General features: G+C 38.5%; 2 protein-coding genes and 1 long non-coding RNA gene across 3 annotated transcripts; 2 read left to right on the top strand and 1 right to left on the bottom strand.

The window, feature by feature from the left end:
- Positions 1-62,621: 62,621 nt before the first annotated feature.
- On the top strand, positions 62,622-113,448 carry LOC104247744 (phospholipid-transporting ATPase 2). The gene is made up of 25 exons (XM_009803839.2): positions 62,622-62,799; positions 67,084-67,312; positions 67,651-67,864; positions 68,259-68,375; positions 69,447-69,539; positions 69,640-69,814; positions 71,545-71,711; positions 74,074-74,178; positions 76,349-76,446; positions 76,536-76,678; positions 82,351-82,447; positions 82,614-82,723; positions 82,817-82,981; positions 90,418-90,572; positions 90,733-90,813; positions 90,983-91,103; positions 93,146-93,252; positions 95,709-95,840; positions 102,956-103,109; positions 103,509-103,626; positions 103,709-103,882; positions 104,076-104,127; positions 106,628-106,755; positions 111,544-111,694; positions 112,604-113,448. The coding sequence occupies exons 2-25, from the start codon at positions 67,188-67,190 to the stop codon at positions 112,937-112,939; spliced, it is 3,318 nt and encodes a 1,105-aa protein (XP_009802141.1). The 5' UTR covers positions 62,622-62,799; positions 67,084-67,187; the 3' UTR covers positions 112,940-113,448.
- A 1,002-nt stretch (positions 113,449-114,450) lies between these two features.
- On the top strand, positions 114,451-124,748 carry LOC104247745 (uncharacterized). Its single transcript, XR_716304.2, has 4 exons — positions 114,451-114,628; positions 115,661-116,910; positions 123,881-124,117; positions 124,581-124,748. It is a non-coding gene; the product is annotated as an uncharacterized lncRNA (long non-coding RNA).
- On the bottom strand, positions 122,868-127,898 carry LOC104247746 (tetratricopeptide repeat domain-containing protein PYG7, chloroplastic). The gene is made up of 5 exons (XM_009803840.2): positions 127,577-127,898; positions 126,567-126,627; positions 124,743-125,035; positions 123,830-123,976; positions 122,868-123,415 (listed from the first exon to the last, which is right to left on the bottom strand). Exons 1-5 carry the CDS (start codon positions 127,739-127,741, stop codon positions 123,134-123,136), a joined length of 948 nt encoding a protein of 315 aa, XP_009802142.1. The 5' UTR covers positions 127,742-127,898; the 3' UTR covers positions 122,868-123,133.
- Positions 127,899-144,179: the final 16,281 nt, after the last annotated feature.

Genomic DNA, 144,179 nt, shown 5'->3' with positions numbered 1-144,179 from the left:
CAAAATCCAAAAAAAAAAATATTTTTCTACCTTTTTAAGAAGTTTTTTCCCATAAATTCAAAAAAACAAATCAGAAAAAAAGAATAAAAAACTTCTTTTCCTTGTTTAAAAGTCTTTCTTTCGTAAATGTCAAAAAGAATTGTTGAAAAATTGAAGTCCAAAAATATTTTTTCTTTTCTTTAGAAGTACTTTTGTCACTAAATAAAAACTCAGAAATCCAAAACATTTTCTTAAAAGTTCCTCTTTCAAAATTAATAGGCAACTTCCAAAATCCAAAAATATTTTCTTTCTTCTTTAAAAAAGAGAAAACAATTGAAAATTCAAAAAAAGATATTTTCTTTTTACTTTTAAAATTCCCAAATTTCAAATCAAAAGCAAATGAATTTTTAGAAGTCGTTCTTTCAAAAAAAAAAAAAAAAAAATCAAAAAAAATCCCTTTCTTCTTTTAAAGCATTTTTTAAAGAAAATTCCAAAAGAAAAAAAAATCAATAATCAAATATGTTTTTCTTTTGCTTAAAGCTTTCATGGTCTGAGTTATATAAAAGTAAAAAAAAAGAGTTAGCTTGTTTACTCCATTATCAATCTTTCCGAACTACGCAAGATCTGATTCATGCGGCGTCATGATACGTAGGCAATCCCCATCGAATTCGATCATAGCTATAAAATAAAACTGAGTGAAAAATAATTTGAAAAAAAGGGAATAAATATTTGATTGAGTGAAAAAGAAAGAAAAAAACGAAAAAAAGAGAGTGACAAAAAATAAAAGAGTAAAAAAAGTAAAGAAAAAACGAAAGAAAGAAAAGAGAGTGCCAAAAAATAAAAGAGCGACAGAAATAAAATAAAAAATAAAAAATAAAAAATCAAGAGTGATTAAATATAGGCTGAAATAAAAGAAAAGAGGTACATACTGAGAGACTAGTTAAGGCCAGGATGAAACATGCAACCGTTCAAATATATGGTAGAAGCATTTAACTGTTACGTACATTGCATCCCAACGTGCAATTTCCTATATGTTAAATGTCTCAAAACTAACAAGGTTGTGTGAGCAAATTAGCTAGGTTCTGTTCAGGTGGTTGGTTTTGTTGGTATGCGGTGATGAACATGCAACCTTGCACGCGGCCATAACATTGTACACAAAACTGAGCTCCACCTCCCAGAAATGCTCATTCTTACCAAGCTCCATATAATCCCCGATCAAATGTTCCCCAGTACAATCCTCGCCCAAGAGAGCCTTTTAAAAAGAATCAATTCACCCCTATTGGTGAATCATACTCGGGCTTGTTCCAAAAGTTAGTCAGGCGAGGTCTGCTGCAGCCATTGGCCCCTAATCGGCCAAACCCCGAGTCCCCCTCGCACCGAGCTGACTCTAGATGTGAATACCACTTTGGAGCAGTGGGACACAGTACATAAGATTGTTGAACCCTCAAGAGGGTAGTTGAAGACTTGATTGAAGCTGAAAGAATCATCCTTCGGGACGAAAAAGCTCCTGATGTGATGAACAATCTGTTGCATGTTCACAACACTAGGCCAATGGTCGGAATGATTTGTGAAGATGAGGAATTTGATCCTGCACTGAAGGCCATTGCAGCCATTGCCGAGACAGAAGAAAAGTCAAAAAATAGTCGCCAAGCTTGAAAGTTCCCCAATAGATGGGAGTCTCGGTAGCCAGTCTTGCTATCCTTTCTGCGTCCGGATTATCTTAGGGTGTGATCCGGATGTTTTACTTTATTGTCTTACTTTCCGATGCAAACCCTTCTATCTTCAAAAAATTGGAAAAAAAATCAAATGAAATTAATATTTCATTATCCAGGAATATCGCTTTTCTTAATATTGTCACCTTTCTTATTCTCTTTTTAGTTCTGTTAAAATGCAGATTTCAATAACATGATATGCTTGCGGACTTCATGCCCAGATCCTGAAAAGCTGTTAGACCTCGAAATAATGAATCAAGAATTAGATCTTAATGAAGAGAAGTTGAAGGAAATAAAATAAAGAGTTGGAATAGCTGAAGAAAAATTGGTTCTAGATTAAAAAGGTCTATACATTGCAACAAGAGTACTTCCAAAAGAGTGCGTTGTACTTGGGATACATCGAAGAAAATATCCCTCAAACAATTGTCAATGCAAATGCATCCTAAAGGGTACTATGTTGGATCCTTTATATAACATAAATGTTCTCCGGTTGGGATGAAGAGGGCTTTCTTTCTCACTGTCCAAATACTCCCATTCTTTGATTACCCTCTTTGGAACCTGGAAGTTAATATTGAAAATATGATGAATGAAAATGAAAAATGAAAAGAGAAGAAAAAGAAGAATACAAAAAAGGAAGAAAGGGTAAAAACAAAAAGAAATGAAAAAAGAGAAGAAAAGAAAGATACAAAAAAATAAAAAGAAAATGAAAAAAAAAACGAAAAAAGAGAAAAAAGGAAAGGAAAAAGAAAGAGAAAATAAAACAAAACAGAAAAACAAAAGAAAATCAAAAACAAAGTTCCCTGAACTACGTTCGACTTGATTCCGAAAGGATACGTAGGCAGCCTCTCTCTAGGGTTCAGTCACACTAAAACAAAAATCCCCATTCCCCCAAAAGTAAAACTGGGGCAGATGTTATAATGGTTCGGCGACGGTTCGCCAGAAAGGTTCCAAAGTTGTAATTCGATCCGAACTCTTTTTACCATAAATCCTGTTCAAGTCCTTCTGATCAAGCGATGAGATGTTCAAGAATTGGAGAATGCGGCTGCTCGAATCCGATGCAATCAAAATGAGAGAGTCTTATTGGTGAAAACCCACACGGACACCATAAGGTGATGGTAAGTAGAGAAATTGAAAATGAGAGAGTCTTGTTAGTGAAAACTCGTAAAGAGCACTATCAGGCGACGGTGAGAAGAGAAATGAGAGAGGTCAATTGGCAAAAATCCGCTAAGGGCGCCGTTGATCGAGAAGAAGGAATCCCTTACCATTGGCACTGAAAGAGCCCTCGCAAGGTTTCTCGGTTTTAAAACATGGGTCATAATGGGTTTATGAGAAGTCAGATAGTTGCGCAGATCGGGTATCCAGTCCAAGAAGCATGTCATGTCTATTGAAGTCTGCATGAACTCCAGATAAGTCATTCTTCCCTCCCCCGAAAGGGACACTTCTCTTTTAATTCATTATCATGTATTTTCTTTACTTTTCTTTGAATCCCTTTCGGTTTTAATCCTCTTCCGAAACTAATCGAAAGAAAAGATGGCAAGATTGCTTTACAGGGTTCTGCTTAACAAAGTACGAGTTCAAAGAAAAAAGCACCCAGCCTCAGCAGGTGCATCAAGTCGATCTTGACTGGCCATGATGGCCGATGCTCCAGGGTCAAATTTATTAAAAAGGAAAGAAATCCAAAGTCAAATGCCCATAAAGGCAAAATAAGATGAAAAGTCCAAAGCCCCGCACGGTTGAACTATCATGTGAAATTATGGAAAGTCAAGATCCCTAGTTTTAGAAGAGAAATCGGTCTCTAGAAACAACCAGTTGCAGATGAAATAATCAAATGGTTGAAATAATCAAGGTCACAAAGCCAACCACCGTTTCAAACTGACAAATTGTTCTTTGATTTGAAAACAGGAAAATAGGTGCAGTCCAAAACAACTTTGCAAGAAGCAGGTGCAACAAAAGCAAGACACGCAAAAACCAAAACGGTCTTATAGCAAAAGTTCACCCAAAAAGGGAAGTCATTTTAAAACATTCATTCATTAACCTAAAGAAAATGAAGAAAAAAAGAAAGAAAAAAAGAAGAAAAATTAAAAATCATGGTAGACAAGGGTCCCCAATCTCTACCTGCATTTTTCCAACATAGGGTCCCATTCCCTAGTCACTCCCAGTATAATCTCGTAGTCTTTTCCAGTATAGGGTTCCACTCTATAGTTGATCCCCGGCATAACCCGTGGACCTTCCTGGCATAACACAAAGACCTTTTTCTTTCCCGGCATAACCTGATGACTTTCCCGACATAACCCGTGGACCTCCCCGGCATAACCCGCTGACCTTTTTCTTTTCCAGCATAACCCGATGACCTTTTTCTTTTCCAGCATAACCCGATGACCTTTTCCGGCATAATTCGAGGACCTTTATCTCTTCCGGCATAACCCGTGGACCTCCCCGACATAACCCGAGAACCTTTTTCGTTTCCAACATAACCCGATGACCTTTTCTGGTATAACCCATGGACCTCCCCAGCATAACCCGAGGACCTTTTTCTTTTTCAGCATAACCTGATGACCTTTACCGGCAAAACCCATGGACCTCCCCGGCATAACCCGAGGACCTTTTTCTTTTCCGGTATAACCCGATGACTTTCCTAGCATAACCCGAGGACCTCCCGGCATAACTCGAGGACCTTTTTCTTTTTCGGCATAACCCGATGACCTTTTCCGGCATAACCTGTGGACCTCCCCGACATAACCCGAGGACCTTTTTCTTTTCCGGCATAACCCGATAACCTTTTCCGACATAACCCGTGGACCTCCCCAGCATAACCCGATGACCTTTTCCGGCATAACCCGTGGACCTCCCCGCCATAACCCGAGGACCTTTTTCTTTCTGGCATAACCGGATGACCTTTCCCGGCATAACCCGTGGACCTCCCCGGCATAACCCGAGGACCTTTTTATTTTTCGGCATAACCCGATGACCTTTCCCGACATAACCTGTGGACCTCCCCGGCATAACTCGAGGACCTTTTTCTTTTTGGCATAACCGGATGACCTTTCCCGGCATAACCCGTGGACCTCTCCGGCATAACCCGAAGAACTTTTTCTTTTCTGCCATAACCCGATGACCTTTCCCAGCATAACCCATGGACCTCCCCGTATAGCCTGAGGACCTTATTTTCTCGGCATAACCCATGGACCTCGCCGGCAAACCCGAGGACCTTTTCTTTTCCGGCATAACCCGGTAACATTCTCGGCATAGCCCATGGACTTCCCCGGCATAACCCGAGGACCGTTTCTTTCCCGGCATAACCTATGGACCTCCCCGGCATAACCCGATGACCTTTTCTTTTCTGGCATAACCCGATGACCTTTTTCGGCATAACCCATGGACCTCCCCAGCATAACCCGTGGACCTCCCCGGCATAACCCGAGGACCTTTTTCTTTTTTGGCATAAGTCGATGACCTTTAGTGGCATAACCCGTGGACCTCCCCAGCATAACTTGAGGACCTTTTTATTTTCCAGCATAACCTGATGACCTTTCTCGGCAAAATCCGTGGACCTTTTTCTTTTCCGGCAAAACCCGATGACCTTTTCCGGCATAACTCGTGGACCGCCCCGGCATAACCCGAGGACTATTTCTTTTCCGGCATAACCTGATGACCTTTCCCGGCATAATCCGTGGACCTCCCTGGCAAAACTCGGGGACCTTTTTCTTTTACGGCATAACACGATGACCTTTCAGGGCATAACCCATGGACCTCCCCGGCATAACCCGAGGACCTTTTTTCTTTTCCAGCATAACCCGATAACCTTTCTCGGCATAACCCATGGACCTCCCCGGCATAACCCGAAGACCTTTCCCGGCATAACCCGTGGACCTCCACGGCATAACCCGAAGACCTTTTTCTTTTCCAACATAACCTGATGACCTTTCCCGGCATAACCCGTGGACATCCCGGCATAACCCGAAGACCTTTTTTCTTTCCGGCATAACCCGTTGACCATTCTCAACATAACACGTGGACCTCCCTGGCATAACATAAGGACCTTTTCTTTTTCGGCATAACCCGATGACTTTCCCGGCATAACTCGTGGACCTCCCCGGCATAACCCAAGGACCTTTTTATTTTCTGGCATAACCCGATGACCTTTCCCGGCATAACCCGTGGACCTCCCTGGCATAACCCGAGGACCTTTTTCTTTTCCGGCATAACTCAATGACCTTTCCTGGCATAACCCGTGGACCTCCCCAGCATAACCCGAGGACCTTTTTCTTTTCTGGCATAACCCGATGACCTCCCCGGCATAACCCGTGGACCTCCCCGGCATAACCCAAGGACCTTCTTCTTTTCCGGCATAATGCGATGACTTTCCCGGTATAACGTGGACCTCCCCGGCCTAACCCGAGGACCTTTTTCTTTTTCGGCATAACCGGATGACCTTTCCTGGTATAACTTGTGGACCTCCCCGACATAACCTGAGGACTTTTTTTTCCAACATAACCCGATGACCTTTACAGAATAACCCGTGGACATCCCCGACATAACCCGATGACCTTTTTTCTTTCCGGCATAACCCGCTGACCTTTCTCAGCATAACCCGTGGACCTCCCCGGCATAACACAAGGACCTTTTCTTTTTCGGCATAACCCGATGACTTTTCTGGCATAACCCGTGGACCTCCCCAGCATAATGTGGACCTTCTCGACATAACCCGAGGACCATTTCTTTCCCGTCATAACCCGTGGACCTCTCCGGCATAACCGAAGACCATTTTCTTTCCTGGTATAACCCGATGACCTTTTCCGGCATAACCGGTGGACCTCCCCGGCATAACCCGAGGACCTTTTTCTTTTTTGGCATAACCTGATGACCTTTCCCAGCATAACCCGAGGCCGTTTTTCTTTTCTGGCATAACCCGATGACTTTTCCGACATAACCAATGGACCTCCCCGGCATAACCCAAGGACCTTTTTCTTTTCCGGCATAACCTGATGACCTTTCCCGGCATAACCCGTGGACCTCCCCGACATAACCCAAGGATCTTTTTCTTTTCCGGCATAACCCGTGGACCTCCCTGATATAACCCGAGGACCTTTTTATTTTCCGGCATAACCCGATGACCTTTTCCGGCATAACCCGTGGACCTCGTCGGCATAACCCGAGGACCTTTTTATTTTCCGGCATAACCCAATGACTTTTCCGGCATAACCCGTGGACCTCCTCAGTATAATCTGAGGACCTCTTTCTTTTCCGGCATAACCCGATGACCCTTTCCGGCATAACCCGTGGACCTCCGCATAATCCGAGGATTTTTTTCTTTTCCAGCATAACCCGTGGACCTCTCTAGCAAAATTTGAGGACCTTTTTTTTTCCGGCATAACCCGATGACCTTTCTCGGCATAATTCGTGGACCTCCCCGGCATAACCCGAGGACCTTTTTTTTTGGCATAACCCGTTGACTTTCCCGGCATAACCCGTGGACCTCCCCAGCATAACCCGAGGACCTTTTCTTTTCCAGCATAGCCCGATGACCTTTCCCGGCATAACTCGTGGACCTCCCCGACATAACCCGAGGACCTTTTTATCTTCCAGCATAACCCGATGACTTTCCTGGTATAACCCGTGCACCTCCCCGGCATAACCCGAGGACCTTTTCGTTTCCGGCATAACCCGGTCATCTTTACAGCATAACCTGGCAATCTTTCCAATTTAGGGCCCCAATCCCTAGTTGAGGTCGTTATCGATATAGGGCTCCACTCCCTAATCTCTTTTCCCAAGGATATACAATCCTGATTTAACTGCTTTCAATAAAGAAATAGTTTAGATTTTGTTACAATAACTCATGAAATTTTCCTAGTGAAAACTGGTGCAGAAAAATTTCGTTCGTTTGTTTGTTTTGGTGCATGAGCAGGTTTTACGTTGAGGCACAAGTTTCGAGGCGACCAAAAGAAGAAATCACGATTCAAATAAAAGGAAAGAAAAAACGAGAAAAAAGTGAGCTCTGAAGTGTAGAAGCGGAGAAAAGATGCGGATTGCTCAAGATATGATTGAAGTCACAAGCTTTGCATGTCCCGCCTTGATCCAAAGAGCTGAAGGAAAGTGAACCAGCGTTCGCAACTAACAAATATCAAGATTCAGATCAGAGTCTGCAGGAAGAACCAGTCAAGACTCAAGATCAAGCTTCAATAGATTTATAGATAGGAATCTTTTAACTTTTAGTTGATATTCTTAGCTAGTTTAGGTTTTGATCTTTTATTTCGATGTAATAAGGAGCTCAGCAAGCAGAAACAACAGCAACGGCAGTGAAATCACAGTTTTTCGATAGTCCCAGCTACCAAAACGTCCAGAACTACGCTGACCTGATTCCTTTATAGCCAAGGATATGTAGGCAACCTCCGAAGTAAGGTTCGGTCAGACTTTTTCAAAAGATGCTTCTCATGGAGTTTCAAATAGGCAAAAATTCATCGTAATTGCTCATTTTGTCTTAGCCCGAAAACCCTTCGTGTTTCCGAGCAAAGAGGAGCAGCTGTGAGCATGTGATATTTGCCCTATATGAAATACTCCTACAAAATTTCAAAAAATAGGGTTTCTGTTAATTATTTGCCATTTTTAGGAATTTTTCTTAATTATTTGCATATCTTTGCATGTTTAATTTTTATTTAAATCATGAAAAATATCAAAAAATATCATGCATTGCATTTAGGATTTGTTTTTACATTTTTGGAATTAACTAGGAATTATTTATTTTATAGAAATTTGAAAATCACAAAAATAGCTCATTTTTATATTTTTGTCTTTTAATTTTTTTTTACTTTATTGATTTTTCTATTTTAATTTAGAATTAAGTGGTTTTTGTAATTTTATAATTAGTTAAATAGTTTAATTTCACATTTTAGATAATTTAGGATTTTTAATTAAAAAAAAGAAAGAAAAAGAGAAAAGAAAAGGAATAAAAAAGGTTCTCCAAAAGAATGGATTTTCGGAATTTGGTTTAAATAACCAAAGAGCCCAAAAATTCGACCCAAACCAGTCCAAATCCTACCCAAACGCAAGCCCAAAAAACCAATTATACCCGGTTCAACCCCGTCTAACCCCTAAACGACCCTGTTTATCACACTTTAATCTATCTGTTGGATTTCCTTGATCCAACGGCTCGCAACTCCCTACCCAAAATCAATATAATTGTCCTAACCCGGCCTACCCCCCAAACCAAACCCCGGTCATTCTTCATCTCCCTTCTCTCAAACAACAAACCCTAGCCGCCCTTTAATCCCACACCGCCTCCACCGCAAACCACCACCGAAAATCGCCTTACGGCGGTTTTGGCAGTCCAATCATCCCCAAAATAACACCACAAACTCTCCTTCACCTCCCCATTCCAAATCTCCACTCCCTTTCCTTCGAATCATACCCAAACTTTTCGAATTTTGAATCGAAAATCCGGGCAAAAACCTAACACGGTCCAAAGCCTCCAAAAGTTACACCTTACGATGCTTACCCCCATCTGAACCCCAAACCGCCATTAGCCCCTTTCGAATCAGCCTTGAGTGCTTTGAATTTTAGATCTCGTAATTCTAAAGAACCCTAATTTTCCTTTTTCTTCTTTTCTTGATCTGTGTTTGGTCGAATGGACTTGAAACCTCCATTAGTCGACTGTTCTTGTTAAGAACAGTCGATTAATGGTAGTCAAAGTCCATTTCGGAGGGTTTTGGACGAGTTCCCTATTTGACCTAATTCTGGAACAATTTTAGGTAAATCTTCTTTTCTTCTGTTCATTTAAATATTATCCTTATTTGTCTTTTGCATGTTTAGTGATTTTATTAGATGCATGTCTAGGTTTCTTGTTATGCATTTTTATCATTTAGGAACTAATCATATTAGTTTAAATTTTATTTTTAGTTCTAGTTTGTTTGTTACTCAGTTTCCTCTGTAATTTCATTTTTTCCTCTTCTAATTTCTTTTTCTCTATTCTAATTACTTCTCTGACTAGTTGCATGTTTAGGCTAATTTCAGATTTTTGTTCACATGTTTAGTTTAAGTTAAAATTTATTTTCAATTAATTCTACTGTTAATTTGCTTGTGCATAGGTTTAATAATTTGCATTTGAATTTCATGCTAATATTAGGTTTAAGGCTTTCATCCGTGTTTGTGTCATTTCTATTAAAATTAGGGTTAAATTATTTCTCTTATATTTTATTTCATGTTTCAGATTCTGTCCATGCAAATTGAATTTGTTTTTAGTTTAAAGTTTATTTGCTTAATAGTCTTTTCTTTTATCCTTTTGTGTGTACTAATTTTGGCCCTAGGATGTTAGTCTTGATTTGTCCACAATTAGGAACCCTAGGGACCTAAGTGAACAAAGGAATTTTAGATAAAAGCTGAAATAAGCAGTAATTTGAAGGTTAAAAATGGGTTTCCACATAAACTAAAAATCAAAAATTTCCTAAGAAAGGTACAGATGTCCTAGCTGTTATAAAAGATGCAGAAATATAGGACAGTTGTACCAAGGGCTATTAAAAAGACTTTACTATTATTCCCTAGGATAAGGAATATGTTTAAAAGATACCTTCCCCATGGGCAACCTATATATAGGCTCACTCATTCTGAAAAATACAGATTTGGATATATATTTTTAGCAACAATTTACTGCACAAAAATCACTCCCTCCTCTTCTGAAAAGTTTAAGTTTCAGAAATTTTAGGAAAATTTTCTTCTTTGGTTTTCTTAAAAGCTAAAAAATGACTTGAAGTAGGGCATTCTCTCTCCTGGTTCCTCTGGCTGAAATCTTTGAGTTTTCAAAGGCTGAATTTGGTTTTGCGTTGCTGGGCTGTTTACTGTTGCTGTTGCTCCCCCTTTTTTTTTGGAAATTCAGTAGTGTTCTAGTGACCTCCATTTGGTCTCTTTTCTTGAATCATCTTTAGGTATGTAATCATACTCTAACTATGAAATGAATTTACTTGTGCAAACCTGAAGTTTCTTCATGAATATATGTGTGTGGCTGAAGTCAATGTGTGTTCATTTTTGTCAAGTTTGTTTGGTATCTTTGTATGCATCTCAACATCATGAAAAATGTTCTTAAAAGTGGTATCATTATCTTTGGTTCATAATAAAAGCACCCAGTTGAGATGTTGTTTCTGGTTTCATGTGAGTAATATCTTCTCTTCTTCCATCTGACTTTAAACATTTTTCTTTTCTTTTCTTCTTATTTTGGCCATGAGCTATAACCTGCTGTTTTAGCCACTAGTTGGTTGAATCCGTTGGTTCAGAAGCTTTAAGGTAGGATTCACATGTTCTTTTTAACAAAGGAAGATGAAGCCCCTATGGACAAAGCCATGTTCAAAAGAGGCTAGGAATCCTCTACTAACATACAAGATTGTAATAGTTTAGCTCGAGATTTAGTTAGTAAATTAGTTTTAGATTAGAATATTTGTTTCAAGAAAGCAGTAGCTTGAATTAACAGCAGTACAAATCTTGTTTACTAATGTGAAGATTTATGTAATAAATAGATTGTCCAAGATCTTGGTCAATCAAGTCCCATTTTTGTAAGTTCAAGCTTACATTTCACAGGCTGGGCTATAATTAATGCATCTAAGTGTGTGTTTATGGTGGAATTTAAGGTTTAATCTTTGTAAACAGCATTTGTTTAAATTAGGATGTCTCCTGTTTGACTTTTTTTTTTATTCTATCATAAGGAGAGAGTTGAGTGTTTGGTTTGGGCTTGGCTATGGTCCGGTCGAGGCAGCCTGGTGAAAGTCAGTTTGGGCTGCCTTTATCCGAGTTCAGTCTTTGCCTTTGGGGTTCGACTTCAGGCCCAAATGGCCTTGAGCTCATGTTCCATTTCTTCAGCATGATGAATGTTTCTCTTGTCTGGAATTGGGCTGGAATTGGCCCAACTAAAACCACGCCATTGTTTTCTGATTATGTGCTCCTATGAATAAGTAGTTGTACATTTTAATTTTAACCATGTATAGTTTATGTTTGTAAATCGTATGTATTATGATTAGTATTCAATTTTGCGATTGTGAATTTGAATATCTTTAATTCGAAAAGATAGTTCATTTGTAGTTCATGATTTATGTGTATACCATGGCTAAAAAAAATGCAAAAGGTGGATAGGCCCAGCCGATGCCAATATACAACTGGGCCCGCCTAAAATTTAAGCCCAACGTGGGCTGTTTGTTTCCGAATCAGCAATTGTATTTTGAGGCCTCTAATTTCTGGGCCAAGTAGTGAGCCCAAGCAAGGTTTTCAAGCTGATTTTTCAATGGGCCACAGCTGGCCTTGTTCAAAAATGATCAGAGGCCCAATGCATGTTTCTTAAAATCCGTCCATAACTATTAGCTTCCGATAAGTTTAAGTTGGTTTTCAAATAAGAACATCTTTAGGTGGCCTTAAATTAAATACCTTCTTTTAAAATTATTTGAGGTGTGCCATGCTAAATAAAACCCCTAAGCCCATGGCCCTCAAAAAACTAGTTAGCTTATATAGAAAATTTGAGGTGTGCCATTTTTCATTAAATAACCCATGGCCCTCATGTAATTAATTCAAACCTTTTAAAAATCGAGGTGTGCCATCAATTGAACTTTCCATGGCCCTCATAAACGTTGTTATTAATTTGAACCCTCGTAGTTGCTTTAGGTGCGTTCTTTAAATTGATTTTTAATTACTAATTTCGGGTGCACATTTCACGTGACCCAACTTCAACTCTCAGCAATGTTAAATAGAACGTGTCGCGAATTGCGGGTGCATTTCATGTAGCGTGGTTCAAGGCATGTTTTAAATAACGTTGAATCTTCCTAAAAGCATTTTAAAATAAATAAAAGCGGCTATAAAAGCTAAAAATGCACCGTAGGCTAAAACATGTAGTAAATCAGATAATAGGTCAATATTAATAGTTTAAGCGACCGTTCTAGAACTACGGAACCCGGAAATGCCTAACACCTTCTCCCGGGTTAACAGAATTCCTTATCTAGAATTTCTCTTTGAAATGCAAACAAATAAAGGCATCCACAATGGCAATATTGTCACTACCCTATCAAGACACTTGGATTGAATCAAATCACTCAATTACTCCATTATTCTCAAAAGAGGCTAGAGAACCATAACCAAAATATCTAGAGTTGTATCTATACCTAGTAAAATGTCCAAAACAAAATTGGAAATAGCTAATGTAAGCGTTCAGCATATTGCCAAATATCATCAGCAATCATGTCATGAGTAGCCATCCAAATGTTGTCACTTTGATTTTTCACATTTTCTATGTTTACGTTATTCCCTTGTAAAGAATGATCGATCAACTATACTTTTCCTTCATTTGTAACCAAACAATGCATTATCTTCCTGGTGAATACAAAAACTCATAAAGTGTTCATAATATTAAATTATTTATTGTTAGAGCAATTACTACTTATGAACTATACGATGCTATCAAGTGGACTGTTTTCTCCAATATGTTTAATTTTATCATAATGAATTCTCTACTATGCAACAGAAAAACAAAATTGCATCAAATAATGACAACAATATACTCAAAACTATAGTGATTTTATGGCTGATATATAATAGAAATAAAAATATACCATAAACATTGCAATTATTCATCGATGCAACGTTAAATTGCTTCAACCATTTATATTGAACTTTCTTCAAATAACAAAAGAAAAAAGAACAAATATAATTTTTTTGTTAGTGAATCACTAATATCTCATCATGATCTTAAAACAAAATAAAACCAAATTAAAAGAGAGGAACTTATCTTAAACTGATCAACAATGTTGTCTACCAAGCAACTCAACCTCCAAGTTTCTTTACTGCACAAAGACTTTTATCTCCAAACGAGGAAGAGATTGTGAGCTCTAGTGAGAGATGAGGGATGGAGAGATTGCAGCGTAGGAAGGAACGTTACGTGTTCTCTGTAGAAAGACTGCAGAAAGAAAACATTAAGACTGACTGGGAAAAGAAAAGAGTCGTAGTTAGGGTTTTACCGAGAGAAGGGTATTTTGGGGTTTATAAAATAATTTAAGGGATAGTAAAGTAATTTTCTTGGTCAAACGAAAAAAGCTGTTGAGCTAAAAAGCAATAAGTTGGGGGTGGCCAACTTATGGCTTTTAACTTGTTTTGGCTTAAAAGCACCCTAACTTAAAAGCACTTAGATGTCAAGCAAACACCAAATTAAGCCAAAAAATGCTTAAAAGCTAGTTTGACCAGCTTTTAAGCCCACCCAAACACCCTCTATATTGAGTTTTAATAAGTAGGGTACGAAATTGGTACAACTCTAATAAAATATTTGGTCAAACTTCTAAAACCAGCTTATTTTGAAAAATACTTTTCGAAAAATCTTTTTGGTGAGAAGCAATTTGTATTTGACTAATTAATTTAAAAAATACTTTTGAACATCAATTAATATTTGACTAATGTCACGACCTAAAATTCTACCATAAGTCGTGATGACGCCTAACGTAGCTGCTAGGCAAGCCAACAACTAATCACCGCAATGAATAGTCCAAAACACATCTTAAACAGTTTGAGAATCAAAATAATAGAAAATTATTCTCAACCATGCGTGAGATATTAAGTATTATTAAAAGAAGTTCGTACAATGATTCAAATACAAGTCAAATGCTAAATCAAATAATACAAAATACGACCAATCGGTCCTCAATCCCAAAATCCAGTGCCATAAGTGCATGGCATCTACTTGAATATACAACATATTACAATAACTGTCTGGAATAGAACATAGACATAATACAGTAAATAAGTAGGAAGTGGAGTCTGTGTACCACGGATCATAGCATGAAAAGCAGCTCACCACAAATTCTCCTGGGTAAGTGCGCCTATGTGCCTGTATGACCACCAGATGGACCTATCTCATCACCTACACCATTAAGGCAGAAGTATAGTATGAGTACGTAATCAACGCGTACTCAGTAAGTATCTAGTCTAACCTCGTAAAAGTAGTAGCGAGGGGTCGACATTAACACTTACTAGTGATCCAATAATTAGATGTACATGAGAAATAGATAGGTATGAGGCATGGCAAGTAGCAACGAAGCGTATGAATATGTACAACATGCTTTCCAACAAAAAAAAAACAAATATGACACCATCAAGTACTAATTATTATCTCAAATGGAGTATATGTGATAATATCGGATGCAAATGCCAAATCTGTGTCAAGATGCTCAAGTACGCACTGACTCCCTATTGAAATATTCAACACAATCCTGCCAAGGCGAACGACCTCCCATAAGAGCGGTGCAGAAGTGATCAGATATTTCACATAATCCTGTCGAGTTCGAACGATCTGATCCCATGGTGCTGAGGCAATCAGCCCGATCCTATAAGAATATTATAGAGTTGTTCTCATAAAAGTACTCGTAGGCTAATAGCCCGATCCCATACAAATATTGAAACTTCCAAACAAGTAAGTACATCACGGGAGTAATTTCGTAAGAGAAGATATAATTCTACAACTAATCGGGTAGCACACCAGATCTTTAGAATAGCAAAGCTCGGTAAAATTACGCAGGTCTAATCTCAGACTAAATCGTGAGTTAATGCAATTAAAAGGGAAAGATTAACTTAAGTAGTACAACTAAAGCGTGTAAAAAGTCTAGCATACGCATGTACGCTTGTCACCTCTTAAGTACGTAGCTTCCATACCATATAGCGCATAGCAGATAGAACGCCTACGGGGATAAGTTCCCTCTTACAAGGTTAGGCAAGAGAGTTACCTTACTCTGAATCCGATGCCGGTTCTTGTGCCGCTCTAACACCTTAAACCAATACCGTCCTAAACTAGCAAAGTACATGCAAACCAATTAAAAGATACTCAAGAACCCGTAATTTATCAATTAGAAACAATTCTCAACCCTACACAAAAGTCAACCCCGAGCCTGCATACCCATATTCTAAAAAATCTCGAAAACAAAAGTTACTCATATTACCACGAACTCAAACATATAATTTGTTCTCTAACCCATGTCTAATTTCGTGGTCAAATTCTCTTTTAATCGAATTTTAGGTTTCTACCAAAATCTCATAATTTCTAATAATTTCTACCAATTTTCATGTTAAATTTCATATAGAATCTATATATTTAGCTCACAACAAGTTGGAATAACTTACCTTATGATAGATGAAGAAAATGGTCTTCATGAATCACCTCAAATCGCCTTTGAAATAAGAGAAATAAAATGAGCTAAGTCCCGAAGTTCCAACTTATAAGTCTACACAGGAACTATCCTTCACTAACACGGACAGGCCTTGTATTCGCTAAGCACAAAATGCTTCTACCAAAATGTTCCTCTTCGCACTCGCGAACACGATGTCTTGCCAAAGTAGCCTTCCGCGAATGTGGCACTGCCTTCACGAACGAGAAGGTCAAACCTCCAGCTCCCAGCTTCTTTTTCGCGAACACGACTACCTCAGCGCAAACATGAAACACCGCTACCACAAACCTTCACGAACGAGTCTCACCCGGCGCGAACGCGAAGCACAAATGACCTCCATACCAACCCCTTCATCGCGGCACCAGGCATGAGGACATCAGCCAATTGGACTTTAGGACAGATAGAATAAAGTTATGTGTTGATGCACCAAATTGGACTTTAGGAGCAAGATAAACAACAGGAAGTAAAACCACATGGTGCTTGCCTGCTTGGTAAAGGAATATGTAAGGTAGGGACATAATTTGACAAATTAGTAAAGGCGAAGTAAAATTTCATAAAACGGATAAATTCTTTCCTATTTGTACAGTCTAGACTATAAGAGCCATATGAAGCAAGCTTCGCAAAAAAAGTATCCTTTTGTAGGCTTCGATCTATACCAAAAGGAGAATATCTCGTAACCTTTATATATATGCAATATGTTTTGTACAAGAGAAGTTTTCAAACTTTATATTGACCTTTAGAAAATTTATGCAATTTCAGAGATTCCTCTAAAATATTTAAAGATTACCTAAAAGCTCAATGAATACCGAGCTCGAGTGTGCTGAGTTTAATCATCTTGCACTTTTATGGAAGAGTCCAAAATTCTTCATCCAATTATCTTTCAACTTTCAAGCTAAATAAGCTAAATGATCTAATCTGACGAAAAGTTGCAATCAACTATTATAGCCGGGGTTGTTATAAAAAGTAATCTTGCTTCATTTTAGACATCATACTATATTAAAAATGTATCTCAACAAATACAAATATAGTAGGAGTAATAATTACCAAGTTAATCGAACAATTATTCTAAACATTTAGCATCATTTCCCTTTGTTGTTTTTGTGACACTACCTTCAAATTATAGGAAAGGGCCACCACGATTATTAAATATCTTACGGGTCGTTTGGTAGGATATATTAGGGAAAATTATACATATATTAGCTTTGGTATTATTAATCCTTTACTTGGTAGTATTTTTCGACCTATATATAATTAATACTTATATTAGTTATATACTTTATTCAGTACTATTTTTTTATATAACAAACAATGTCATTAGTAATACCATAATTTTTAATACATGAATAAGCATGTATAAAGTCATAACTGCCCTTTCAAACAATACATGGCTAAGCATATGAAGGGTATTTTTGTAAATAAATAACTTTTAAAAAAATTATGAAATGCATGTTGTTTTTAAACACCAAACTAAACAGTCGATAAGAAATAATTCTAACATAACAAATCTAGTATTACTATATACCCTATTCAATACTTATCTTATACACCCTATCAAACAACCCCTTATAGTCAGAGCTTAGTCTAATTTGAACTTAAAATTAGGGGTGTTCGTCAATCGGTACAGTACTATAACGATTTGACCGGCTGTTTTGAGCTCTAACATGTCATTCAGTGGTTTGAGGCTTTGAGTAGCTTCACTTCAAGTATTATAACTTGTACGTGTGGTCGGAATTGAATTTCGGGAAGTTTGGAGTTGATTTGGAAAGAAGATTCTTATTTCGAAAGCTTTAACTTGGAAGAATTGGCTATGGTTTGACTTTTGAATAAACGACCTCGGAATCAAGATTTAAAGGTTTCAATAGGTTTGTGGTGATTTTGGACTTGGACGTATGTCCGGATCAGATTTTGGATGACGCCGGAGCATGACGACGCTTATTGTGGAAAGTTGGTATTTTGAAGAATTTCATGAATTTGGATTAAAGTGTATTTCAATGTTATCAATGTTCGTTTAGGATTTTGAGCCTGGGAATAGCTCCGTATGGTGATTCTGGTCTTAGGAGCATGACCGAATATGGATTTGGAGGTATGTAGGTCATTTCGGGGTCGTTTGGCGAAAGTTGAAAATTTGAAGTTTTTTGGGAAGTTTGATCAGTTATGAACTTTTTGATATCGGGGTCGAATTTCAATTTTGGAAGTGGGAGTAGGTCCGTAATGTAAATTATGACTTGTGTGCAAAATTTGAGGTTAATCGGACTTTATTTGATAGGTTTCAGCATCGAATGTAGAAGTTTGAAGTTTTAAAGTTCATTAAGCTTGAATTGGGGTGGATTCGTGGTTTTAATGTTGTTTGATGTGATTTGAAGGCTCGACCAAGTTTGTATTGCATTTTGGGACATATTGGTATAATTTGTTGAGGTCCCGAGGGCCTCGAGTGGATTTTGGGTGGTCAACGGATCGAATTTGGATTTGGAAGAAGAGCTGAAGAAGCTGCGAATCTGGTGCGATCGTGATAAGTAGGGATTTTAACTTCTTATTTGCATCCTTTTACTTTCGTTTTAGCTCAAAAATGCTTAAAGGTGTCACGACCCAATTTCATCTCAGGTCGTGATGGCGCCCAACACCGTTGTCAGGCAAGCCAACGCAGAAATATTAGTGAATTTTATTTTACTTACCAAAAGCAGTTACAACATTTTTCTTAATTTTCCATTAAAATAGGTGATAATAAGCAATATTCAATAATAGTTTATACAACTGTCTGAAACAGAATAGACAATCAAAAGCAAGAGAGACTCCATCAAGCTATTGATCGGCACAGGAAGGGGAACAGCTCACCGTGGAATTCTCGGACTATGATAAGGGACGCGCACCGGTCTGATAGCCAGATACACCTGCCTCAGAGCCTGTACAATTAAGTACAAAAGCATAATATAAGTACGTAAACAATAAGTACCCAGTAAGTATCCAGTCTAATCTCGAAGAAGTAGAGACGAGAGGTCGACTTGATACCTACTTGGGTCAAAATAATATAATATGGTGTTATGCTAGGCATGATGACCACAGTTATATAATAGTTGTAATCAGAATTCCTAAGTCATATCCATATAATATCACAGTTAGCCATTTACATTTCAAACCATTTAACAAGCAAGTCATCAACACTAATTCACATAGATATCATGCGCACATCATATCGAGGTCGACGGCCCGGTCCAACAGAAAAGAAATTGTGCACTACTAGAGGGTCGAATGACGCGAACCATAGATGCATCTATTTCTACCGAGACGATCGGCCCGATCCACAAATATCAATTATCAATAGAAAAATACAAGAAGGTACATTTATATTTAAATAAAGCTCATACAAATGCTCAACAAAACATATGTTCACTTATGCTCATTTCCAATTCTCTAGCATATCCTAAATGATCACATTAGCAAAAAGACATATAATATTTGCAAACATAGCATGATATGGGTCCTAAACTACAGGGACAATTAACATAATAGTAGCTACACACGGACTCTTGTCACCTAGTGCGTACGTAACCCCCGCATTTAGTGGCAAATTATACAATTATTTCTCCTATGGGGACAATTCCCTCTTACAAGGATAGAAAGGAGACTCACCTCGCTCCAAAGTGCACTTCCAATACAAGAACGAGCCCGAACTCTCAATTTGGAGCCGAACGATCCAAAACTAGTTAAATGGGGTAAGAACTAGTCAATACAAGCTCACAAGATCACATTCTAGCTATTAAAGCAATTTCCCAACCTTAAACACAAGTTTCCTAAAATCCGACCCCGGGCCCACGTGCTTGAATTCCAAAATATTTCGAAGAAAGTTGTTCTTTGTAACCTAAAGATCAATAATATATGATTTCTACTTCGCTTCATAACCAATTTCGTGGAAAAATCTAAGTTTTATCAAAACCCTAGGTTTTGCTCTAGCCCCATGATTTTACCTTAATCTTAGTGTTTAATCTACCTAAGACACAAGTATTAAACTAGGAATAGGTGGGATAAACTTACCTCAAGATGCTAGGTGGAAGTCTTCTCTCAAAAGCTCCAAAACGCCCAATGAAGGAGTGAAAATGGAAAAAAATAACTTAGAACTCGTATTAAATGAAGCTCACTGCTTCAGCGATTTCCGCATCTGCGGTCTCGCACCTGCGGCTGGCCAACCGCAGGTGTGGTTATGACAGCAACTAAAGCTTCAGCCCTTCTCCAATTTTTCTAACTTCACTCGAGCCTCGTCCGATTGACACTCGGGGCTCCCTAGCCCTGCCCGAACATACCGACAAGTCTGAAATCATGAAACAAACCTGCTCGAACCTTCGGAACGCCCGAAATAATGCTAAATCTAAGAATCACCCCCTAAACCCAATTGAATCAAACTTATGAACTTCAAGTTCTTAATTCACCTCTAAAGAGCCGAAACACACTTAAACTACTCGGATTGACACCAAATTTTGCGAGGAAGACTTAAATGTTATATTGGACCTGTACCGGGCTCCGGAACCAACATACGAGCCTGATACCAATGTGATCAATCATTATTTAGTTTCTTTAAATCCTTAGAATTTCAGTTTAATAATTTCCAATAAAAATTCATTACTCGGGCTATGGACCTCGGAATTCGATTTCGGGCATACGCTCAGGTCCATATTTTTCTATGGACCCTCCGGGACCGTCAAAACACAAATCTGGGTCCGTTCACTAAAAATGTTGATCAAAGTCAAACTTAGACTTTTAAGAAAATCTTAAAGAATCAAGTGAGCCTATTTCAACCCAAACTCTTCCAAAATCCGAACCAACCATCCCCGCAGGTCGTAAATCAGTTAAGGCAAGCACTGGAAGTTTTATTTAGAGGAACGGGGTTCTAAAAAGCAAAACGACCGGTCGGGTCGTTACATTCTCCACCTCTTAAACAAACGTTCATCCTCAAACGGACATAGAAAAGTACCTGAGGTCCCGAATAAGTTTGGATATCTGCTACGTATGTCCTCCTCGGACTCCCGGGTCACCTCCTCGACTGGTTGGCCCCTCCACTGGACCTTCACCACTGAAATCTTCTTGGATCTTAACTGGCGATCCTATTTATCAACAATGGCAATTGGCTCCTCCTCATAACCCAAACTCTCATCTAGTTGAATAGTACTGAAGTCTAATACGTGGGATAAGTCGGCATGATACCTTTGGAGCATGGACACGTGGAAAACTGGATGAACTCCCGATAAGCTAGGGGTAGGGAAAGCTCGTAGAAAACCTCCCCAACTCGCCTCAACACCTCAAATGGGCCAATGAATCTTGGGCTCAACTTGCTCTTCTTCCCGAACCTCATAATACCCTTCATTGGCGATACTTTCAAAAGGACCTTCTCGCCAACCATGAATGATACATCACGTGCCTTCTACTGCATAACTCTTCTATCTGGACTGAGCTGTGCGAAGCCTTTCCTGAATCAACTTCACCTTATCCAAGGCATCTTTCACCAAGTTTGTGTCGTATAACTTAGCCTCACTAGGCTCAAACCACCCGATAGGGGAATGGCATCACCGCCCGTATAAAGCCTCAAATGGAGCCATCTCGATGCTAGACTGGTAGATGTTGTTGTAAGTAAACTCTGCCAAAGGCAAGAACTGATCCTACTGTCCTCCAAAGTCTATCACATATGCTCTAAGCATGTCCTCCAAGATCTGAACTGTCTGCTCTGACTGCCCATCGGTCTGTGGATGAAATGCTGTGCTAAGCTCCATGAGGGTCCCCAACTCACCCTGAACAACTCTCCAGAAATGAGAAGTGAACTGAGAGCCTCTATCTGATATGATGGAAACAGGCACACCGTGAAACCGGACTATCTCCCGAATGTAAATCTAATCCAACCTCTCCGAAGTGTAAGTAGTCACAACTGGTGTAAAGTGTGCCAACTTGGTCAACCTATCCACGATGACCCACACTGCATCAAACTTCTGCAAGGTCTGGGGCAACCCAACTACGAAATCTATAGTAATGTGCTCCCACTTCCACTCTGGTATAAGCATCTGATGAAGTAGGCCACCTGGCCTCTGGTGTTCGTATTTGAACTGTTGGCAATTCAAACACTCAGCCACATACTCCACTATGTCTTTCTTCATCCCCCGCCACCAATAATGCTACCTCAAGTCACGATATATTTTTTTAGCACCCGGATGAATGGAATACTGCGAACTATGAGACTCCTCCAGGATCCTCTCCCTAAGACCATCGACATTAGGAACATATAGGTGACCCTGGAGTTGTAGAACACCATCATCACCAATAGAGACCTCCTTGGCACTACCCTGCAGCACTGTCTCTCTAAGAACTGCCAAGTGGGGATCATCGAACTGTCGGGCCTTGATCTGTCCCAATAACAAAGACTGAGAAACAACACATGCAAGGACTTGGATGGGCTCCGAAATATCCAGCCTCACAAGTCTGTTAGCCAATGACTGAATGTCCAAAGCTAGTGGCCTCTCCCTGCTGGAAAGAATGCCAAGCTACCCATACTCTCTACCTTCTTGCTTAAGGCATCCACGACCACATTTGCCTTGCCTGGATGATAAAGAACGGTGATGTCATAATCCTTCAGTAACTCAAGCCACCTACGCTGCCTCAAATTGAGATCCATTTGCTTGAACAAATGCTAAGCGCTGCGATGATCAGTATAAACCTCACATGACACCCCATACAGATAATGCCTCTATATCTTAAGAGCATGAACAATTGTAGCCAACTCTAAATCGTGCATAGGATAATTCTTCTCATGAATCTTCAGCTAGCGCAAAGCATAGGCAATAACTCGCCCCTCCTACATCAATACATGCCCCAGTCCAATGCGTGAAGCATCACAATATACCGTATACATCTCTGAACCGGAAGGCAACACAAGAACTGGTGATGAAGTCAAAGCTGTCTTGAGCTTCTGGAAGCTCGCCTCACAATCATCAGACCAATGGAAAGGAGCACCCTTCCGAGTCAATCTAGTCAGAGGTAATGGAATAAATGAAAAGCCCTGCACGAATCGCATGTAATAGCCTGCTAACCCTAGGAAACTCCTAATCTCGGTCACTAAAGTAGGACGTGGCCAACTCTGAATTGCCTCAATCTTCTTGGGATCCACCTTAATACCCTCTCCTGACACAATATGCCCCAAGAATGCCACTAACTCTAGCCAGAACTCACACTTGGAGAACTTAGCATATAGCTTCTACTCTCACAAGGTCTGAAGCACTACCCTCAAATGCTGCTCGTGCTCCCCCAGGCTACGGGAGTATATCAAAATGTCATCAATGAAGACAATGACAAAGGAATCAATATAAGTCCTGAACACTCTGTTCATCAAGTCCATAAATGTTCTTGGGGCATTAGTCAGACCAAAGGACATCACTGGAAACTTATAATGGCCATATCTCGTCCGAAATGCGGTCTTCGGGACATCCAAGTTCCGAATCTTCAAGTGATGGTACCCCGACCTCAAGTCGATCTTAAAGAACACCCTAGCACCCTGCAATTGGTCGAACAAATCATCAATACGCGGCAATGGGTACTTATTCTTGATGGTAGCCTTGTTCAACTGGCGGTAGTCAATGCACATCCGTATAGTCCCATCCTTCTTCTTTACAAATAACATTGGTGCACCCCAAGGTGAAACACTGGGCCTAACAAACCCCTTTGCTAACAACTCCTCAAGCTGCTTCTTCAACTTCTTCAACTCCTTCGGAGCCATACGGTACAATGGGTTAGATATAGGCTGGGTGCCTAGAGCCAAATCAATACAAAAATCAATATCACGATCCGGTGACATGCCAGGAAGATCAGAAGGGAACACATCGGTGAACTCTCGAACTACTGGAAATGAATCAATCGTTAGAGACTCTACGGTGGTGTCCCGAACATAAGCCAAATAAGCCAAACACCCCTTCTCGACCATTTATCGAGCCTTCAGGAAAGAGATAACCCGGCTAGATGTATCAACTGTGGAACCCTTCCACTCCAACCCTGGAAACCCTAGGATCGCTAAAGTAACAGTCTTGGCATGGAAATCTAGGACGGCGTGATATGGAGATAACCAATCCATGCCCAGGATGATCTCAAAGTCAATCATGTCAAGCAACAAGAGATATGATCTAGTCTCAAAACCACAAAATGTGACCACACAGGACCGGTAGATCTGATCCACAACTACAGAATCGCCCACAGGAGTGGACACATGAACATGAGTGACCATGGGCTCAGGAGAAATAACCAGAAAACGAGCAAACAGAGATGACACATACAAATAGGTAGACCCTGGATGAAATAATACTGAAGCATCTCTACCGCAGAAGAAAATAATACCTGTGATGACGGCATCTGAGGCCAAGGCATCTGGCCTAGCCGAAAGGGCATAGAATCTGGCTGGAGTGGTGGTTGGCTGGCCTCCACCTGACTGAGTAGTAGCTGGCTGACCTCTCCCTGCCTGGACTCCACCTCTAGGACGGCCCCTACCAGTCTACCCTCCACCTTTAGATGGCGGGTCAGTGAGTGCTGAAATCATAGGCTGCTGACCCTGCTGTACTGCCTTGCCCTGAAGCCTGGGGCAGTATCTCCTCATATGACCAAGGTCTCTGCACTCAAAACAACCCCGCGGTGCAGTGACCTACTGCCTTGATAGCCTGTAGACCCACTGGAAGAAGCCTGAATAGCCGGTGGATGGTATGAACTCTCCGACATAGCACTGAAATAAGAATCAGAAGCACCCTGAGGACCTGAATACCCACTAGAGGAACCCTGAATAGCTGGTGGGCGGTAAGAACTCTCTGGTATAGCGCTGAAATAGGGGCGCGCCGGAGCACCTGAGAAGGTGGTGATGCTGAATATGGGGGCCTACTGGGATGTGCTCTCCCAAACTGACCTCTGCCCCTTACCAGGGAACCTCTGAACTCTCTAGAGAATCTAGCCCTCTTATCCTGCTGCATCTGCTCCCTACCCCTCAAACGGTAGCTATCAATCCTCCGAGCAATCTCCACTACTAACTAATAAGGAGTCCACATCTCCACCTCTCGGGCTATGTTGGCCCTGATGCCAGAATGCAACACTGCAACAAATCTCTGCACCCTCTCTACATCAGTAGGAAGTATCATCACTGCATGGTGGGATAACTCAAAAAACCTCGCCTCATAATCAGTCACGGACATCTGACCCTACTCAAGCTGCTCAAACTGATATCGCAGTTCTTCCCTCTCAGAGGGTGGAATATACCTGTCCAGAAATAACTGCGTAAACTGACTCCAAGTGATAGGAGGAGAACCTGTGGGTCTGCCAAGAACATAAGACTGCCACCACATGTGGGCCCTGCCCTCTAGCTAAAAATTAGTGAAGTCAACTCCATACGACTCCAATATCCTCATGTTGTGCAGTCTATCCCTGCACCTATCAATGATGTCATGAGCATCCTTATGACACTTACCCCCGAAGACAGGAGGGTGAAGTCTAGTCATCTATCCAACAACTTTTATGGGTCTCCATCCGCAACTGGTCTGGGCTCGGGTATCACTGCAGCAACGAGCTAAGCCTCATTCACAGGTAGTGCATCCTAAGTATGATACACTGCAGCTGCATGACCATGAGCCTGAGCAGTAGGGGTAAGTTCTCCCCCTCCTTCCTGTGATATAGCTGGATCTACTGGAAATAAACCAGCCTGAGTCATGGTGTCCATGAATAGTAGCATACGACCCATGACGTCCTGGAATCCCAATGCTGTCAGAAAGTCTGCCGGGGTAGGCTTAGCTATGGGAACCTTGCCCTGCTCCTTAATAATAGGATCTCCCGCAGGATGTGATGCGGCCTCTAACAATAGGGGGAGCAGCCCCTCCTGGGCCGGGAACATCTGCCGTGCATGTCCTCACTATCTGTAAGAGAATAAAAGAGAGAAATTTAGTGTACCATCCACTGCACGATAGGAAATGAATAAAGTGTAGTTTCCTAACACTCTATAACCTCTCAAAGATAAATACAGACGTCTCCGAACCGATCCGCAAGACTTTATTAGGTTTGCCCATGACTTGTGAGACCTACGTGAACCTAGCGCTCTAATACCATGTTATCACGACCCAATTTCACCTCAGGTCATGATGGCGCCCAACACCATTGTCAGGCAAGCCAATGCGGAAATATTAGTATATTCTGATTTTACTTACCAAAAGCAGTTACAACACTTTTCTTAATTTGCAATTAAAACAGGTGATAATAAGCAATATTCAATAATAGTTTATACAACCCAAAAGAACTATCTACTAATGTGTATAACAAGACCTGGTGTCACAAGCTGTGGGCAACCAGTAGAATATACAAAATAATAGATCTATCCTACTGTCTGAAACAGAATAGACAGTCAAAAGCAAGAGAGACTCCATCAAGCTATTGATCGGCACAGGAAGGGGAACAGCTCACCGTGGAAGTCTCGGACTATGATAAGGGACACGCACCGGTCTGATAGCCAGATACACCTGCCTCAGAGCCTGTACAATTAAGTACAAAAGCATAATATGAGTACATAAACAATAAGTACCCAGTAAGTATCCAGTCTAATCTCGAAGAAGTAGAGACGAGAGGTCGACTTGATACCTACTTGGGTCAAAATAATATAATATGGTGTTATGCTAGGCATGATGACCACAATTATATAATAGTTGTAATCAGAATTCCTAAGTCATATCCATATAATATCACAGTTAGTCATTTACATTTCAAACCATTTAACAAGCAAGTCATCAACACTGATTCACATAGATATCATGCGCACATCATGCCGAGGTCGACGGCCTGATCCAACAGAAAAGAAACTGTGCACTGCTAGAGGGTCGAATGGCGTGAACCATAGATGCATCTATTTCTATTGAGGCGATCGGCCTGATCCACAAATATCAATTATCAATAGGAAAATACAAGAAGGCGCATTTATATTCAAATAAGCTCATACAAGTGCTCAACAAAATATATGTTCACTTATGCTCATTTCCAATTCTCTAGCATATCCTAAATGATCACATTAGCAAGAAGACATATAACATTTGCAGATATAACATGATACGGGTCCTAAACTACCCGGACAATTAACATGATAGTAGTTACGCAAAGACCCTCGTCACCTAGTGCGTATGTAGCCCCAACATTTAGTGGCAAATTATACAATTATTACTTCTATGGGGACAATTCCCTCTTACAAGGTTAAAAAGGAGACTCAGCTCGCTCCAAAGTGCACTTCCAATACCAAGAACGAGCCCGAACTCTCAATTTGGAGCCAAACGATCCAAAACTAGTTAAATGGGGTAAGAACTAGTCAATACAAGCTCACAAGATCACATTCTAGATATTAAAGCAATTTCCCAACCTTAAACACAAGTTTCCTAAAATCCGACCCCGGGCCCACGTGCCCGGATTCCAAAAATTTTCGAAGAAAGTTGTTATTTATAACCTAAGTATCAATAATATATGATTTCTACTTCGCTTCATAACCAATTTCGTGGAAAAATCTAAGTTTTATCAAAACCCTAGGTTTTTCTCTAACCCCATGATTTTACCTTAATCTTAGTGTTTAATCTAGGTAAGACACAAATATTAAACTAAGAATATGTGGGATAAACTTATCTCAAGATTCTAGGTGGAAGTCTTCTCTCAAAAGATCCAAAATTGCCCAATGAAGGAGTGAAAATGACAAAAATAACTTAGAACACGTATTAAATGAAGCTCACTGCTTCAGCAATTTTCGCATTTGCGGTCCTGGGCCGCACCTGCGGCCACCGCATATGCGGAAGGGAGCCCGCTTCTGCGGAATTTCACCTGGGCCGCTAAGCCGCATCTGCGATTTGCCAGCCGCTTTTGCGGCTTCACTTCTGCGGAGGAATTGCTACTTCTGCGGCTTTGGGCTTGGCCTGGCTTGGCCGCATCTGCGTGAGATTGACCGCTTCTATGGTCTCGTACCTGCAGTTGGCCAACCGCAGGTTCGGTTATGACAGCAACTAAAGCTTCAACCCTTCTCCAATTTTCCCAACTTCACTCGAGCCTCATTCGATTGACGCTTGGGGCTCCCGGACCCCGCCCGAACATACCAACAAGTCTGAAATCATGAAACGGACCTGCTCGAACCTTCGGAATGCCCGAAACAATGCTAAATCTAAGAATCACCCCCTAAAATCAATTGAATCATACTTATGAACTTCAAGTTCTTAGTTCACCTCTAACGAGCCGAAACACACTTAAACTACTCGGATTGACAGCAAATTTTGCGAGCAAGTCTTAAATGTTCTATTGGACCTGTACCGGGCTTCGGAACCAACATACGAGCCCGATAGCAATGTGATCAATCATTATTTAGTTTCTTTAAATCCTTAGAATTTCAGTTTAACAATTTTCAATAAAAATTCATTACTCGGGCTAGGGACCTCGGTATTCGATTCCGGGCATACGCTCAGGTCCCATATTTTCCTATGGACCCTCAGGGATCGTCAAAACACAAATTCGGGTCCGTTCGCTAAATATGTTGACCAAAGTCAAACTTAGACTTTTAAGAAAATCTTAAGGAATCAAGTGAGCCTATTTCAACCCAATCTCTTCCAAAACCCAAACCAACCATCCCCGCATGTCATAGATCAATTAAGGCAAGCGCGAGAAGTTTTATTTAGGGGAACGGGGTTCTAAAAAGAAAAATGACCGGTCGGGTCGTTACAAAAGGTATTCTCGAGAACTGATAAAATGTGCTTACTTGCAGGATTATTGGAAAATGAGACAAAGAGATGAAAATCAACTCAAGAAAGAGTAATTTTAGACAAGGAGTGAAACAAAACAAAAAAGAGCAAAGTGCGGACCGCACAACTTTGTGTGCGGCCACAGAGCATGAAGAGACCTCTATTAAATTTTATTTGCAAAGTACGGACCGCACAATTATTATGCAGCCGCAGAAGATGAGGTTCAGAGAGATGTGATTTTGGTCCATGAAGAAGTGCGGACTGCACCATTATTGTGCGGCTATAGAATCAAAAGTGCGACCGCACTCAGAAATATGCGGTCTGCAGAAGTCTCTTATGTTAGAGCTCAAGTTCAAGAATGCGGTCACACTCATAAATGTGCGGTCTGCAGAATCTGAAGAAGTGCGGCCGCAACCCAGAATTGTGCGGCCGCAGAAGTTCATCCTGTAAAGACAATATCTAAGTGCGGACCGCGCACGGAATTGTGCGGCCGCAAAACCTTCGTAGGGGCAATTTTGTCCGATAATTTTAGCTGTGTATAAATAGTATTTTTGTCAAGATTAGGTTAAGTTTGAACATCAGAAAATAGATAGCCGTTTTTCCTTTACTGCTTTGGGTAACTTTGTAATAGTTTATCATTTTAACATTGGATTTTCTTCCCTTTATCATCTATTATGAGTTTAATCTTATTTTTTTCTTTAGTTTCTTCAATTTTTTCTATGAGTAGCTAATTTCTTAGCTAGGGTTGTGACCCAACCCTAGTGTGGATAACTAATGGGTGTTTAATTTAGGGTTTATTTGTGATTAGGTGAGTGATATTCATCCTAGTTCTTGCTTGAATTTAAGAATTAATGGTTGCAAACATTGATTCAGACTCTACTTGAGAAAGAGAGACTAAGTCTAGGAAACCTTGGCTAACAAGGAACTGGGGTGAACTCAGGAAATTAATAGCCCCAATTAAAGGGTTGAATCTAGAGATAGTAAGCCCGACTTGAACATCTATCACTTGTTTTGTGCATTACCCATTTAAACCCGAGAAAGCCAAATTGGGCAAAACCATTCTAACTACCGAGAGGTATTGAGTGGGTAATTGTATGTGATTGCTATATTACGACCCCGACCAATCAAACTTAACCTAAAGCCCACAATCCACTAGGTAACCACCTAGGTGGAAGTCACGACCCTAGATCTTTTATAAACTCGAAAAACAACAACACCAAAAATATCATTTTCTAGCTTTTCATTTGCAAACATTAGCATAATCATTAAAAGTAGAAAGAAAAATCCAAACATGTGGAAGTGCATTTTGGGAACATCATACACTTAGTCTAGATATATACCTAATCCAATATAAGCTCTCTGTGGAATCGACCCTGACTCACGTTGGGTAATTATAATTGCATCGATCTCTCACAATCCCAATCAGTGGTGTGAATTTGGGCGACATCAAATTTTGGCGCCGTTGTCGGGGAGCTAAAAATGGATTTAGCTATATATTTGGTTTTGTATGTGATTTGCCTTCCTTTCTTTCCGAGTTACTAATCTTCTCATGAAACAATTATAGATGATACAATGGCTCTCAACAACAATGATCCTCTTGGAAACGTGCAATTGAGGGATGATGAGGAGGATGACCAAGTTGAAGAGGTTCCTCTTGAACCTCATGCAAATAGACGAGGTCGGCTGCCTCAAGACAATGTTCCTGTTCCATCCCCACCTCCTCCAAGAGCGGTGGCACACCGCATGTTGCCAAATGAAGGATACGCAAGTGCCATAGTCCCGCCCCACATTAGGGCAAAAAAATTTCAAATCACAAATGTTATGCTTACGCTATTGGAATAACGGGAATTCTTCATCGGGGCTTCGAATCAAAATGTGTACAAGCACTTGAAAGGGTTTTTTGACACTTGCTAGGGAAGTAAATAGACAAACATCTCCGAGGATGCTTTAAGATTGAGGTTATTCCCTTTCGTTCTACAGGGGAAGACTCTGGATTGGTTAGAGAGGTTGCCAAATCATTCTATCCATACATGGGATGAATTGGCCGAGAAATTCATTTCCAAGTTCTTTTCTCCCGGGCATATGGAAACTCTTAGGGATGAGATCCTAGCTTTCAAACAAGAACCTAATAAGACTTTGCATGAGATATGGGAAAAGTAATGTACTATGGTGAAAGAGTGTCCGAACAATGACATGAAGGAGGCTATGATTCAACAAACTTTTTATAGGAGGATCAATACTACCAATCAATGCGTGGTCAACCAACTTGCCAGTGGAAATTTCCTGACAACGCCGTATGCAGAAGCTTGTGAGATTCTTGATGAAATGACAGATACTTCATCGGCATGGCAAAGTAGAGAAAACATTCCTCAAGGCGATCCAAATGTGATTCACTTGCATAAGGAATTACATGATCATGGGCAAGCAATTGCAAAGAAATAACAATCAAGGCCCAAGTCAACAACAATGGCGACCACAAGGAAATCAAGGAAATTGGAATTTAAGTAATCAAGGTGGTTGGAACAATCAAAACAACCAAGTGAATTGGAACAATCAAAACAATCACGAAAAATTGGAATGGTCCAAATAACCAAGGCAATTGGAATGGCAATAATCAAGGCTATTGGGGAGGTAACAACCAATGAGGGTGAAACAACAACAACAACCGAGGGTCAGGTTTTCAAAGGCCTTCGATGTTTCAACAACCAAGAAATCCACCTCCCTATCCTTCACAAAGTCCGAGTTCTTCCAACAATGAGATGGTCCAAATAGAGAACATGTTCAAACAAATGATGGAGAAGAATGTTGACTCCGAGGCTCAATTAGCCTCTCACAACACTTAAATTCGCAATTTGGAAGTTCATTGGGCCAAATCTCACAAGCTTTGAATACTCGTCCTCTGGGGGCACTACCAAGTGATACAGTGGTAAACCCGAAGGGTGGGAACAACACAGCATATGCCATGGTCGTGACTACAAGGAGTGGAAAAGGTGGGAAAGCAACCACCTCAAGCCAAAAGAAGATTGTGGATGATGGACATTTGGTACAAGAAGATGAGATGCCAAGCAATGAAGTGCAAGCTCAGAAACGATATTGAAGTCAATGTGTAGGAGACTCAAGAAGAAGTGAACCTCTCTCGGGAGTACATAGTTGACATACTGGAACCGGTAGTGCCAAAGGCTAAGGCACCAATGCCAAGGCCTCCTCCTCCATATCCTCAACGCCTTGCCAAGCAAAATGGCGAGAACCAATTCAAAAAGTTTATTGATATAATGAAGAGTTTGTCTATTAATGTTCCATTGGTTGAGGACTTGGAGCAAATGTCGGGTTATACAAAGTTCATGAAGGACTTAGTGACAAAGAAAAGATCGATGAATTGTGAGACTATAAAGATTAAACATTATGTGAGTGCAATTGTGCACTCAATGGCTCCTAAATTGGAAGATTTGGGTGCTTTCACAATTCCATGTACAATTGGAAGTGCCGACTTTACCAAAGCTTTATGTGATCTTGGGTAGAGTATCAACTTGATGCCCTATTTGGTGTTCAAAACTTTAGGTATTGGGAAACCAAGACCCACATCCATAAGGTTGCAAATGGCGGATCGTACAATGAAGAGACCTTTGGTATTATTGATGATGCGTTGGTTCGTGTTGACAAGTTCGTCCTCCTAGAGGACTTTGTGATTCTTGATTTTGAAGTATACTATGAGGTGCTTATTATTTTGGGTAGACCTTTCCTTATTATTGGGAAGGCGCTTATTGATGTGGAAGCCGGTGATCTCACTTTTTGGGTGGGTGATGAAAAGATGGTCTTCCATGTGTGCAAATCTATGAGGCAACCGAATAACAATGAAGTTTGTTCGTTCGTAGATTTGGTGACCGATGTGATTATTGATGATGCTAGTGCCACGATGAATGTTGAGGATAATTTGGAAGCTATTTTGCTCAACCTTGATAATGATGAGGAGAAATAAGGCTATGTGGAATGTGTGAATGCATTGAAAGGAATGGGGTCGTACACTTATGAAACCCACAAGTTATCCATGGATCTTGAAAACTGGAAGACTCCTCCAATAAAGCCCTCAATCGGGGAGCCTCCCACTTTGGAGTTAAAGAGATTGCCTCTGCATCTTAGGTATGAATTCCTTGGCCCTTCTTCTACTTTACCGGTTATTCTTTCCTCTTGTTTGACTAACATGCATGTAGAGTCCACATTGGAGGTTCTACAAATAAGGAAGAGAGCAATTGGATGGACATTGGCGGATATCCGAGGCATAAGCCCCGTCTTTTGCATGCACAAGATTATTTTGGTGTGAATTGTGGAAAAGTTTATGGTTGTAAGTAGTCCAGATGTTCCAGAGAATGAAAAGGAAAAGTTGAGTTGTGGGAACTTCAATTCTGTGGTAGATGAATAGAAGGTGAGTGCGTGTATAATGCTCTTTAAGCCATTCAGAGAAAGATGTTGCATGCAAGTTAATAGGGAAGAAGCTCCATACAGTCTGAAAATTGATGCATTCAAAGAATAAGTGTTGGAGCAATCGACATTCTGTTAAGAAATGGAGGGACCAAACTAGGGGTGTTCAAAACCGATCCGAAATCGAAAATCGAACCAAACCTGAAACTTATTGACTTATTGATATCGGGTTAACGGTTTAATGGATGGGGAACAGACTGAATTTTTTTATTAACGTGTTATTGGTTTGGGGGCAGATTATTCAATTTTCTTCACGGATAATCTGCTAACCCGTGATATTTAATATATATATATATATATATATATATATATATATATATATATATATATTAAATATCAAAAACCCTTCCACTTCCAGAGTTCCGGTACTCTGTCTCTAACGCGTAATGCCTAATTCCTAAATAATCAAAAGACAGAAACCCTGACGCCTAAACTAGCAACCACCAGTAGTCCAGCAGTACTCTATCTCGTCAACTTCCAGGCTTCCAGCACTCTATCTCGTCGACTTCCAGCACTCTATCTTGTCGACTCACCGTCCCTCTCGCCGTCTCGCCTTTCCCTCTCGCCATAGCCAGAGCAGCAGTCAGCAGATGGTAAGTTTCTTTTCTTGTTGATGTCTTTAAAATCAAAGAGCATCTTAATTCTCATTAGATGGCTCATACATGACTGAAAATGGACCATAACTTAAAGATCTTCAATTTCAATCTACTTTGTCTTAGACTGTATGTTGCCGATGAAAGGGCTTGAAAATGAGTATGATTTTACTTCCAATTATCCATCTTTTTTACAAACTATGATATCAGTGATGAGTATGATATGAAATTTAGCAGAGAAAACTCTTTTATTTTGTTTGTTCTTCTTCCATTGATAGCCATTGTATATTATCTGTTGGATGCTTTCTTGGCTGAGTATGTTTCAATGTAGAGTTCCTTTTGGTTGGGTGTGAAAGTTACAAATGCAGAATTTCTTGATTCAAATTGGTGGCAGGCTTATCATTTGTGCTTCTGATTTGGTGTTTTTGCTCTTTAAGTTATGGTCCATTACAACTTGATGTCCTTATTCTCACTCCTTTTCTTTTCTTGTTGTAGTGACTCATACATGGCTGAAAATATACAAAGTGATAACGTGATGATGGGTGAAAGGTGGGCTTCTACTTCAAATGTAATAAGCCAAACTCAAACAACAGAGTCAAATATAACCAAAAAAAAAAGAAAAACGTCTGTTGTGTGGGATCATTTTACAGAAATTACTACTTCTAAAGGGAGTACAAAAGCAAAATGTGACTATTGCTTTATTGAGTATGTATTTAAGACCAAAGATGGTACGTCGACACTTCTTTCTCATATGCTTAAGTGCCCTAAACGCCCTGCTATTGTTGATAAAAAATAATCAAATTTAGGCTTTCAATTTGTTCCGAGGGTAGTCATGGTGACGTTGCTATTGCTACTTGAAAATTTGATCACGAATGTAGGAAGGCGTTATGTCGTATGGTAATAGTTGATGAGCTTCCTTTTAGCTTTGTTGAGAAAGAAGGTTTTAGAGACTTTATGAAAGTGGCGCAACCTTATTTTCGGATCCCTTCTCGTAGTACTGTAACTAAGGATTGTTTTGATCTTTTTAATGAAGAAAAGCAAAAGTTGAAGAGGTTTTCTATAGAAACAAAACAAAGAGTATGTATTACCACTGATACCTGGACTTCTATACAAAGAATCAATTACATTTGTATCACTGCCCATTGGATTGATAGTGAATGAAATATGCATAAGAGAATAATTAATTTTTGTCCTATTGTTAGTCATAAAGGCGAAGATATGGCAAATGGTATTGGTAGGTGCTTACGTGAGTGGAGGATAAATAAGATCTTCAATGTCACAGTTGATAATGCAAGCTCAAATGATGTGACAGTAAAAGAACTGTCTAAGCAGTTAACAAAAATGTGAACTAATTTGATGAATGGTACACACCTTCACGTGATATGCATGGCTCACATCATGAATCTTGTGGTCTAGGATGGTTTAAAAGAATTTTCAGTGTCTATCGAACGTGTTAGGCATGCAGTGAGATATGTTAGGCAGTCTCCTGCGAGGTTGAAGAGGTTTCAAGAATATTTTAATGATGAACAACTCAATTGTAAAAAAACTTTATGCTTAGATGTTCTAACTAGGTGGAATTCTACCTACTTGATGTTGCGTAGGGCTGTTGAATTTGAAAGTGCATTTTCACATTATGCTTCTAGTGAAACTGGCTTGAGACATTATCTTGAGCATTCTTATATTGATGTTGGAATTCCTACAGGTGAACTTTTGAGTAGTGATTGGGAGAATGTTAAAAGAATTAAAAAGTTTCTTGAAATCTTCTATCTTCTTACTTTGAAGATATCTGGATCACGTTATATTACATCGAATATTCATTTTCTTAAAATTTGCGCAGTTGCTGTTTATTTGAAGCAATTGATAGCAAATGAAGATACAATTTTAAGTGAAATGGCAAAGAATATGAAAGAAAAGTTTGATAAGTATTGGGGTGATCCAGGGAAAATGAACAAGATAATTTTTATATCATGTAATTAGATCCACGTTATAAGATCGAATCAGTTGGCTATGCACTTATAAAGATGTTTGGTGTAGATCCGGGGGCAACTATACAAGCAAAAGTGACGAAGTACATAACTTCATTATTTAGTGAGAAAAGGTGTTGTACTTGTTTCATCTTCAGATTGTTATTCATTGGACACTTCGACTTTTGGGCTTTCTGACAATCAAGCAAGCACCCAAAATATAGGACTTTTAGAATCACTCATGCAAGATATAAAAAAATATAAAAGTAGGAGCGGAGGTGTTGATACTAGAACAGAGTTAGATAAATATTTAGGTGAAGAAACTGAGGATGACACTAAAGAATTTGATGTTCTTCTTTGGTAGAAATTGAACGCAGCTAGATTTTCTATTATTGCAAAGATGGCTCGTGATGTATTAGCTATTCCGATTTCAAGTGTGGCATCCGAATGTACATTTAGTAAGGGAGGATGTCTTCTTGATTCATTTAGGAGTTCATTAACTCCTAAATTGGTGCAAGCTCTAGTGTGTCTTCAAGATTGGCTTTGAAATGAAAAATTAAAATAATCTATTAGTATTGAGGAAGATCTTGATAAAATCGAGCAACGAACAAGGGAATAATATTATTACTATATTTGTTATATATAAGTGTTGCTGATATGCTTATATTTATCGCACGACTCATTATTTTAATTTTTTTCTTCAGATTTAGCCAACAACGGAAAAGACCCTTCTGTAATTGACGTGTAGTGTTAATATATTTGGTAGGAATTTGAATTTAACCCATCAAGGTTTTAAGTATTTGTTGTATATAAGTGTGTATTTACTCTCTTACGTACTACGCATCAGAAGATCCCAGGCTTGGCTTAGCTTAGCTTAGCTTATTCTCCCACCCTACGTTTATTGTTAATTGAACTAACAGTGGGAAGCACACGTTTGTTAGGAGATCTAATCAACAAGATTGTTTAAGCTGTTGTCTATGGTTCACCTCTGCTTTTGTTTTTGTAAACTAATTCATGTTGTGTATGTTTAAATTGGAACCTTCTTTTGTTAGGTTTTGGTTCGTGGCTGGGAACTGAGTTGAAGTATGATGACTTCTCTTGAATGGCTGATTTGGGAACTTCTGCAACTCTTCCTATGTAGTTAATCATGTTAATAAACAGATTGAAAATTCTTTTGTAAGTTTGGCAACAGAAATTAGTTTTGACATTTAAGCACAAGAAGATCGAATGGATCCATTTCAGCTACCTGAGTTAGTGCATCAGATGTTGCCATAATTGACCTTTAGTATACATTATGCAAGAGGCTATTTTGTTTGGTTTTGGTTCGTGGCTTGTGCTTTCGACTTCTGTTCAGATGCTAACGTATGCTGATGATACTGTGGAAAAGGGTTACTTTTACGTTCACCTTGCTCTATTCTGAAATGGTTTGTGTGGTCTTCAACCCTTCTTATTGCCTCAAGACCGTAGTATTTATCAGTCTCTACTTCGTTGCCTAATGCTGAAATTTGATGTATGCATATTTTTTCCAGAGATCTACTCACTTATGAACTTTGAAGCTGCAGAAATTCAAGAACTGTTAGGCATTAGCTGCAGACCAAATATTTCTGTGCAGTGTGTAGTCTGCTAACTTATGGATTAATCATTTTGAAATATGTATTTTGGACTCAGTTTGAATATAGACTGGAATTTTCTATTCTGAATTTGTATGCTAGGCGTTAATAGACATATGTATTCTGCTTTTTGTATGCTGATTTGTATTCTAAATTAGTTTGCTCACTTATGGATTAACAGACATATGTATTCTGAATTTGTATGCTAAGCCTACAATGTACAATGTGTTCTGCTTTTTTCACTTTCCAACACATGACACACTACATCATTCATATGTAGGCGCTAATAGACATATATGTCTGGACTCAATGTGTAATTTCGATTTCTGAATTTGTATGCTAGGTTGTTAGCAAACAATTAATGCACGCAATATAGATTGAATTAGGCTGATAAACCGCCCGATAAGAGCTAAACCGATACCAATCCGCCCGATATCTTATTGGGTGACTAGCGGATTAATACATTTAAAAGTCGATAACCGATAAGCCAAACCGTTAAGAGTAAATAACCGCCCAATCCACCCGATAAGCAGCCCTAGACCAAACCCATTGGATATTTGGTGGATTAGCAGGAAGGTTGCAACGGGTGTTAATAAATAAGTGATATGTGAATTTAGTAGAAAAGAAACCTGAATTGTTCGGAAACCAACAAAAGTCATTTGTGCGTGATGAAGTGGGATTAAAGTAAGTATTATGGGTGAGAAGTGAGATATTGTAGGTAGTTCAAAGGAGAGGGCACTAGTATTCCAATATCCATTATGAAGAAGATGATCTAGTGTAAGATATTGCTTAGTATAAGTTAAAGGACCATAAATAATACTACGAAGAGGAGAATTATTTGGAAGCCAAATGTCATTCCAGACGTTAATGGTTGTGCTATTGATGATGTGCCATAAATAGCATTATTTTATATTTATGTCACAACCGAAAATCTGACCTTGAGGATTGTGATGGCACCTAATCCCTAAGACTAGGTAAGATTAAAACATGATGAGTTATTATCACGACCCAAATCTACCATGTCGTGATGACGCCAGCCGTGGAACTAGGCAAGCCGATACATTACCAAAACCAATCAATATTTTCATTCTTAAGATAAAATCAAAGCTATTTAACAATAAATCTTCATAAAGTGTTTTAATCAAAACAACAGTGCGAAAAGAAAACCCGGTATCAGGGTGTCACTGGTCATGAGCATCTACTAAGAACTGTCTGATAATACTAAGACCAATACAATCTGGAACCCAACTAATAACATCTATAGGAAGATAGGAGGGAGAAGAGCAAGGTTGCGATCGCCATGCAGCTACCTTGCTAACTCCAACAGATCCACGATGGATTAAATCAACACTCACAAGCACGTCCAGCAACCCCCTGGATCTACACATAAGGTGCATGGAGTAATGTGAGTACGCCAACTCAGTAAGTAATAAAAGTAAATAAAGACTGAGCAGTAGTGACAAGCAATAAAACATATACAGTCCATATCACGAAATCTCAGTAGAATACAACAAGCTTTTAAAATCAGGATTTTGAATCAACTCAGCTCATTTAAATCCAGTTTTCGTAAAAACAATTTAAAACATCTTTCAACAGTTTTCAAACAAAGTGATGAAATAGTGAGTAAAAATGATGAAAGCATAATCAGCCCCTCGGGCGAAACTCACTCGTATACAGCCCCTCGGGCATAACATGAATCATGAACAACCCCTTGGGCAAAACATCATATCACTCACTCATGGTACTCGCGCTCACTGGGGAGTGCAGACTCCGGAGAGGCTCCTACAGCCCAAACGCTATAATAAGCACGGATAACTCACATGCTATAACATCAATATCAGAATCCGTACGGATAACTCACGTGTTGCACAGACACCTCATATGCCATAGTCTCAATATCTCACAATCAGGCACTCGGCCTCACTCAGTCATAAATCAGTAACAACACACTGCGGCGTATAACCCGATCCCATAAATATCCTCACAAAAATAGGCCCTCGGCCTCACTCAGTTATAAACCTCTCAAGCCACTCGGGCTATCAGTAAAAACAGGGTGCTCAGCTCAAAATAATATTTTTTTATGCATCAAAACGGGTAATGAAGACTGAGTTATGAAATCAGTAAACATAGCATGACTGAGTATAGATTTTCAATCAAAACAGAGAGAGGATAATAAGAAAACACCCCTAAGGGTCTAAACAGCTCTCGCACAAGGCCCAAATATGACATTCAACCTAATTTATAAAAATTCTTTCTAAAACACATAAGTATCATATAATTCCAGTCAAGTACACAACATTATAGTTTCTACGGGACGGACCAAGTCACAATTCCAATGGTGCACGCTCACACGCCCGTTACTTAGCATGTGTGTTACCTCAAAGCAGTAAAACAATGTGAAATTTGGGGTTTCATACGCTCAAGACTAGATTTACAATCATTACTTACCTCAAACCGGTCAAATCCCTACTCTGCGACGTCCTTGCCTCTGGAATCGGCCTCCAAATGTCCCGAATCTAACCAAAAGAAATATAATGCAATCAATATAGGCTAAGGAACTAATTCCTTACGAAAAACTATCAATTTATACCAAAATCCTGAAATTCACCCCAACCCGACCCCCGGGCCTACGTCTCGGAATCCGATATAAATCACAAAACTAGAAACTCCTTTCACTACCGAGTCTATACATACCAAATTCATCAAAATCGGACATCAAATGGTCCCTCAAATCCTCAAATCAAACTCTCTAATTTCCAAGCTCTAATCCCTCCATTTCATCCCTAATTTCTACCAATTGCATGCTTAAACAACTGAGAATCACCATAATCACGAGTATTGAGCTCAAGAAATTACCTCAATGAAAATTCCCTTGATTCCCTCTTCAAAACTCTCCAAAAAGCTCCAAGTCTGAATAAAAATGGTGGAAAATAATCCAAATTTCGCAAAGTCTCCAATTTATAGGTTCTGCCTAGCAAAACTGCATCTGCTGGACCGCTTCTGCGAAAAACTCTCCGCTTCTGCAGAATTTCATTAAAAGACCACTTCCGCTTCTGTGATTGCCTGACCGCATATGCAGTCATCGCAGATGCGGGGACCAAAGTGCACCTGTGATCCCACCTGCGCACATGCGCCTCAGACTCGCTTCTGCGGACATCGCACCTGCGGTTCCCACTCCGCAAGTGCGGTAAGACAGAATCAGCAGCTTCAACTGCATTACAAAATTTCCAAACTCCCCATTAACCATCCGAAATCATCCCGAGGCCCTCGATACCTCAACCAAAAATATCAACAAGTCACATAACAACATAAGAACTTAGTCGAACCTTCAGAACACTCAAAACAATATCAAAAACCCGAATTACCCTCGGATTCAAACCTAAGAACTTCTAAACTTCCGAATTACGCAAGCGATGTCGAAACTTAACAAACCTCATCCGAATGACCTGAAATTTTGCACATATATCACAAATGACATTACTAACCTACTCCGACTTCCGGAATTCCATTTTAACCCCGATATCAAAATTTCCACTGTCAATCGAAAAACGCCAAATTTTTAATTTCGTCAGTTCAAGCCTAAATCTACCACGGACCTCCAAATCACATTCCGGACGCACTCCAAAGTCCAAAATCACCTAATGAAGCTACCCAAATCATAAAATTCCAATCCGAGATCGAATACTAAAAAGTCAAAACTTGGTCAAACCTTTCAAATTTAAAGCTTCAAGTTGAGAATCATTCTTTCATATCTATTCCGATTAACCTGAAAATCAAAATCGACGATTTACATAATTCATAATACATCATATAGGGCTAGTCATGCCCGAGAACTGGCGAGAGAAGTGCAAATACTCAAAACGACCGGTCGGGTCGTTACATCCTCCCCCACTTAAACATACGTTCGTCCTCGAACGTGTCCAGAATTGTTCCAAAAGCCATCAAATCACCATGTATCCACACTATGCATATACTCGAGGGTGATCCCACGTCACGCTATCCCATATAGGTCTAATAGCACAACATAACTGAAATTTCGCAATCTAACCTAGCCCATAAACCTTAGAACCAAATTTCCACTTCTAAAATTATTTATAAGATCAAAATCTCACATCTATACACTGTATAAGTTTGAACAAGCTGTATCAAACCATATCCGTAACCCAAGATGTAATCACATGATATACTACAAAACTCAAACACTCATAGCGATAACTTCTAATCACAGCAGTTGCTCAAACAACTCAATACCGGTAATAAACCTCTCATCAACAAAGCCTCATTACAATACTTTCGTATACCGCAAATGATGAAAGAAACATGCATGAATTATAACCATTCTTCTGATCAACCAGTCATGGAGTTCCCTCTTTTTCGGCAAGGACTATAGTAAATTTCTAAGCCGAATTTCAATATTATCCTTCCAACATGCTGAAATCGATTCCGATAGCAATCATCCTAGATCCCCAATGACCTCATCTCATCCATCACAACTACTCTAGCAACAAGACACATCGATACAATCTAAAGCCATGACCCGTGCAACCCGTACACCAATAAGCAACAGTCCAAATGTACTCAAATCATGGAAAATGACTCAAATGAGAGAGTTGTACCACAAGCTCACCAGTACCACCACAACACGATGCTAAGAATCCATCACACACCGTAGAACTAGAACACACGAATCTAACCCGGAGGAGCATACCTCCACATAACTCCACTACAACGATGACCCCATCCAAATGCTGGTCTGCATTATATACCTCGAGCCGCCCTGCTCAAAATCCATAACCATTCAGAATTCAATATCAAGGACCTAGAGTGTATTACCATAACCACGAAGAAGCAAATGACATAACACCACATAAAACCCGTAAGAACATAACCAATACACCATCCATCAAGCAATACCACATACTCTTGCCTCTCAAATTCCGTTTTGAGACCCTAATAGAACGGTACCATATGTGTATATAACCAACAAATCATAACTCCCCATAACACGGAAAGGTAACTCATAGATCACTCCAGAACACGAATAAGCTCAATAACAATCGAATGACACATTCCTTAATAATAGCAATTCAGAGTCAACAAATCCGACTCGATGCAGAACTCACATCCATATTGGCCTACCAACAAACAAAATCAACTCAAGTCACGCACACTAGATAAATAACTCTCTGAAAGTTCACAATGATTGAATCATGGCACATACTATCATCTAACTAGCTTTGCCCACATCTTCACAGTCCGCAACCACGAGATAACTTGTTTATGAGAACTCTCAGTCTCCAAATCCATAAAGCACACTAATCATTATATCCAATCCCAACTCCACTTCCCATACATATAACGCACCTCTAATATTCGATCATTCCACGAGGGATACTCCTATAATTCTTCTGTGCCACCAAGCAAACTTGAATATCAGTAGTCGATCAAACAAGAGAGTGCCGCAATACTAATGAAGTATCCTTAACTCAAACACATTGCCCTTTCTGAAATGTATACCCTCATCAAGCCACCCCAATTAGTAATATCATTTACCTAGTCATTTGAAACTAATGCTGCCTAAGAATTTACGACCTTCCTTTCAAAACTGAATCGTGATCTTACACATGCAAATCTCAACCAAACACAACATACCGCATATATCATGCCATCCGATGATAAACATGAGAACTTCATAATCCATTCCGAGCAACAAGCAACTACATACTCAACTAGCCAAGAACTTTCCATTTGATCCTATCTAGAAAACAAATCACTATACATCACATGCTCCTCACGCCAGTGGAAAATATACATATCTAACCGTGGTAGAAACCATCAAGAACTCTCTGAATCCCATTTATACAAAATCGAACAGTAAGTACTGAATCCTTCTAACTCAACTAAACTACGCAGGTCACCAAAAACACAAGAGCATTGCCATGAAACACTTGTAGAAACTCATTACCTCATAAGCACCCAAAAAACTAATCATATCCCTTACCATGCCGATCCGACCTACTACCAAGCTGTCCTATTTATCTAAGTTCCCTCTGAATTACCTTCAAATTGATGCTTCTCTTTGCCATAATACCACAATCCTCAACCCAGACTCACCGCATGAGACGCAAACATAAAACCACACCGTCTAAGGCTCATAATCGCCGAATACTCTCTTAAATATCCCCAAAGTACCACATTCAAAATACTTATCCTGAAGAGACTTTCTGCGAATCTAAAGCCATTACATTTACCTTCCTGATACTGATATGTAGAATTCATAATGATATAGAAATGCCACAAGTCTTAACACCCTCCAATGTAAAACTCGGTTTCTAGCCAAATACACATCTTGAAGATCTACAATTATTACTTGTAAATCTTTAATCCATTAAAACCATTCTCGGGAGTTATCCACTCTACTCAGGTTTAAATTAAACTGATCAAACGAACCGAATGACATGTGCCCCATTAGTACAGCAACACCTAAGGAAATAACCCATCCTTCTAAATAGCCGAGTGATTTCCTACTTCATACCTGTTACATCCCTTAATACAACAACTAATTCATCCAACATTTCTCATATACCTATAAATCATACCACAACCCTTATCCAAATTTCCTTTACTCGAATCATCCTCGACCTCAACCTCTGTAAGCCATAACTGATTCACCAGCATACCTCAAGCTAAAATTAACACGACACTTAGCCGTGCAATCAACTTGTCAGTAGTAGACTCCCCCACTTGGCTCAAAGCCATAGGTCAAAAACACACAGAAACTTATAATACCCCTACTCTATTACTGCCATAATACCATATTGAGATTAAACTAAATCTTTCATAAGCTCGTGCAACACAAACCATCTAGTACTTCAAATCATCTGCAAATCTCGCATTCACCCTCGTAATAGTCAAGTCCACTCTCATAAGCGATCCAAACTCAAATTACAACACATATATTTCACTAGTAAAAGAGGACTTCCAACAAATAACATAGGGATCACACACCCTTAGGACACCCCGCAGGAGATAACCCACCTACTTCGCCTCAAACTAACATCTCTTCATACCATTCCACCGTCATAAACATCACACAATCACCTAATCTTACTAAGTCTAAACTCATATCACAACATGAAATCTACGTCACTCCCTAACTAAACAACATGAAAAGATCCTTCAACAGACCCATAACTCGGGGCTATACATCAAATCAAGAACCAAATAGTTCTTTCTACCCTTAAGCAAACCATTCTCGTCATATTCAAATAATATATAACACATCTCATAGTCACAACATACTCATCACATAGCCATCCAGCCATCACTTCCACTAATAAGGACACTACCGAATAGATAAATCCAAAAGCACATGCTCACACAGTCAACACCTCAGTGCTCAAGCTATAGGAAAAACCCGACGTTAAGTCATCCAGACTGGCCCAACATCAACACATAGAAATCACATCTCGCTCCTCGTTTAGGGAATCACAAGCCATCAATACATATCTGATACCGAGCGCTCATGCGCGTATACGAACGCGTGGAAGGAATTCAAAGAGTTGCATTTCAAGCTGAATCAATGTCACACGATAAGAATTCAAGAATGTGGGATTTCCTAAAAGTTCTGCAGCCTCTCGAAGATAAGTACAAACGTCTTCGTACCGATCCGCAAGACTCTACTAAACCTACTCATGACTCGTGGGACCTATGTAACCTAGGCTCTAATACCAACTTGTCACGACCTAAATCTACCATGTCGTGCGCCTATCGTGGTACTAGGCGACCCGACATATTATCAAAACCAATCAATATTTTCATTCTTAAGGTAAAATCAAAGCTATTTAACAATAAACCTTCATAGAGTGTTTAAATCAAAACAACAGCGCAAAAAGAAAATCCGGCATCGAGGTGTAAGTAGTCATGAGCATCTACTAAGATTTGTCTGATAATACTAAGACCAATACAGTCTGGAACCCAACTAATAACATCTATAAGAAGATAGGAGGGAGAAGAGCAGGGCTGCGATCGTCATACAGCTACTTTGCTAACTCCAATAGATCCGCGACGGATGAAATCAACACTCACAAGAACATCCAGCAACCCCCTGGATCTGCACACAAGGTGCATGGGGTAATGTGAGTACGCCAACTCAGTAAGTAATAAAAGTAAATAAAGACTGAGCAGTAGTGGCGAGCAATTAAACATATATAGTCCATATCACGAAATCTCAGTAGAATACATCAGGCTTATAAAATTAGGGTTTTGAATCAACTCAGCTCATTTAAATCTAGTTTCCGTAAAAACCCATTTAAAACATCTTTCAACAATTTTCAAACAAAGTGATGAAATAATGAGTAAAAATGATGAAAGCATAATCAGCCCCTCGGGCAAAACTCACTCGTATACAGCCCATCGGGAAACATAAATCATAAACAGCCCCTCGGACAAACATCACTGTCACTCATATACAGCCCCTCGGTCATACCTAACAATCACTTGTAAACAGCCCCTCGGGCATAACATGAATCAAGAATAGCCCCTCGGGCAAAACATCATATCACTCACTCAGGGTACCCGCGCTCACTAGGGGTGTGCAAACTCCTGAGGGGCTCCTACTACCCAAGCACTATAATCCGCACGGACAACTCACATGTTATAACATCAATATCATAATCCGCATGAACAACTACTGTTCTGTACAAACAACTCACGTGCCATAGTCTCAATATCTCACAATCAGGCACTCGGCCTCACTCAGTTATAAATTAGTAACAACTTGCTGCGGCGTGCAGCCCGATCCCATAAATATCCTCACAAAAACAAGCCATCGGCTCACTTAGTCATAAACCTCTCAAGCCACTCGGGCTATCAGTAAAAATAGGGTGGTCAGCCCAAAATAGTATTTTTTTTATGCATCAAAACGGGTAATAAAGACTGAGTTATGAAATCAGTAAACATAGCATGACTGAGTATAGATTTTTAATCAAAATAGCGAGAGGATAATAAGAAAAAACCCCTAAGGGTCCAAACATTTCTGGCACAAAGACCAAATATGGCATTCAACCCAATTTATAGAAATTCTTTTTAAAAACACATAAGTATCAAATATTTTCAGTGAAGTACGCAACTTTATAGTTGCTACGGGACGGACCAAGTCACAATCCCCAACGGTGCACGCCCACACACCTGTCACCTAGCATGTACGTCACCTCAAAGTAGTAAAACAATGTGAAATTTGGGTTTTCATACCTTCATGACTAGATTTACAATCATTACTTACCTCGAAACGGTCAAATCCCTACTCCGTGGTGCCCTTGCCTCTGGAATCGGCCTCCAAACGTCATGAATCTAACCAAAAGAAATACAATGCAATCAGTATAGGCTAAGGAACCAATTCCTTACGAAAAACTATCAATTCATACCAAAATCCCAAAATTCACCCAAACCCGGCCCTCGGGCCCACGTCTCGGAATCCGACAAAAATCACAAAACTAGAAATTCCTTTCACTCCCGAGTCTATACATACCAAATTCATCAAAATCTGACATCAAATGGTTCCTCAAATCCTCAAATCAAACTCTCTAATTTTCAAGGTCTAACCCCTCAGTTTCATCCCTAATTTCTACTAATTGCATGCTTAAACAACTGAGAATCACCATAATCATGAGTATTGAGCTCAAAAAACTTACCTCAATGAAAATCCCCTTGATTCCCTCTTCAAAACTCTCCAAAAAGCTTCAAGTCCGAATAAAAATGGTGGAAAATAACCCAAATTTTGCAAAGTCTCCAATTTATAGGTTCTGCCCAGCAAAATTGCATATGCTGGACCACTTCTGCGAAAAACTCTTTGCTTCTGCGGAATTTCATTAAAAGATCACTTCTGCTTCTGTGATTGCCTGACTGCATTTGCGGTCATCACAGATGCGGGGACCAAACCGCACCTATGATCCCAGCTGCGCACCTGCGCCTCAAACCCGCTTTTGCGGACCTCGCACCTACGGTTCCCACTCCACAGGTGCGGTAAGACAGAATCAGCAGCTTCAGCTGCATTACCAAATTTCCAAATTCCCTATTAACTATCCGAAATAATCTCGAGGCCCTCGAAACCTCAACCAAAAATATCTACAAGTCACATAACAACATACGAACTTAGTCGAACCTTCAGAACACTAAAGACAATATCAAAACACTGAATTACCCTTGGATTCAAGCCTAAGAACTTCTAAACTTCTGGATTCCGCAAGCAATGCCGAAACTTACCAAACCTCATCTGAATGACCTGAAATTTTGCACACACAAATGACACTACGAACACCATATACTAGTGCAGAATCCAACATATAACTCTACCCAGAATTTGGTGTCACAATCCCACAGACTGTCCAAGAATACTACTAACAGTGGTCAGAAAGATAAATACAAAGATGTCTCTGAAATACATAAAAGAAACAGAATGGAAATATATAAGGAAACGCCAATGCCTGCGGACGCCTGCAGGGCTACGTCGGGTTGCCTGATTGACTGAAGGCAGCAACCTCACTGTGGTCCAAAAGCTGCAGCACCGGGATCTGGATAGTGCAGAGTGTAGTATCAGCACAACCGACCCCATGTGCTGGTAAGTGCCTATCCTAACCTCGGCAAAGTAGTGACGAGGCTAGGACAAGACTACCAAATAAATCTGTACAGTTAAATCATATACAGCGGAAAAATAAAGGCAGAAATTTACAGTTAAAGATAGGAGGGGAAAACTTGATGTGGGGAATATCAGGTAACAACAGAAAATCAATAGAGGAATGTAAAGAAAGCCATAATTCAATTATCAACAAGAATCAAGAACTCAATAACACGTGCACGACATCACCCTTCGTGCTTTTACTCTCATCCTCACCATAAAAATCAATAGAATTGACACGACATCACCCTTCGTGCTTTTACCTCACATAATCATGGCACGGAATTATCTTTCGTGCATTATCACTCATATCATGGCACGGCAATGTACATCGTGCGGCAGGGCATCACCCTTCGTGCTTTTACTTCACAATATCGGCACAACATCACCCTTCGTGCATTAACACTCTCAAAATCATGTACGGTATCACCCTTCGTGCTTTACACTCTTCCTCACCCAAGCAACAATCACAAAGCAATTTGGGCAAAAAAATCAATAATATCACAATAAAATCCCGGCAAGGGAACAATAGCATAACAACAATATCCCGGCAAGGGAATAATATCATGAGTAATAAAATCCCGGTAAGGGAGATAATATCAAAAGCAATAAAATCCCGGTAAGGGAGACAATATCATAAATCTCTTCTCTTTTCCATAATTACTTCACAACTCAATTCTCAACTTGATCCAACGCTCTACAATGTTCAATTACCAATAATATTTCCACAAGCCTTGTTCAACAATAGAAATTATCATATAAAGCATGAACAATACGAAATGGAGTCACATTAATCATAGTATAAGACTCAAGGGCATGCTTGACACCGACGTATAGATACTCGTCACCACACCTATACATCGTACTCAACAATTAACACATAGCAAATAAGACACAACTCTTAATCCCTCAAGCTAAAGTTAGACCAAACACTTATATCAATGCCACGAACATAATTCAAGCCTCAACTACCGCTTTACCTCTTGTTTCCACCACCAATCCGCTTGTATCTAGCCACAATTTACTTAACGATATCAATAAATGCTAAATGAATCAATTCTAATGCATGAAAATAGGTTTTCTAAAGATTTCCTCAAAAAGTCAAAAATTGATCCCAGGCCTACATGGTCAAAACTTGAGGTTCGAACTAAAACCCGATTACCCATTCACCTACGAACTCAAATATATAATTTGTTTTGACATCGGACCTCAAATCGAGGTCCAAATCCCCAAAATTTGAAAATCCTAAGTTCTACCCAAAACACCCAATTCCCCCATGAAAACCCTTGATTTTGAATTGAAATCATGTAAAAAGATGTTATAGATTGAAGAAAATGAGTTAAAAACGACTTACAGTTGATTTGGAGAAGAACTTTTCTTTAGAAAATCGCCCAAGAGAGCTTAGAGTTTGAGAGAGTTTGAAAAATGAAGAAAATGCATCTAAGTCCCAATTAACTGGTCGCAGATGTCGCAATTGCGATCTCATGTTTGCAAATGCGAATTCACAATTGCGGCCAAAGCTTCGCAATTGCGAAGAAAGGCTGGCCCTGTTAACCTCGCAAACGCGAACTACTGTTCGCAATTGCGAACACTGTTGGAGTTGCTTTTGCGACGGGAGCTTCGCAAATGCAAAGGTCACCCCTCTGCCTAATCATCACAAATGCGATGGTTAGTCCCAAATGCGAGCTCACATTCTCGAGCCAGGCTTCACAATTGTGAAGCCTGCAGACATGCAATACACCAGCAGTTTTCCTAAGTCCAATTTCACTCCGTGGCCTATCCAAAACTCACCCGAATCCTCGAGGTTCCAAACCAAACACGCACGCAAGTCCAAAAACATCATACAGACTTGCTCGTGTGATCAAATCATTAAAATAACATCAATAACTATGAATTAATCCTCAAATTCATGAAATCACTCAAGAACATCAAAATTTTCAATTTCTCAAATAAAGGTCTGATTTATACTAAACGGGCTTCGATTCTTACCAAACTTCACAAATTCAACTTAATTATTATATCAAACTTGTACTGGGCTCCGTAACCAAGATACGGGTCTGATACCATCAATTTCAAACATCTTTTCATTTCCAAAACTCTTATATTTTCCAGAAAATAATTTTCTTTAAAAATTCATTTCTCGGGCTTGGGACCTCAGAATTCGATTTCGGGCATACGCCCAAGTCCCAGATTTTACTAAGGAGCCTACGAGACCGTCGGATCATGGGTCCGGGTCCGTTTACCAAGAATGTTGACCAAAAACAACTTTATTAAATTTTAAAAGCCAATTTCCTTATTTTACTTAGTTTTCACATAAAGCTTTCCGGAAACGCGCCCGGACTGCGCACCCAAATCGAGGTGAGATAAAAAGAGGTTTTTAAGGTCTCGGAACACAGAATTTACTTTCAAAGCGAGTGATGACCTTTTGGGTCATCACAACATAACATGAAGTAGAGTATTGCTCTAAACCAACTAGGAACTCAACAAGAAAAGATGAAGTTATTTTTATGGAATCTTTTGAATAAAGAAAGTACAATTTTCAATTAATATACAACATTGAATGAGTTATCACCTTTACCATGGGATTTAATAAATTACAACTTAGTAGAAATTCCTGTTTAAGTAGAATACAACCTCAGACGATGTAAGGAAATTTAATTGAGAAACTAATTGAATCAAAAATGTAAAGATTATTGAGATTTGAGGTATTGAAATATATATATATATATATATATATATATATATATATATATATAAATATGGCGATCTATTGACAACACTATGGGTTCCAACACAAAAGATCACAGCAGTAAGGAAATCTAAACTGTTAAAACACTTGAATTGATAATCAACAAATAAACACAGCAAACAGAAAGTGCACGGCATCACCCTTCGTGTTTTTACTCTCGTTCTCACCATAGAAATCAACAGAAACAGCACAGCATAACCCCTCGTACTTTTACTCTCAATAATATGGCACGACATCACTCTTCGTGCTTTTACTCTCAATAATAAGGCACGACATCACCCTTCGTGCTTTTACTCTCACAAAATATGCACGACAACACCCTTCGTGCATTAAAGCTTACAGAATATGGCACGACATCACCCTTCGTGCATTAACTCTCATAGAATATGCCACGGTATCACTCTTCGTGCATTAACTCTCATAATCATGGCACGACATCACCCTTCATGCATTAACTCTCACTCACAATATCATGTACGACATCACCCTTCGTGCATTAACTCTCACTTACAATATCATGCACGACATCACCCTTCGTGATTTACACTCTTCATCACAATATCATACACGGCATCAACCTTCGTACTTTACACTCTTCCTCACCCAAACATTAGAAACAATACATCCCGGCAAGGGAATCAACAATATGAATAATAACACCCCGAAAAGGGAATCAATAACAATCCAACAATCCAATCACAAGGAATTCCACCACTAAGAGTATGATTACATAGCAATAAGAGAATCACAGAGAAACCAAGAAGCGCAATAACCTTAACAAAACAACAAGACATAATAAGCACGTGATAACTACACCGACAATCACAACTTTTTGAACACAAAGCATATATACATAGGGTCATAGAGGAATTTCCAATTAAGAGACAAAAAATAATAAGGAGAACAATTAATTCAATTAAGGCAAATACGGCCAAGTAACAGGTAAGAGTTAGAGGAAGGCTAACAATATCGTATGGAGCATATAGAGGTAAATTATGCAATTAGATAACTCAATCATAATGGAATACTTCCCACATAATGAACATAAGGACCTAAGAACCCTAAAGGCAATTTTCCTAAAATAAGTTCGAGCACACACTCGTCACCTCGCGTGCACGGACTACAATTAGCATAAAAGACTCAAATCCTAAGGGGAAGTCCCCCACACAAGGTTAGGCAAGATACTTACCTCAATCCGGCCAATTCAATACTCAATTTAGATTTTCTTTTACCAATTCATCAACACTCGGCTCAATCTAGCCAAAAAATGACTTGAATACATCAAACAATGCAAGAGAAAATAATTTCAATTGACGAAATTATGATTCTAATACAATTTGCAAAAAGTCAACAAAAGTAAACTCCCTAAGCCCGCACCTCGGAACCCAACAAAATTCACAAAAATCGAACACCCATTCACCCACGAACCCAAATATTTGTTTTGAAATCCGACCTTAAATCGAGGTCAAAATCTCCAAAATTTGAAAATCCTAATCTCTACCCAAAAATCCCAATTTTTACCATGAAAACTCTAGATTTTTAGTTGAAATTTTGTTAAACGTTGTTAAGGAATGAAAGATGTAATTAGAGATCACTTACCAATGATTTGGAGAAGTTTTGGTCTTTGGAAAATCGCCTATTTAGGGTTTGAGAAAGTTGAAAAATGGGTGAAAATCCCGTCAAAAATCTCACTTAACAGGCCTCAGATGTCGTATTTGCGACCCAGGGTTCGCAATTGCGAACCCTCGCAATTTGAGAACAAGGCAGGGCTGGAAGAAGTCGCATTTGCAAACTAGGCATCGCAATTGCAATGAAAAAGTTCGCATTTGCGACCACACCAGAAACCAACAATTTTTTCCGACGGGAAAATGAGCATAACATCCTCATACGATGTCCAAATTCGATGATTCTTTTTCCTATGGATCCGTAATTTCGATACGGATCTAATGGTTCAATAAAAACTTAATTTAGATCTCATTTTTTCAATGATATATCATTTTTTTCTTGAAGTAACGACGATGAAGTATCCAAAAACAAGCGCAACATAGCCTAAACCTATCCGAAACCCACGCAAGCCCTCGGGGCTCCAAACCAAACATGCACACAAGTCTAAAAACATCGTACAGACTTGCTCATGCGATAAAATCATCAAAATAACATCAAAAACTATGAATTTAACCTCAAAAGTCATGATTTTCTAACTTTTCAACCGAACATCCAAATCACATCAAATCAATTTCGATTCTCGCCAAATTTCACAAATAGGACTTAAATATCATAAAAAACTTGTACTAGGATCTGGAACCAAAATACGGGCCCGATACCAATGAGTTCAAACATTAATTCAATTCTTTATTTCCTTTAAAAATCAGCACAACAATTTTCTTCAAAAATTGTTTTCTAAGGCTAGGGACCTCAGAATTCAATTTTGGGCATATACCCAAGTCCCATATTTTATCGTAGACCTCCCGGGATCGTCGAAACACAGATCTGGGTTCGTTTACCAAAAATGTTGAACAAAGTCAACTAAAAACCAAATTTTAACTCTAGAAATTATTATATTTTTCATATTTTCACATAAAAGCTTTCCGGTTTCACGCCCGGACTGCGTACGCAAGTCGATACATATAATATGAAGCTACTCGTGACCTCAAACTACCGAACCGTACGTAATTTCTCAAAATAACTGGTTGGGTTATTACAACAAGTGTTTAGAGTAAGCTGGTATTGCTTTTAGCGTCACCTGAGAACGATGTCCTGTGTAAGAGGCTTTGTTACTGATTTGCGGATTCTCGATATGCTTTACAACATTAGCATGGCCGGTGGTACGGATGTGCAAACTTTGTTGCCTGGTGCGGAATGTCATGGGGAGTGAATACCACAAAAGGTTGTATAAGTGTGACATGTAGTCACTTGATTGATTAAATATTGAAACCAAGTATGGAAGTTGTGGTACTTTCGCTAATGTGATAATTTATGCCTGAAGGGAGCTCTATTCATTTGGTTGTAGATTGTAGAAGTTTGTTCCGTATTTGACGATTACTCTTGTGTGTCATGGGAAAAAGGTTATTGTGGATCCTTGAAAGGTTATTAGCCCAGTACGGCACGATCAAAATCGTCTTGAGGTCTGTAGATAGATCGAAATGTGAATATAGGCTCTATATCAGGCCGAATGTGTTCATTTCAACAGAGCATTTTTTACGAAGGAGTCTTCGGGCTTTGGATGTTATTTCTATCGTCGGCTATTCTATGTAATCTCTATATGCCATGTGGTTTGTGAGATGGTATGATTATTCAGACTCATATTGAGATCCCATGTAGTTTGTGGTGTTGTGAGAACATGATGGCTCTCGAGATGCAGGTCATTTATTGCACCTCAGTTGTGCTTGACTTTAGTAGCGTATGACACTATCCGTCTCCCCAGGATTTGTATTATGCATTTGGAAGGCTTGTGGTTGATATTCAGGCATTTTGTGAGTACAAGCGTTACGACTTGATGTGTGTTTTCTTTTGATCGTATTGTTTGGATCGGGTGGCACGCCTCCACGGGTACATTATTTGGATCGGGTGGCACGCCGCCATGGGTAACATGGTTGGATCGGGCTGCACGCCGCAAAGGTATCATGTATGGATCGGGTTGCACGCTGCAACAATGTGATGTTGAGTACAGTTACCCCATATCTATTCTTGTGTTTTGTTTCTCATTTTCGGAGGAAGGTTCATAACATCTTTTCGGTTGTCTAAGTAGTTATGTGGGTTGAGTAGTCCTTTTTCCAGAGTTCATTTTTCCTTATGTGTCACATTCAAGTTGCAGCTTATTGGCGCATTGATGGCATCATATGAAATCTTAGATAGTGTTTGTGGTGGCTTATTGCCGGAGCAGCTTGTATTATTGGACCTAGGATCAGTGTGATCGGATTTATATAAGGCATATTAAAGAATAAATATCGCTATTCAGTTCAGAATGAGGTAATGGTTTTGTCAGGAGGAGAGAGTCCCTAATTTGTGATTTGGCAAGTGGCTATGAGTTTCTACACTTCTCTTCCGTCGTGGCAGTATTGTGAGAGTTAGAACAAGGCTTATATTTGTTATGAGGTATACTACGGGCTTCAGGTCAGTGGAAATTTTAGCTGTTTTGCTTGGGGGAGATTGCCTTAGGCAAATGAGTTACGCGGTGCATGGTGTGAATTCAGTAAGGGTATACAATCATGTTTGGTACAATGTGTAGTGATTGATACGGTGTTTGTATGTTGGAAACAGACCTGGTAGAGAATTTCGGATGTTGGAATTTGACTCTAAGGCTTATTTGACTAAATAAAAAGGAGGATCTTTAGACTGGCTCGAGCCAATGTACTCAACTGGGTTGTGGTAGCACGGGTAAGTGCTCAAGGGGTTAAATAGTGATTTCGGACAACTCCGAAGCAATTCTTAGCACGTTCGAGGACGAATGTATGTTTAAGTGAGAGAGAATGTAACAACCCGGTAGGTATTTTTGAGCTCTAGCGTGTCATTCGGAGGTTTGAGGCCTTAAGTAGCTTCACTTCAGGTATTATGACTTTTACGTCGGAATTGAATTTCGGGAAGTTCGAAGTTGATTTGGAAAGAAGATTCTTATTTTGGAAGCTTTAAGTTGGAAGAATTGACAAAGATTTGACTTTTGAGTAAACGACCTCGGAATTGCGATTTGAAGGTCCAATAGGTTCGTATGATGATTTTGGACTTGGGCTTATGTCCGGATCAGGTTTTGGATGACCCAGGAGCGTCACGACGCTTATTGTGGTAAGTTGATATTTTGGAAGAATTTCATGAATTTGGAGTAAAGTGTATTTCAATGTTATCAATGTCACTTTGGGATTCTGAGCCTGGGAATAACTCCGCATGGTGATTCTGGTCTTAGGAACGCGTCCGGATATGGATTTAGAGGTCCATAGGTCATTTTCGGGTCGTTTGGCCAAAGTTGAAAATTTGAAGTTTTTTGGGAAGTTTGACCTGTAATGGACTTTTTGATATCGGGGTCGGATTCCGATTGCGGAAGTGGGAGTAGGTCCGTGATGTAAATAATGACTTGTTATAAAATTTGAGGTCAATCAGACTTGATTTGACAAGTTTCAACGTCGAATGTAGAAGTTTGAATTTCTAAAGTTCATTAAGCTTGAATTGGGGTGCAATTCGTGGTTTTAGCGTTGTTTGATGTGATTTGAAGGCTCGACTAAGTTCGTATTGCTGTCACGACCCAAACCCCGCTCCGGTCGTGATGGCGCCTCTCGTGAAGACAAGGCCAGCCAACAAATCCATACCACCTTTTCAAATATAGCTAAACATTAATAAACCGTTTAAATATGATTTAATGATATAATTAACGGAAGCACAACCCGACACAGCCCTAACCAGGGTGTCACAAGTCACGAGCATCTACTAGGGTATAAATACAACTAAAAGCCTGGAGTGTACAAATATAGACTAATGAAATGAGGAGAGAGAAAAGCAATGCTGCGAACGCCGGCAGCTACCTTGCTAAACCCTGATGACTCTGCCTCTGATCAGCCAAAACATACCTAAATCTGCACACAAGGTGCATGGAGTAATGTGAGTACTCCGACTCAGTGAGTAATAATAATAAATAAAGACTGAAGGCAAGAAATCACGCAAAAACACAAGGTATTCCATACTGAAGCAGTAAAATCACTTTAAATAGTAAAGCAGTGAGAAATCAAGTGAAAATCCCTTTTTTCCCAACAAGTAAAGCAAGTAGTTTACAAGTGAGTAACAAAAATGATAGAAATGTAAACATCCCCTCGGGCAAAACATGTACAACAAACCGCCCCTCGGGCATAATATCAACATAACCAGCCCCTCGGGCTCAATATCAGAACAGTAACAGCCCCTCGGGCTCAATATCAGATCAGTAACAGCCCCTCGGGCTACCTCACAATCACCCATATCAGCCCTTCGGGCATAGTATCAATCACTCAGAACAATGGGTACCCGTACTCACTATGGGTGTGCAGACTCCGGAGGGGCCCCTTACGGCCCAAGTGTTATATCAAGCCACCTCGTGGCATCATCACTCAGCATATCCTCACATCACTCAAGCCAACGCGTGGCATATAAAGTATCTCAGGCCCTCGGCCTCATATCACTCGGCCTCACATCACTCAAGCCACCTCGTGGCATAAATAGTATCTCAGACCCTCGGCCTCACATCACTCAAGCCACCTCGTGGCATAAATAGTATCTCAGGCCCTCGGCCTTATATCACTCGACCTCACATCACTCAAGCCACCTCGTGGCATAAATAGTATCTCAGGCCCTCGACCTCATATCACTCGGCCTCACATCACTCAAGCCACCCCGTGGCATAAATAGTATCTCAAGCCCTCTGCCTCACATCACTCAAGCCACCTCGTGGCATAAATAATATCTCAGGTCCTCGGCCTCATATCACTCAACATATCCTCACATATGGCCCTCGGCCTCACTCAGTCCAGAAATCATCATAAGCCCCTCGGGCATTTGTAAAACAGTAGTTCTCAGCCCAAAATACCATTTAGAAATATCATTTGAGTTTTCAAATCTGCATAAAAGCGGTTGAGTTTGTAAAACAATAATTATCAACATGACTGAGTTTAAATATAAGTCAAAACAGTGAGGAAATAGTGATAAAAATTCCCAAAGGATTCAAATAATTGGCACGAAGCCCAAGTATGGCAATTAGCCCAAATTATTATGATAACAAATAAGTTTCAATCAAATATGCGGTAAAATCATCAATCGAAATGGACCAAGTCACAATCCCCGGCAGTAAAAGACCCCGCGCTCATCATCCAGCGCGTGTCTCACCTCAATATAGCACTATGATGTGCAAATCCGGGGTTTCAAACCCTCAGGATATCATTTACAATCATTACTCACCTCGAACCGGCTAATCATCTAGCTCGTGATGCCTTTGTCTCTCAAATCGACCTCTGAATGCCTCGTATCTAGACACAATAATTCGATTCAGTTAATAAAAATTATAGGAATTAATTCCATATGAAATTCTACATTTTCCATTAAAAATTCGAAATTGCACTCAAAATTTGCCCGTGGGGCCCACGTCTCAGAACCCGATAAAAATTACGGAATATGAAACCTCATCCAACCACGAATCCAACCATACCAATTTTCCTAAAATCCGATATCAACTCGACCCTCAAATCTTCAAATTAAACCAAGAGGGTTTTCAAGGTTTTCCCAACTAAAATCACCAATTAAATGCCAAAACTAGTACGTAATAGATTCGGGTAATCTAACCAACATTAAGTTAAGAATACTTACCCCGTTGTTTTCTCTGAAAATATCCCGAAAATCGCCTCTCCCCGAGCTCCAATTTGGTAAAAATGAAAAATGGGACAAAGTCCCATTTTCAGAACTCAACATTCTGTCTAGAATTTTCGTGGTTACTGTTCACGCATTTTACTGTTCATGGGTACTGTTCATGGGTACTATATATGAGGTATTGTTCATATGCACTGTACATGGGTACTATACACGGATACTGTTCATGTTTACTGTACATGGATACTGTTCACGCAGCTGCGATTACTGTTCACACGTGCGAAAAATGCAGAAACTGCCCAGAAAATTGCAGCAGCTTTTCTTTTCACTAAAAAGGCTCTAACTCCATCATACGAACTCGGAATTCGATAATTCTTATTCCTATGAGTCAAAAATAATAATACGAACATAGACCTTCAGTCGAAAATCAATTCTGAGCTCATTTGCTCAGTTCAATACCCATTTCGCTCGTTAAACAATTAACTCATGTTTCGTGTCAAAAATCCAATCGCAACTTGATAAAATTAGACCAAACTTTCCATATCAGTCCTATAATTCATTATCAAAATTCCGGAAGTCTCAAAATCAAATTTCGATCTCTAGAACTAAAAATGGACCTTTGGATCATTACATGCTTATGCTCAAAATGACAAAATCTTCCAAAAACTCTTCCAAAACATATCCGAGCCTCATGGGACCCCGACCAAACATGATAACACACCCCATGACATAATTCAAACTTGTTCCAGCCTTTGGAACACTGAAAACAATATTAAAACATCGAATCACCCTCGGATTCAAGCCTAAGAATTTCAAAACTTCCAAAATCCGAATTCGATCAAAAAGTCAACCAAACGACGTCCAAATGACCTAAAATTTTGCACACACATCAGAAATGACATAACGAAGCTACAACAACTCTCGAAATTCCATTCCGACCCTCGGATTAAAATCTCCCCTATCAACCGGAATTCGCCAAAATATTAACTTTGCCAATTCAAGCCAAATCCTTCCACGGACTTCCAAAATGCATTCCGATCGCGCTCCTAAGTCATAAATCACCCAACGAAGCTATCCAAATCATAAAATTTCCGATCCGAGCTCATACACAAATAAATCAACTCTTAGTCAAACCTTTCAAATCAAAGCTTTCAACTAAGACTGTTCCTTCAAATTCATTCTGATTTTTCCTGAAAACCAAAACCAACGATCTACATCAGTCATAATACGTTACACGGGGCAAGTCATTCCCGGGAACTGGTGATCAAAGTGCAAAAGTTCAAAACAATCGGTCAGGTCATTACAATTGCGTTTTGGGATGTGTTGGTATCAATGGTTGAAGTCCCGAGGGCCTCGAGTGGATTCTGGATAGTCAACAGATCGAATTTGGATTTAGAGGAAGAGTTGAAGCAGCTGGCAATCTGGTGCGATCACACCTGCATGAAAAGGGCCGCAGGTGTAAGCCCGCAGAAGCAGCCTAGTGGTCGGAGAAGCGAAAAGGGAATGAGGGACTGGGAATCCGCAGGTGCAGAAGATTTTCCGCAGAAGCTGATGTGCACCTACGGGTGAATGGGCACAAAAGAGGAGGAGCTGGCCTTGGGGGAGAGCCACACTTGCGAGGAATCCTCCGTAGAAGCGGAGGCACAGAAGCGGCTAAAGGACCGTAGGTGCGAAGGCCGGGCTGGGCAGTGAGTTTTTTTAAGACGGGATTTGGCCATTTTCTTTCATTCTCTCTTGGTTAGGGGCGATTCTTGGAGAGCTTCAAGTGGAGGTTTTCATCATCAATGGCAAGGTAAGTTATCACCACCTATTGTGAGTCAAATACAAGGATTTTATATGGATTCAAGAATGAAAATTTGTAGAAATTTGGGATTTTGAAGAAAAACCTAGAAATTGGTATTTTTATATTTTGACCATGAAATTGGGAATAAATTATATATTTGAGTTCGTAATGTTATGAGTAGTATTTATCTTCAAAAAATTTCGAAATCCGAGCACGTGGGCCCAGGGGTGACTTTATCGACTATTCGAGGGGAGTTGGAAATTGTTATAAATTAAATTATAATAAGTATTAGAGTATATATTTATGAATTTGCACATTAATTGACTAGTTTTGGAACGATGAGCATCGGTTTGAGTTGTTGGGGGAAAAGCTTTGGAGTCGGTTATGGAACTTCGAAGCGAGGTAAGTCTCTTTTCTAACATTATAAGAGGGAATTAACCCCGTAGGTGAATTGAATTAACATGAGCTTCTATTTGTGGGGGCTACGTACGCACAAGGTGATGAGAGTCCGTACATAACTACTAATTATGCTTATGTTCGGGTAATCTTAGGTTTACACCATGCCTTGTTGGTACTATTATTTGATTATGCTTATTATTTGCCTTGAAAAGTGTTAAGATTGAGGATTTCGAGATTTAAAAGTTTTCAGTTTGAATTTCTTATTTTTTAAAAGAATTGAGGAATATTATGACAACTTTGAGAAATCTATATTCACTCGCATCGCAAGTATATTCCGCGAGCTAGGTAAATTCCATTACTTTCATGGGAGCGGGTCGTTCGCCTCGGCAGGTTAATAGATGCATCTATGGTTCGTGCCATTCGACCCTCGATAGTGCACATTTTATATATTTGTATGTTGGATCGGATCGTACGACCTCGGCATACTTCGTGCTAAGAATTCTTGAAGTCCAATTATAATTGATATTGTTTCATTGGCTTGAGAGATTAATTTGTTAAATGATGGAAATTAATTTGGGATTTATCATTAGTGAAAAAATTGTTTATGTATTTTTTGTTATTGAATTTTCAGCTGTATTTATATAATCCATGCTTAATTATAATTTCGGTACTTTATTGTTAGCCCATGGTAAGTGTCGAAGTCGACCCCTCGTCACTACTTCTTCGAGGTTAGACTAGATACTTACTAGGTACGCGTTGATTTACGTACTCATGCTAACTTGCTGCATATTTTGTGCAGGTACATATATGTTTAGTGGTCTTGTGGGCATAGAGGCACGACTATTGCGGGGACTTACGCTGAGCTGCATTCCATGTATGGATCCACAAATATAGAGTCCCATCAGAGTTATTTACATTCTCCTGTCTAATTTGTATTCTAGACAGGTGTTGTATGCTATCATATTTCCTAGTTGATGCTCATGCACTTATGACACTAGGTCTTGGGAGTTCCTACTGGATGTTTAGTATGGTAGTTCACATAATTATCATTGTTTCACCTTGTAAATTCTATTTCGTATTATTTATTCGATGGAAATTATGATTTCAAAAATAATAAAAATAAGTAATTAAGTGGATCAATCTACGTTGCCTTGCCTGACGGCGACGTTAGGAGCCATCACGACCTATAGTGGATTTTGGGTCGTGACAAGTACAATATTTATATATTTTGGTTTGGTATTTTCGGTATTCAGTTTCTTAAAATGCTATACCAATACCATACCTAATTAAATTCGGTATGGTTCGGCTTTTCACGTTTCGATTTTGGTTTATTCGGTCTGGTAACTTCGGTTTGATCGACTAGAATATTAACTAGTGTATAAAGCCATAGATTGCAGTATTCTTAAGTAAGATACTCACATATACAAAAAATAAGAGTATTATAATATATAGTAAAAAGAACGAAGGAAAACAATTGCTAAACCTAGATGGGGAAGGTTGAAACGTAAGTAAGCAACCAAAGAAAAGAGGGGAAAGACAAGTACATTGGAAAAAAAGCGATAAAGGTTAAGGAAAACTGTAAAAGTAACAGAAAGTAAAATTTGAAACTTTAATATTTACTATGTTATAATCAATAATATGTAACTTAGTATATATTTTGGTATAGTATCAGTATTTCAGTATTTTATTTTTAAATACCAAATATTATACCTAATACCATTTTTAAAAAAAACTTAAGCAAAATACCATATCAAATATCAAAATATCGAATATCAAATATCAAATTTTTCACGTGGTAATTCGATATTAGGAGCTATTCCTATTTCAAAGTAGTGCAACAAATTTCCAAACATTTAAATTATCTCATATTATTTACATCCTATGTAATTAGATATATTTTAATGGTCACAACTCATAATCACCACTATTTATTCAATTAATCTCTCAATAAAACTATTAATTCTGAATCAATCATTTCGAAAATAGCATCAAATGATTTGAAAAGTAAAGCTAAAAGTATAAAAAGGTTTTATATCCCGATTTTAGCCATCTGGACAATATTTAGCATTTTTCTAAATATCTTGGGAAAGAAATGTTAGTTCCAAATAAAAACTTTGCTTAGAAGAACACATTAAAACCACTTATTAACTTTTTTGAATAAACGTTTAGCTAAAACCTGTTGCAATTCTTTTCTTAAATGAATACGTTTGTTTGAATTATTTAAGCTACACTTACAAGCAATAATTTTTTTATATTATTAATACAGTTTAATTTGTTATAATATATTATTATTATTATTATTATTATTATTATTATTATTATTATTATTATTATTATTATATTTCTCATACTAGCATATAAACCTTTTAAAATCTTTGCAAAGATACCAATGATTTTTCCACAAATAAAGTTTCGTTCCATATAAAGATACAAACGCAATTGCATAACGTACAATACTTACGTAGCACATAATGCTCTGTCTAAAATAAAAGTTCATCTGACAAATATCACATCGTTGATTTTCCTGAAACTCACCGTTTGCGCGTGTCAACGGCAGAGCTAACACCACCTCCCTCAGCCACCATCGGCGGCGACTTCATTATAATCTCCGTGATCCTCTCGGATTCCGTAAGCATCTCCTTTTATCTGGACAACTCACTGTAAATTGGAAGATTCTAGAATCAAAGTCTATTGGCGACTCTATTGTTTCAGTAGTAATAATGATTTTCTTTTCTATTCCTTTTTGCTTAAATTTCGGTTTATTTGTACTGGAAAGTCTGATAGGTGACTAAGTTGCTCTAAAAGTAGTTTGCAATTAATTTTACTTTTAATTTTTGTGTTAATTAATCACCTTCTAATTGTCGACTATATTGTTCTGGAAGTAATTGCGATTTTGCTCGTTCATCTATTTATCTCCTTGGGTGAATTCAGATCGTTTCCTTTAGAACTAGCGTCTCATTGGTGACTGTATTGCTCGTAGAAGCAGTTATGAATTTGCTTTTGTGCTACTTTTTCGTTTTTTCTGTCTCATGAATTTGGTTCATTGTGCTCTATAAACATAAAACATAGACAAACTATGAGAAGAGGGAGCATGGGGCTTATAGGGGGAGTTGGATATTATGTGGAAGGAAATGTTATGTTGCATTTAAAAAGTTGCACGTGAAGTGTTAGGTTTGTCTAAAAGTTTAGGTGATCCTGGTGGTGGAATGAGGAGGTGCAAAGAATTATTAGTGCTAAAAGAGAGTGCTATAAGCAGTTACGAAAAGCAGAAGAGGGAGAAGCCTTTGAAGAGTATAAGAGATCTAGGAGCGAAGCTAAGAAGGTGATTAGTAAAGCTCGAGTGGAAGCCCTAGGTGACTTGTACCAAAATCTAGGAACAAGAAAAAGAGAGAAAGAAATGTTTAAACTAGCGCAATGAGGAGAGAAAAAGAGTAAGGATTTAAATCAAGTGAAGTGTATTGAAGACTGATTCTCTGAAGTTTTGAAAAGGTATAGTGCACGATGGGACTTTTGCTATACTCAATAGAATTAGACGACAGAGAAAAAGGATGCTATGAAAATTATGAAGATGAGAAATGCTTGTGGTTCAAATAGTATTCACGTAGAGGTTTGGAAGTGTCTCGGAGGGTTTCGAATGGGTGACTTATCAAGCTATTTAATGCTATACTAGGAAGTCATACGATGCCCAATGAGTAGACTTTCTAATTTATTAGAAATAAGGAGATATTCAAAGCTGTGTGGACTATCGTGACATTAAATTTTATGAGTCATATGATGATACTTTGGGGAAGAGTGATAGAACATAGACTTAGGGATACTACAGGAGTGACTGAGAATTAATTTGGATTTATGCCCGGTAGATCTACAACAAAGGCTGTATTCTTGCTAAGAAGATTGGTGAAAAACTAAAAATTTATTGCGAGAGGAAGAAAGATCTACACATGGTGTTTATTTACCCGAAGAACATATGATATGGTACCAAGAAAGACTCTTTGCTGGGTGTTGGAGAAGAAAAAATTCATGTTAAATATATAAATGCCATAAATGACATGTGCGAAGGAGGCATCACTAGCATGAGAACAGTAGTAGGCGATACAAAAGATTTCTCCATAATTGTGGGTTTACGCTAATGATCAACATTTATTGCTTATAAGCAATACACTAAAGATCGATATTGAGCCCCTACTTATTTATCCTAGTTATGGACGAGCTATCTAAAGGTCCCATAACATGGTATTTGTTGATGATATTGTGTTAGTTGACGGAATCAGTGATGATGTCAACCAAAAACTTGACTATAGAAAAACATTCTAGAGATTAAGGCTTTTAGGATTAGTAGAAGTAAGATTGATATGAGCTGCAAGTTTACTTTGCATAAGTAGAGTGACTGTGATGTGAGATTAGATGGTATTCTAGTGCCTAAATGCAATTGAGTATCAAGTGAGAGAAGATCGCTTGAGATAGCTGGTCATATCATCCGTTGACCTCTAGATACACTGGTCATAAGTGTGAAAACATGGCGAATTAATGTGTTAAAAAGGGACGAGGTAGACCTAAGATCACATGGAAAGAAATTGTCTCGAAAGACCTACAATCTCTTGGAATCAATGCAGATTTAGCGAAAGACATGGCATAATAATAAAAAATATTTATATAGGCGATACCAATTAGTTGAGAATATGTATTGGTCATGTCAATACATTTACATTAGGTCCTATGCTTTCTAGGAGTCTTTTAGCCCCATTAGAGATTCTTATGTTATGAGGAAATATAGAGAAATTCTAGTACTTTTTATTTTGTATAATGTTAATTTGAGATGAGTTTAAATGAGAAAACATGGTCGGTGACGATTCATTAACATATCAATAACTGATCCCCAATTTGGATGTTATGAGTTCTAAGTTGGAGTTTCTGTGTTCCCCAAAAAAGGGAACCCATAAAGAACAAAAAGGAGTGTACATTGTGGGACTCAAACCCAAGTATTACTGCTTAATACCATTCAAACTTAAAGGCCTATTGAACTGGGTCCACAACTGAAACGTAGTCTGATCGGCGACTCTATTGCTATAGAAATATTGTGTCATGTTATAGATTTACTCAACATTCTTTTGTCTTTTTTGTATGTGGTTGTTTGCCCTAGAATTATTGTCTGATTGGCAATTTGTGTTGTCGTAAGAGCACAAATTGGTTGTAGAATCACAATTTATCATTGTTCTTGAAGTAGTACCATTTCAATTTTGTGAGACTTGTGAGTTACACAACTTGGGTAGGCCAAGGATTCTTGTAGAGCAATAATAATTAATGATATCATGAGCTAGGTGATTCCCTCCCATCCACTAAAGTCTTAGAGAGCAGAGTTACCATAGTAAGGTATCTGTAGTGGTGGAGATAGTAGATATCTACCAGAATAGTCAAGGTGCACCCTAGCGGACACGACACCGCCATTATAAAGAGTGATATCATGAGCTGAGCTGAATGCATGGTTAGTTGGTTATATGCTATTAGGGTGTGCTTTGGGCAGGGATGGTTTCAAGATAAAAAGTCATCTAAACCTTAAAGGTATGCTATAAGATTCGTCTATGTTCGATTCGACCCCACATTTCAGTATGATAAAGAAATGGACATTTGGCCTAACTCAATCCTAAAAGTTAGCTCATGAGGTGAGGATTCTCCAAGACTATATAAAGAAACCTTCCCTTTCCTTGATGACCTATGTGGAACTCAACACCCCCTGCACAGCGGACGCCGTGGATTGGGCATCTGGAGCATGAACAATATAAGATGGGGGGCCAGTATCAGTAAATGAATTGGGATGGGCGTGACTTAATACCATGTTAAAGAAATAGACCTTGGGCCTACCTCAACCACAAAAGTTAGCTCATGAGGTGAGGATTGTCCAAGACCATATAAGGAGACCTATTTATATTTTTCCACTCGATGTGGGACTCAACACCCACTCCCACGCCCAAGGTTGGGCATCTGGAGCGTGAATAGTAATGGGGCCCAACATTGGGTAAATTGGAATGGACATGAGCTCTGATACCATGATAAAGAAATGGACCTTGGGCCTAGCTCAACTCCAAAAGCTAGCTTATGAGGGAGGTGAGGATTGCCCAAGACCATATAAAAGAGACCTTTCCATCCCTTGATGGCCGATGTGGGACTCAACACAATACCTTTAAATAATTTTTTTTTTAAGGAAAATTAAATAAACTTTAGAATTTGAGGTTCTCTAAATCTCACACTTATGTCACATTGACATAAAATTTCTGATTAAACTAAAAGGAGGCTAAAGGAACACTCGGAAAACATTGGACATATTGTATGTTAAACTACTAAGTTTTAATCCCAACAAGTTGATATCGCTTGTATAAGAAATTTTCTTTCGTTATGTTTTATTTTTAACGAGACGAAGAAGCACCGGTTCCATGAAAGTTTACGTTTTTTGAGACAACTTCCTTCCATATGATTTTAGGTATACTCATATCCTTCTAGTGCCTCCAATTATCAACCTTTTAGTAATCTGGAGGAGAGATATACCAAAAAGTAGAGAATTTACAATAAAACACGATTCTCTACGAAAGACACCAATTATCTAATACAAATATGAATCTCATGCGTGCACCAAAGAGCAATCAAAGACAATAGGCTATTCCGAAATGTTCAAAATCATGCATTATGTCTGTTGTTAAAAGATAAAATCCTACATATCTGTCTATCGGACTCCTAAGGGGATGGTCTCATGCTGACCATTATCTTTGAGCAGCAATTCTTGTTCTGATAATGTTTGGCTTTGGATGAGTCAGATTTTCTGGTCTTTATTGTTTTCTGATCATTGTCCAGTTTCTTCCGTAAGTCCTTATTGTTTTTGTTATGTAGTTGTTAACCTTATCAGTTTTATCAATCTTGCAGGTGTACTTCTAATTCTTTAGTAATGAATAGACCCATCTGACGCTAAATGTGCTTTAACCTCAAAATCAGCAGCTATTACATGAAAACGTGCATATAAGTCAACAATGAAGCGTTATGTTTATATTGACGATGATGATTTGTCAAACAATGTTTACTGTGACAACCGTATCTCGAACAGAAAATATACCGTATGGAATTTTCTTCCAAAGAACTTGTGGGAACAATTCAGGTAACTTTTTTAATTTGTTTCATAAAATTTTTGCATTCTATTCTATATTGCGTCAGTGAACATGTAGATTTGACATTTTGGGTTTCTCACGAATGTTTTGCTATCATGCAACATTGTGATTTAGTGCGCCAATTAATTCATTTGTGCTTGTTTCATTACATTATCAATTTTATTTTTAACCTTCTTTGGGGTCTGTTATTATCCTATTCGTTGTTGTCTAGATTGTTTCTTGCATCGAACTTTGTAAAAGGAACCAACTCTTTCTTAATTTGTTGTGAGCTTGAATTTCTAAATCTATCTCTCCCTTTTCCTAACAGCTTTATCTTTTTTGTTTCCAGCCGATTTATGAACCAGTACTTTTTGTTGATTGCTTGCCTTCAACTATGGTCACTCATCACTCCAGTAAATCCTGCTAGTACATGGGGCCCTCTCATCTTTATATTTGCAGTCTCAGCAACAAAGGAGGCATGGGATGATTACAATAGATATCTTTCGGACAAGAAAGCTAATGAGAAAGAAGTTTGGGTTGTGCGGAAGGGCACCAGAAAACATGTATAACATTAGTGTCTACATTTTTCATTACATTTTTATTCTCTTATATCAGAAAGTTCATTTCTTATTTGATTTAATTCAACTTTGGATTTGTCTGATTTCTTTCACCTATTCTGTCCCGAATTGAACATACCCCCAAAAGTTACGTGGTCAAACTTTAGTTTCTTAATACGACCTTCCATTGTTCTTTTCCACTAAGTTGAAAAGTTAATGTGCAGCTTCTCGTATAACACCCTTCGTAGTCAGAATATGATTTTTACTTTTGGCTTGAGCGAGTATCTTGACTCACTTTTACGTATTCTATTTCATCATCTCTGTAATTATTTTCTTGTTTATTGTTTCACCAGAATTCTGATACTGATTAAATGTCTACTTTACTTGTATTTCCTTGTAGATTCAAGCCCAAGACGTTTGTGTTGGTAACATAGTATGGCTTCGTGAAAATGATGAAGTGCCTTGTGATCTGGTCTTGATTGGTACATCTGATCCACAAGGTCTTTGTTACGTGGAGGTAAATCATTATGCCTTCATCAAAGTTTTTCTGTTGTAGAAGATTATGTTGCACCTCTTCCTCTTTACCTGAAGTACTAAGCAGACGTGTTAGGATCTGAAGGTTGTCGTTAGTTAGGATAAAGCATGGTTGTTATTGCTTGGAAGGGTATCACAAGAGTCATGAGATTCTTGAGAAAAATTATACTTGATGTTTTAGACTTATCTTTCTTTTTTATAAGGTAAATACTCTTATTAATAATGGGAAAATCACCCGTATACAAGTAGTATACAAAAAATGTAGAGATCAACAACATAATATATTTCTACAAACAACACCCAATCTTCTATACACACTGGAGCTTCATGGATGCACCAAAAAGTAACCAGAAATGAGGATAGTCCTCAAGCGCATTGTTCTCTATCCCATCAAATGTTCTCCTATTCTTTTCCTTCCACAGGATCCACATGAGTGCTAGTCGCTCAACATCCATGCTCTTCGACTTCTCTTTCTTCTTCTGAATTTTCCGTTGGAGAGTACCTCCGTAACTGTGCCCAGATCAACCATTGGATCCAAACCATCTCAAAATCTCACACCACAAGCAAGCTGCCAATCGACAATGTAGTGGTAGGTGATTCACATCTTGACCTGAACTTTTGCACATGAATCACCACCTGACATATGTAATCCACCTTTTTTCCAAATTATGTGCTGTCAATATAGCTCCTCTCACTGCTATCCAAGTGAAAAAGCATACCTTTTTTGGTGCTCTGGGAATTCAAATGGATAAGTGTGAAAAATTTGGCTCCACGTCACCAAGAGCTTATGATAATATAACTTTATTGAAAACTTGGTGCATGCAAATTGTGGATGCTCCAATGTAAACAACGGGACTAAATCAAAACACTTCTTACTTGCATCTTTTACTGATGGATGTGCTCTATTTGATTTTAATTATTTATTAATAGATTTGCTGGCTTTTTCCTGATGGATGACCCTATGCTTTTCAGTCTTCTGGAATAATACACTTTGATGGTCACCTCTATTCAAACTGACTTATAGGACATTTTTTATTGCTATATCATATTACAGACAGCTGCCCTTGATGGTGAAACTGATCTTAAGACAAGGGTGGTTGCCTCTGCTTGTATGGGAATAGATTCCGAATTGTTGCACAAAATCAAGGTAAATAATACTGCTTTCTATTGCAGGGAAATAATCTGTTAGTATTCGTTCTGGTGAAAGTTTCTTTTAGTGTATTCTACATGTTGATGTTCTTCTACAGGGTGTAATTGAGTGTCCCATTCCGGATAAAGACATCAGAAGATTTGATGCAAATATGAGGCTATTTCCGCCGTTCTTGGACAATGATGTATGCCCTTTGACCATTAAAAATACAATTCTCCAATCATGCTATTTGAGGAACACAGAATGGGCATGTGGTGTTGCTGTTTATACAGGCAAGTTTTCATGTGAAGAAAAAATAGAATGAGGGAACATTATTGATGAAAGCATAATTTGCTATCAGATACTGCAAGTTAGTGATGTTTGATAGAAGAATTAATAGGATACCAATATGCGTATTTTTTAAGCTTGGTGATATTTCTTCTAATTAACACCAAGCTGACAGATGACTAATAGGAGGGGAATTGGTCCAAGTTTCTTGGATGTATTACAGGACCATGGTTGGGGTTGTCTCATAGCTGCTTATATGCGCATGATTTTATCGTGATGACCAAATATCGATATTCGTTATGTTTTATGATCTTTTTTTCCTTTTTGTGTCCCTCTAAACTCATTATTTGTGCAAGAAATAGTTTTCCGTAAGCTACTGCAATTTAGTGAAGTTTGGCAGAAGAAGTAAGAGGATACTCATCACCTAGCTTATTTTTGATGAATATAAGGGAAATTTGTGCAATCGTAGATTTAAGTAGATCAGAGGTTTGTGTGATTTTTAGAAGTCCCCTTAAATTCTGACAATCTAGAGGGGATGTCAACTTAATGTAATTTGGGTGCAACCTCAACTTTTCTGCACTGAAACATATCCTGATTCATGTGTTTTGAAGTGTCCACTAACTTGGTCCTGTATCAGAACTGAAATTTGGTTTTTCTATCATCCCACTTCTTCTCCTGCATAATCACGTTTGTCATGTGAAAATCATTTAATATAAATATTTGATGGACAAAATGAAAGTAGTTTTCCAATTAAACGCAGGCAGATTTTGTAAGTTTTGGTACCGAAAATGCGATACTTTGTTCATCTTTAGAGATACAGATTTATAGAAAGAGAAAAAACAAACTAGAGAAACTATCCCTTGACTTTTGTCAAATTGATTTTCCTGCTTGTTTCCTAATTTTATTGTCAAATCAATAGATGTTTCAGCTGACCGACACCCACACACCCTGTCTCTTTCAGAAATCTAGCACGTACTTCCTTTGTGACACCATAATGCCTTCTTTTCATTAAGGGGCCTCCAGGCCCAAAAAAATACTTCAAATAACCCAAATCTTTGATCATAGACTCCGAAGCTAACTGATCTCTTAAATTCTTCAGTTCTGGCAAGTTATCTTCTGTAAGTATGATCTCATCAACATACACTATCAGGATAGTTGTCTTTCCCTCAAGTGAATGTCGAATGAACACATGGTATGATCTACTTGCCCTTGAATATACCCTTGTTTTTTAATAAATTGAGTAAACCTCTCAAACCAAACTCTTGGAGACTGTTTGAGCCCGTAGAGATTTCTTTAGCTTGCACACTCTAGTTCCATACCTTTCTTTAAAGCCCAGAGGAGGATCCATGTAAACCTCTTCTTGAAGTTATCCATTCAATAATGCATTCTTCATGTCTAGCTATTCAACAGGCCAATCAAGGTTGGCAGCGATGGTCAGAATTTATTTATTCATTTGTTCTTTTTCCCTTTTTATTTTCTTGCAGTCTGTTGAAAATCAGTTCAATTGCCCTACGCACTTTTAATATTCAGTTATCTTCTTGTCATACGCAGGGAAATGATTTCTCTAAGATTAATTTTCTGAATTGCCCAACTTGTTTCTATTATTTTCCTGTCCTCATAAAGTTCTAAAGTATGAACTAATGCTATCATCTTACTTATAAGCTATGATAACCTTAGGTGCCTCATTTTTCTTCCTTCGTGAAGTATATTCATGACCTCTCTCTCTTTCTTTCAGGGAATGAAACAAAGCTTGGCATGAGTAGGGGCATACCAGAACCAAAGCTTACAGCCATGGATGCCATGATTGACAAGTTGACAGGCGCAATATTTGTTTTTCAGATAGTCGTTGTTATTGTTCTGGGTATTGCTGGGAATGTCTGGAAAGATACAGAAGCGCGCAAGGTTTGCATCATATAAAACATGTTAATGATATTATTTTTAAAATTTTGAGTTAATATTCAAGTATATGTAGGGAGTTATTGAACCTATACTGGTTAAAAGTCCTTCATGCTGTAATTGTAAAACAGAATTATGTTGTGACCTCTTTATATTTTACTTTTTATGGGTAAACCTTGTTAATTATCTACATTGTTGAAGTATGTGACCATCTGATCTAAAACTTAAGCTATTAAAGAGACCACAATGTAATTTACATAATTATGCCTTCAACCCCCCCCCCCCCCACTGCGAGCTTGATCCTATTTTTTTGGGGGCCAAACACAGGAAAAATTTGTGATAACAGGTGAACGTGAGACTTGAACCCAAAACCATGTATGTGACCATCTCATCTAAAAGGTTAAACTATTAGAGAGACCACACTTTAATTTATTTAATTATGTCTTCAACACATATAAATCATGGTGTCACCGTTTCAAAAATTCTGTTTTGGGTGGACTAGACATCATTTTATAACATATAAGAAGATTTCTGCTTTTTGATTTTTTGATGCATTTCTTTCATCCCTTTCTTTTTTTCTTTTGGGTGGGTGGGTGGGTGGGTGGGGGGGCGTAGTTTGACCAAAAATTTAAGGCCTTCATATTAATTACTTATCCAGGTCAAGGTGAAACGAATCTAAAATAAGGTTGACAGGAATGCTAGAATGACAACTTGCATTCTGATGCTCAACTATATTTCTTCTTCCAAAGGAATTCCAACGAGAACTTCTGAATGATGTGCAATCGTATAAGGAATAATGTGTTTCGGCTGTTTTTCTTCGACATGGTAACCCCACCCCACCAACCGCTTCACCTAGGAATCAAATTCTGGCTCTTCCCCACCTTGCTTCCTGGAGACTCCATATGGTTTTGGAGGTGGAGGGTCCTTATCACTAGGCTATGCCTCCCTTGTCAAAAGTGTTTTGGTTATATATATTATGTATAGAGTGTTAGGACTTGGGACCTTGTTATCTATGGAGATACTGACTAAGTTGTGGACTTGGGACCTAAGTCTTGTTTTAATGACATGTGTTATTGTTGTTGCCCAAATCAGTTACTCCGTCCCAATTTATGTAATGGTATTTCCACTTCAGTCTGTCTCAAAAAGAATGGTAGCTTTCTGTGTTTAGAAAGAATTTAACTTTAAACTTCTCGTTTTCCCTTAATAAGATGATTTATAGCAACACAAATACCTATGACTTGTTTTAGACCCAAGTTTCAAAGTCTCTTTTTTTTCTTTCTTAAACTCCTTGCATGGTCAAACAACATCACAACTTCTGTTTCCCAGTAGTTCTGGAATTTGCTTGAACATTATTAGAACTCAGGAGCAATTGCCTATTTTACTATATAGATGCATACATATGCGTCTGTGTATGTATATATATATCTACATGTATGTGAATCCATTATAAAAAAACTGTCTGGGGAGGGAGGGAGTCAGGGAGGTGCACAACTCTGAACTGCTATGGAGTATTTGGAAATTATGAGCTCGGTTGAACTAACTCTCAATCCCAAACTTTTATGAGCTCAGTTGACTCATAAATATGGCTCTATGCTTGCACTTGATCTATGTCCCATGAGTGATGATGCCAGTCAAGATTGAGCGATGAAATCAAGATATATGTACCATTTGATATCACAACAACAAAAACAACAACCCAGTGAAATCCCACAAATGGGGTTTGTGAAGGGTAGTGAGTACGCAGACCTTACCATCTGATATCACACTCCAGTTAAATGTGATTCTGCTGTAGATGTATTTATGAGAATTAGATCAATAAGAAGTCACTGAAGATGTAGCATGTGGTGAATTAATTTTGCTGTCTCATGGGGTATCCGTCTTGTCTCAATCAGCATTGCTGTGTTCTGGGAGTTCATAATGTGTTTTGTGTCTTTTTCTTATATGCATGTTGAGACATAATATATCAGGTATTAAAACTGTGCTCTCTCTAATAGCTTAAGCTTTTAGATGAGATGATAACATGGTATCAGAGAAGGCAAGCCATCCAAATTCCACGTATTTGGCCCATGAAAAAGAACCAGGCCCATACGTGAGGAGGCATGTTGCAACATAATATAATTGGGTAATTAAAAGTATGCTCTAAGCTTTTTGATGAGATGGTCACACATTCATTATTTTTGTATATAAAAAGAGATTACATAATGCGTCTTAGATTGTTTCCTCTTGGAATAGTTTGTTTCCCCTTTCTGGCTTGCTTTCTCTATGTTTGATGGTTGAGATCTCAAGTAGCAAGCTCTTGAGGTCTGTAAGATCCTTGTTTGGTGTGGATTTTCATCTGTCTGATTGCAGGTTTTTGTTCATCTTGTAGCTATGGTATGTCCAATATCCAAATGAAGGTCCATGGTACGAGTTACTGGTCATCCCTCTTCGGTTTGAGCTTCTTTGTTCCATCATGATTCCCATTTCAATAAAGGTATGCTGTAAAGTATCCTTTGCAATATGGTTGTCGCATTATGGTATTTTTTGTCATATTCTAGAGTATTTTTGTAATCCTTTTTTTTTGGGTAAGGTAATAAATTTCATTAAAAAAGAGTAAAACATGCCCGTATAGAAGGAGTATAACGAAAAGTAGAAAACCTTACAAAGGGACATGGTTTTCTACGAATAACACCCAATCTTCTATACAAATAGGAACCTCATGGGTTAAATAAGGGAAAAGAGGCTACTCCTCAAGGGTGAACAAGATCTTTTTATGCTCCATCATAAGCTCTCCTATTCCTCTCATTCCAATCAACCCACATGAGTGCTAGGGGAGCAACATTCCAAGCTCCACATTTTCTCGTCCGTCTTCTGAAGGCCCAACTAAACATAGCTTCTTTCACCGTGCCTGGCATCACCTACTTGAAACCAAACCAACTCAAAATTCCTCCCCACAAATAAGATGCTATCCGGCAATGAATAAGGAGGTGATTCACATCTTCTCCCGATTCTTTGCACTTGAAGCACCAACTAACACATATAATCTTCTTCTTCCTCAAATTCTCCGCCGTCAAGATCACCCCTCTTGTAGCTAACCAAGTAAAGAAGCACACCTTTCTCGGTACCCATGGAATCCATACCGAATTATATGGGAAGACATGCTCCTCCCTAGATAGAAGCTTCTCACAATAGGACTTCACAGAAAAAATGCCATTTCCCCCATCACTCCATCTCCATGTAACATGACTATCTAGTGAAATTTTTTGGCCGTGAAGCAATCCAAGCTAGTTTTGAAATTCTTCTACCTTCCATTCTTGCAAGTTCTTCTAAATCTCACATCCCACTGCTCTTCTCCTCCTTGTAGACTCCACAACCGTTGGACATGCGTTTTTGTAATTCTTAGCAGTCCTTTATCAAAAAAGTTCCTTTTACAGCAGTTACGTTTTTCTATTGTAGAATGTCCAAAAGCAAGGGTACCTAGGCAGAAGTAGCAAAGCAATCTGCTATACTTTTATTCAGATTAAAAAGTAATTTGTGCGTTCAAGTTGATTGTTGTACATCTTAAAGACCCAATTTTCTTGAATTGTCCAGTTTCACTGGTAGCCTAAAGTATGAACTTTTGGGGAGCAAATAGAACTCCAGGCTGGTAGTGGCTATACAACTGGAGTCATAACTTCAACTTCCACTATTTTTGGCTCCTTTGAATCATATTATTACAATATTACTGTATATACCAGTGCAGATGAGTGTTCTTTTCTTCAGATCTTTATTATGTTCTGGTCTGAATGTTGGTTCTTAATGGTTAAACCTGTCCTATGTTGCATGCAGTGAAGAGGAAATTAATGCATAGTTAAAATATATCTTACTACATTCTATACCAATTTCTAGTTATATCCGATAATAGAGGTAGTTGATACTTGATAGCTACTTTCTTGATAGTTCTGCATAATTCTGTCCTTCGTCCCTTTCTTTGATGGATCCTGGTGTGATTTCCTCTCGCTTAATTCTGGCATATGCTGACTATAATTCCCACATTCTTCATCCTTTTCACCATATTCAGCGTCTTAACCACCATACACACCTTTTCTGTATTTTAGATTCAACTAGTTTAGTAATTTGCTTTTAAATGTTATTCTGTCATCTCCTTTTACTTTTACTTTTTCAATATTTCTTGTGACATTTATTTCATAGGACTCTATGAAGTTAGATGTTTTGAGGAATCGACAGTGTTACTCAAGTTATCCTTAATATCCTGATCTGATTGAAGTAGCTTTGAAAGTGGTCTAGTAAACTTAAGCACATTATAGAACTAATGGCAGTAGGTGATTGAATTCTTTCTCAACCTTTAATCTTAGAGGAAAAAGAACATATTTTTAGTTCTATTTATTCTAACTGAAATAATTCCTGCTGAACCAATATACATACTGAGGGTAACTGTTGACACGAAAATGTAGGGTATTGTCTCTATTCATGCTATTGTAGTGGTATAGACATAACAGTAAATATATGCAACTTTACAAGGATAGGTATGATAATGCTCCCAATTTAAGTTTTTAAATTTAAAAATAAAATTGGCAAGGTTAATTTATGCAATTAGAAGTGTACTTTTTCCTTTTGGATTAGAAGATATATGGCTTCAAATGTCTGTTTGTTCTTTTTGATAGGTATCGCTGGATCTTGTGAAAAGCTTATATGCCAAGTTCATTGATTGGGACAATGAGATGGTTGATCCGGAAACTGGTACTCCATCCCATGCAACAAAGTAAGAAACATTGTCTTAGTTTTAATTTTTGTTTGCTGGCATATTTGCTATTCCATTTGCTTATGTATCTTCTTTCTCTTTCATGGCAGCACAGCAATTAGTGAGGATTTAGGGCAAGTAGAATATATATTGACTGATAAAACTGGGACGCTTACTGAGAACAAGATGATTTTTAAAAGATGTTTTCTTGGTGGAACCTTCTATGGGAATGAAAATGGAGATGCTTTAAAGGGTAAGGCCTTAGTTATATTTTCCGTGATTATTTATTATTGACTCGTGTATTTTCAACTTCTTCCTATATGCTGTCAAAGAAATAGATACAGAAACAGTGTCTCGATAACTTGGAGTACGACCTGATGTGGACTCAATTATCCCCACTAATGAATTTCATGTACCCATTAAAATGCTTTCAGCTTTCCAATGTGCTATTTGAGATCCTACTTTGGTGTTTAAAGATGCCTATAAATTGGAAAAAGACTTGATTTTAGACTATTGTCCAAATAAATTGCAAGCAGATTTTAGTTCCGGTTTTGATACAAGGTGCTTAGTGTAGGGCAATCCACAATCCTAAGAGTTATAGATCTATTTTTCTATTTTTCTACATCCACCTCTATTTAGCTTTTTCCTTGGTTATCTTATTGAGATGTTTAAATCGGTAGCTAGCTTTCGCACCCAAGAGCATGGCCTAGTGGTCGATGAAGTGGGTTGAAAACCATGAGGTCTCAGGTTTAAATCCCAACGGAGGCAAAAATGCTAGGTGATTTCTTCCCTTCTGTCCAAGCCTTGATGGATAAAGTTACACGGTACCAGTCATGGTGGGAGATAGCAGGTACCCTGTTGAATTAGTCGAGGTGCGTGTTAGCTGGCCTGGACATGACAATTATAAGAAAAGTAGCAATCTTCTTTCTGCAAGTTCTTGTTTAGTGCAAAATACTATTTTTGTTAGTCTTGGGTTTTGAGTTTAGTTTCAGAGTGGACCATGATTTCGCTACTTTGTTTCTTGTTAAGTAGTTAGTCATGTATAGTGTCCCACATCGGGAAACAGATACCTATTATTATGTAATCACCGTATATAAATAAGGTTGTACAACACTTTAATTAAGCACTAATATTTTCTCCTGTGCTTTTTCACATGGTATCAGAGCATTGGTGAGATAATTATCGTTGTGCCTCATTCCAACGACATCCGGGAAGAAATCAGTCGTCACCGTGCAATTTTCCGGTGACCTGAGAAGCTGATTGCGTCAAAATCACTTTTTACCGGTGTTGTGCATGAACCAACACCACCACAGTGTTCTCCATCCCCGGGTGACCAAACCCCACCGGAAAACACCTCCCCACGAGCTCTCACGTGCCAGTCAAAGAAATAAATTCCGGCAAGATTTGCTCCACGCGCCGGCACGTGGGGACCTTTCCGGAAACTTTTTGAAAAAATTTCTTTAGGACAGCTTGCTCGCAAGGGAATTCCGAGCCTACCCATCCAGATTACACTAAATTTCGATGACTTTTTTATTTTTCCGGTGTGAACAATAATTTCCAGAAAATTTCTGCTTTTTCGGCGCAACATTATAATGGCATTCGTATCAGAAGCCTTTAACTCACAATCCGTTGAATCCAATTCATTGGATCCAATCCAGACGGTTTCTTTATCGGATTATGTTGAGTTCCTTCGGTACAAAGTGTCAAAATAGACATCTTCAGGGATAGCTTCTGTTGTTCAAACAGATAGTAGCGTGACTTGTGTCTCCCAATCTTCAACCTTTGAGTCTTGGGTCATTGATTTAGGTGCATCTGATTATATTTCTGGTAGCAAATCTCTTTTCACTACTATTTCATATTCTCAATCTCTTCCAACAATCACAATGGCCAACTGATCTCAAACCATGACAACTGGAATAGGTCAAGTAAGCCCACTTCCTTCTTACCTTTAAATTCAGTTCTTTATGTTCCCAATAGTCCTTTTAATCTCATAGCCGTTAGTTGCTTAGCCAAATCACTTAAATACACTATTTTATTTCTTAATAACCTTGTTTTTATATAGGAATGCAGTACGGGGCGGATCATTGGTATCAGGCGTGAATCAGATGGACTTTATTACCTTATCCTTGCAAAATCACATGGACTCACATCTTGTCTTCCTTCAATAACTTGTCTTGTTACCGATTCGCCAGATTTATAACATAAACGGTTGGGACATTCCAGTTTGTCAAAACTTCAAAAAATTGTACCTGGTTTATCTCACTTGTCCATTTTAGAGTGTGAGTCATGTCAGCTCGATAAGCATACCCGCTTCCATTTCCCTCGGCGTCTTGATAATCGAGCAGAGTCACCTTTCACTTTAGTCCATTCAGATGTTTGGGGTCCTAGTCGGGTTAGTTCTACCTTGGGATTCCGCTACTTTGTCAGTTTCATTGATGATTATTCCAGGTGCGCTTGGATATTTTTGATGAAAAAGCGGTCTGAGTTGTTTTCTATTTTCCAGACCTTCCACGTTGAAATTCAAAATCAATTTGGGGTTTCTATCCGCACATTTCGTAGTGATAATGCCCTAGAGTATTTGTCTTCTCCATTTCAGCAGTTTATGAACTCTCGCGGGATTATACATCAAACATCTTGTCCGTACACATCTCAACAAAATGGGGTAGCTGAAAGAATAGCTGAAAGAAAGAATAAACATCTTATTGAAACTGCTCGTACCCTACTCATACAATCTCATGTTCCGTTGCGTTTTTGGGGGATGCAGTTCTTACATCTTGCTATCTTATTAATCGTATGCCATCTTCAACTATCCAAAATCAAGTTCCATTCTCTGTCCTGTTTCCCCACTTACCTTTGTTCTCTCTTCCACCCCGTGTCTTTGGAAGCACGTGTTTTGTTCATAACCTTACTCCAGGAAAAGATAAGTTAGCTCCTCATGCTCTTAAGTGTGTATTTTTGGGTTACTCGAGAACGCAAAAGGGGTATCGATGCTACCTCCAACGATACCTTATGTCCGCTGATGTTACCTTCTTTGAAACCCAATCATACTTCACAGGTCCAGGTAATCACTTAGATATTTCTGAGGTGTTACCAGTTTCATCTTTTGGAGATTCAGTCACTATCTCCCATTCATCTTCCTCTACAACTCCAGTTGCAGCTCCACCACCTACAGCTCCAGTTCCACCACCTAGTCCAATTCAACCTTCTGCAGCTCCACCACTCTTGACTTATCATCGTCGTCCAAGTCCAGCATCAGGCCCAGATGATTCACGTCCTACATCAAATTCTGCACCTATAGTGGACTTGTCTCCTCTTAGTCAACCAATTGCACTATGCAAAGGTGTACGATCCATACTTAATCCTAATCCTCATTTTATCGGTTTAAGTTATCATCGTCTGTCATAATTTCATTATGCTTTTATATCATCTTTGTCCACTATTTCTATCCCTAAGTCTACAAGTGAGGCACTATCTCATCCAGGATGGCGACATGCTATGATTGAGGAGATGTCTGCTTTACATGCGAGTGGCATTTGGGAGCTTGTTCCTATTCCTTCAGGTAAGTCTACTGCTGGTTGTCGTTGGGTTTATGCGGTCAAAGTCGGCTCGGATGGCCAGGTTGGTCGGCTTAAGGCTTGTCTTGTTGCAATAGGTTACACTCAGATTTGGGCTTGATTATAGTGACACTTTTTCTCTCGTGGCTAAAGTAGCATTTGTACGTCTTTATTTGTCCATGACTGTTGTACGTCATTGACCTCTTTATCAGTTAGACATTAAGAATGCTTTTCTCTACGGTGATCTTGAGGAAGAAGTTTATATGGAGCAACTACCTGGTTTTGTTGCTCAGGAGGAGTCTAGTGGTCTTGTATGCCGATTGCGCATGTTACTATATGGTTTGAAACAGTCCCCTCGAGCTTGGTTTGATAAGTTCAGCACAGTTATTCAGGAGTTCGGCATGACTCGTAGTGAAGCTGGTCATGTTTCATCGGCATTCTGCTCCTAATCTGTGTATTTATCTGGTGGTTTATGTTGATGATATTGTTATTATTGGCAATGATCAGAATGGTATTACTAATCTGAAGCAGCATCTCTTTCAGCACTTCCAGACTAAGGATCTGGGCAGATTGAAGTATTTTCTAGGTATTGAGGTCGCTCAGTCTAGCTCAGGTATTGTTATTTCACAGCGGAAATATGCCATAGACATTCTTGAGGAGACTGGAATGATGGGCTGCAGACCTGTTGACACTTCTATGGATCCGAATGCTAAGCTTCTGCCTGGACAGGGGGAGCCTCTTAGAGATCTTACGAGATATAGGAGGTTGGTTGGCAAATTGAATTACCTCATAGTGGCTAAACCTGGTATTTCTTTTCCAGTGAGTGTTGTATATCAGTTTATAGATTCTCCCTGTGATATCACTGGGATGCAATTGTTCGCATTCTTCGGTATTTAAGGTCAGCTCCCGGCAAAGGGTTACTATTCGAGGATCGAGGCCACGAACAGATTGTTGGGTACACAGATGCTGATTGGACAGGATCACCTTCTGATAGATGTTCTACGTTTGGATATTGTGTTCTAGTAGGAGGTAATTTGGTCTATTAGAAGAGCAAAAAACAGAATGTAGTTGCTCGATCTAGCGCCGAAGCCGAATATCGGGCCATGGCTATGGCAACGTGTGAGCTAGTTTGGGTCAAGCAGTTGCTCAAGGAGTTGAAGTTCGGAGAAATCCGTAAGATGAAACTGGTGTGTGATAATCAAGCTGCTCTTCATATTGCGTCAAATCCGGTGTTCCATGAGAGGACTAAACACATTGAGATCGACTGTCGCTTTATCAGAGAAAAGATACTCTCAGGAGGTATTGTTACAAAGTTTGTAAAGTCGAATGATCAGCTAGCAGATATTTTCATTAAGTCTCTTACTGGTTCTCGTATTAGTTACATCTGTAACAGGTTCGGTACATATGATTTATATACACCGGCTTGAGGGGGAGTGTTAAGTAATTAGTCATGTATAGTGTCCCACATCGGGAAGTAGATACCTATTATTATGTAATCACTGTATATAAATAGGGTTGTACAACACTTTAATTAAGCAATAATATTATCTCCCATGCTTTCTCACACTTCTTTTGAAAAAGAAAAAAAAAAGTACGAAAAGTGGCTGCTTGTCTGCTTTAATCACAACTTTGCTGCTTGCCTGATGCGGCAAAAGTTCAGAAAAAGGTATTTCCAGCTCTTTCTTTTCCTTTTCCTGTCAATCCAAACTGTGTTGACTCTCTGTTTGAAATGAGGGAGACTCCTCAAGTGGGTACCCTACAACTTGAGCATGTGAAGTATGCAGATAATTAGCATTGCATGAAACAAACATACAGGACCTCACTCAATTCTAAAGCTTGGGATTTAGATAGTTGCTTCCATGTTTGAGAATGATGAATTGGAATAATATTTATAACTAATTTGTGGAGCCTATGATTTATAAGTGAAAAGGTTTTGTCAGGTTGTTTTCTCAATTCAACCTATCAACTTTTCCTGCTTATCTACATCGTCTACTCTTATCTTACTATTGAGTTCCTTTCTTAAGGAAAACACTTCCAATCCATGTTTGAATGTTTAGCTAGTATGGGCTTGCATTTTGTATATCTGGATAACGTTGTTTGTTCCAGCTGGAAGTTTTTACTGCTCTCTTCTGTGTCTTGGAAATCTGTTGATCAACACAACTTCAAACTTTTGATCCTAGGGAGGACTATAACATCTTTCGCATAAAGTAGTCTCTCTTCTGTGCATCATCTTCAACTTATTTTGACCTTTCCTTATCTGATTTTCCTCTTTCTCTGGGTTGAGAACTAATGTGTTCTCCATACTCTTTTTCCTTATCAATTACCCTTCTCGCAAAAAAGAAGGTTAAACAAAACTTTGTTTCTCGTGCAGATTCAGAGCTGCTTAAAGCTGTTGCCGCTGGTTCCCCAGATGCTATCCGATTTCTTATTGTCATGGCAATATGTAACACAGTAGTTCCTGTACAAAGGTATTGGATGATTTGTCTCTGTCTTGATGAAGTCATCAAATTTTATATATTCTAGGATGGTCATTATTGGTGTCTCTGTTTTCTTTCTGCAGTAGAATTCTGTTTCCTGGTACCTTATAATTATTTCTTTCATTAACTTTCATATTTCTTCTATTACTGCCCATAGCAAAGCTGGAACTATTTCATACAAGGCACAATCTCAAGATGAGGAAGCGCTTGTGCGTGCTGCAGCTGGCTTAAATATGGTTTTTCTTGAAAAGAAAGGGAATATTCTTGGTATGAATCTGTGTGAGGAAGACAATAATACTATTTACATTTTTTATATAATTGTAATATTCTTTTCTCTTGGAACCTTCTTTTCTCACGCAGATATCAATTTTAATGCTTCATTGGTCCAGTATGAAGTGTTGGATACCCTAGAGTTCACTTCTGACAGAAAAAGGATGTCTCTGGTGGTCAGGGACTGCCAAAATGGAAATATCATACTTCTATCAAAGGGAGCAGATGAGGCTATTCTGCCTCATGCACATGCTGGTGATAATTCTTTACCCAGTAGTACTGTGTTCCATAAATTAACGGAGGAGAATTCTGAATCTCTGTGAAAGTTGATGTTTGTGTTTTTCTGTTAAAGGATTATACCAACATTTTATCTACAATTTCTTCTCTCATATGACACTATGTATTTGCTGCGAATGTATCATGTCACCTATGTTATAATAGTTATGTAAATAGGAGTAAATAACCCTAATCCCATATGTATTAGGAGTAAGACATGTTATTTTTATATATCTATATATATATATATATATATATATATATATATATAGGGCTCATTGTATTGTGTTTAACATAAGAGAATAATATCAATAATATTTTCTCCCGTGCATTCTCACATGGTATTAGAGCAGCAGTGAGAAAACACCCGGGAAAGAAAACCCACCCAAAACAGTTGCCGTGCATCAATTCCGGCGACCTTTTAGGGTTGTTTTTCGAAAAAAATCAATTTCCATCAGTGTTGTGCAAAAACCAACACTACCCAACATCCCCCAACCCTGGCGACCAAACCCCATCAAACACCTCCGGCAGACAACCTCTCACGCGCCGCCACGCGCAACCCGGAGGATTTTTTTTCCGGCGAGATCTGCTTCACGCGTCGGCGCGTGGAGCCCTTTCCGGCCATTTTTTGACGACGAATCTTCATAACAGTTGGGTCGGCTACTAATTCCGACCCTACCCATCCTATTTTCGTTTGATTCCGACCACTTTGCGTTTTTTCCGGCATCTACACTGATTTTTTCTGGCAGCTACAGTAATTTCCCAGCAAAAACAGTGTTTGCTTCATCTGTTCCAGCGAGTTTTCACGATGTCTTTGGGAGTCTATGCTTTCGGGTCTAAAAACCCGGGTTCTGGCAGTTCCGGTGTTATGATTACCTCATAACCTTTAATGGAGATTCAAACTACTTAGCTTGGGCTTCGTCTGTCGAGTTGTGGTGTAAAGGTCAAGGAGTTCAAGATCATTTAACAAAAAAGGCTAGCAAAGGTGATGAAAAGGCCAAAACACTATGGGAGAAGGTCGATGCTCAGTTATGTAGTATCCTGTGGCGATCTATTGATCCCAAGTTGATGCCTTTGTTCCGTCCATTCCAGACATGTTATTTAGTTTGGGAAAAGGCTCGTAATTTATACACTAATGACATATCTCGTTTCTATGGTGTAATATCGCGAATGACAAGCTTGAAGAAATAGGAATTGGATATGTCTACTTACTTGAGACAAGTACAGGCAGTCATGGAAGAATTTGAGACATTGATGCCAGTTTCTGCTAGCATTGAAAAGCAACAAGAGTAACGAAAGAAGATGTTTCTAGTTCTTACACTCGCTGGACTCTTTAATGACCTTGATTCAGTACGTGACCAGATTTTGGCTAGTCCGACTGTCCCCACAGTTCATGAATTATTCTCTCGATTACTTCGCCTTGCTGCAGCACCAAGTCACCCAGTGAGCTCATCACAGACACTTGACTCATCTGTCCTCGTATCCCAGTCAGTGGACAATCGGGCATCTCATACTATGGAGAATAGACGAGGAGGAGGTCGTTTTGGAAGATCTAGACCCAAGTGCTCTTATTGTCATAAACTTGGACACTCATGACATGTACTATTCTTTACATGGTCGCCAACCCAAAAATGCTTATGTTGCTCAGACTGATACTTCTGTTGCTGGTAATCTTTTGCTTGTGTTTCTCAGTCTAGTACTCTTAGACAATGGGTTGTGGACTCAGCTGCTTCTGATCATATCTCTGGTAATAAATCACTTTTGTCAAATATTGCGTATTCACAGTCTCTTCCCACTGTTACTTTAGCCAATGGGTCTCAAACCAAAGCAAAAGGAGTTGGACAAGCGAATTCCCTACCCTTTGTCACTCTAGATTCCGTTCTCTATGTCCCTGGCTGTCCTTTTAATCTTGCATCTATTAGTCGTTTGACTCGTGCCCTCCATTGTGGTATATATTTTATTGATGATTCCTTTATTATGCAGGACCGCTGTACGGGGCAGACGATTGGAACAGAACTTGAATCAGAAGGCCTTTACTACTTTAACTCACTCAATTCCTCCAAGGAATGTCTAGTTACAGATATTCCGGACCTAATTCACAGACGTTTAGGACATCCAAGCTTCAGAAGATGGTGCCTAGTTTGTCTAGTTTATCTACATTAGAGTGTGAGTCATGTCAGCTTGGGAAACATACCCGAGCCTCCTTTCCTCGTAGTATTGAGAGTCATGCAGAGTCTGTTTTTTCTTTAGTTCATTCTGATATATGGGGTCCTAGTAGAGTCAGTTCAACCTTGGGATTTTGTTATTTTGTTAGTTTCATTGATGATCATTCAAGATGTACTTGGATTTTCTTAATGAAAGATCGTTCTGAGTTGTTTTCTATATTCCAGAATTTTTGTGCTGAAATTAAAAATCAATTTGTTGTTTCTATTCGCACTTTTCGCAGTGATAATGCCTTAGAATATTTATCCTCTCAATTTCAGCAGTTTATGACTTCTCAAGGAATTATTCATCAGACCTCTTGTCCTTATACCCCTCAGCAAAATGGGGTTGCAGAGAGAAAGAATAGGCACATCATTGAGACTGCTCGCACACTTCTCATTGAATCTCATGTTCCGTTGCGTTTTTGGGGCGATGCAGTTCTCACAGCTTGTTATTTAGTTAATCGGATGCCTTCCTCTCCCATCCAGAATCAGATACCGTATGTAGTATTGTTTCCCCAATCACCCTTATACTCTGTTCCCCCTCGTGTTTTTGGGAGCACTTGTTTCGTTCATAACTTAGCCCCTGGGAAAGATAAGTTAGCTCCTCGTGCTCTCAAGTGTGTCTTCCTTGGTTATTCTCGTGTTCAGAAGGGATATCGTTGTTACATTTTCGTTGGTACTTTATGTCCTCTAATGTCACATTTTTTGAGTCTAAACCTTTCTTTACCTCTTCTGACCATTCTGACCACCTTGATATATCTGAGGTCTTACCTATACCGACCTTTAAGGAGTTTACTAGAGCTCCTCCTTCACCTTCCACCATAGAAGTCTTACCCGAGTCTACTATAGCTCCTCTTTCACCTTCCGCTACAGAATTCTTACCCATTCCAACTGTTGGGGAGTCTAGTGTGGCTCCTCCTAGACTCCCTACCACAGGAACACCACTCTTGATATATCATCGTCGTCCGCATCCAGCATCAGGCCAAGTGATTCATGTCCTGCACCTGACCCTGCTCCTCCTGCGGACTTGTGTCTTCCTAGTACACCGATTGCACTTCGGAAAGGTATACGGACCACACTTAATCCTAATCCCCATTATGTCAGTTTGAGTTATCATCGTTTGTCATCACCCTATTATGCTTTTCTATCTTCTTTGTCCTCTGTTTCCATCCCTAAGTCTATAGGTGAAGCATTGTCTCATCCAGGATGGCGACATGCTATGATTGACGAGATGTCTGCTTTACATACGAGTGGTACTTGGGAGCTCGTCCCTCTTCCTTCAGGTAAATCTACTGTTGGTTGTCGTTGGGTGTATGCAGTCAAGGTTGGTCCGGATGGTAAGGTTGATCGTCTTAAGGCTCGTCTTGTTGCCAAGGGATATACTCAGATATTTGGGCTCGATTACAGTGATACCTTCTCTCCCGTGGCTAAGATAGCATCAGTCCGCCTTTTTCTATCCATGGCTGTTGTTCGCCATTGGCCCCTCTATCAGCTGGACATTAAGAATGTTTTTTTACACGGTGACCTTGTGGATGAAGTTTATATGGAGCAACCACCTGGGTTTGTTGCTCAGGAGGAGTCTCGTGGCCTTGTATGTCGCTTGCGCCGATCACTTTATGGTCTAAAGTAGTCTCCTCGAGCCTGGTTTGGTAAGTTTAGCACAGTTATCCAGGAATTTGGCATGATTCGGAGTGAAGCTGATCACTCTGTATTCTATCGGCATTCTGCTTCGAGTCTCTGTATTTATCTGGTGGTCTATGTTGACGACATTGTTATTACCGGCAATGACCAGGATGTTATTACTAAATTGAAGCAACATCTCTTTCAACACTTTCAGAAGGATCTGGGCAAACTAAAGTATTTTCTGGGTATTGAGGTCGCTCAGTCTAGCTCAGGTATTGTGATCTCACAACGAAAGTATGCCTTAGATATTCTTGAGGAGATAGGAATGACAGGTTGTAGACCCGTTGACACTCCGATGGATCCGAATTCTAAACTTCTGCTAGGACAGGGGGAGCCTCTTAGCGATCCTGCAACATATAGACGGTTGGTTGGTAAATTAAATTACCTTACAGTGACAAGACCTGACATTTCCTTTTCTGTGAGTGTTGTGAGTCAGTTTATGGATTCTCCGTGTGATATTGGGATGCAGTTGTTCGCATTCTTCGGTATATAAAATCAGCTCCAGGCAAAGGTTTATTGTTTGAGGATCGAGGCCATGAGCAGATCGTTGGATACTCAGATGCTGATTGGGCAGGATCACCTTCTAATAGGCGTTCTACGTCTGGATATTGTGTCTTAGTAGGAGGAAATTTGGTGTCCTGGAAGAGCAAGAAACATAATGTGGTTGCTCGGTCTAGTGCAGAAGCAGAATATCGAGCGATGACTATGACGACATGTGAGCTAATTTGGATCAAACAGTTGCTCAAGGAGTTGAAATTTGGTGAGATTAGTCAGATGGGACTTGTGTGTGATAATCAAGCTGCTCTTCATATTGCGTCAAATCCAGTGTTCCATGAGAGAACTAAACACATTGAGATTGAATGTCACTTTGTCAGAGAAAAGATACTCTCGGGAGATATTGCTACAAAGTTTGTGAAGTCGAATGATGAGCTTGCGGATATTTTCACCAAGTCCCTCACTGGTCCTCGTATTAACTACATATGTAACAAGCTCGGTACATATGATTTATATGCACCGGCTTGAGGAGGAGTGTTAGAATAGTTATGTAAATAGGAGTAAATAACCCTAATCCCATATGTATTAGGAGTAGGACATGTTATGTGTGTGTATATATATATAGGGCTCATTGTATTGTGTTTAACATAAGAGAATAATATCAATAATATTTTCTCCCGTGCATTCTCACAACCTACTCCAATAACTTTGTTTTACTGCTTCCATCATTACCACACAAGAGCAACTATTAGTATGCCTTAATCTCAAACTAGCGGGAGTTGGTTATATGAATGCAACATCTAGTTCGCTCTATTTGGATCAACTTGGCAAACACCAGATCTAGTGTAAGTTTATCAATCTGATTAAATCTTAATACCAATTATTGGTATCACCTCTGTAGATCTTTTGCTTCCATTTTAATTATAGTCTATCTTTTGCTTGCAAAGTCCACATAAATCCAGAGAGATGTCGACTTCCTTCTACGTGATTTTAAGAGTGCTTTTAATGGGACAGAAAATGACTTCGTAAATTTGAAGGAATAGCCTCTTATTCTAGTTTCCTTTTGGTGCATCCATGAGGTTCTGGTTTGTATAAAGATTGAGTGTAATTCGTAAGGAATCATATCTTTTGGTACGTTCTCTACTTTTTAGTAAACTAGTATATGGGAGATGTTCCCAACATTGAGAAAATTATCTACCTTATAAAAAATAAAAAAATTCTACCTTGTTCCTTTTAACATCTTAAATCATCATAGTGTCACACCTACAAACTGGTGCTTCCATCACACCATATTGCCACAACATCTAATAATTAATTATCTCCTTTTTGCATCGAAAGTCAAAAGATGGACTGGGAACTCAGTAAACAAATGGTGACCCCCCCCCCCCCCCCGCGTCTTTGTCTGTGTTCACCCTCTTCTTCCTCTCTTTGTGCTTGTCTCTTTTCTCTGTTCTGCTCTAGCAGCACTCCTCAGTGTGTCTCGTGTCTTGTCTCTTCTATCTCTTTTGGAGTTCTTGAAATTCTTAGACGAGGCGATAAAAAGGTGAAGGTGGCTCTACTTACTTTTTTCTTTCTTTCATTTTCCTTTTCTTTTTGGTAGGGCTAAGTAGGGAGTGATCTTCCAAGAAACATTTGATTGTATTCCCCACGCTTTACTACCATTTTAGAGTGACTTTTGTGGAATATTTCTGATGAACTAAAATTTTGTTTTTCGTCTTTGTTCTAACAAGTGGGTTTTTGGTGGGAATTTTAGGCTCATTAGGAGTACTAATGAGAAAATTTCAGGATCAGGGTTAACAGTAGTTTGAGAGGTTTTGATATTGTCACTCGAGATTGTGACATAAGGGATATTCCTCTTACCAATACCCATTTCGCTTGGTGTAGGCTAGGACATTATTCAATTGCAAACTTGCACATATTGCGTCCTTTCTTCAGTAGAATGAGACATTTCCTTATATAGTACAAGAGAATCACCCCATGCATTTTCTCAGATCATTTTCGAGTTGTTCTCCATTTTCCTCAAGTTTTGCTGGATCAAGTGGGTTCTATTCCTTTTAGATTTGAACTATGTGGCTTTCTACTAGGTTTATCCCTCCTTTTGGGAAATGGTCAAATGTTGAGTAACGTGTGGTGGGCTTCTACTCTTTTCAGATTTAAAATATATTCTTTCCCATGTAACCTAGCATTCTTCTTTTATCTCTTACTTTTAAGTCATCTTTTGCTTTCAAAAGTTCGTCCACTTTCATTATTTTGTTTTTGGCTGACAAGGAGAATCTTTAGACAACTTTTAGTTTGCACGAGATAAATAGCTCAAAAGCAGCAGCGTGCATTTGAGGAGGACAGTAAATGGCAGATAGGAGGAGACTGGAGTGTAGCAGGATAGGTGCAAAGTAAGGTAGAAGAGTCATCAGGCGAATAGTCCTGAAAAAAGAATCTCACCTTCAAACAAACTGCATCAATGTGGAAATGAGGGCATGGCTGGGAGGATAGCTCTCAGTTTGTCTCCCTTTTTATTTTTGGAATTTGCTTTTATTTCTATTGTAACATTTTAAATTTGGCACGGGGGAGAAGAAGTGCAGACAGTGTTTAGTTTGTGCATAACAATAAGTAGCTCCGGAACTCTGCGCAATACTTATGTAAGTGTATTCAGCAATGTTTTTGTTCTTTCATCTTAGTCCCTTTCTTAACTAAGTGTTCCCTTTATCCTTGACCACTGCTAGAGCATCTTAGATCTGACAAAATGATGGCATTCTACTATTTTGAAATACTTTTCTTTGCTACTGCATCATCAATTCATCTGGTTGCTTAGGAGAGTTAAAATCTCTAGTTGCTATGCATATTTTAAGTTTCAAGATTGAGAAAGAGGTGCATTTTTCTTTTTGGTTGTAAATATTTGATAATCTCGTGCTGAATTGTTCTGAAATTTATGCTGAGACAATCTAATTTTGTTATGTAAAGTTGTATATTTACTAAGCCATCCTGCTGCTCAACTGCCAATGCTTCTTATTTATTGATGGAAAGAATATGTACTAGGACAACAAACACGAACCTTTGCTGAAGCTGTGGAACAATATGCTCAACTTGGTCTGCGGACGTTATGTTTGGCATGGCGTGATTTAGAAGAAGAAGAATATCATGAATGGTCATTACTGTTTAAAGAGGCTAATAGTTCATTGGTCGATAGAGAGGTGAGAAATCATCACTATGGTTTATGCTTGCTACTATTTGCTTTTTTCTTGCAGCGAAGATTAGATCACCTGCGTTGTGTACCCAGTGTGCTCTGGACTTTCTGTTGGGTGCTGCACAAGTTTTCAATTGACTGAATGATCCAATACTTGTGTGCTGCAGTGGAGAGTAGCTGAGGTCTGCCAAAGGATAGAGCATGGCTTTGAGATTATTGGAGTTGCAGCAATTGAAGATCGTCTACAGGTGACACTGCTTTCTTTTTCTTCTCTTATCCTGGTAAGGCTTGCTTGCCGTGCTGACACAATTCTTGCAGTTATGCGAAGATGTTCCTTTTAGAACTATAATTCATCTTGTCTCAATGAGTTTCGTAATCTGACTTTTCACTTGTATATATATACACATATACATCCAGGATGGTGTGCCTGAAACAATTGAGACACTCAGGAAGGCAGGAATACACTTTTGGATGCTGACTGGTGACAAACAGAATACGGCAATACAGATTGCCCGTTCATGTAATTTTGTTTCTCCTGGTATGCCCTGTTGATTCTGTTCTCCTTCTGGTTCTTTTCTAATTTGTACTTTCTTGTACAACATCTCCAACTGTTTGATGACATATTCATGCCGCACTCTTAGATAGCTCAAATGCCTGACTGAGTTTTTACAAAAGATAAGAGACAAAGTTATGCTGAACAAAAATTGCATTAGGACTTTAGAGTTGATCTTCTGTTAAAGAAGTATTGCTGCTTCCCATGTTTGTGATTAACAAAATCCTTCCAATCAACTCCTCGTACCTTATGCTTGTTGCTAGATGCATTATCATAAAGGATTAGTTTGAGTCCAGGTAAAGGTTTCCTGCAGTTGTCTGGGAAAGTAAGGAATATTTTGGGCTCCTTTGAATTGTCTAACTAAATGAGCACGAATAGTCTTGTGATAGATGTGAAGTGGAGGGTCAAATAATCAAAAGAAAGAAAGTGGCTTTGGTTCAGAGATTCTTCATTGTAGCATTGGAAGTCGAAGAACTCTAGTGCCGCTAAAGAAAGGAAAAGACATATGATTCCCTACAATGATACTGATGAACAAATGCACTAGAGTCCAAGTTGATACCAAATAAAATGGACAGACGGTGACAGTTTGAGAGCCATTAACAGATTCCTGCAACTCTTGAGTAAATATCAGAAGCTAGGTATCCAACACTCAATCACAGCAAACCTTCTTAGAGCATATATGGAAAAAAGATAAAAAGATGGATGAGAAAATAGAAAAATAAAGTGACAGTTTGAGAGCAATTGATAGGTTTCCTATTATCAGAAGCTTGGACTCCCGAAACAAAGTCCATCCATCTTATTAGAGCATATACGGTGATAAAGATGGGACTAGTGTTAAAATTTGGTCTTAGGTTACCCAACTGCGGAATGGTGCAATGTCTGCAAGTTCCACTTGCAGTAGGAATGCCATGCAGCCTCTGTGCTGTCTTTGTTTGTACTGATTGCATAGAGATCAGGGAATTGTTCCTTTGCTAACCATTTATCTGTCCACATTTTCACTATCTTTTCTTTCCTTATTTTCATTTTTGGGAACGAGAAGTAGCACCTCTAGCCATTATATGGACCATTTTGTTATGGGTATTTCGGGGGTGGGGGTGGGGGTGGGGTGGGGTGGGGTTAAGGGTTTTCGGAAGGGGAGATATTTTTTTTTATCATGGCGGTGTTAGGGCCATTTTGCCTACACCTCGACTGCTCCACTAGGTACCTCCTATCTCCCACAAGTACAAGTACTGGATGACTCGACTCACCAAGGCTTAGGACCTTAGGCAAATGAGAAGACATGACCTAGCATTTTGTCTCGTTTGGAATTCAAACGATGGTCTCTATTGATATTCACCCCATTTCATTAATCGTTAGGCCATACCCTTGGGTGCAAAGGGAGAGAAAACTTTGTACCGCCACCGGCTTTCAGGGATTTCTTGGTTATCTAAAAAGGAAAAAATCGGAATATCTAAAAGACCATAATGCTCTTGGCTCCAAAAAGTTAATGGCTAGCCTAAATATAATCCATCTTCCAAAGCGAGCCAGATGCAAAATGAAGTAGTGTTTTCTGATTTTTCTGTGATAAAAATTAAGATATATTCGTTATTGAATCTTTTCGTGTTGAGGTTTAATTTTCTTATGATTTCTAATTTGACCCAAAACTGATTACCGACATAAGTATGTCGTATACTAGGAGAAAGGTCCATTTGATTAGATCAAAAGATGCAATGCTGAAAACAAGTTGGTCCTCTAGTTAAGACAGAATCAAATGGAATAATATTCTAGGCGATCTCCTGCCAAGCACTCTTGTTGCGTGACACATCCAATAATGCCGCAAGCCTTCATCTTCAGAAATGCTTTTCAGCTGCATGACAAAAGCAACTAAATAAGATTGCTTCAAAGTGAAAAAGGAAAATGGATATGCTAAAGGCAGACTAATCCTCTGGATTGTATTCTCTAATGCCATCAATTGTGTCGAGAGAAGTTTTTCCTTCAAAAAAATTGTGCCGAGAGATGCTTTTATTTTCTGAATGACATGTTTGCAGAACCAAAAGGCCAGCTTCTGCTGATTAATGGGAGAACTGAAGATGAAGTAGGTCAAAGTCTGGAGAGAGTTCTTCTCACAATGAGAATAACAAATGCAGAACCCAAGGTATGTTGAATTGAATTCATATCTATCTTGACAAGTGTTCTATCTTATTGACTGGTATACAAACTCTTTCATTTGCATCAGCGCCTAATAACTGCGAGCATAAATGTTTGCTTGACTTACAATTTTATAATCTCCTTTGCTAAAGGATAAACAGAGATCGCAAATAATTGAATATTCCAGCCATAACTGCATCTTCAATTGCGTCATTTTCTTAGATCTGGATAATATGAGCCTCTTTCCTTGGTCATTGTACTAGCATATGTAGAGCTTGATGTCGACGTAGGATGTGCACTTGCTTCTGAGTTTCTCTTTGTATTTTTCAGTAGTGCATGAAGTAAAATATGTATCTTTGAGTTGTTTGTTTTTGGAACTTCATGATTGTCCGTGAAGCTTAATGTTTGTGAATTTGTCAGGCTGGGCTCTAAATTTGGATTACTTGAAGAGATTCTTAATTGGTTAATGATATCCTAAGAATCAATTTTTTGCCTGCCTTAAATAAGGCTGTCTAGAGTGCGTTTAGAGTAACATACAAAGAAGTTCACAAGGATTATACATCAACTCTCAATTGGAAGACTAATGGCTACAGTCACGGGAAGATGGAGGTCTTCCCTTTTTTTTGTGTGGGTAATTATTGCTTAATCAGGAGACTCTAAAATCATAGAAGTGCTTTGTCTCTTCGAAAATATTTGGAGGACTTATTTCAGTAAAGGCAAATCTTATCCATGATGGTCTGGTGAAACATTAAAAAGGGCAGTCCGGTGCACTAAGCACTCGCTATGCCCGGGGCCTGGGGAAAGGTCGGACCACATTAGATATATTGTATGCAGCCTTATCTTTCATTTCTGAAAGATTTTGTTTCCACGGCTTGAATCCGTCAACCCTGGTTATACAGTGGCAACCCCTACCGTCGTGCCAAGGCGCCCCCCAAATGAAACGCCAAATCAGATTTCATTTTACAAGATCATATCTATAAAGGTATTACCGTGTTGACAAGGAAGTTTCTCCACACAAAGCTGAACAACTTTCCTTTTCCCATAGTTGGTTAGTGTAGAATAAAGTGTTGATTTGCCAGGGGTAAAACACCTAAACCCTAGGTTAGATCATCTCCTTATCGGTGATGCAGAAATCTGAATGTACATTACTGCAAGTAGATAAAGCCTTGCTGGGAGCTTCCATTTTTCTCCGTTCTATTTCAGGGATGAGTCGCATTGTCTGAACAAATAAACATTATAATTTAAGTGGTCTTGTAAAATGGATTATTGAAGTTCCTTTCTACAGGGTATTTAGACTATCAGACATATTGGAGTTCCTATGTTCTAATTTTTTTTCCTATTTCATTATGCTTGCAAAATATGAAAAGTAGGTCGTGTCCTCGTCTGATAACTTCTCTAATCTCAACCTGCTGTGTCGATGAAAACATTGTGAAAGTGGAAATAAAGCTGGAAAAGAGGATTTTTGGTTTTAAAAAGGTGACACTACGATCTTCATACCACTATCTCAAAAAAAAAAAAGAAGAAGAAAGAAAGCTGACACCGCGATGTACTGGGAGTTAGTGTCTGTTTGCCTTTTTTTTTTTTTTTGGATAAGTTAATGGATTTCATAGAAGGCATCAAGACGATGCAAATTCAGAATTTACAGAGCAAAGAAATAGAAAAAAAGACAATGTTAGCTCAATTACAAAAGGTCTAGTCTAAAGTTAAGGAGCTAACAAAGTCCAAAAAAGCTTCAGAGGAATTGACAGGAAAAGATTACTCCAACTACAAAGACTTGTTAAACATCTAACCTTAAGAATGTATTTGGAGTAGTAATGCCTTCAAAGCATCTAGTGTTTCTTTCTATCCAGACACACCAGAAAATACAAGCAGGGATCATCTTCCAAACTGTCCTGATGGATTTCCCAACCTTTCATGAACTCCAGCTAACCAGGGCATCTTTAACACTCGGGCATAACCCAGTTAAGACTAAAAGCTGAGATAAACAGTTAGTGTCTGTTTGCTTCTTGGCCAAATATGCTAAGGTGTCTGATGGGATGGGATGTAATGTTGTTCAGTAGTCTGTATAGCTGACTTCGTACAGTGATTTTGTACAAAATTTTTCTGGCACTTACAGTCGAGTCATTCTTATGGTGCTGAAATAGTCTTTAAGTGAATGGTAGACTTATACAAGTCCCTCAGTCGTTCCAGATAGGTTCTTTTCCCCCCTATTGATAGCTTCATCTTCTGTATGTGTACTCTAGAGCATTATCTTGTAAATCTTAGAAATGTACTTTCAGAGAGGGAGGAAAAAGAAAAGAACAAAAAATTAATTTCCTTTCCAGATTTCTGAAATAACACTAATGTTGGACTGTGTGGTGCTTTTTCTTTTAGTTTTTCGTCTTTCATGGTACATGACTCTCACTTGAATTTATAATAACCCCTGTCAACTCCCAAGCAGATGACTTAGTATTTATCACACAGGATGTTGCTTTTGTTGTGGATGGCTGGGCTCTTGAAATTGTACTAAAACATTACCGGAAGGCATTCACGGAACTTGCTATATTGTCGAGAACAGCTATATGTTGTCGTGTTACTCCATCACAGAAGGCACAGGTATTATGTCGGCTGTCAATTTTTTTTTCCATGCATTATTTTAAGAAGAGAACAAAATCTGTGTTACCTATTTTGATAATGCGAAGTTCATAAGTTCCCGTCACAACTTTTTATGTGGCACTTAACTTAAGCCCTGCAAATAAAGTTCAAGCAGTGGAAAATTATAGCAAGCTTTACTAATTGTATTTAATCTGTCATATCACTATATAAATTTGGTAGTTTTTGTATTTGCTTCATTCCTTTTAATTCCTTGTCAGAGTTAACATTCTCTTTATTTGCATTGCAAGTTGAAAGAGCAACTTATCTGGACAAAATGTTTTTACTACTTTTTACTACTATAACCAGTTCAACAAGCCCCTTAAATTTTATTTGTTGCTTATCTCCAGATGTGTGCATTTATTTTCTTAGTCATAATGAAGTATCTAAATTCTAGCACATCAAAGGTTGTTCTAAATAAACATGTTTGAACGATGAAGAACATGTTAGGAAACTCATGCACAGCCTTAATCTGAATATTTTTAGAAGTTTCTCTCTGGAGCATTAGACGTGGATATAAGTCTTGCTACATGTTCCCAAAACTACAACATTCATGGCAGATATCTTAGAATAGAAACATGGGCAGGGGAAAGGAAAAAAGCTATCATTATCCCTGAAGGTTCTTACAACAAGGGGTGGGGTGAAATTGCAGGGAAATTATTACAATTTTTGGGGGAAGCTTTAAACTACAAATACAAGGAAATCAAAGACTTAGGGAGAAAATCCTTCTTGGCTGCTGCTGAAATCTCAAAATGGCCTTCTCAACAAGAAGATGGAGAGTTCTCCTCAGAGAACTCCAAATTTCTAGCCAAGTGCTTGGTTGGATGCTTCAATGACTCTTTCCACTCTAACCTTAATCCTGAAGTCATCCAGCAGTGGTTCACCAAAATATGGCAGGTGACGGCGGGCCTGAGAATCACCCCTCTAGCCCACAACCAATTCCTTTTCGAACTTCCTTCTAGGCAAGAGGCTGCAAGAGTAAAGGCTGGAGATTGGTTCTAGAATGGGAGGCGCTTGTCCCTAGAGTGGTGGTCACCAGAAGCAGGGTCGTCACCGGTGAATAATGAAGCTGGACAAAAATGGTTAAAGGCTTTTGTGGTTCCTTTGCATGGGTGGACAATGAACAACTTCCGCTTTATCGGTGACTTTTGTGGCGGCTTCGTTGGAATAGATGAAGACACGAAATACAGATCCAACCTTCTCTGGGCTTGTATCTGTGTTCGACGCGAGGAAGTCGACCTCCCAAAAGATTTAACACTGGTAGTTGATAACTTGAAATACAAAATTTCAATCGTAGAGGACCAACTAATCAAGATAATTACAGAAGAAGAGAGGTTTAATGGGGCTAAGGAAAGATTGAAAGAAAAGATGGTGGAGATGGGGCGGAAGGACGGCAGAAGGAGCCTCTGGTGGAGGCCTCTTCGAGTTTCTCGAAGCTAACAGTGGAAGAACCGGTGGATAAAAGAACAGGGCACAAACATCAGGGCCACTTTAATTCAAATGCATTTAATGAGACCCATGGCAAACTGGGTGACCCACCACATAGGGATTCCACCAACCCAGTTTTATAAAGAGGGCAGTGGAGGGGCTAAGAAGCTGGGTAGGCAACTGGATCTCTCTTATTATTCAAAAGGCCCAAAGGCTAAAAACCTAAAAAACCACCGCCCTCACAGACAAATATGGAAGGCAATTGGGCCTTATCTTGACCCATGTTCCAAACGTAACAGTCCATTGCACTAGTCTAACAGATTCGACCCTCTCAGTGTTGAAATTGAAGCACCAGGTGAAGACCAATTTTCAGAGCACCAGTCTGTATCTCTTGCATGCGACTCCCCTTCTGATGCAGACGATGAGGCAGAGCCAATGAACCAGATTATCCCAAGAACCCCACTGACAAACCCCTTTGGAATGGTAAGCAGCTCTGAAGCAGACATCTCCTGTTGTGATACACTACCTCTTCCCTAGTATGGCATGGGCCACCCAAATTCTCGAGACATGGGCACATCAGCAATTATTGAAACCTCAAGATGAACCAAGGCAGCGATGCTCAAAGCGTGTAAGGTCTTTGGGGTTAATGTTGCGGGATTCGAACACGAAATCTTTGATATGATCCTCTCTACCCTTCGGGGTAGGGGTAAGGTCTGCGTACATATTACCCTCCCCAGACCCACTTGTGGGATTATACTGGGTCGTTGTTGTTGTTGTTGTTGTTGTTGTTAGAATGGAGCAAAAAAGACGAGCAAATTCAGAAGCAGAAATCTTCAATCAAGCCCATCACAAAAGGGAAGAAAAAACAGTCACTGGAATTGGAAAGGCTGAGATGGGGAATGAATTATGATGGTAACAAGGCCGGGGAAAGGGACAGGCATTACAAAGCCTTTTCCGGATGAAAATCAAATTCTAAGTTGGAACGCGCGGGGATTAAATGAGGCAGAAAAAAGAACCTCAATAAAATCTCTGATCCACAGATGGAAAGCAGATATAGTATGCCTTCAAGAAACAAAAATTGAAGAATGGCCTACACAATGGATTAGACAAGTCTGGGGCAATAGATGTGTTGACTGGGTAGGGCTAAAATCAATAGGTAGAAGTGGTGGTATCATTGTCCTTTGGGACAAAAGGGTTTGGCTTAACAGAGGGGTGCACCAAGGCCATACACAATTTCATGTATGTTTGAAAGCGCACTAGAGAACTTCAGGTGGTGCTTTACAGGGGTCTATGGGCCTCACAATAACTCAGAAAGGGAGAATTTTTGGCGCGAGCTTGCAACCATCGGAGGAATTTGGGAAGATCAATGGGTCATAGGGGGTGACTTCAATGTCCGTAGATATGAGAGTGAAAGATATAACTGCATAAGGAGATCTAAGGCCATGAAATCCTTCACTGAAACCATACAAGACTTGGGCATCATAGACTTGGTTTAGGGGTGAAGACTCGCTCCAGGCATCCAGAATTGACAGGTTCCTCATTTCTCCAGAATGGAATGACAACTTCAAAGCAATCAAGCAACTAGCCCTGCCTAGCGTTGTCTCTGACCACAGACCTTTGCTTCTGGAATGTGGAGAATGGGCAGCCAATCCCTCATATTTCAAATTTAAAAATATGTGGCTTCAGGCTGAAGGCTTCATGGATAAAATAAAGGAATGGTGGCTTGATTATGCAGTTGATGGTAGCCCTGACTTCATTCTTCTGCAGAAACTAAGGTGCTTGAAAAAGGACATAACAAGTTGGAACAAGGAATCTTTTGGCCAGTTGGAAGCGAGGAAGACCAAGCTCCTAGAAGACCTAGCTCTTCTGGAATCAACAACTGAAGGCAGATTAATGTCACAAGAGGAAAAAGAAGAATCAATGCGCATAAAGCTGGAGTTGCAACAGATGGCAAAGGCAGAAGAGATCTCATGGAGGCAAAAGTCCAGGTGTTTATGGCTCAAAGAAGGAGACAGGAACATCAAATTCTTCCAGAAAATGGCAAACTCCCATAGAAGAAATAACTGTATAGACAAACTGATGATTGGGGATGATATCTGTGAGGACAGTGAGGAAATTAAAGCTAAAATCTTGAATTTTTATCAGGATCTATACACTGAAAATGAACCATGGAGACCTAGTGCTAAGTTTGAAAATTTAGCTACCCTATCAGCAGATGAGATGATATGGCTAGAAAGAACATTTGAAGAAGAAGAAGTGAAGGTAGCAATTAACTCCTGTGCGCCGGATAAAAGCCCAGGCCCTGATGGTTTCACGATGGCTTTCTTCCAAAGAACATGGGATATAATCAAAGCTGATCTAATGGGGGCTCTTAATCACTTCCACCAACACTGTTACATGGTAAGGTCTTGCAATGCATCCTTTATCACTCTCGTCCCTAAAAAGAAAGGTGCAATAGAACTCAGAGACTTCAGGCCCATAAGTCTCATTGGAAGTGGGTACAAGATCATAGCCAAGCTCTTAGCAGAAAGGTTGAAGAAAGTCATTTGGAAGCTCGTATCAGAAGAACAAAATGCATTCTTGAAAAATAGGCAAATCACAGATGCTTCTCTTGTAGCAAATGAGTTACTGGATGAGAGATTAACGAGTGGGGTCCCAGGCATTCTATGCAAGCTAGATGTAGAGAAAGCTTTTGATAAAGTCAATTGGTCTTATCTACTCTACACGCTGAAAGAAATGGGGTTTGGGGACAGATGGATCAAATTTAGCCTGACCACTGTTAAATACTCCACCCTAATCAATAGATCTCCAGTAGGTTTTTTCCCCTCAGAAAGGAATAAGGCAAGGAGACACCCTGTCTCCCTACCTATTCATCTTAGCTATGGAAGGTTTGAGCAAAATGCTGGACAAGGCAAAGCAAGTGCAGTGGATTGAAGGGTTCAAGGTGGGAAGCAATACTGATCTATCAGTTTCAGTCTCCCACTTGTTGTATGCAAATGATACTTTAATTTTTTGTGGGGCAGAGAAGCTTCAAGTTCAGTACCTAAACTTGACTCTCCTTCTTTTTGAAGCCATCTCAGGACTGCAATCAATATGGCAAAAAGTGTGATCTACTTGTGAATGAGGTGTCTAATCTAGAGGAACTGGATGACATTATGGGTTGTGTCACTAGCTCGCTCCCAACAACATACCTTAGGAGCAAAGCACAAAGCAACTGAAGTCTGGAATGGAGTCATTGAAAAGGTAGAGAAAAGATTGGCCTCTTGGAAAATGCAGTATTTATCAATGGGGGGCAGATTGATGCTGATTAACAGTGTACTGGACAACATCCCTACTTATGTCATGTCTCTTTTCCCAATGCCATGCAGAGTCCGAAAGCATCTAGACAAAGTCGGAAGAACATTTTTATGGGAGGGCAACAGTGAAGACCATAAATTTCATTTGATCAAGTGGTCCAAAGTCATCATGCCAAAGAACCAAGGTGGCCTAGGTGTGACAGATCTACAAAAGCACAACAGGAGCCTTCTATTGAAGTGGTGGTGGAGGTATGCACAAGAAAACTCATGCATATGGAAGAAGGTGGTGACAGCTAAGTATGGGAAGTTAGACAACTGGAGCACTAAGCAAAGTAGAGCTCCACATGGAGTAGGGCCTTGGAAGCATATCAACAGTATAAAACAAGAATTCTTTCAAGAGGTATCTTTCAGAGTAGGGGATGGCAGCTCGGTTAAATTCTGGAAGGATAGGTAGATCCTACACCAACCTCTAAAAGACACTCACCCAGGCATCTTCCAGATAGCTATAGACCCAGACTCAACAATTGCCCAGAATAGAGAAGGGAACTTATGGGAACCCCATTTCAGAAGGAATTTGCAGGACTGGGAACTAGATGAGCTCTTTGATCTCTACAGAACCATTGAAGGTTCCTCCATAGATCTTCAATCCTCAGACAGGCTAAGATGGGGCAATTCTAGCAAGGGTGTATACACAGTGAAGGCAGGGTACAACAAATTGTGTGAATCCAATGAAATGATTGATAACTAGCCATGGAAGCACATATGGAGGTCAAAATTACCTACTAAAGTAATGTGCTTCTCCTGGATTGCCCTCAGATATGCTGCCTTGACTCAGGGATAATCTATGCAGAAGGAGCCTCCAACTGGTCAACAGATGCTACATGTGCTACAGCAATGCTGAATCAGTGAATCATCTCTTCTTGCACTGCCCAGTGGTATCCGATATTTGGAATATGTTCTTAGCAGTATTCTGCCTCAGTTGGGCCATTCCTCAGGACATCAAGGAAGCAATCGAAGGCTGGTGCTCTTGGAAAGTTGGGAAATCCATCAGAAAAACCTGGCAAATGATCCCAGCTTGTATATGCTGGAGTATATGGACAGAAAGAAATTCCAGGTGTTTTGAAGGAATCTCAACTTCCACTAGCCGTCTGAAGTCTAAGTGTCTAATGAATCTGTTTAGTTGGAGCAACCTTTCCCCTGTAAATGATGTTATTCCCCTCCTAGATTTTATTAGCTCCCTTAACACGGCTTAGTGCCTTTCTTTTGGTTATTGGTCTTGGTTAACTCTAGTTTCATAGGTTTTTGTCTTTTAAGAGTTAACCAAAGACTTACACTTTGTATCCTTTTTGGCATCTTCTTGATGCATTCATTCAAACATCTTATTTCATCAAAAAAAAAAAAAAAAGATTAGTTGTATGTTTTTACATAAATATTAAGTTTGAAGAGTTATTTATTAAGAAATTCTTTGATAAAAAAGATAGTCCAATAGACCAATGTCTTCTCCGTGTAGTTTTAAAAACAAAATGGGCAGATATGAATGTTAACACAAGGATAACCCATAGACTCCACTTCACTTTGAACACCCTTGCCCATTGGGCTACTTTGTCAACTGTGCAAAGGGTGTTCAAAATATATATATATATATATGCATATAAAGTGGTATTTGACCTATATGCACAATATAATTTTCGGCGAAGGGTGTTCGCTTGACCACTCTTATCCCAATGTAGCTACGCACTGGAGCAATAAGTAAATCCAGCTAAACAATATCACATGCTTAAATAGTCATTTTTTGGGTGTGGGGTGGTGGTGGGTAGTAGTGACTGTAATATTTCTGCTGTGCTGTTTGAAGAGTGATACATAGGGGGTCTTGTTATTTTCATTCTTTTTTCACTAGCAAAGACCCACCACCTCATAGAAAGGTTACTGCATGTTGATGTAGCAGAAAGTTTCGCCCGCTACATATATATTTTAATGAGATAAAATGGAATTGTTGGACACAGAACAGTTCAGCTTCTATAAAGAAAACTTATTATAACTAGAGCAAAAATACTTGGAGTTTCTGTATTTTGCTTTTCAACGATGACACTTTTGAACAAATTGGTTTTCCTTGTATGGCCGGGTCAATTTTACCTATCTTTGCAGATCAAGCATTGAAAATGATGCTTCAATCTCTTATTTAAATATACATTAGTTTGAATTTAGGAAAGCAATAAAAATTCATAAGCTGTTTTTGTGCTGGTAACTATGGGATATGGTCTTTGGATAGCAGAATGCTCTTCATGTTGATGCTTGTAGTTCGTAAAAGTACAGCTTATGGGTGTGTAGATCTCAACTACATTTTATTACTTTCAGCTGGTAGAACTCCTAAAATCCTGTGAATATCGAACACTGGCAATAGGGGATGGCGGAAATGACGTAAGGATGATCCAACAAGCTGACATTGGAGTTGGCATAAGTGGGAGAGAAGGACTGCAGGCAGCAAGAGCAGCTGATTATAGTATTGGAAGTGAGATCTCCAATGCTCTTCTTTTTTATGTTTCAACGTCTTACTTATGACGATTATAACAGCTGCTTCTTAATTTACCTCACATCTTTCCTGTGGCAGAAAGAATGTCAAGAATATGAAATAGGTAGCATAATAGGTGGCAGTCTAGTTTAGTACTCACTAAGATTTAAAAGCTCTCTCGCTAAAGATCGGAGGTGATGATAGATTGATAATTATGCATTTGTAACCAGTGGTAGACCCAGGGATTTGAGCAAGTTGGTTAGACACTTGGATATTATATATATACTCCTGCTGAAATTCATCTATCATTTCTTGGGAAATGCTAAAACAAAAAGGGTACTTATAGGCGTTAATATTTTGGTATTTACCAAACTCATTATCTTTTAATGTTTCGTGCAGAATTCAGGTTCTTGAAAAGACTGATACTTGTCCATGGACGTTACTCTTATAATAGGACAGCATTTCTATCCCAATATTCCTTCTACAAATCCCTCCTAATATGCTTCATCCAGATTTTGTAAGTGCTAAACTTAGTTTGTCGTTGAATGACTCTTGACAGCTGTGACTATGTCCTGTACTAACATTACAATGCATACCAGCTTCTCATTCATTTCAGGTGTTTCTGGAACAAGCCTTTTCAATTCTGTTAGTTTGATGGCATATAATGTTTTCTACACAAGTGTTCCTGTTCTAGTCAGTGTCCTTGACAAAGATCTCAGTGAAAAAACGGTAATGCAGCATCCACAAATACTGTTCTACTGCCAAGCAGGAAGGTTTGAGATTTGTGCTCATTAAGTCTTTTGCATCTTAATTATTGTAGATGCTTTTCATCTGTTCCAAAAGACGCAGTTGGATTATAGCTTTGCTTTTTGTGGCTTCTCTTTCCATGAAGGATTATTCATTTAATTTTCACGTTCTCTGATATTATACTAACCCCTTTTTTTCATTAAACCATTTTCTGAACAGGCTTCTTAATCCTAGCACATTTGCTGGATGGTTTGGACGGTCTCTCTTTCATGTGAGTACTATTTGGTTCAAATTTCTAATGTCATTTAGTGGAGTCCTTACAACTGCACATCAATCATTTTGAATTTGCAGTCTCTGGAGATTTTGCAAGTCCTGGAAGTACATAGACTTTGGTGTAGCCAGTCATTATTCATATTTGCTTTAACTTAGTTTGCTTATCCTGGATGTTTCCAGTTTCAATTTACTTTAGCTGTTCCCTCCTCCAAAAAGTTTACCTTTACTTCTTTGTCCATTTCAAAACACCCATCTATTTCCTTAAGTGGAAAGTTTCTCCTTTTGCACTGATCAAAAGAAAGTTTCTCCTATGAGAATTCTATTCAATATGAACCAACACTATGTGACATTATTTTGATCTTGATATAACATCTTCAATGGGGAACTCAACTTCTTTTACGTTTCAAAAAGTTTACTCTTTCTCTACCAACTTTAATCTAGGCAAACTTTCTTGTATTGGTCTTTTAGCAAGAAGAAGGTTTACTTTTATTAGATGGAGGGAGTACTTTTTGGTCCAATGCATATTATAGAGAAGTGTAATGTCACAGCCCAAGTCCATGACACGTATTATCCGCTTTGACCCAAGAGACCTCACGGCTTTGTCCCTTGGGTCATCATCGAGCCCTAAAGTGCACGTACCATGTGAGCTTGTGCTTTATCTTATATAACACTTCACTCTTCTCTCTCTTTTTGATGTGGATTGGCCTAAAGTGTCATATGCCTCCCTTCTTCAGAAGCTTACCAGCCTAGAAGCCTTCTAGTCCTTCTCTTCGTCCCACCCTCATCAACCTGCCCTCCATCATAGGCGTTACATATCACCCCCTTAAGGACTCGATCGTCTGAGGATTGACCATATTTGTTATAGCCCATGCCATGGCGTGTATTGTCCGCTTTGGCCGAATAAACCTCAAGGATTTGTTCCTTGGTACGCCATCATCAAGCCAAAAAGCGCGCGTACCATGTGAACTTGTGTTCTGTTTTATATAGAATTTCACTCTTCTCACCCTTTTGATGTGGGATAGGCATAAGTGTCATATGCACCCCTTCGTTGGAGCTTGTTAGTATAGAAGTGTGCCAGTCCTTCTCTTTGACCCATCCTCCGTCATGGATGTCACTTACACCCCCTTAAGGTTTGCGCTAACATCATTCTGTGGGAGTCCGATTCCGATACCATACTTGTCACATCCTAGCCCATGACACGTATTGTCCGTTTGGCCCAAACAAATATCATGGATTTGCCCATGGCCCAAAAGAGCATGTACCATGTGAATTTGTGCTCTATCTTATATAGCACTTCACTCTTCTCTCCCTTTTGATAGGAGATTGGCATAAGGTGTCATATGTACCCGTTCTTCAGAAGCTTACGAGCCTAGAATCCTGACAGTCCTCCCCTCAAGAGGAGGATTCCTTTTTATTTTGAGAAATAGTTTCATTCGCACTAAAACAACATCATACTTTCAAGGCTAAAGGAATATCTTTTGACCCAGGAAGCCATACAGACCCAATCTTCCATGGCTACTTCCTCAAATAAGGTGATGATTTAGCCTTCTCATTTTCCTTGACCCACCCTCATCGGCCCTCCCTCCGTCATGAACGTCACACATAACCTGCTTCCATCCTTTATTTATCTAATCAAAATACTGAACTAGGTCAAACTGTCAAACTTTCATAGATTACCTTTAATAATATAATATCAGGCGAGGCAAAATAAACCCGAGCTTCAAATTAACAAACAACTTTTTTGGGGTTAGTTCGCATACTAAGATGGAGTTTGTCTTTTAATATGAGTCGTCATTATACAGACCCATACAAACTGTTATAATCAACTGGATACAAAAAAATTCCTATCATGTCAAAGAAGAAAACAAAAAGCAGAATTCTTTCATATCTGAGACGTATTATCTGGTTTCTCTGCTGTTGACTTGGAGCTTGACCTTTGTGGAGGCTTTCCTAGAGAATGACGTAGGCTTATTCTGATGGGTATTCATCTGCGAATGAAACTATAATTCTGCTGATTTCTAGTTTTCTTGGAATGTTATACAAGTTTGCTCAATAATATTTGCCACATTTTTGCTGAAGGGGCTTATGGCCTTGAGCTGAATAAAGGAATTTCATGGAGAAGTCAATGTGTCATTTGTTGGAGAAATTTGGAAGAATTTGTAGTTTAGATTCTTTCACTCATTTTCTGATCAGTTTAAGCATGCGTTCTCTTTTAACTTTTTTTGTGTGGGTACGTTGACATTTTTATCGTCTTTAGTTTGGTGTAAATGTAAGATTTGACTGTCAGATATCGTTAACCTTATTTTGTTTCACCGAAAAGCTAAAAGAATTTCTTGGGACATATTATGCGGTATTTGCATGTGTATGTGCCTGCATACAACTTATTGAAATTATCAATCGCTTAATAGTTGGTTATATCTGCTGCTACCTGTTTCTAGTTGTCTCTGTTGAATCTGGTTTTAATATTTAGCCATAATGATTGGAGGTGGTTTTTTCAGGCTATTGTTGTCTTTGTCATCACCATACATGCATATGCTTTTGAGAAAAGTGAGATGGAAGAAGCATCCATGGTGGCACTTTCAGGATGTATTTGGTTGCAAGCATTTGTTGTAGCACTGGAAACAAAGTAAGTATATGTTCTAAATTTCACTACCTTATCCACAGATTCTAGCCCCCGGTGCTTGAGTAGGAAAGAGGATTCTGGCTGCGGATCCTTCATGAAAGTTGGAAATTTAGTTGGTCCTCAATTTTAGCTGGTTTTCAAGCCCATGCCACATGTCAGCACCCTAGGGGTATGTTTAAAGGCTTCACTTTCTTCCCATTGAAAAGAACTATAGAGAAAAGACATAAAGAAAAGGAGAAAGCAGGTCTTACTATCATCATTGCTATCTTATCATGTGTGGTTGTTCGTACCTTTAGAGTCTCTTTGTCTGATTGTTATGGTCCATTGCAAGGTATTGGACTTGAGTCCCACGCTGGTATTGCAGTGTTCGCCCGGGGCTAGAAAGGTCTAGCGCACAGCCGTCGGGGACGACGGATGCAGAGTGTGGTGGTTCGTTATAGTCCATTGCAAGGTATGGGACTTGAGTCCCACATCGGTATTGCAATGTGCTGATGTGGGATTTATATGGCTGTTAGAGATAGCTATGTAATTGTCCCACATTGGAATAGGAGTAGTATCCCCTTTGTATAGAGTAACTATAAATAGCACCTCTTGTATTGCATCACACACCATATATCAATATATATCATATTTTCTCCCGTGCCTTCTCACATGGTATCAGAGATTTTCACTGGGATTTGGTCGCCGGACAGTGACTACTCTTGTGGTAGTGTTGGATTTTGTGCACAACACTGACCGAGACAAAGCAAACGTCACATTTTTCGAGTCTAAACCTTTTTTCACAACTGATGTCACTTCTGCTGACCACCATGACATATCTGAGGTCTTACCTATACCAACTTTTGAGGAGTTTAGTAATCCTCCTCCACCTTCAACCACAGAAGTTTCACCCATACCAACTTTTGAGGAGTCCAGTATTATCCCTCCTATTTCCCCAGCCACAGGAACACCACTCTTGACTTATCATCGTCGTTCGCGCCCTACATCAGGCCCATCTGGTTCTCGTCCTGCACCTGACACGGCTCCTACTGCGGATCCTGCTCCTAGTACACTGATTGCACTTCGAAAAGGTATACGGACCACATTAAACCCTAATCCTCATTATGTTGGTTTGAGTTATCATCGTCTGTCATCTCCCCGTTATGCTTTTATATCTTCATTGTCCTCGGTTTCCATCCCTAAGTCTACAGGTGAAGCATTGTCTCATCCAGGATGGCGACAGGCTATGAGTGACGAGATGTCTGCTTTACATACAAGTGGTACATGGGAGCTTGTTCCTCTTCCTTCAGGTAAATCTACCGTTGGTTGTCGTTGGGTTTATGCAGTCAAAGTTGGTCCCGATGGCCAGATTGATCGACTTAAGGCACGTCTTGTTGCCAAAGGATACACTCAAATATTTGGGCTAGATTACAGTGATACCTTCTCTCCAGTGGCTAAAGTGGCATCAGTTCGCCTTTTTCTATCCATGGCTGCAGTTCGTCATTGGCCCCTCTATCAGTTGGACATTAAGAATGCCTTTCTTCATGGTGATCTTGAGGATGAGGTTTATATGGAGCAACCACCTGGTTTTATTGCTCAGGGGGAGTCTCGTGGCCTTGTATGTCGCTTGCGTCGGTCACTTTATGGTCTAAAGCAGTCTCCTCGAGCCTGGTTTGGTAAGTTCAGCACGGTTATCCAGGAGTTTGGCATGACTCGTAGTGAAGCTGATCACTCTGTGTTTTATTGCCACTCTGCTTCAAGTCTATGTATTTATCTGGTAGTCTATGTTGATGATATTGTTATTACGGGCAATGATCAGGATGGTATTACTAATCTGAAGCAACATTTCTTCCAGCACTTTCAAACTAAGGATCTAGGCAGAGTGAAGTACTTTCCAGGTATTGAGGTTGCTCAATCTAGCTCAGGTATTGTTATTTCTCAAAGGAAATATGTGTTAGACATTCTTGAGGAAACAGAGATGACAGGTTGCAGACCTGTTGACACGCCGATGGATCCGAATTCTAAACTTCTGCCTGGACAGGGGGAGCCGCTTAGTGATCCTGCAAGCTATAGGCGGCTGGTTGGTAAATTAAATTATCTCACAGTGACTAGGCCCGACATTTCTTATTCTGTGAGTGTTGTAAGTCAGTTTATGAATTCTCCCTGTGATAGTCATTGGGATGCAGTTGTCCGCATTATCCGGTATATAAAATCGGCTCCAGGTAAAGGATTACTGTTTGAGGATCGAGGTCATGAGCAGATCGTTGGGTACTCGGATGCTGATTGGGCAGGATCACCTTCTGATAGACGTTCTACGTCTGGATATTGTGTTTTAGTAGGAGGAAATTTGGTGTCCTGGAAAAGTAAGAAACAGAATGTAGTTGCTCGGTCTAGTGCAGAAGCAGAATACCGAGCAATGGCTATGGCAACATGTGAACTAGTCTGGACCAAACAATTGCTCAAGGAGTTGAAATTTGGTGAAATCAGTCGGATGGAACTTGTGTGCGATAATCAAGCTGCACTTCATATTGCATCAAATCCGGTGTTTCATGAGAGAACTAAACACATTGAGATTGATTGTCACTTCGTCAGAGAAAAGATACTCTCAGGAGATATTACTACGAAGTTTGTGAGATCGAATGATCAACTTGCAGATATTTTCACCAAGTCCCTCACTAGTCCTCGCATTGATTATATATGTAACAAGCTCGGTACATATGATTTATATGCTCCGGCTTGAGGGGGAGTGTTAGAGATAGCTATGTAATTGTCCCACATTGGAATAGGAGTAGTATCCCCTTTGTATAGAGTAGCTATAAATAGCACCTCTTGTATTGCATCACACACAATATATCAATATATATCATATTTTCTCCCGTGCCTTCTCACAATGGCATTGGGCTCTTCCACCTTAATAGCTAGCTTTTGGGGTGTGGTTCTCCCTAAGTTGTATCACTGACCTGTACGATCTTCTTATTTGAACCTGGTAAGGAGAGAGGAGTATACAAAGGGAATCTAAACTGGGCCAGGGAGTTAGAACGGGAATATTTTACTTAAAAGCTTGACATTCCGAATATTTTAACTCTAGCATTTTAACACATACCTCAATGGGAAAGTAGAGAAACCAATTTGAGTTTGCTTATTTTGAATATAGTGTTACGACATAGTTAAGTAAAGATTAAGCTTTTAGATAAGGTGGTGACACAATTCAACATTGTATTAGAGGAAGCAAAAGGTTTTGGGTTCAAGCTACCCTTATCAAAAGGAATTTTTCAGGTGCTTGATCCATGAAAAAGAACTAGATCCACACACTAGATCCACACACGAGGGTGTGTGTTATGTTTAAATAAATATTAAGTGTACCCTCTCTACCAACTTAAACTTTTAGATCAGCTAATCACACAACTCAACATATAGCAGAGTAGTCAAAAGCGAAAAGCACAAAGCAAGCACCAAAATTCTTTGGGTCCTTAAGTTGAAAGCACGATTAAAGCGTTGACTTTAGCAAAGAAAAGTGCCGATGAAGAAAACATAATCGAAATGTAAAAACTGTAAGCACAATCAATTTCAGAGACCATGTTAAATTTCTGCTATAGATTGAAGAGATGTACTTTTAGGTTTTTAGTGGCTAGTTTCTTATAATGTATATCTAATTTATTTTTTTGAATCACTAAAGGTTCGGTCATGATGTTTTCTTAACAATTAATGCATCACTTTGTCAATTATATTTATTGTCTATTGCTGTGCTCTTAAAGACAGAGCTCATCAGTGAAGATGTGCACACCTTAGCACCTTCAAGAATATGCTAAAGCACCAACTAAGTGAGGTGAAGCATACAACCCGAACATCATTTAGCTTCAGGGCTTAAGCATGCTTTAAGTGAACCTTAAACAACACTGACACAGAGAAAGCAGATAGTCTCCAGAATGGTTTTCGGTGAACAACAACAACATACCCAGTGTAATCTCACAAGTAGGGTCTGGGAAGGTTTTGTTGGAATCTTGATGGAAAAGTGTTTGGTTGCCTGAGTCTTGCCGAAAACGTTTCAGCTGCAAGATCATTGGACAGAGTTCAGTCCAAATTTTTGCAGAAATAGTGGTCGAAAAAATGCAGGTGCCTTCGTAATTGACATTCAAGAGGCATGGTATAGCCGATAAAAAGGAAATAGAACTGCAATTAAGCAAAATATAAAAAGTAATACCAAGTAAATGAAGTTCTGGAACCATTTTAAATTTTTTATGCGGAGGCAAAGATACAGTTTTTAGCTTTTAAGATTTAGTGACAAGTTTTCTAAATTTCAATCTTGTAATTCTTAATCACTAATATAAGTACCGATGATGCCTCGACTGTGGCAACAATTTATTTTTTGGTGTCATTCTATTCAAGATAGAGAACCACTTAAGCAAGTTGGAACCTACATTGCACCTAGTCTCTCAGTTTTATATTCCTTAAGCGTGCCTTTAACAATACTGACAGTGACTTGGATGGGAAGAGGGCAAAGGATAGTGCTGGTGGGCCTGGCTGAAGATTAGGGTGGTGACAATGGAGACTGATTGTCTAAGGATCATTGTTACTATTATTTTGATAAGTTCTCTTGAAGGATCGTCCCTTTTTCTCCTTATGAAGGAGAACATTTGACTGGTAACCAGTGAAAGCAAAAACGGATAGTAACATTTTCACCTGCCTAGTGAGTTACTATATAATCTTTATTTAGTTGGACAAAATATCTGTGTATGAGTACTTGCAATGCATGGTAGTATGCAATACTGGTCTTAAATCTCTAGGGAACTAAATTTGTCTCAATATTTACAGCTCTTTCACAATATTGCAACACATCGCCATATGGGGAAATCTTGTTGCTTTCTATGTCATCAATTGGATTGTCAGTGCCTTCCCATCCTCTGGCCTGTATACAATAATGTTTCGCTTATGTAGACAGCCCTCATATTGGATTACTATATTTGTAAGTAAACTTTTTCTTTTTCCATGTAGTGTTCACAATTTAGAGGGTTTTTTATTTATTTATTATTAATTTGGATGGTATTCAACTCTATGGTTCACATACTTTCTGAATTTGAAGCTCTCTTTGGATTGGATTTTACTTTTGTCACCATGATGAACTTGCTTAACAAAAGCACAGTAAAAAAGTCGAGATAATGCTTCAGATTAGTTACTTAATCCATCTAATTTTGTATAATATAGTGTGGCTGGGTACAATGTTTTAGGAGATGATTTACTATTATACCAGCAGTATCAGAAGAAATACTTGTAGTTGGATACTTCATTTAATTGGAGAAACATTATCTAGGAGTTGATTTTTCGAATTGTTGCATGAACTCAAATTCTTTAACACTTGAAAGTGTAGATACTCTGTTGAGTTTAAATTAATTTGAAATGTCTGAGAAAAGAATGTGTCATGTTACTTGGGCCAGGTGTAGTTAGTCTTCAGATTATTCTTGACATCATTCTTTCACCATCTTTCCTTGCTGATCCAAAAATAAGCTAGTATGTTTACCATTTAAGTGAAGTTGTGAATTTTTTAAAATATTTGTTGTTTAAATATGGATCCATTGTAGTAGATCACCAAGGCTAGAGAGTGTAACACCTTGTGAAAGTCGATGCTCCCACACAAATTGATTACAAAGTGATGGAAAAGTATGTACTTAAGTCTACTCGTTTTCTATATACTAAAGGTGATAAGGTGCTCCTAATTGTTATATAAAATGCTTTGTTGCACCTAATTAGATAGGATGCATGAAATGACTCCTTTTTTTTATCAATTATCTTACAAGAGGAACTAATTTTGTTATTCCCTCTTTAAGTAGCAACTATAATATAAGAGAACTAATTTTGGTTTTCCTCCCCCTTCCAGATCATTGTCACAGCTGGCATGGGTCCAGTGCTAGCTTTGAAGTACTTCAGGTATACCTACAGATCAAGTAAAATTAACATACTTCAGCAAGCCGAACGTATGGGAGGACCTATATTGACCCTGGGTAATATAGAGCCTCAGTCGAGATCCTTGGATAAAGATGTTACACCTTTATCAATTTCTCAACCCAAGAACCGTACTTCTGTCTATGAACCACTACTCTCAGATTCACCTAGTGCTACAAGACGTTCTTTTGGACCAGGGGCTCCATTTGATTTCTTTCAGTCCCAGGCCCGGTTGTCTTCAAATTATACAAGAAACTGCAAGGACAACTAATATTGGCAGTTCTCCTGGCAGGACATGCGGAAATTATACAGATCACATGTAGAAAAGATATTACAGTGAGGACACTAACTGTCGATCCGTTTTTTTCAACTTACCAGCATCTTATTCTACACATTTTCTATGTTGCGCGTGTTACAGTTGCATCAAACTGCCTATGTCATACTCAGGGCTGTATTTGGCAGCTTATGGCGTAAAGATCAGGACCGATTACTGTTCCCAAGGTATGAAGATGCAACACGTTAGCACAATTTGATTATTGTTTGTTGGAGGAAACAGTGAAACATTTCGCAGATTCTGACACCCCATTTTTGAGGTGATATTAATTTACGTACTCAATTAGAATGGAATCAAAGAGATCTATTTGTCATAGGAATATTCATTTCACATTTTTTTTTCTCAAGGACGATGCTATTGATTGTATCTGTATAAGAGTAAGGACATCAATGAGCTGGAAACCTCAATTTCAGAAAATGAAGTTCCTGCGTAACAATTGCAGTCAACATTTATGAGTCATATTGACAAAGGTCTTTCGCATTTGTTGAAATGCTTTTTCTTGCATTCGCTATGGATGGTCTTTCTGACATATTACACTACTAGAATAAGGATGGAAATTAAATATAGAAGTAATAAGAAAGAAATAGGTTTAAAAAAAACATGGGTAAGGAATCAGAAAGGGGTATGTAAAGGGGTGTAAATGCAAAATTGACATTTCGGTGAGAACTAACTGTTTAGTATAAATTTCAATGCTGGAGCAGAAGTTGAGAACCTAAACAAGTTGTACAATTAGTTTGCGATGCAACTTTATACCTAAAGAGGGTGAACATTTAGTTTTATAAGATACTATGATTAAGTGATAAGCTAAATAAGGATGCCTATTAATCACTTGTAATATATTCATAGGATTGGTGTAAGTACCCGGCTGGACAAATTTTCTTTCCTCTATGTTGTTCAGTGGCAATTAAAATTCGCTTACAGTTGTAAAAGAAAAAAGCACAAGTACTCCCTAATTATGAAGTTTATATCAATTTTACCTCTATTAATGTTCTGTCTCAGTATATGATATTGTTAGCATACATTTTGTTCACAGGAATAACATACTTTATTTGTATTTGACGAATTCTACTTCTACTTTTTTTTTTAAGAAAAAAAAAAAAAAATCTTACAATGATCCCACAGCTTATGAATAATATTGAAGCGCAAGTGAGAAGGAAAAAGAAAAGCTAAACGTTTTATAACAACTTTTAACTAAATGTCACCCAAAAAGTATGTCGAACAACAATTATGGGAGGGAGAAAGTAAAAGTAAGACGAGCAAGCTATTCGTAGTGGAGTATTCCTAATGGATTATCATAAGAATTGTATCTCATTCTATATTTAGTAACTTTTAATATTTTAGTTTATTTGTAATGACATCACTAGTAGGAGTGGCATGGCATATTTGAGACCATAACATTCATAAATGTATTAAACCATAGTGATATAAAATAATTTTGTCTTTTCCGTAATGACAAAGTGCAATCTAGATAAGTACAAACAATTATCAATAATCCAATAATTGTTTTATTCTTTTCTTGTTTGCACCAAGAAATTGCAGCCAGTCAAATTGGAAGAATATTTTCATCGTTGAGGCTTTGATAATGTCGAGTTAAGCAACCAAGAAGGTATCTCAGGCAAATCACTGGTAATTTACTTCTCTCTGTATGTGTTTTTTTTTCTTTTTTTTTCATAACTTCGTTTTCTTTAAGATCAACATGCTGTTGACTTTGGTTGATTGCCCAAAAAAATGATTGTTATCCCATCCGCTAAGTTTGTATGTACCCAGGAACTATTCTTTCTGGCTGTCCCTCCCCCGGGACTTTGTCCTTGGGTTTGTCAACCAACCTGACATGTTTATATTGGAGCGCCTCGACGATGATGTAGTCGTAGTAGTCCTCTGATGGAAAATCTGTTAAGATCCGCCCATGATTCATGGAACTATTCTAAAATTTACCCGGCATTTCTCTTCCCTTCAGAAAAGTCTCCTTAAAATTCTCTTTTAATCTTCTTTCTCTATAACCAAAAAAAAAAAGAACTTTTCCCAATTTGTGGGGAATAAGGTGATTCTTTTTAGTTGGAATCTGTCATGAGACCTCCTCTTCCATTCCTACTTTGAGGAAGATGTGTAGTTATGCTGTTTAAAGAGTTTAAGATAATTACATGTAAATATCTATGAAAAATATTAAATAACATATTGAAAATAGTAATTAACCTACTGTCACATATTAAACGACATTAATAGTCAATATTTACAATATTAGTATATTTGATCTAAATCTTACTTCAAACTGAATTAGGTTAAGTTCTTATGACAAACATGACCTCGCAACAACAACCACCCAGTATAATCCCACTAGTGGGGTAGTGTGTACGCAGACTTTACCCCTACCATGGGGTAGAGAGGCTGTTTCCGATAGACCCTCGGCATTCTTCCCTCCAAGAACTTTCCACCTTGCTCTTGGGGTGACTCGAACTCACAACCTCTTGGTTGGAAGTGGAGAGTGCTTACCATCAGAGCAACCCCCTCTTGTCAAAAAACATGACCTCGCAACCATGTATATAAAGTAGATAAATTTATATAATGAGTTAAAATAATTACTTTGAAATTATAAAATTCTTTACACTGTCAGCGTATACAACTTAAACCATATTACATTATGTTATGTGGCCTTTACAGAAACTCTCGACAAAGGTAGAGCCTGATCAAGCAGCATATATGTATGGCTACAAATAAGCATGAGAAAGGGCATTCTATGTCCTCAGCTGAAGCAATTGAAGCTAGTGATGACCTTCTAATGAAACTACTATTATGCCTCCCACCAAAACCACTTTTCATGTTCAAATTAGTATCCAAAAGGTGGATATCCACCATTTTAGTCCTTATTTCTCTTCCCTTTGGAAGCCTAGGCCTACCTCTGGTCTCTTTGTGAGCTTATCTTCAACATCAAATATACTTATATATCCCTTATACAACCTAAACAAAATCCAGTGGTACCTCTTCAATGCCTTGATTTTATTAAAGATTCTTGTGGAGTTGAAATTTTACAATCTTGTGGTGGTTTATTATTTCTTTGTCGATCGCGTGCAAGTGAATCTAGTTTACAATACTATGTATACAATCCAACAACAAAACATTTCTCAACATTCCCATATCCAAATCTACTCGACAAATATCCAAGAATTTCATGCTTGAATTTGGCATTTGATCTATCTAAGTCACCATATTGCCAAGTTATCCACATCTATGGTGAGTACAGATTAAACATTGTATTCCATATTGAAACATACACCTTTGAGACCAACACCTGGAGATACTTTGGAGGTCCATTCGTCGGTCCAGTTGGCACGAGCTTTTCTAAGGGTGTTTTCTTGAATGGTACACTTCACTGGCCTACAGACTACTCAGAAACTTCAGTATGTTATGATGTTTATGAGAAGCGTATCAGAAAATTTCCAATGCCTCCACTTCAGAATGCATATGGTCGAAACTTGAACTATTTCGGGGAAGTTGAAGGGAAGTTGCATGCTATTGATTATACAAAGTGTAATGCATCAAATTTGATGTCTTTGTGATGGAAAATGACTACTCTTGCTGGTTCAACAAGTACCATATTGATCTTGACACAGTGGCTAAATCATTTCCTGAAATGGTGGTCTATAAGCCCGATCCATGGACAGATAATACAACAACTTTTCTCAGATACAAAGTACATTCAATCGTTGAAACAGAAACGCCAGATAGTCCATCTTTGGTGCTTTATATACATGATGATAAGTTCATATCCCTGAATTTGACAGATAATACGTTGTTGAAGCTGTCTGATTTAAGTAGACGATCGTCTGATCAGCAGAAATCATATTTTAGGAAGTCTCGAGCCTTCCAGTATGTTGAAAATCCATTTTGGATATAAGCAGAGACAGATCTAGGTATGGTTCTGTGAGTTCAACTTATCTCATTTGCTTTCTGCTCGAACTATGTGTGATTAGAAGCTGTAAAACTGTACTCACAGTTTCTTATATTAATGTATTTAAAATGGAAAATTATGCAACTAGATCAATCTTCTGAAACAACATGATAATGAGGTGGTTTTCATATGGTTTGATTAGTGAATATACATGCCAACAATCTCTTAATTAAAGCACGGACTTAAACTTTAATTGTCAAAAATGAAAAAGAAAAGTTACTCCCACTATCCCAATTCAAATGTCTTGTTTGTCTAAAAGATGAAAAGGTTGAATCTAGAATGTTTATTAAGTTTATTCTTAAAAGTGGATTTTCATTTCTCCTAATCTTAGGTAAAAAATTAATCATCTTAGTAAAAGAATATGGAGTCCGGAACCTAGGCGGTGTTGCGGAAGCCAAATGTATATAGTGTGAATAAGTCACAACTACTATACCAAAAATTATGACAGCCACCAAATAATAAATAAGACAATAAAACAACAATAAAGGGAACACCAGAATTTACGAGGTTCGGCTAATTTTGCCTACTCCTCGGACACAACCAATATTTTATTTCACTCCAAAAATACAAGTGAAATAATACTAAAGAGAGAAGATACAAATGCCTTAAACAGATGAGAAGGCAAATGAGAGGTGTGTTTCAATCCTAAACATTAGGCCTTCTTTTATAGGGGAAAAATCCCCCCAAACTTAACTCCCAACCAATGTGGGACTTTGGCATTTTGCCAAACTTCAACAAATCTCCACCTTGGCAAAATTCCACATTTTCAATTCTCTCTCAATAACAAATTTTGGTTGTGTCTTCATCTTCAATCTTCAGTGTTCAACAATGTTGATCAAATCCAAACAATGTTGAAACTTGACCGCAGTCACCACCTTTGTCAGCATATCAGCAGGATTCTCTGTAGTATGAATTTTCTTCACCGTGACTCCACCTTCTTCTATGATTTCGCGTACGAAATGATACCGAACATCAATGTGCTTCGTCCTTGCATGATAAACTTGGTTCTTCGCTAATTGAATAGCACTTTGACTATCACAAAAAATTGTGATACCTTTTTGTTCAACACCAAGCTCCTTTAGCAATCCTTGAAGCCAAATTGCCTCTTTCACAGCATCTGTAATAGCCATGTATTCTGCCTCTGTTGTAGACAAAGCAACTGTTGACTGCAAAGTAGACTTCCAACTAACTGGTGCCTTTGCAAAAGTAAACACATAACCAGTAGTTGATCTTCGTTTGTCCATATCACCCGCAAAATCTGAGTCACAATATCCAACTACAGACTGATTGTCTTCCTGCTCAAAAACTAACCCGACATCTACAGTATTATGAATATACCGTAGAATCCACTTCACAGCTTGCCAATGCTCCTTCCCTGGATTGTGCATATATCTGCTAATAACTCCAACAGCTTGTGAAATGTCAGGCCTTGTGCAAACCATTGCATACATCAAGCTACCAACAACATTTGCGTATGGTACCTTTGACATATACTCTCGTTCAGCTTCATCCATTGGCGACATAGTAGTACTTAGCTTAAAATGGGAAGCAAGTGGAGTACTAACTGGCTTAGTCTTGTCATCTATGCCAAAACGTTGAAGTACTCTCTTCAAATATTCCTTTTGAGATAAACAGAGTTTCTTTGAACGTCTATCTCTAATTATCTCCATGCCAAGAATTTTCTTTGCCTCACCCAAATCCTTCATCTCGAACTCCTTCTTCAGTTGAATCTTCAACTTATCAATTTCTTCCAAATTCTTGGAAGCTATCAACATATCATCAACATATAGGAGAAGATATACAAAGGAACCATCTTTAAGCTTGTGCAAATACACACAATGATCGTATTTGCTTCTCTTGTACCCTTGCCGCAACATAAACTCGTCAAATCGCTTGTACCATTGTCTAGAAGATTGTTTCAATCCGTACAACGATTTTTCAAGTTTGCACACCATATTTTCTTTTCCAGCAACTTTGAATCCTTCTGGCTGAGTCATGTAGATTTCCTCCTCCAAGTTTCCATGTAAAAACGCAGTTTTTACATCCATCTGAACTAGTTCCAAATCCAATTGTGCTACCAAAGCCAACATAATTCTAATGGAGGAATGTTTTACAACTGGAGAAAACACTTCATTGTAATCAATTCCCTCCTTTTGAGCATATCCTTTGGCCACCAATCTTGCTTTGTAGCGAACATCTACTTGGTTAGGAAATCCTTCCTTCTTTGCAAATACCCATTTGCACCCAATTGCTTTCTTTCCCTTCGGGAGATTGGCCAATCTCCATGTATGATTCTGATGAAGGGACTGTATTTCATCATTCATGGCAATCCTCCACTTATCTTCTTCTGAACTTTGGACAGCGTCTTTATAAGTAGTAGGAACATCATCAGCTACAATTGAGGTTGCACAAGCAACCGTCTCTATGAGACGAACAGGTTTCGTTATTGTTCTTTTTGGCCTGCTGGTTGCTATTGATTCAAGTTGTTGTTGAGATTCCTGAGTTGGAATCTCCTCTACTGGCTCTCCTTCCAGAGGGTAATCTTCATTTGTTTCCTCCTCTGCTTCTTGTGTAGGAAAAATAAATTTTCCCTCAAACTCCACCTGCTTAGAAGCACCTTCATTTTGTTTGGTATCTTCTGTTACCTTATTTACCATAGCAAATTCATCAAAGGTAACATCTCTGCTGAATATTACTTTCTTTGTCATAGGACACCATAAGCGATATCCTTTGACTCCAGAAGTAATTCCCATAAAAATAGCCTTCTTTGCCCTTGGATCCAATTTTGACTCTGTCACATGATAATATGCAGTTGAGCCAAACACGTGCAAAGAGTTATAATCTACAGCAGGTTTTCCGTACCATTTTTCAAATGGTGTTTTGCCATCAATAGCAGCAGATGGTAGACGATTAATGAGGTGACATGCATATGTAATTGCCTCAGCCCAAAATTCTTTGCCCAAGCCAGCATTGGACAACATACACCGTACCTTCTCCAGCAAGGTCCGGTTCATACGTTCTGCCACTCCATTCTGTTGTGGTGTATGTCTAACAGTGAAGTGTCGGATGATGCCATCATTTTCACAGACCTTATTGAAATGATCATTTTTGTATTCACCTCCATTGTCTGTGCGAATACACTTGATTCTCCTGCCTGTCTGATTCTCCACCATCGTCTTCCATTTGAGAAAAATTCTCAACACTTCATCTTTGCTCTTCATTGTATACACCCATACTCTTCGGGAAAAATCATCAACAAAGGTTACAAAATAGTGCTTCCCACCCAATGAAGGTGTTTTGGAAGGACCCCAAACATCAGAGTGTACATAATCCAAAATGCCTTTAGTATTATGGATCGTTGTACCAAATTTAACCCTTGTCTGTTTCCCTTTAACACAATGCTCACAAAACTCCAAGTTGCAAGCCTTTACTCCTTTTAACAATCCTTGATCTGATAGAGTTTTCAAGGATTTTCCTCCAGCATGTCCCAAGCGCATGTGCCATAGCTTGGTTGCTTCTGCCTCTTTGTCGTCACTGGATGTTACTGTCGCTGTCCCAATAACTGTACTGCCACGATAGCGGTACATATTATTATTCTTCCGATTAGCCTTCATTACCACTAGTGCACCGGAGCATACTCTCATCACTCCATTTTCTGCAATGATTTTGAACCCTTTTGATTCTAGGGCTCCCACAGAGATGAGATTCTTCTTCAAATCCGGTACATATCGAACATCTATCAATGTTCTGATCATTCCATCATGGTTCCTTAATCGTATTGAACCAATGCCATATGAGGTAAGAGGGCTGTTATCCGCTGTGTGGATGACTCCATATTCTCCTTCTTGAAATTCCATGAACCAGTCCCTGTTGGGACACATATGATAGCTACAAGCCGAGTCCATCAACCATATGTCTGATGATGTTGATGACTCTGTTGTAACTAATGAGAAGTCTGAATCATCACAATCAGCTACATTTGAATCCATAATAGCCTTTCCATTGTTATGTTTGGCCTTATTCTTCAACTTCGGACAGTCTTTCTTCCAGTGCCCTTTTTCTCGACAAAAGGCACATTCATCTTTACTGGGTCTGGATCTTGACTTGGATCTTCCCTTCTTTGTCCTCGTTTGATTTTGAGGACGACCCCTCACAAACAGTGCTTCTCCTTCTCCGCCCTTCTGTTTTTCTCGCTTTCTTTGTTCATAGCTGTACAAAGCTGAACAAACTTCTCTGAGAGAAATTTCGTCATTTCCATGGAGTAGAGTAGTTTCAAGGTGCTCGTACTCATCAGGAAGTGACGCCAACAACATTAAGGCCAAGTCACCATCATCATAAGTTGTATCCATATTTTGCAAATCTGTGACCAACTTATTGAAACTGGTGATATGTTCATTCATCGTGGTACCAGGAACATAGGTGAAGTGAAACAGTCTCTTCTTCATGTACAATTTATTTTGACTGTTTTTCTTCAAAAATTTATCCTCCAGTGCTTTCCATAATTTACTTGCAGAAGTTTCCTTTGTGTATGGATATTTCTGCTCTCTAGCAAGGTAGGATCGAATGGTACCGCAAGCAACACGGTTGATAATTCTCCAATCTTCTTCTCCAATAACATCTGGTTTCTTTTCTTCAATGGCCAGATCTAGCCCTTGTTGAAAAAGGACATCTAGAACCTCGCCTTGCCACATCCCAAAATGTCCGGACCCGTCAAAAATTTCTACCGCAAATTTCGCATTTGACACAATTCTTGTCATAAGCGAAGATGCCAATGATGACGTATTGTTGACACTTGATGTAGATTCTTCTTGTTTATTGTCCCCCATATTTGACACAAATATTATTTAATAGCTGACGACACAAATCAAGATTATTTCCTTTCTGATGTAGAAGATCAGACTAAGCTGCAACTACAGAGCATACTCAGACAGAACCTTGACTCAGTTACCAAGATAAATCTTTTCTGATGTGGAAGATCAGACTATGCTGCAACCACAGAGCATACTTAGACAGTACCTTGGCTCTGATACCAATTGTTGCGGAAGCCAAATGTATATAGTGTGAATAAGTCACAACTACTATACCAAAAATTATGACAGCCACCAAATAATAAATAAGACAATAAAACAACAATAAAGGGAACACCAGAATTTACGAGGTTCGGCTAATTTTGCCTACTCCTCGGACACAACCAATATTTTATTTCACTCCAAAAATACAAGTGAAATAATACTAAAGAGAGAAGATACAAATGCCTTAAACAGATGAGAAGGCAAATGAGAGGTGTGTTTCAATCCTAAACATTAGGCCTTCTTTTATAGGGGAAAAATCCCCCCAAACTTAACTCCCAACCAATGTGGGACTTTGGCATTTTGCCAAACTTCAACAGGCGGAAGGTTTTTGGACTCAAGGCACCAACATAGGTGCATAAAAAACCCGGGCACCATTTTATATATAGCGCATGTAGTGTAATATATTAACGGGGTAACTGGCCATTAACGTATAACGCATGTATACAAAGTCTCCTTCTTACCCCGGTAGAAGGCACGACGCCACCTCCCCCCCCCCCCCCGCCAAACTTAGTTTTTAAAATTTGTTCCTCCATTGGAGCCCACACGGTCCCACAAAAGAGAGCGTGTTTTATTTTTTTTCTAAGATTCAAGGAACAAGATCAACCCTAGTTATTTGACACAATTATATAGATCAAGAATATTTTCCATCAATAAACAAAACAAATTTTTCAATTTGGGAATGAATAAAACTATGTATAACCATTCATAACATCAAACGGAGTGCATCCAACATCAATAGGATCAAAATGGCGAATCTTGGCTTTGCTGCTTAACTTTCATACGCTGAGATGAAGCCTTTTCAAGTAAAGCGCAGAAAAGGGAAATAAACTTGAAAGAAAACACAAGGAAGCATCAAGTGTCCTGCTGATTCTATGCAGATAAAGAAAAATAGACACTGTTCATTTCATTTACACCAAGGACATAGGGATGAAGAAATTCAAAAACTGCTTGCCCTCTTCTGTTATGAAACATCCAAGAAATCCAGCATAGCCACCATGACGAAATTTCACTCGTCAAGAAGAAAGACGGCAGGAAAAGAGGGGGGGGGGGGGAGGCAAGCTCCTCCAAGGATAGTCAGTATAAGTGTGTAAAAACAACAAGAAGCTCCCCATATCAACTCTTCTTAGATTTCACAGATACTCCTTTGTACATCTGTACTTTATCCTTCAATGCATCGCGCCTAGGACGAGCTATTTTATTATTAGGATCAAAAAGGAGGACCTCTTCAAATGCTCTTAGAGCGGATGTTAAGTCTTTTGTTTTCTCGTACGCATCGCCAAGGTTGTTCCATGCCGTGACATAACCTGGTTGAAGTTTTACAGCATTCTCAAACTGAGCAATTCCTTTGTCGATTTTCTCATCAAGAACATAACTGACACCAAGGGCATTGTAAACCTGTCAAGATGCGCAAAATATAAGGGAAGGGATCTGAATACAACACTCAGATGCCTGAAAAGACTTGGTATGCAACAGCAAGTACAGCATAGGCAAGCAATAATTCTAAAACGGTCCAATAATTTGTTAGCTGAGAATTTGAGCAGTTTTTACATGGCTTTTGAACTTATACATTTTATAGCGTAAGTTATGTGATTCAGGGTAAAAGAGATTCTTCACATGTTCAGCAGGATAAATGTGCATTCACTTGTTTTGAGTTAAAACGGCAGTATATTTTTAGGTCAATTCACATAGAATATTTACAATGTATCAGGAATTTATTATGCGAAATAGCAATTGGCGTAGAGAAGGTCCTTTATCATTTATCTAAAATTAAAAAAAGAAAAAGAAACTGTTAGAAGAGATAGTTCATACTTGGGCAAGATCCTGATCATCTCCATCCCACTTTTGTACTGCCTGAAGCAGGTACTTTGTAGCAGCTGGGTAGAATTTTCGCCTCAACATCACAGCTCCAAGTTCAAAAAGTTCTGTTGCACTGGCATCACCGCTTCTAACTTGCTCCTGTGTTAATGAGTCAAATAATACAGTGTGTTCAGAGAGAGAGAAAGAGAGTTGCATTCTCACATCTATGAGCAAACAAGCAAGTCGTTCTTGCAAGTGATATAGATGTCTACGCACATGATACCAAATTGTCCGTTAAAAGTAAGCTTTTGTCCGTAGGAAACAAATAGAATAATAACTTGTTTGGCCAAGCTTCTAAAATCAACTTATTTCGAGAAGTGCTTTTTTGCAAAATTACTTTTGGTAAGAAGCAGTTTGTGTTTGGCTAATTAATTTGAAAAACAGTTTTGAGCAACAATTAGTGTTGGTCAAGCTTTTAAAAAGTGCTTCTAAGTGTATTTTCTCAAATGTGCTTTTAAAAAAAATGCTTTTGGGGAGAAGCTACTTTTTTCTGCTTCTCCTCAAAAACACTTCTTTTTCTTCCAAAAGCTTGGCCAAACACTTCAACTTTGAAAAAAAGAAGACCTTTTTCTGGAAAAAAAGGTGCTTCTAGGTTTGAAGAAGCTTGGCCAAACAAGCTATAATTCATATTGATATCTAACAAGTCGAGATTGAATCACAATCATTTCTCTTTTAAAGTATTATTCTCCTGCTCTGCCTTCAGGAGAATACAATGGTGTTCAGATTCTCTAGCAACCGGTTCTATATATATATATATATATATAGTTGCTTTTGTAGATCCAAACCATACAGATGCATAATATGTATGCTTCAAATGAATGGCGACGCATTTATAAACAAAGAGAAAAGTTATTGTGTCGCGTACTTGCAATTCTTTGGCAGAAAGATCAAGCTCTCTGCGGACAAGGACTTGCCGAATCACAAAGAAGCTTCCAGCCCCAAGCAATGCTAGTAGTATAAGCAGGTAGGTAAGTTGGATTCCCAATTCGAATAACTCTCCGACCTCATAAACCATGTTTACTCTGACACTTTCACTTGCTGATGCCACTTGCCCGGATGTCAACCAGAAGATATATCCACATGAGAAAGCAGATAGAGAAAGAACCTGTCCTTTACTAGTAGTAATATCTCCACCATTCAGCAACTTCTCTGATGATTCTGCAACGGAAAGCCAATGATGGTTCCTTTTAGTTCATGCAAAATCTCTGTGACAAAGCACTATTGTCTCATATTTATTGTACACAGCAAGTAGATTATGCAATCTTCCTCTGTTTCTGTATAAAGAACTAGAAACAAAACAGGAAATTACTGAAGTTTTGAACTTCTGTTGGAATGATTTAATTTATTTGTTCATGGAAGAATAAGCTGATGAAGGGGGGTCTTAGAGCAAGGGTAAATTTGTCCCGACTGATCTATAGGTCACGGGTTCGAGCCGTCGAATCGGCCACTGATGCTTGCATCTGGGTAGACTACCTATATCAAATTCTTGGGGTGCGGAGTCTACCCAGATCAAATTCTTGGGGTGCGGCCCTCCATGAACGCATGATGCTTCGTGCACCGGGATGCCCTTTTTATAAAAGAACAAAATTGATGTTTCCTTGGAAATTAAACTCAACAATATACACAGTAATGAATACATTTATAAGTCCAAAGTTTGGACTTGCGTAACAGGTCACAGAAGCTGATTGAAATTTTCTGTTTGCTTTCCATCCTGAGGATGAGGATGGAATTTCAGTCTTTTGATCAAGAACCAACAAATCAGTCAAAACACATCAGCATAGTCAAATATGTAATCATATATTATGATATTGTTTCTGGAAAAAGTATCCTTCAAACTATATTATATACTTCCTGAAAAATACATACTTTTATGCTTATGTAAAATGGAAATTAACAAAACAAAAGGATGAAACAAAAGAAAAGAAAAAGAAATGGTGATTAGAAGCTATCACATTGTAAACCTACAAAAAACTAATATATTCCTGTATTTAAAAAGAAATATGTAAATGCTAAATCATTCTATCCTTTCAATAACTGCTATCTCATCACCTCTTGATATTTCTCAAGCTTGGAGTTTATTATGTCTGCATACGTTTCTAATTGAAGATCATAACTTTTTTTTTTTTGGCAAGTCTATGGGAACATGATAATTATTTCCTATCATTTGAGAGACTGGCAAAACAATAAAAATATGTAAATATACCCGTTAAAGCGGCAAAAGAAAAATATGCGTACAAAAATTCACATTTCTCAGCTCTTAACTATACCAATGCAGGGACCTAGAACTAGCACTTCAAAATGTAATAATCCCTCCTTCCCAATGTGTCATATTTTCATAATCAGCATGGGGGAAGGGGGTTAGCTATACAACGAGTATTTTACTTACAGATGACATCAACTGGTTATATTTCTTCTCTTTAGTTTGGCTTGAGCATTACATAATCAGTAAGAGAAGAAATATAACTAGTTTGGTGTCATCTATAAGTAGAATACTCGCTGTATATAACGGAAAACATCCAATCAAAGTTAAAATGTGACTAGTTAAATAAATTTGAATCCTTGAAACTTGTAAAAGTTACATTGGATAATGTTATTAGTGGAATGATATATAAAACTTTCTGATGTTCCAAATAGAAAATGACATATAAACTGTGACAAAAAGGAGCATTTCTAAAAGAAAAAGAACTACCATCATCTTTCTCTGGAACCAAAAGTGAGAATGATTCTACTTTCCTTGCAAAAATCTGCAGCTGTACACAAGAGAGACAAGACTTAGGAATACTCAAAAGAGGTGAAAAAGATAGACAAATGTATCACCAAAACAATTTACTAATATGTATTTGAAGGAACTTAATTTGTGAGTCGCTCCGTGCATGGAAAAGAATCATGTGACAGATTCATTGATCATAAAAGAGCAACCAGAAATACTAGAGTAGTTCTTGGACTCAAGAGTGTGAGCTATGCTTCCTTTCCAAAATGAAATTCTTGGACTCAAGAGCTCTTTCATTTTTTCTTCCTTTGATAAAGACCTCTTGCATTATAGGATAATAATTGAATTTTTTAGTTGTATACCCTATGTCATAAAACATACTCCATCTTTCTTTCTGTTGTAGGTTATCTTAAAATAAATGTCCACTACTTAAAAGTTAAAAGGGAAATTATCTGTTTGCAGTTACCGATACTTTTTAATCATTCTCTAAACCAAACTATACTATGAGACCAAATTTTCTTTTAAATAGTATACAAACTTCCACATGTGGACTAAATTAGTGTAAATATAAATAAAATCCCAACCCCTAGCTTACTAGTTGTGTTCAAACCAATACCTTTTTTTTAACAAGAAGCTCAATGGAATTTATTATTTGTATTGTTAAAGTTCCCGAAAATGTCCCCCTTTTTGCTTTTGCAATTAGATTCTTTTCTTTCTATTTCTATTTTATTTCATTCCTATTCCCCTTTCTCAGAAAAAGAGCCTAACACTCTTGGCAGAATGACTCCCAGCATACCAATTCAAACATAATCTTAAGGGGCTTTCAACTCTTGGCAGCACTCTCTCAATTAATCAACAAAAACTATAGTAATAGGTTATTGACAACATCAAGAAAAAAATATCACAAGTAAAACTATATCAAGAAAACACAGTAGTAACCCAACTCCCCACCGCCAACCTCCCCCCCACCCCCCACCCCCCCAAATTACCTGAACTGAATTTCGCTTGATGGGTCTTCTTGGAAAGTGAAAAGAAACTGATGGTGAGCCAAATCCGCCATGTAAAGCAAGATAACAGCCATGTTTGCCAATTTGAGATGGAACAAGTAGTGTTTTTTGGACAGGAGGAGAAATGGTGGATTGTATCATTAGCATTTCTTTTATTTATCTTCTTTAAGGGTCTTTTTGTTAATCTATTGTCTGAGTGATACTTGGTATTAGAGAGTGAACTAGGAAGCATCAAGATTGAATTTTTTGGGGCATTTCAAGAACCATTCTTGGTAAAATTTTCTCTGTTTTTGTTGTTTGAAGATAATAAAGTTTATCTCAACCAACTCTATCAGAACTAAACCGGACCGGCCGGTTTTCTTTTTATCTTGCGACTTGGATCACTCTTTTTGTGTTTACTAGTTTTCGGACACCCTATGATAATTAGTAATTTTAAAATATTATACTAAGTGTGTGAAGAAAAAAAATACAATCTCAATATTGAAGCACAATCATACTGAAAAATTATTATCAAATAGATTTAAAAGGTAATGTTTGAACTACTTCAATTATGCAATTCTATAATATATCAAGTATTCATTGACAAAAATTCATTTTTTTTAATATCTCAACAAGAAGTAAATTAGATGTGAATTTAAGTAGTGTCGGCTATAATTACAAATGTTTCACATCTTAAAATTTTTGCCCTCTTTTGAAGAAGTTGTAGCCCTCCCGCTTTACTGCCGCATACATGTCAAGAAGGTAGTTGAATGAAAGTAATATTTTATAAAAAATGTATAGAAATTCGATCAACACGTGCCTTCCTTAAACGGATAACATATTAAACAAAATTCTTATTGAAAAAGAATAAAGCTGGAATTCACTGGTGTTGCTTAATTACATACTCAACTGGAAAAAAATGTATGACTCTAAGAGAACACGATTTACTAATCACTAAAGTTAAACATTATCTAATTCACAATAAGAATAACAATAATCTAATGAGAGCGAATTATTGAATATGTATGAGACCTTTTTTTGTTTCTCATCCAGTATCCCACTAATTTAGATTCGTCCTGTGAAGTTCCACGGGGCTCTTCATACCAAAGACGACTTCACTCTCAAAATTTAACGAGATATTCGGTTAGAAATGAATGAATACCTAATATTCCACCATGACTTTTGTTGGTATATATGTATGAGACCTTAGTCCACACATACCATAAAAGTCAAACATTAATATAGTTTTTAGTTAAATACTTATGTTGGTTTTTTTTTTGGCTAATAAGGATACAATTTTATTAAAAGCTATATAATAATATTATTATAAAGGGGGACCAATCGTGGTACAGTAACGTCCGAAAGGTCCTTATTGTGAGCATCGAAAGTAAAGGGTGGAAGAATGTTGAATTGTCACGTACCTGTTGAGGACTTCCCTTTTTACTTGTTAGGAGAAAGAATTTTTTTTCTTTCAACCAAAACAAACTTGGCAGGAAAAGTGAAGAAACAAATTGAAAAAAAGCATCGTGTTATAAATATATTATATTATGGATGTTCATTTAGTACTCCGTTGTAAAAAATCTTCCTGAAGAAGCTTATCCATATGGGACTCCACCGTAAATATGTTAATCCATTTAGTACTCTATTGGAAATAAGCTTCCTGAAGAAGCTTATCACTTCGGTACCCGGTTATGGATAAATATTACCCTAGGTAGAAGATTATCCATACCGGGTATAATAAGCTTATCCATTCAGTACTCCGTTATGGATAAACATTGCTCTCAGTAGAAGATTATCCATATCTGGTATAGTAGCAGCTTACACAGCAGCTTGCAGTAGCAGCTTACACAGCAGCTTGCAGTAGCAGCTTAGACAGCAGCTTGCGTAGCAGCTTACACAGCAGCTTGCAGTAGCAGCTTACACAGCAGCTTGCAGTAGCAGCTTACACAGCAGCTTGCGTAGCAGCTTACACAACAGTTTACACAGTAGCTTGTAGTAGCAGCTTACACAACAGCTTGTAGTAGCAGCTTACACAGTAGCTTGCGTAGCAGCTTACACAGCAGCTTCCTTTCTTCTATAAATAGAAGAGATTTCAGTTCATTATGTACATCAGTTTGAATTCGAATAATATAACAGTTTCTCTCTATACTTGTCTTTACTTTACAGTCTTTATTTTATAACACGTTATCAGCACGAGACTCTGACATCTCGAGCAAATACTTTGAAAGTATTAGAGGTAAGAACTTTCTTTTCCTAAATAATGTCAAATCTTTCTAAACTTGAATTTGTAGCCCTGGATATATCGGGCAAAAGCTACATGTCTTGGGTGCTTGATGCTGAAATTCATCTTGATGCGATGGGTCTGGCAGACACCATCAAGGATAAAAATCAGGCATCAAACCAAGACCGTGCCAAAGCAATGATATTCCTACGCCATCACCTTGATGAGGGCCTGAAAATGGAATATCTCACTATTAAAGATCCAGTCATACTGTGGAATAATTTGAAAGATAGATATGACCACCTGAAGATGGTCGTTCTTCCACAGGCACGTTATGATTGGACTCATCTAAGGCTACAAGATTTTAAATCTATCAGTGAGTATAATTCTGCTATGTTCAGAATTATTTCCCAATTAAAATTATGTGGTGATAATATTACTGATCATGATATGTTGGAGAAAACTTTCACCACTTTTCATGCCTCGAATATGCTCCTGCAGCAGCAATATCGAGAGATGGGATTTAAAAAGTATTCTGAACTTATCTCACATCTTCTTATAGCAGAGCAACATAATGGGCTATTAATGAAAAATCATGAAAGTCGACCTATTGGTTCTTGTCCATTCCCTGAAGTGAATGAGACGAACTTCCACCAAGCTAAACGTGGAAGAGGTCGTGGCCCCAGTCGTGGTCATGGCCGTGGTCGGGGAAGAAACCCCAATCATGGTAATAATAATGCACCAAAGAAGCCTCCTCACCACCAGCAATGGAAAAGGAAGGAAAAAAAGCATGAAGCGGTGCAAGCGCCAAATGCAGAAAATGCATGCTATAGATGTGGAGGAAAAGGGCACTGGTCACGTACCTGTCGTACGCCAAAGCACCTGGTTGAGCTTTATCAAGCCTCCCTGAAGAAGACAGAGAAAAATGCTGAAGCAAATTTTATTTCTGAAGATAATTTAGACTTCATGCATTTGGATGTAGCTGATTACTTTGCACTCCCAGAAGGAGAAACAAGTCATGTAATCGGTAGTGAATCTGTAGAAATGTAAATATTTTAATTTTTGTTGTTTGTAATAGATAGTATGGTTATGTAATTATTGTACATAAATAAAAGTTATGCTTTGATAATGATGTTTACTATAATATATTTTATTTATGTTATTTTGAAGAATATGGATAACCCTCAAATTATGTTTGGATCAAAGACAAATCATGAAGATATTTGTGTTATTGATAGTGGAACAACTCATGCCATATTCAACGATCAGAAATACTTTTCTTATTTGCATAAGGAAAAAACAAATGTTTCAACAATTTTCTGGTAATATAAGTTTGATTGAAGGCTCCGGAAGAGCCATAATATTTCTGTCTAAGGGAACAAAACTTATTATAGACAATGCATTGTTCTCCTCCAAGTCCCGAAGAAACTTGTTGAGTTTTATAGATATCCGCCGAAATGGGTATCATGTTGAGACAATAGATGAAATGAACAGGGAATATCTTTGTATTACAAAGAATATTTCTGGCCAGAAATGCATTGTAGAAAAGTTACCAACTTTATCTTCTGGCTTATACTATTCAAAAATTAGTACAATTGAAGCACACTCTATCGTAAACCAGAAGTTTACGGATTCAAATACTTTTGTGCTTTGGCATGGCCGTTTGGGCCATCCCGGATCAATAATGATGAGACGAATTACTGAAAATTCGAGTGGGCATCCATTAAAGAACTTGAAGATTCTTACAAATGACGAATTTTCTTGTGATGCTTGTTATCAAGGAAAAATGATCACTAGACCATCACCAATGAAGGTTGGTATTGAATCCCCTGCCTTTTTAGAGCGTATACATGGGGATATATGTGGACCTATTCACCCACCAAGTGGGTTGTTTAGATATTTTATGGTCCTAATAGATGCATCTTCAAGATGGTCTCATGTGTGCCTACTATCATCTCGCAACCTGGCGTTTACAAAGCTATTAGCCCAAATAATTCGATTAAGGGCACAATTCCCAGATTATCCTATAAAGGCTATTCGCCTTGATAATGCTGGAGAATTTTCATCTCAAGCTTTTGATGATTATTGTCTATCCGTTGGGATAAAAGTTGAACATCCTGTAGCTTATGTTCATACTCAAAATGGCCTTGCAGAATCATTTATTAAATGCCTGCAATTGATAGCAAGCCCACTATTTATGAAAATAAAATTGCCCACTACTGCTTGGGGTCATGCTATCTTGCATGCAGCATCACTTATTTGTCTCAGACCGACACATTATAATAAATATTCTCCGTCACAATTAGTTTTTGATCATGAACCAAATATTGCCCATCTACGAATTTTCGGATGTGCTGTATATGTGCTAGTAGCACCACCACAACGTAGTAAGATAGGACCACAAAGAAGGATAGAATATATGTTGGGTTTGAATCACCCTCTATTATTCGCTATCTTGAACCATTAACAGGAGATTTATTTACTGCTCGATTTGTAGATTGTCGGTTTGATGAAACAAATTTTCCACAATTAGGGGGAGAGAAAAATGAAATCAAAAGAGAAATTGTGTGAAAAATTTCATCATTATCTCACTTTGATCCCCGTACCCCTATATGTAATCAGGAGGTCCAGAAGATCATCCATTTACAGAATATAGCAAATCAAATGCCAGACGCATTTACTGATTTGAAAAGGATAACTAAGTCACATATCCCAGCAGAGAATGTGCCTATCCGAATTGATGTCCCAGTAGGACCATCTACTAGCATGAGAGATAGTGAACCTAAAGCACGCCTGAAGCGTGGTAGGCCTTTGGATTCTAAGGATCGAAATCCTCGAAAAAGAAAATCGACAAATGATCAAAACAATACTATGAAGGGATCTCCTGAAGAGACCCAAAATCTGATTAGTTCTGAGATTCCTGAAGAAATTAATGAACCCGAAGCTCATGTGAGTGAGGAACTTTTAATAAGTTCGATCGGTGATGGGATTAATTTAAATCGATCTGAAATAGTGGTGGATAATATTTTTGCATATAATGTTGCACTTAATATTATGCAAGATAGTGAGGATCTTGAACCTCGATCTGTCGAAGAATGTCGACAAAGATCTGATTGGCCAAAATGGCAAGAGGCAATTCAATCAGAATTGAAGTCACTTGCTAAAAGAGAGGTCTTTGGACCAGTAGTCCAAACACCTGCTGGTATAAAACCAGTTGGTCATAAATGGGTTTTTGTGCGAAAAAGGAATGATAAAAGTGAAGTTGAAAGATGCAAAGCTCGTCTTGTTGCACAAGGATTCTCACAACGACCTGGAATCGATTTTGATGAAACATATTCACCTGTTATGGATGCCATAACATTTCGATATCTCATCAGTTTAGCACTACATGAAAAGCTTGAAATACATCTAATGGATGTAGTTACAGCTTATCTGTACGGTTCACTTGATAATGAAATTTATATGAAAATTCCTGAAGGATTTAAAATGCCTGAAGCAAAATCTCAGGAAATGTATTCAATCAGATTACAAAGATCTTTGTACGGTTTAAAGCAATCTGGGCGCATGTGGTATAATCGCCTTAGTGAATATTTGCTGAAAGAAGGTTACATAAATGATGTTATTTGTCCATGTATTTTTATAAAGAAAATGGCATCAGAATTTGTTATACTTGTTGTTTATGTTGATGACATAAATCTTGTTGGAACTCCAGAAGAGCTCCAAAAGGCAATTGAATATCTTAAGAAAGAATTTGAGATGAAAGATCTTGGAAAGACAAAACTTTGTCTTGGTCTGCAAATTGAACATTTAGCAGACGGGATCTTTATCCATCAATCTGCCTATACAGAAAGGGTCTTAAAACGCTTTTACATGGACAAAGCGCACCCATTGAGTACACCAATGGTTGTTCGATCACTTGAAGTGAATAAGGATTTGTTCCGACCTCCAGAAGAGGACGAGGAACTCCTTGGTCCCGAAGTACCCTATCTCAGTGCAATTGGTGCACTAATGTATCTTGCTAATGCTACAAGGCCTGACATAGCATTTTCTGTTAATTTACTAGCAATATATAGTTCTTCTCCTACATGGAGACATTGGAACGGGATTAAGCATATATTGCGATATTTAAAGGGAACTCTTGATATGGGTTTGTTTTATGCTAACAAAGATAGTGCAGACCTTGTTGGTTATGCAGATGCAGGTTATTTATCTGATCCCCATAAAGCTCGATCTCAAACCGGCTACGTATTTACATATGGAGGTACTATCATATCATGGCGCTCCACAAAGCAATCTATTGTTGCTACTTCTTCAAATCACGCTGAGATAATAGCTATTCATGAAGCAAGTAGGGAATGCGTATGGTTGAGATCAATAATTCATTTTATTCGAGAAAAATGTGGTTTGGAATGTGAGAAAAGACCCACAATTTTATACGAAGACAATGCTGCATGCATAGCCCAATTGAAGGGAGGATTTATAAAAGGAGATAGAACGAAGCACATTTCACCAAAATTATTCTACACACACGATCTTCAGAAAAGTGGTGACATTGATGTGCAACAAATCCGTTCAAGTGATAATCCAGCAGATTTATTCACTAAATCTTTGCCAACTTCAACTTTTGAGAAGATGGTATACAAGATTGGAATGCGGAGACTCAAATATTTGAAACAAGGTTTTCATCAGGGGAGTAAAATACGCGATGCACTCTTTTTCCCTTACTAAGGTTTTTTCCCATGGGGTTTTCCTTATAAGGTTTTTAATGAGGCACCTAGCAATGCGTATTACTAAATATGTGTACTCTTTTTCCTTCACTAGGATTTTTTTCCCACGTAGTTTTTCCTAGTGAGGTTTTAATGAGACACATTATTTTTTAATGAACATCCAAGGGGGAGTATTATAAATATATTATATTATGGATGTTCATTTAGTACTACGTTGTAAATAATCTTCCTGAAGAAGCTTATCCATATGGGACTCCACCGTAAATATGTTTATCCATTTAGTACTCTATTGGAAATAAGCTTCCTGAAGAAGCTTATCACTTCGGTACTCGGTTATGGATAAACATTACCCTAGGTAGAAGATTATCCATATCGGGTATAATAAGCTTATCCATTCAGTACTCCGTTATGGATAAACATTGTTCTCAGTAGAAGATTATCCATATCTGGTATAGTAGCAGCTTACACAGCAGCTTGCAGTAGCAGCTTACACAGCAGCTTGCAGTAGCAGCTTACACAACAACTTCCTTTCTTCTATAAATAGAAGAGATTTCAGTTCATTATGTACATCAGTTTGAATCAGAATAATATATCAGTTTCTCTCTATACTTGTCTTTACTTTTCAGTCTTTATTTTATAACACATCGAAAGTAAAGGGCGGGGGAATGTTGAGTTGTTACGTACCTGTTGAGGACTTCCTTTTTTACTAAGGAGAAAGAATTTTTTTTCTTTCAACCAAAACAAACTTAGCAGGAAAAAGTGAATAAACAAACTGAAAATAAATAATAAACAAACCTTCTAGCAAAGCTTACCACTGAAACAATGAACAGAAAAAGTTGTAATCCAGCAAGAAAAAATATGACTCATATGATTAAATAAAAGATTGTATTATTGCAAAAAAATTCACGCACCAAGAAATTCAGCTTATATACCATAACAAATGAAGAAATGTTTAATTACTTATGAACTGTATATCCCAAAATAGTAATGTACCTTTTACTTTTTTTTTTATATGCCAAGGTATTGTCGAGATTTGACAATCAATTCATTAAAATATAAAAACTTTCTATGCAACTATTGTTGTGTATAGCCAAGCGTCTAGGAAAGGCAAAAGAAAGAGTTACAGAAATTAACAAAACTCAGATGAAAAGTAAAAAGGAAAGAAAAAAGTTTACCTGATTTGAGAGGTGTATAATGGTGGTGTGTCAGATATACAGATAAATTATGGAATTGCGTTAGCTTATGTTTAGCAATAAATAAAGATAGAGGGAATGCTCCCGTTTATTAGTATGCATTCTGCGTAACTGTTGAAATTAAAAGGAAGAGAAACCCAAAGGTTAAGATAAAATATTCTAGCTCCTATATGTTTTCACTAACCAATGGAGATGAAAGTACTTCAAGTAAATTGGAAAGGCTGCAGTAGTGGATGAAAGTCCAAACATTTGTCCTTTCATTATTATATTCATTGAAATTGAAATATACGATTTTTTTGTAATTGAAATTTAGGTTCTTTTCCATAGAAAAACATATATATTGAAATAATGTTCAAGTGAAAGGTAAAATAGTCATTAAACTTTTGAGGGACAATTTCGTAATCTAACTTTAAGCTTAGGTCTTCCCGTTTATAATATAGTATGATGATGAGGATGATTTTCTTTTATCTTTTTAGTTTTTAATAACTTACACTCTAAATAATTATTTACATTACGGGTGTGTTTGGTATGAAGGTCAAAAAATATTTTTTATTTTTTTATGTTTAGTTGGCTTAAATATTTTGAAAAATATTTTTCTCATGAACTCATTTTCCTCAAATTGGAGGAAATTGTTAAGATTTTTCAAAACTTTTTTTCAACCATCCCCACCTTATTCCCCATCCCCATCCCCACCCACCATCCTACTCCATCCCCCAAACCACCCCTACCCACCCACCCCAACCTCTACATCCCTACCACCCCCACCCTAAATAGAAATATTATTAAGAGTATTTTTTTTCATGTTGTAGATAGAGTACTTTTTTTTTCCAACAAAAATAAGTACATTCTTTTCATGACGTAGAAAAAGTATTTTCTTTCATTTCAATAAAACGAGTACTTGGTTTTATGATGTAGAAAAAATATATTCTTTCATTTCAACAAACTAAATATTTTCGTTTCAACAACTTTGTATCTTGCATAATTGTGTTGGGGAAACCTACCTCGTAGAATTGGGTTTAATTGTAAAATTTGAATTATGTGGAAGACGTGTACACAAGGTGACGGTGGGTACACGACTTTATATGTGAAAATTTACTGGTTTAGACTCTTAGATTTCTTACATGCATTTAATTGAAGTTGTCATATCATATTTTTATCTTTAATGTCAAGTATACTCTTATATGCTTTACTTGAGGTTGTTACCTCTTTTATTGTTGCGTTATTTTTATTTGAAGTTTGCATTACATGTTTACCTCTTTCATTGTTGATTTATCCTTATTTGAAGTTGTTATTGCATGTTATCACTTTCATGGTTAAGTTTATTCTTATATGCACTTGATTGATGTGTTATTATATGAATTATCTTTCGTTATTGAGTTTATTCTTCTGCTTCAATGTGTTGTTGTTGAGATTCTTGCATACATTATTGTTAAGCCATGGGGTTATGCATTGTTGTGATATGGGTATTGTTATTTTGGTAATGTTGTAGTATATGAGCACGTGTGGTGCGAGTTGATATGTTGTGCTGTTGTGACTTTGGCACATGTGAAATTGTTGATAAGATTGTAGGGGTATTTTCACGTGAGTTGTCCATGCTATTACTTTTATTGAAATTTACACATGCAGCGATACAAGGCGTGTATATATATATATATATATCGAGTTTGCATATATATATATATATATATATATCGAGTTTGCACATGTGGAGAGATAAGGTGGTATAATTATTGATGCGTGTGTGGCGAGACAAGGCAGACATTTACTTTAATTTATTGTTGCGCACACGACGAGACAAGGGGGCTATGTCAGGGATGATTTGTGATGGCCTGAGGGCGTTGTTATTGATGATATTTGTGTGGTGGTGTGACTTTCTTTCATGCATATTACGGGTTTTGTTGTGTTGTTTCTAATGTGCTACTCGGTATCTCTGATTTTACATATTGACTTGAGTTGTGATAGAATAATGGTGGTGTGACTTTCTTATACGTGTCATGCGTATTACGGGTTTTGTTGTGTTGTTTCTAATGTGCTACTCGGTATCTCTGATTTTACATGTTGACTTGAGTTGTGATAGAATACTTACACAAGCATACATCGTAACATGTCACTTATATCAGCCTAGGAGCATGAATCTTAATGTCCATTGATCATGTACGTCTATTCTTGTATACCTGCCTTCTGTGGATTGATTGAACTGGTGGAGCGTTAGTCGGATATGTGATATATTCACTGTTGACACATGAGTTGTCCGTGCGAATATGAAACATTGTTACTATTGGCATGTGAATTGTCCGTGCAATACGTAAGTTATCCGTGCAGATCCGAAATATTGATGTTATTGGCACATGAGTTGTTCGTGAAGTACATGAGTTGTCCGTGTGATTGTGATTAATAACGTGGGCACGAGGTGCCATGTGTATTTATTTATTATAATTATCCCGCGGTTGATCACCTACTATATTGAACTGTTAAAAAGGCTAAGTAAAAAGGGTTAATGCATCTATAACACTCGGCTTGCCTAACTTTCACGAGTAGGCACCATCACTGTAAGCATGTGATTTTTGACCCTCCCCGAGAATTTTCACATTTTTAGCATGAATATGTGAAATTGGGTCTAGTATAGCTATTTTTACTTTATTTCGTTGCAAAAAAGAAAAAAAATTTCAAAAAAATATATATATAAATATTAGTTTATGTATCTCTCATAAACTTGAAAAATACAAAAATTGCACTTTATTTTTGTACTTTATATAATTTCGAAAATTACAAAAAATAAATAAAATATAGTTCTATTAAGGTTTTATAGTCATTTTAACTTTGAAAAATACAAAAATATTACCTCATATTTTATCTTAATATTTAAAACGAAAATTACAAAAAATAGTTTCATTAATATTTTGTAGCTATTTTAAATCTTGAAAAAATATTTAAAAAAGATATAGTTTTGTTTAAATACTAGTCTTATTTTTGGTAGTTATTTTGCCTTACATAGGACTAGTTAAGCAACGTGTTCCTATTTCTCGGGTCCGGGCAAAAGAATAATATTCGGGTTCAAACTACCCGGTTTTAGGCCTAATTTCGGACCTAGCCCATAATAAACCGTGTCTAGGACACATGGGGAACCCCACCACGCGTGGGGGACATAAACCTTGAACCCCACCACGCGTGGGGCTCATTTTTCTTGGCAAAACATTACAAAACACGGACAAACACATTGGACAAGAGGACTGGGGGAAAATTTTGAAAACAAAGAATGACTGTTCATGTTTCTTCTTCCTCCGGTGAAAACGAAAAACCTACTGAACCCTAATTCACTGTTCATTCCTAAAGAAGAAGAAGAAGGAAAACTCCAGCGACCAACCAGTCCCTCTCCGTCTCGCCACCTCCGTCGAACAACCAAACGGGCTCGTCGACCACCGCTCGTCGCAACCAGTCCATCACCTTCCCCGTCACTTTCTTCCTCCTTTTGAAAACTAGAAAACCCATACCCCGAAACCACCTGCGTCCACCCCCGTCGCCTTCCCCACCGTGAAACCACCATAACCAAATAGAAACCAGTCGCAAACCACCCCCCCTAACGCCTGAACACCACCGGACAACCCCGACCGGAGCTGCTCCACCATTTTCAAGCTTCGCTGCATTTCCGAGCAGCTGGTTCTGCATGCTTTCCCGTCGCAGCCCCAGTCCCGTCGACCTCAACCAAAAACCCAGCAACACCCATCGACCACCCGTCAAGCAGCAGCCATCGCTGCTGCGTCGTCCAATCACCCCCTTCGTCAACTGCCCAAACGACCCCTCCAACTGCGGCTTCACGTACACAGGTGTCGCGCCGGAAAAATACAGCAGCAACCAAACAATCCCTGGTCGTTGACATTTGTGGGTCCGAGCTTTCTGTTCGTCGAGGTCCGGTACGTCGAGGTGTTTGTCCGAGGTTTCGTCGTTGTTCCTCGTCCAGTGAGGTCCGGCTTGAGTTCCGTCGGGGTCGTGTTTGTCGTCCTGAGTTTGCCGAGGTTCAAAGGTTAGTAAACCTCAAGTATTAGATAAGAAAATGTTACGTTAAATGTTCGAAGATGCAATATAGAAATTGGTATGATAATTTTCTGCTTATGTTTTCATCGTATGCATTTTTGCTCATTTTGCGTTATGTGATTCTTGTTTATTTGATGTCATGTAATTAAGTTTGACTAGTTGTTCTATGACACAAGTTTGACGTTAATTTGTTCATCCTTTACTTCGCTTAGTTCATTCAAAATTTTTTTTATTATTAGTACATGTTATTACTACTCCCGAAATACTCATTCGCTAAAACTCTTTTTATTAAACTTCTAACAAGTTATGAGATTTTAGTTGTAAAGAAGCTGTAAGGTTTAGTATGGTTAAAAGCGTAAAAATGGCATCCCTTTAAAAATATAAAAAATAAATAAATAATAAATAATAATAATAAAAAATAAAATGAGACGAGCCTCGCCAAATAAAAGGGACAAATTGCGGGGCCCTCACAAAATATATGTATTAAATACTTAGATTCCGGGATGGGTCGTTTAGCAAATTTCACGGCCCTACCCAAAAATAATAATGCGCTAGTTGCTTTAGGCGCGCCTTTAATAATGTTATCTCCCTAAACTCGGGTGCACATTTATGTGACCCAAATCCAAATCTCAACGGAGTCGAAATATGTCTCTAGTCACGGGCACATTGATTGTGACGTGGCCCGAGATGCATGTCCACTTCGTTGCAAATTCCTTCAAAAAAATAAGAATGAGATGAGCCTCGCCGAATAAAAATACAAATTGTGGGGCCCTCAGTAAATACTTGTTTTAAATTACTTAGAATTCAGGAGGGCCGTTTAGCGAATTTCACGGCCTTCCCAAAATAATAACACGATAGTCTCTTTAGGCGCGTGTTTAATAATCTATTTTCTTAAACTTGGGTGTGCATTTCATGTGACCCAAATCCAAATCTCAAAACATCAAATAAAATGCGTTCCGGATTGTGGGTGCATTTCATGTGACGCAATCCAAAGACGTGTTTTAAGCGATGTTCACATTCTTTTGAAATAACAATAATAAAGCGGTAAAAAGTTAAAATTGGCACATTGGTTCATAATTGTATTTAAAATCAGATAAATAAGCCGAATATAACAGTTGAGCGACCGTGCTAGAACCACGGAACTCGGGAATGCCTAACACCTTCTCCCGGGTTAACATAATTCCTTATCCGGATTTCTGGTACGCAGACTGTAATATGGAGTCATTCTTTTCCTCGATTCGGGATTAAAATTGGTGACTTGGGACACCCTAAATCTCCCAAGTGGCGACTCTGAAATAATTAAACCAATCCCGTTTCGATTGTCCTTTAATTGGAAAAAACTCCCTTGCACCCCATCGGGTGCGGAAAAAGGAGGTGTGACAGCTCTGGCGACTCTGCTGGGGATGATGACCCAGAACCACTGGTTCAGGGTTAGAAATTCGAGCTTAGATAAATTGTTATATTTGGTTTTATCTGATTTTTACATGTTTGAGCCTAATGTGCTAAATGCTACTTTTACCGCTTTGATATTATTTGAACTGTATATAAACTGTGCCGAAACCCTTCTCTTCTTACCTCTGGGGATGTGCTTACTGGTTGAGACTCCCTATTCTGTTAGTGTCGTACCCTAAATAAAAGAGGCTCGGAAAGTTTCTAAGCCGGCTGGCCTTTTGGTTCCCGGAAAGGAGCTCCTTCCTCAGCTCGAGTTGTCCGCTCGGGTACACTGTCTAGAACACCGACCCAGGTTTTGAACATAGAATAACGTGACTTCATGCTGGATCCCTAGTAGGAACGCTTATTTGCATCACGTTGCATTTGACTTAGGGGACTCAACACAGGGGTTGAGTCCGTCTAGGACTAGCAACCTGATATGAAAAGACCATCCTGAGGCATCCTATTTGTTTTCCGTGCATTTATTTTGTCTCGCTGACCGGTGTTTGAATATTATGAATATTGTGAAATTGAAAAAAAAAAAGAAATAGCGGTTAGGGAATTGATTATTTATTTTTGAAAAAAAACCTAATACACAAATACTGTCAAAACTCTGCCGAAATTTTGAGAAAATGAAAAAATGTCTTATTAATTTATTTTATTAAAAGCAAGGGAAAAATATTAAAAAAAAAGAGAGTAGTGGCTTTGTCTTGTTTTTCAAAAAAAAAAAACAAATTAGAAAAAAATAGTTTGTCTTGCCATAAAAATAAAAATAAAAAAAGTGTCTTGTTTTAAAATGGGTTTTTATTTATTTATTTGTTTATGAAAATGCCAAAATAAAAATAAAAATAATAAAATAAAATGAGTTGGGCGTTGAAAGTGGTTTTATTATTTGTTGCAAATATATATATATATATATATATATATATAAATCCAAAAAGTTTTTCTTTATTTCCAAAAAATGTATATATATCTTTATTTGTTGCAAAAATATTTGTCTTGCCAAAAAGTCTAGAAAAGTTTTTAGACTCCCAATTTTCAAAACAAAAAATCCAAAAATATTTTCCATTATTGACTTCTTTAGAAAGTCTTTTTAATTGTTAAAATATATATATATATATATATATATATATATAATAAAATCCGAAAATATTTCAAAAAATATTTTTTTTTAGAAAGCATTTCTTTTATTAAAGGTAAAATTCCAAAAATATTTTCTTTCTTCTTTAGAATAAGAGAAAACAAATGAAAATTCAGACAAAAAATATCTTCCTTTTACTTTTGCAATTCTCAAAGTTCAAATCAAAAGAAAAGGAATTCTTACAAGTCTTTCTTTCAAAAAGAAAATCAATCAAAAAAAAATACTTCCTTTCTTCTTTTGAAGCAGTTCTTTCACAAATTCCAATTAAAAAAAATGTGTTAGTTCATTTACTTATTCATGATCTACCCGAACTACGCGGGTTTGATTCTCACCGGATGTGAGATACGTAGGCAACCCTCATCGGGTCCAACCCCACCGTTTTACTAAAAAAGCCAAAAAACAAACAAATAATGAAAAACATGTCGAATTTTAAAAGAGTCGTAAATAAGTCAGGTGATGTTGTTTTGTCATAAATAGCCGAATGTTCCCGAAAGGGACGCCGAAAGGCTGACTTTGCGTAAACAGCCACCTTTTTGGGTCATTTTTTTAAAAAAGATTTGGTCCAGTTGACCCACACAGCCTTAAAAATCTTCGTCCCCGGGACGTTGAAAGGCCGTGCTTGCAATATTGAGTTTTCTAATTTGAAAAACGACAAAAGAGTCATAAATAAGTCAGGTGATGCTGTTTTGTCATAAATAGCCGAATGTTCCCGAAAGGGACGCCGGAAGGCTGACTTTGCATAAATAGCCACCTTCGGGTCATGTTTAGAATTTTTGGTCCAAGTTGACCCACACAGCCTTATAAATCTTCGTCCCCGAGGCGCTGAAGGGCCGTGTTTACAACGCCAAGTCTTTTATTGTAATTTGAAAAGAAAAAAAATCAAAGAGTCAGCGGTCATGTGAATACCGTCTTTTGTCATAATAAGCCGAGCCAGCTTCGGCCGCATCTTAAACCGTTCTTGCCGAAATAGCCTTAGAGTATCTTTCAGTTGTCGAAAGGTTATTTTCGTAAAAGAATGGACAAGTTTGTAAAGTGTCGAAATAATCCTCCCCGGCCTCAAAATTCATGTGAAATTTGGAAGGAGCCACATTTGCAAAAAATAACCATTTGGTTGCATTTGTCGAACAGAGAAAGGGAGCTGGAATTTTGTTTTTGAGTCTACCAATCTTTTGATTAGAACATGCGGGTTGTTTGATTTTCAAGTTTGCGGGTCATCTTTAAATCCTTGAAACCCAGTTTGTTTCAATATGAAAATTGGAAAAAAATGTTCATTATTGTTTATCTTTTATTGGCCCGAACTACGCAAGGTCTGATTCATGCGGGGACATGATACGTAGGCAATCTCCATAAGACTCGACCACCACTAAAATGAAAAAATAATAAAATAAAATAAAAGAAAATAAATAAATATATAATAATAAATAAATAAAAGAGAGTGTGGAAGATTTTCAGGGGGGCACAATTGCCTAACTGCTTGGGTACATTTTTGATATATGATTGTCTGTCCAATGCCCTAACACTAACGTGATGACTTCCCTTTGATGTGTCCATATATAGAGAGTGGTTGGTTGTGGTAACTCCTCCCTACAAAGCAAAATCAAAGGACAATGGCTCAGAACCGCAGAACCGAGTGGGTCGGTACTGATGACCGACAACAATTGGTCGAACGGAACAACGGGTTGGTAGAAGAAGTGAAAATGCTGAGACAGAATGTGGCAGACATGTATCAGGCATGGATAACAGGAAAAGCACCACCCCCTCCACCGCCAAGTCTCTTGAACTCGGTCAATTCCCAAGCACCCAACACCATAATGGAAGATCTCCCATACTCTCCATCCCAACCCGCTTATGGCAGCCTTTC

The sequence above is a fragment of the Nicotiana sylvestris genome, chromosome 4 (assembly GCF_000393655.2).
Source record: "Nicotiana sylvestris chromosome 4, ASM39365v2, whole genome shotgun sequence".
NCBI classification, from domain to species: Eukaryota; Viridiplantae; Streptophyta; class Magnoliopsida; order Solanales; family Solanaceae; genus Nicotiana; species Nicotiana sylvestris.
The sequence above is the reverse complement of the archived record's forward strand: the minus strand, read 5'-3'. Positions and strand labels throughout refer to the sequence as shown.

Bases quoted from the DNA above. Each gene is read 5' to 3' on its own strand.
- LOC104247744 (XM_009803839.2), top strand. From the start codon at position 67,188: ATGAAGCGTTATGTTTATATTGACGATGATGATTTGTCAAACAATGTT. The intron at 103,627-103,708 runs GTAAGTGCTAAA...AATGCATACCAG, and splicing joins ATATGCTTCATCCAGATTTT to CTTCTCATTCATTTCAGGTG. The intron at 103,883-104,075 runs GTTTGAGATTTG...TTTTCTGAACAG, and splicing joins TTCTACTGCCAAGCAGGAAG to GCTTCTTAATCCTAGCACAT.
- LOC104247746 (XM_009803840.2), bottom strand. From the start codon at position 127,741: ATGCTAATGATACAATCCACCATTTCTCCTCCTGTCCAAAAAACACTA. The intron at 123,977-124,742 runs GTACGCGACACA...TCATTAACACAG, and splicing joins TTTCTGCCAAAGAATTGCAA to GAGCAAGTTAGAAGCGGTGA. The intron at 123,416-123,829 runs GTATGAACTATC...GCATCTTGACAG, and splicing joins ATGATCAGGATCTTGCCCAA to GTTTACAATGCCCTTGGTGT.